Source organism: Microtus oregoni, unplaced genomic scaffold (assembly GCF_018167655.1).
Source record: "Microtus oregoni isolate MIOR12 unplaced genomic scaffold, Mior012 000016F_ref0000370, whole genome shotgun sequence".
In the NCBI taxonomy this organism is placed as follows: Eukaryota; Metazoa; Chordata; class Mammalia; order Rodentia; family Cricetidae; genus Microtus; species Microtus oregoni.
The window spans coordinates 37976327-38115452 of NW_024543075.1; the positions used below are offsets into that span (position 1 = coordinate 37976327).

A 139126-nucleotide genomic window follows, 5' to 3' on the forward strand; every position below is an offset into this window, starting at 1 on the left:
GTAGATGTTTACTTGAGGAAGAGCCACTTATCAGTGACTGTACCCCTAAGGAATATGACTCTTCACCCCCCCCCCAGCAACCATGAGATTTCTAAAGTTCCTTAGGGAAGGATGGGGTCTCATGAGCCCCTTCCCCATGTATGATGGAATGTTCTAGTCTTGTATAATCATTGTTTGTTAGCTATAGTTGCTGTGTACACTACCAGATCATGTCCAGAAGATATCACTTCAAAGCACCCTTTTCCATCCTCTGGATTTTAGATTCTTTCCTCCTGCTCCTCCATGATATCACGTGAACTTTGGATGGGGTGATGCAGATGTTCCACTTAGGGCTGAGCACTCATAGTCACTCCTTCTCAGCGCTTTGCCAAGTTATAAGTTTCTGCATTAACCATTGCCCATCATAAACAGAAGCTTCTCTGACCAAAGCGGAGCAGCACTGATCTATGGCTATAAACATAATTACATAGCAGGCAGCTTGATACCATGTCTACTCACTTTTATGTTCTTCCCTAGGTCCTATGATTTTTCCAAGCCTTGGTCTTTACATACCAGGCAGGAATTCCTCCTGTGGAGTGTGAATCTCAAATCCAATCAGAAAGTGCTTGGTTATTCCCATAATACTATTGCACCAGTGGGCAGATCTTGCCTGGCATATTGATAGTCAAGGTTGACATCTGGGTAAGAGTATTGATGACTTTATTTTTTCCAGAAATATTATATAGTTCTTAATGAATTTTCATTTGGAGTTAGGCTGACATGGAACCGACTATGAAGCTCGAAGGCATATATAAGCTCATTTTAACCAAACCACTCATAAAAACATGGTCATCTTTATTGTGGCTTTTAACTTCATTTCTCATTATACTGGATGATATTTAGAACAGTAATGGGTGTGGAGTTTTCATTCTCTCCTAAGAATACCTTCTTCTGGAATGTCTCCTGGAATATCCTGTAACAGCTGTTTCAATAAGTACGAATATTTAAGGTTTTAAATGATATAAGATATAGTAGACCCATAAATTATTAACAATCATTTTTAAACATGATATTATGTACTATACATAATTGTGCATTCTCTACTTTTATGTAACAGTAATATAAGTAGGTTTGGTTATGCCAACATTGCCAAAATGAGCAACGTAGTGGGCAAAAACATCTTAATGGGTAAGACAACACTTGAGAGATATGAATTTTTCTGTTGTATTATAGTCTATTCTTGAATGAAAATGTTATGTAGCTCATGACATCTCCCAGTTTGGGATGACAGGTTAAGAAATGTTTTGTGCCAAGTATATTACAATAGACATAAAACAAGAAAATGCATAGACTGGACCTGGTGGAGCACATCAGCAAGCTCAGTACTCTAGAGGTAGATGCAGGAAGATCTTAAGTTCTAGGTCATTGGCTACATAGAGAGTTCAAGGTTGTCCTGAGCTGTCTGAGACTACCTATCAGATAGATTTGATCTACTTCTGTTTGTTTGTTTGTATAAATGTACACACAGACACCCACCCACCATCATAGTCAATCACACAGTTCAAAGTGCATTTACTTTTACATTAATAGAGTTATATGTATTGTTTTAGGGATTATGAGTAGTAATTGAATTGTGCATATATTAGTATTATCTGTTAAACTCCAGGTATAAACCTTGGATTCCCTTGCTTGAATGTCTTAGAACCTTTTGCATCACAAGGATGTTTGTTTTTATTTTATCTTTTAAAAAATGTGTTTTGTTTTGCAAGTAGTTTCCATCAGAATGTGTATATTGTCCAAATCACTGCTACCTTGAAACCAATTTGAAAGGGAAAAGACATCAACATTGTTGTCATTGCATCCATAGATGTGGGCAAGTCCACCACTACTAGCTGTCTGATCTACAAATGTGGTGGACTTGATAGAAACTCCTGAAAAGTTGAAAAGGTTGCTGCTGAGAGAGAAAAGACTCTTTCAAGGTTGCAAGGTCTTAAACAAATTAAAAGCTGAGTGTGTTTGGTATCTATTGATTTCTCCCTGTGGAAACCCGAGAGCAGCAAACATTATGTGACTATCATTGATGTCCCCAGACAGAGTGACTTTATTCAAACACAAAACAAAACATGATTATCGATCGTTATACTGGTGTTGGTGAATTTTGAGGCTGGTTTTTACGAAGAATGGGCCTACCCGTGAGCATGCTGCCCTTCTGACTTATACACTGAGTGAAACAACCAAATGTTGGTGTCAACAAAGTGGATCCTATGGAGCCACACTAAAGCCAGAAGTCAGCATGTGCATGAAGAAAGCCATCTGTAAAGATGGTGCTGTGGATAGAATGAAAAGTGCAGGCAGCTTTGGATTATATCCTGCACCAGCTCATCAGCCAACATGTCTACAACTGCCCTTCCAAGATGTCTATAAATTGATGGTATTGTTAATATAGCTGTGGGCCTAGTAGAAACTGGTGTTCTCAGATCTGGTGTTGTGGTTACCTTTGCTCCAGAGCCAGTGTCACAGTTGAAGTCATGTTGGGGACTGTGGACTCTCAGACCCTGAATTTTCTTTGACCCTTTGCCTGCTGGAGTAAACAGCTTGTTTTCCTGTGCTTGCAGCTGCTCTGAGCACAAGACCCTGATGGCAAGGGAGTAGTTTCTGGTGGCTTGCAGCTGAAGGATTCCCAGAGCTAGGATGTGGCCATTGGTCAGAGAAGGCACTATTTAAGCTTCCCTGGAACACAGTAAAGTTGACATTCTTGGTGTTCTTGTTTCAAGGATGATCCATGTCTCTGTCTGTGTGTCTGTGTATTTCAGTCTCCAGTTAAGCCTCAGCGTCTTTTCCTGGGGTAAAGCATCTGCTGCTTTCAGTTCTCATCAGAGCCTCTACCTTCTACAAATTACCACCAAGTGTACATCACGCTTTGTTGGCAAATATTGGCTCTAAATTTCGCATTTGGCCGAGTGTTGTCCTAAGGCCAGCGGTTTATGCTTAGACCGTTCTCATATTCAAAGAAGGTAATGAGATATTCACGGGTGTGATCCACTTCACTTCATACATCCAAGAACATGCCTTAGTCCCACGAGGGGCTCCAGAGACGCGGGGAAGGGTGAGGGGATGGGGGACGCTAGGTTTGCATCTGGGCAAAAGAATGGGTTGTCTAGAGCTTCCCTGCTCACATTCCCTGAGCTGGACTTGACCACTAGAGGCCTGCGGTCCCAAGTGGAATTGGGCGCTCCTCAAGTGGCCAACAGGTGCCCTGCCTCTGTCTCCACCTCCCTCCACTTACTCCCCCTCCCCACACTCCGCCACCCCTCCACCTGAGCAGCGACCACTTGTCCACTTTGGGGCCATAGGGAGCCCGCCGGCTGCTCGCACCCCTGACCCGGCCCCGCCCCTGGCGGCTGCGAGTAGCGGGCTGAGAGCAGAGAGGCGCGCTTGGCTCCGGATGCGCCGCCTCCCTTCAGCTCCAGGAGAGGGACGAGGGACCGCTCAGACACGGAGAAAGCTCGAGCGAGCGACTAGCAGACGTCTACTTGCAACCGGTGGGCTCTGGCTGGAAGCGCGGACCGGCCGGCGGCGGAGGCTCTGAGCTGACAGGCGGAGGGCTTTCTCCGGCGCGGTCCGAGGATGCGGGGGACGGGGGTGGGGGGTGGGGTGAGCGATGCCCTGCAGCTGCTGGCCGAGCTCTGTGCCCGAGGGGCCCTGGAGCACGACAGCTGCCAAGATTTCGTCTACCACCTGCGGGACCGTGCTAGACCCTGGCTCCGAGATCTAAGTAAGCGCCGCCACCAGTCGCGACCCGAGGGCCCTGGGATGGGGACTTTGGGCCGCGCCAGGAGAGCAACACAGACAGGAGGAGAGCAGGGGGTGACCACTGAGTCCAAGGAGCTCTACAAAAGCAGCGCGCCACGGCCTGATGCTAGAACTGGGCGGAGGCTGCTGCGAGGTCGGCTGGGGCAGGCTGGGAGGAACTAAGACCGCCACCTGAGCTTGACTCCTGGGGGCGGCTCCAGAGCTCAGTGGAATGCCTGCCACCCAACCCGCTGGCGCCTAAGAGATAGGGGAGGCCGCCAAGGCTTTGGATCTGTGGAATAGGTCGAAGAGCCAAGGAAGTTGGAAACTGTTACAGCCAGGCTGCTGCGCAACCCCACCCGTAGTTGCTCAGACTAAGTGCCCAGTATCCCTCCCTGACCTAGGGCATGAAGGGCAGGATAAAACTACGTGGGGCCAGTGTCCAGGAGCCACAATTCTATCGTAGCTGGGGCTGAACCTTATCCCTGCTCGTACCAAGGTGTTCAGGAACTGAGGCCTTAGTTCTCAATTCGTCCCGCTCCTTGACGGTCGTGTCCTATGCAGCTGGCACTTGTCCTAGTTAAAGTTTGAGGCTCCTAACTTTGGAAAGTTCATTTACTTTGGCATCAGGATGGGGGTTGGGGTTGGAAGGAAGGGGGAGGGAACTGGAGGAGGGGAGGGAGTGGGTAATGGGATCGGTATGTAAAATAAGAAAAGATAGTTTATTTAAAAAAAAATTTAAAGTAAAAAAAATGATTAGAGGAAGGCTATTTATTTGAGCAGTTTGCTTTTTCCAACTGCCCTGGGTCCCACTGTCTTCTCATTCATCACAGGTCACCAGAAGATGCGTTCCTTTACAATGTTGCCTGATCACCTTCTCAGCTGGAGGACTCAAATTCTCAGACGTTTTTTTCAGTGTAAGTGTTTAAACAATGCCACCCCCTTTCCCTCTCAGTTTCCAAATTGCTGACAACCAAACCTATCCTTCCTCCATGCATATACAGAAGAGATCAAAAACAGTTATTTATGCAAAAAAAATTTATCCAAGAAAAGAAAAAATAAAAACAATCAAATGCTGGCATTTTGGAATCCTCAAATGAAACAAAACTACAGTTCTGTCCAATCAGTAGAAATGGCCAATCACCTACTGTGGTCCTGTGCTCACAGCTTTTAATCAGCCGTGTATCATCCATCTTACTCTCCAAAGTGACTGACAGAAGGATCATCAGACACTTGAGTAAATCATCTAAGCAGAATTACAGAAAGCAAAATAAAAGGGCAACACCACTGAGAGATATTCTTTTATATAGCTGTTAATTTCATCTCTGTAAGCTAATATAGTATAATCATAAAATAAGCTCAGGAAACATGCAACCCTTTCTAAAATGCTGTCTCATTGACTGTACTATTGCTGTGAAGAGACACCATGACCAAGGCAACAACTACAAAAGTTTTTCACTGGGGGGCTTACTGACAATTTCAGAAGGTTACTCCAATTATTATTATGACAGGGAGCATGGTAGCAGGCACGGCTCTGGAGCAATAGCTAAGAGGTGCATCCTGATCTGCAAGCTGAGGGGGGGGGGGACAGAGAGAGAGAGAGAGAGAGAGAGAGAGAGAGAGAGAGAGAGAGACTGAGAGAGAGAGAGAGGGAGAGCAGGCAGACAGACACCTACACACTTCCTTCAAGAAGGCCACACATACTCCAACAAGGCTACACCTAATCCTTTAAAATAGCACCACTGCCTGGTGACTAAGCATTCAAATATATGAACCTATGGGAGTCATTCTTATTCAGACCACCACAAAGGTGGCTTCCGCAGATACTTACAGCACAGAAATGCCTATCTTTGCAATGGGCATAGTGATCCTCTTAGCACCTGTTTCCTTCATCCTCATCTCAACTGGAACATCATCTCCACTGTGATCCAGATGCAGTCTGGAGAAGGGAGGCTCTTCAACCTGTGGTTCCCATCTCACTGTTGTCCTCTTCTACGGCTCTGGAATATTTAACTATATGCAGCCAAACACCAAAATCACAAAGAACCCGGATAAGATAATATCTGTGTTCTACACAGTGGTGACTCCAATGCTAAACCCCATAATTTATAGTCTGGGGAACAAGGATGTCAGAGGAGCCTTTGAGAGTCTAGCTGCAAGGATGTGCTTCTTTCATAAGACCTGTGGGTCTGGGTTTGGTCACCATGGTAACATCTTTGAAAATGGAGGAGGATTTAGGGAGGCTATTATTAATTAAGTCATTTCAGGAAGAATCGTGAAACAGAAGAACATGCTGTGGAAATGATGACCACTCTAAGGCATAACACAAAGAAAAGAAAAAGGGTGGAAAATTAGGGTTATCATTGTTGTCACTATTATTATTATTATTAAAGATGGGAGGTACTATTTTAATGAGTACATAATTAATTCAGCTGCCATGGACCTGTTTTAGCACAGCTAAATCTAATATCACAGGCTGCAAATCCCAGTTTTATGTCAACTTGGCAAAATGTCTTGTCATCTGAGGGGACAGAATCTCAACTGAGAAATGGCCTCCATGAGGCCTGGCTGTAAAGAAATCTCTTAATTAGTAATATGGGGGAGCCCAGTCATTGTGAGTACAAGCACTTCCTGGGTTGGTGCTTTTGGGTATTGTAAGCAAGCAGGCTAAGCAAACCATGAAGGACAAGTCAGTAAATAGCACTTTTTCATGGCTTCTGCCTCAGCCCCTGACTCCAGGGTCCTGCCCCATTGAGTTCCTGCCTTGGGTTTCCTCGATGGGCTGTGAATCTTTTTGCCCTGCATGCATTATAGTCCTCTTCCACTGAATAAGCCCAACAAAAATATTTTCTTTCAAAACTGAATAGGAATCAGAATTTAAGAAATTGACGGTTCTATCCTAAGTTGATGCCTCCACAACCTTGGACGCTAATGTACCGCATCTCACATCTTAGCTTCTTAGAATGGCCACTTTCAAAGCCCACTTCAGGTTCTCATAAACCCTTGGTCCAAATGATCAGACTAGGAGCTACTTCTCTCTATCATCTTACTTACTTTCATGTCTGCGGAGGATGCTAAGTCACGTGTTTAAAGAGTTCCCCATTAGTGGCCCTTATAAAAGTTCCCATGAATGTGCATGAGGAGTCCTAGACTTCAGCTTGGATCTGCAGTAGAACAGACTCTCCTCAGGGAAGGCTATGTTGGATCTACTTTGACTTCTTTTAATCCATTTATCCATTTTCAAAGGTACTTATTGAACTATTATTTCATTTTATCTTGTCCAACTCTGATTAATGGCTAGGATAAAACGTGTGTCAATGATATATATGTTAAAGCAATAATAATTAGGCATGTTGGTGGAAACTTTAATAGTTCACCTGGTCTTGATTTAATTTTGGTATATGGAATTTATCTAAAAAAAATTGTCCATTTTCCAATTTTGTGAAGTATAGGCTTTTGTAGTAAGACCCAATGATTCTCTGAATTTCCTCAGTGTCTGTTGTTATGTCCCCCTTTTCATTTCTGATTGTTAATTTGAGTGTTCTCTCTCCACCTCTTGATTAGTTTGGATAGGGGTTTGTCAATCTTGTTGATATTCTCAAAGAACCAGCTCTTTGTTTCATTGATTCTTTGGATTGTTTTCTGTGTTTCTATTTTGTTGATTTCAGCCCTCCGTTTGATTATTTCCGGTCTTCTACCCTCCTCCTGGGTGGGTGAGTCTTTTTCCTAGAGCTTTCAGGTGTGCTGTCAAGTCTTAATGTGAGCTTTCTCCGTTTTTTTTTATGTGGGCACTTAGTGCTATGAACTTTCCTCTTAGCACTGCTTTCATAGTGTCCCATAGGTTTGGATATGTTGTGTCTTCATTTTCGTTAAATTCAAGGAAGACTTTATTTCTTCCATGACCCAGGGGTGGTTCAGTAGTTGACTCTTCAGTTTCCATGAGTTTGTAGGCTTTCTGGGGGTGGTATTCTTGTTAAATTCTAACTTTACTCCATGGTGATCTGACAAGACACAGGTGGTTACTCCAAGTTTTTCTGTCTGTGGATGTTTGCTTTGTTACTGAGTATGTGATAAATTTTCAAGAAGGTCCCATGAGGTGCGGAGAAGGTGGTTATTTTCTTCCTGTTTGGGTGGAATGTTCTATAGATATCTGGTAAGTTCATTTGATTCATTTCATCTGTTAGTTTTCTTATTTTTCTGTTAAGTTTCTGTCTGGATGACCTGTCCATTGGTGAGAGAGGAGTGTTGAAATCTCCTAGTATGTGGGTTTTGATGTGTGATTTGAGTTTTAGTAACGTTTTTATTATGTATGTGGGTACTTTTATATCAGGGGCATAGATATTCAGGATTGAGACTTCATCTTGATGAATTGTCCCTGTTATGACTAGGAAGTGTCCTCCATCTCTTCTGATTGATTTTAGTTTGAAATCAATTTTGTTAGATATTAGAATAGCATCACCTGCTTGTTTTTTTAGGCCGGTTTTATTGGAAAACCTTTTCCCAACCCTTTACTCTGGGATAGTGTCTGTCTTTGAGGTTGAGGTGTGTTTCTTGTAAACAGCAGAATGTTGGATCCTGTTTTCATATCCATTCTCTTAACCTGTGCCTTTTTATAGATGAATTGAGTCCATTGATATTAAGTGATATTAGTGACCAGTGGTTAACTCTTTTTTTTTGGTAGTGTTTGTGTGTTTGAGTTTTGTTAGTGGAGGGTTATCAGATGTCCATACTATTGTGAGTGTTGTTGGCTTCCTTGGGTTGAGGTTTTCCTTCTAGTACCTCTGTAAAGCTGGGTTTTAGATATATATTGTTTAAATCTGTTTTTCCATGGAATATCTTGTTTTCTCCATCAATGGTGCAAGAAAGCTTTGCTGTGTATGGTAGTCTGGGCTTACATTCATGGTCTCTTAGTGTCTGCAGCACATCTATCCAAGACATTCTAGCTTTCATGGTTTCTATTGAGAAGTCAGGTATAATTTTGATACGTTTACCTTTATATGTTACTTGACCTTTTTTCTTTGCAGCTCTTAATATTCTTTCTTTATTCTGTATGTTTTGTGTTTTGATTATTATATGGTGAGGGGATTTTCTTTTTGGTCCAGTCTATTTGGTGTTCTGTAAGCTTTTTTTTTAATTTATTCAGATATGATTTTATTTATTTTTAATTTCTTTCTTTTTTTTTTTTTTTTTTTTTTTTTTTTTTTTTTTTTTTTGGATTTTCGAGACAGGGTTTCTCTGTGGTTTTGGAGCCTGTCCTGGAACTAGCTCTTGTAGACCAGGCTGGTCTCGAACTCACAGAGATCCGCCTGCCTCTGCCTCCCGAGTGCTGGAATTAAAGGCGTGCGCCACCACCGCCCGGCTTAATTTATTTCTTTATTAAGGATTTCTGCCTCCTCCCCGCAACCGCCTCCCATTTCCCTCCCCCTCTCCCGATCAAGTCCCCCTCCCTCATCTGCTTGAAGAGCAATCAGGGTTCCTGGACCTGTGGGAAGCCCAAGGACCGCCCACCTCTATCCAGGTCTCCTAAGGTGAGCATCCAAACTGCCTAGGCTCCCCCAAAGCCAGTACGTGCAGTAGGATCAAAAACCCACTGCAATTGTTCTTGAGTTCTCAGTATACCTCTTTGTCCGCTATGTTCAGCTAGTCCGGATTTATCCCATGCTTTTTCAGACCCAGGCCAGCTGGCTTTGGTGAGTTCCCGATAGAACATCCCCATTGTCTCAGTGTGTGGGTGCACCCCTCGCGGTCCTGAGTTCCTGCTCGTGTTCCGTCTCCTTCTGCTCCTGATTTGGACCTTGAGATTTCTGTCCGGTGCTCCAATGTGGGTCTCTGTCTCTGTCTCCTTTCATCGCCTGATGAAGGTTAATATTCAGGAGGATGCCTATGTGTTTGTCTTTGGATTCACCTTCTTATTTAGCTTCTCTAGGAACACGAATTATAAGCTCAATGTCCTTTATTTATGGCTAGAAACCAAATATGAGTGAGTACATCCCATGTTCCTCTTTTTGGGTCTGGCTTACCTCACTCAGGATAGTGTTTTCTATTTCCATCCATTTGTATGCAAAATTCAAGAAGTCCTTGTTTTTTACTGCTGAGTAATACTCTAATATGTATATATTCCATACTTTCTTCATCCATTCTTCCGTTGAAGGGCATCTAGGTTGTTTCCAGGTTCTGGCTATTACAAACAATGCTGCCATGAACATAGTTGAGCATATACTTTTGTTGTATGATAGGGCCTCTCTTGGATATATTCCCAAGAGTGGTATTGCTGGATCCAGGGGTAGGTTGATCCCGAATTTCCTGAGAAACCGAAAAACTGATTTCCAGAGTGGTTGCACAAGTTTGCATTCCCACCAGCAATGGATGAGTGTACCCCTTTCTCCACAACCTCTCCAGCAGAGGCTATCATTGGTGTTTTTTATTTTAGCCATTCTGACAGGTGTAAGATGGTATCTTAAAGTTGTCTTGATTTGCATTTCCCTGATTGCTAAGGAAGTTGAGCATGACCTTAAGTGTCTTTTGGCCATTTGAAGTTCTTCTGTTGAGAATTCTCTGTTCAGCTTAGTGCCCCGTTTTATAATTGGTTTGATTAGCCTTTTGCGGTCTAGTTTCTTGAGTTCTTTATATATTTTGGAGATCAGACCTTTGTCAGTTGCGGGGTTGGTGAAAATCTTCTCCCAGTCAGTGAGTTGCCCTTTTGTGTTAGTGACAGTGTCCTTTGCTTTACAGAAGCTTCTCAGCCTCAGGAGGTCCCATTTATTCAATGATGCCCTTAGTGTCTGTGCTGCTGGGGTTATACGTAGGAAGTGGTCTCCTGTGCCTATGTGTTGTAGAGTACTTCCCACTTTCTCTTCTATCAGGTTCAGTGTGTTCGGACTGATATTGAGGTCTTTAATCCATTTAGACTTGAGTTTTGTGCATGGTGATAGATATGGATCTATTTTCATTCTTCTACAGATTGACATCCAGTTTTGCCAGCACAATTTGTTGAAGATGCTCTCTTTTTTCCATTGTATACTTTTAGCTCCTTTATCAAAAATCAGGTGTTCATAGGTTTGTGGGTTAAAGTCAGGGTCTTCTATTCGATTCCATTGGTCGACTTCTCTGTTTTTATGCCAATACCAAGCTGTTTTCAATACTGTAGCTCTGTAATAGAGTTTGAAGTCAGGGATTGTAATGCCTCCAGACAATCCTTTATTGTATAAGATTGTTTTGGCTATCCTGGGTTTTTTGTTTTTCCATATAAAGTTGATTATTGTCTTCTCCAAATCTGTGAAGAATTCTGATGGGATTTTGATGGGGATTGCATTGAATCTATAGATTGCTTTTGGTAGAATTGCCAGTTTTACTATGTTGATCCTCCCAATCCAAGAGCAAGGGAGGTCCTTCCATTTTCTGGTGTCTTCTTCAATTTCTTTCTTCAAAGACTTATAGTTCTTGTCAAGTAGATCTTTCACTTCCTTGGTCAGGGTTACCCCAAGGTATTTTATGCTATTTGTGGCTATCATGAAAGGTGATGCTTCTCTGATTTCCCTCTCTGCTTCCTTATCCTTGGTGTATAGGAAGGCAACTGATTTTTTGGAGTTGATCTTGTATCCTGCCACGTTACTAAAGCTGTTTATCAGCTGTAGGAGTTCTTTGGTAGAATTTTTGGGGTCGCTTATGTACACTATCATATCATCTGCAAATAACGAAAGCTTAACTTCTTCCTTTCCAATACGAATCCCCTTGATCTCCTTATGTTGTCTTATTGCTATTGCTAGAATTTCAAGCACTATATTGAAGAGGTATGGCGAGAGTGGACATCCTTGTCGTGTTCCTGATTTTAGTGGGATGGCTTTGAGTTTTTCTGCGTTTAATTTAATGTTAGCTGTTGGCTTGCTGTAAATAGCTTTTATTATATTTAGGTAGGACCCTTGTATCCCTATTCTCTCCAAGACCTTTATCATAAAGGGGTGTTGAATTTTGTCGAATGCTTTTTCTGCATCTAGTGAAATGATCATATGGTTTTTTTCTTTCAGTTTATTTATATGGTGGATTACATTGATAGATTTGCGTATGTTGAACCAGCCCTGCATCTCTGGGATGAAGCCTACTTGATCATAATGGATAATTTTTCTTATGTGTTCTTGGATTCGGTTTGCCAGTATTTTATTGAAGATTTTTGCGTCAATGTTCATGAGTGAGATCGGTCTGTAATTCTCTTTCTTGGTTGGGTCTTTTTGTGGTTTTGGTATCAGGGTAACTGTAGCTTCATAAAAGGAATTTGGCAATGACTCTTCTGATTCTATATTGTGAAATACCTTAAGGAGTATAGGTATTAATTCTTCTTGGAAGTTCTGGTAGAATTCTGCATTGAAACCATCTGGTCCTGGGCTTTTTTTCGAAGGGAGATTTTTGATAACCATTTCTAATTCTTCGCGAGAAACCGGTCTATTTAAATCATTCACCTGGTCTTGGTTTAGCTTTGGTATATGATACTTATTTAAAAAAATGTCCATTTCTTTTGTATTTTCCAGTTTTGTGGCATACAGGCTTTTGTAGTAAGATCTAATGAGTCTCTGAATTTCCTCTGTGTCTGTGGTTATGTCCCCCTTTTCATTTCTGATCTTATTTATTTGCGTGTTCTCTCTCTGTCGTTTAATTAGTTTGGATAGGGGTTTGTCGATCTTGTTGATTTTCTCAAGGAACCAGCTTTTTGTTTCATTGATCCTTTGGACTGTTTTCTGTGTTTCTATTTTGTTGATTTCAGCCCTCAGTTTTATTATTTCCAGTCTTCTACTTCTCCTGGGAGCGTCTGCTTCTTTTTTTTCTAGAGCTTTCAGGTGTGTTGTTAAGTCCCCAATGTATGCATTCTCCGTTTTCTTTAAGTGGGCACTTAGTGCTGTGAACTTTCCTCTTAGCACTGCTTTCATTGTGTCCCATAGGTTTGGGTATGTTGTCCCTTTATTTTCATTAAATTCAAGGAAGACTTTAATTTCTTTCTTGATTTCTTCCTTGACCCAGGTGTGGTTCAGTAGTTGACTGTTCAGTTTCCATGAGTTTGTCAGTTTTTTGGGGGTAGCGTGGTTTTTGCCTTCTAACTTTAATCCGTGGTGATCTGATAAGACACAGGTGGACACTGATATTTTTTTGTATCTGTGGAGGTTTCCTTTGTTTCCGAGTATGTGGTCAATTTTTGAGAAGGTTCCATGAGCTGCAGAGAAGAAGGTATATTCTTTCCTATTTGGGTAGAATGTTCTATAGATGTCTGTTAAGTCCATTTGCTTCATTACCTCCAATAATTCTTTTAATTCTCTATTAGGTTTCTGTCTGATTGACCTGTCCCTTGGAGAGAGAGAGGTGTGTTGAAGTCTCCTACTACTAGTGTGTGTGGTTTGATGTCTGCCTTGAGTTCTAGTAAAATTTCTTTTACATAAGTAGGTGCTTTTATACTGGGGGGCGCAGATATTCAGGATTGAGACGTCATCCTGATGAATTGTTCCTGTTATGAGTATAAAGTGACCATCTCGGTCTCTTCTGATTGATTTTAGTTTGAAGTCAGTTTTGTTAGAAATTAGTATGGCCACACCTGCTTTTTTCTTAGGACCATTTGCTTGAAACACCTTTTCCCAACCCTTTACTCTGAGTAGGTGCCTGTCTTTGTGGTTGAGATGTGTTTCTTGCAAACAGCAGAATGTTGGATTCTGTTTTCGAATCCATTCTTTTAGCCTGTGCCTTTTTATAGGTGAATTGAGCCCATTAATATTAAGTGATATTAATGACCAGTGGTTGTTTACTCCGTTTATTCTTATTGCTTTTGGTAGTAGAGATTGTGTGTCTCCCTTCTTTGAGATGTGCTGGTGAAGGGTCACTAGATGCCTGGGTTATTGTAGGCAGTGTTGGCAGTGTTGGATTCCTTGGGTTGCGATTTTCCTTCTATTACTTTCTGTAGGGCTGGATTTGTGGCTACGTATTGTTTAAATTTGTTCTTATCCTGGAATGTCTTGTTTTCTCCATTGATAATGAACAATAGCTTGGCTGGGTATAGTAGTTTGGGTTTGCATCCATGGTCTCTTAGGTTCTGCAGTACATCTATCCAGGACCTTCTGGCTTTCATAGTTTCCATAGAGAAGTCAGGTGTAAGTCTGATCGGTTTACCATTATAAGTTACTTGCCCTTTTGATGGAGGAAAATCATTGGCTAATAAAGGCACTGCCCTGGCCCATTTTATTGGTTAGAGGATAGGTGGGAGGAGTAAACAGAACAAAATGCTGGGAGGAAGAGGAAGTGAAGTCAGAGACTCGACAGCTCTGCTCTGGAGCAGACGCCTGAGAGAGATGCCATGCCCTGCTCCCGGGATGAAGCTCCAACCCAGGATGGACATAGGCTAGAATCTCCCCGGTAAGCGCACCTTGGGGTGCTACACACAGATGATTAGAAATGGGCTAAATTAATATATGAGAATTAGCCTAGAAGAGAATGGGCCAGGCAGTGTTTGGAGGAATACAGTGTCCGTGTAATTATTTTGGGGCATAAGCTAGCTGGGCAGGCGGCTGGGGTGTTGGGGATGCAGCCACGCAGCCGCTCTTATTACTTCACCCTTTTACCTTTGCAGCTCTTAATATTCTTTCTTTAACCTGTATATTTTGTGTTTTGATTATTATATGGCGAGGAGATGTTTTTCTTTGATCCAGTCTGTTTGGTGTTCTGTATGCTTCTTGAAAATTTAAGTGAATATCTTTCTTTAAGTTGGGAAAGTTTTCTTCCATAATTTTGTTAAAAATATTTTCTGGGCCTTTGAGCTGTGACTCTTCTCCTTCTTCTATTCCTATTATTCTTAGGTTTGGTCTTTTTATTGTGTCCCATATTTCCTGAATGTTTTGTGTTGAGAATTTGTTGGCTTTGCTGTTTTCTTTGATCTGTTCGTTTATTTTCTCTATGGTGTCCTCAGCATCTGAGATTCTTTCTTCTAGCTCTTGTATTCTATTGATAATGCTTGTTTCTGTAGACTCTGCTCGTTGACCTAGATTTTCCATATCCAGCTGGTCTTCAGTTTGTATTTTCTTCTTTGCCTTCATTCAGTTTTCAATTCTTGAACTGTTTCCATTACCTGTTTTATCATTTTTTCTTGGTTTCCCAGGGTATCATGTACGTATTTACTCATTTCTTCAAACTTTTTGTTATACTTCTCATCCATTTCTATAAGGGCATTTTTTACATGTTGTTTAAGAAAGTGAATTGCCTTCATAAAGTCAATTTTTTCCACTTCTTCTGTGTTAGGTTGTTCAAATACTTCTGTTGTAGGATCATTGGGTTCTGGTGTTTTCATGTTGTTTTTCAGATTATTGGGTGAATTCTTGCCTTGGCGCCTGCCCATCTCCTCCTATTGATCCTATCTAATGGGTCTTTTAAAAACCGGATCAGGTTTCCCTGCTGGCCAAGGGCTCCACTTACAAAATGCCCTCGCTCTGTTTCCTGGTTCCTGCCGCAGGCCAAGAACCCTCTCACCCCTCCGAAGGGTCTTCAGGACAGGACCAGGCTCCCCATGTGCCAGTGACCTGGCCAACCAAAGGCCTACCTCTTTGATTCAATTGTAGTAGGGCGATCTGCTCTCCTTATTGCACGCCTGTCCCTGCCGCTTGGGTCTGCGGCCGCGCCGGTCCCCCAAAGCCTCTTCCTGAATGCAGTGTCACGCCTCCGCGTCTGTCCACCGCGCTGCCGCCTCTGTGAGTCCGCTGAGCCGCCTCTGTGCGTCTGTCTCTGTTTTTTTTTTAATATTACAATTATCTCATAACAGAGGCTGTCAAATCTTTTCCCCCCAAGGATTTCTTTCTTTTGAAAAATGAGAAAGAGCTGCGCATATTGTTATGTGTAGTTGGGTGGATGTGGTGGAGGGTTAGGGAAAGGTTAGATGTTCAAAGCAATTATGGCTGACTTGACAGACATATTGGAAGAAATGTGATGGGGAAGAATTTTAAAATTATATTCTTGATTCTAGGAAAATAAAGGAATGTTTAGTCAAAATGCTGGGACAAATAGCTTCTGGGGACCAACTATGAAATACCAGGGAAGTAGGGCAGGGCTCAGGGAAGGCCTTATTCAGACCGCACGTATCTGTAAAGTCCACCGACACTCACAGGCAGTTGTTGCTCTCACTAGGGGAGTCAAGTTTTATGTTTACATAGTAAATGTATACTCAGCAGGAGCCTCTAGGAAATCATATGAATTGCCAAGGAAAAGTCCACAGTGAAATATTATTTTGAAAAAAATTTCTGCTTAGAAATACCAAAGATGCATGCTTTGTTGTTAAATTGAGGGTTTTTAAAAAAAAATGCAACCAATTCAATCTATGTGGCACTCAGAATGTATAACGGATACATTTTATAACAATTCATAAAAATCTTACTTGCAATTTAATTAATTTTGTAGAGCTCCAGTTACTGAAATCTCATAAGGATTTACAAAACACAGTTACAGCTTCATCTATCCAGAATCTCCAAAGAGTGGGTCACTCTGGCTTCTGTTTGGATAAAGCAAACCAAGGGTAGCACGTGTCCCTTGGCTCTGGAGCAGAAGACACTGGAAACGATAGTGTTTTCAGCTTCCTCTGGGCCAGGATCACAAACACCAGCCATGGCAGGAGTGGAGTAGGGAACTATGGACTGGTGGTTTAAGTCTTGGCTGGGAAGTTTTACTTTTGTAACTTTGAGATAATTACTGTAAACTTCAGTTCCATTGCACAGAAAGTGTGGATAACCTCTTCTACCACGTAGGCTGCAGGGAAGCTTAAAGGAAATGATACATTGAAATCTTTAGTGTATTTTAACACGGCCATGTTAGAGCTCAGGAAAACTTAATTAGTCCTAGTGTTAGTGCTGATAGGATTATTATTCCATGGGGACATCTCTTACTAATATCATATTTTTATTGCTTTGTCTGTTGTTTTGGTTTGGTTTGTTTTTGAGTCAAGATCTCACTATGGAGCTCTGGCGACTTGAAGCTCTCTACGTAAACTAAGCTAGCTGACCTCACACAGATCCACCTGCCTCTGCCTCCACACCCTGGGATTGAATGCATGCATCATCACACCAGGCTCTAGAATTCTATGTTTATAAATATTTGTACTTACTATCTTTTTTTCCCCTTTCCTTTTTCTTTTTGTACCCTTTGCGCAGCAACCAGAAGCTTCTAACAGAGTGAATTTACAAGCATTATCTTGGAGGAGTCCCTCAAGGTCCCTCTCAGCAATACCATACTGTCCATATTCTCCACTAAAATTGCACCAACACTGCACACCCATCTCCCATGTGTATAAACTAGTGCACAGGGTGAGAAGATGCAAGAAACCAGGAGGCAGGAATAAAGGTTAACCAAAACAAAGGTGCCTGAAAAAGACAAAAAAAAAAAAAACCACTACTTTGGCAAGCCAATTAAAAAAAATATAAGTATTTTAAGAGTGGTGGTGCATGCCTTTAGTCCCAGCACTTGGGAGGCAGAGGCAGGTAGATTTCAGAGACTTTGAGGTCTACAAAAGTGAGTTCCAGGCCAGCCAGGGTACCCTGTCTTGAAAAACCAAGTGTGTGTGTGTGTGTGTGTGTGTGTGTGCTGTGTGCATGAATGTTAAAAGGGGAAAGGAGGGGGCTGGTGAGATGACTTGAAGGGTAAAAGGCACTTGCATCAAGCCCGATAGCATGAGTTAAATCCCTGAGATACACATGGTGAAAACAGAACCGACTCTCACGAAAATGTTTCCTTGTCCTGTATGTGTGAGCACATGCACACAAAATAAATAAATATAATGTTTTAAAAAGAAGATATAGAGGAGAGATATCCTGCATTGCTGAATAACACTGATCCTAGAAGCCATCAAACAAAAATCCTAGCCAGTGCCAGTCATGAGACACACCTCCTTATGAATTGTTAGCCAGGGAGGTACCAGAAGCCTACAAAAATAATATAGACTCTTGTCAATTCTCTTGGTTTCCCATCAAAACTAGGTAATAATACCCTATTACTGGAGCAGGAGAGATGGTTCAGAAATTAAGAACATTGACTGCTCTTCAAGAGGTCCTGAGTTCCAGCAACCACATGGTGGCTCACAACCATCCATAATGAGATCTGACACCCTCTTTGGGCATGCAGGCAAACATACAGACAGAACACTGCATATATAATAAATAAAATAATCTTTTTTAAAAACCCTATTACTGAAGACATCATACACTTCAGTTGCAAGATATTGAGATATCTATATCTGAGCTAGAAGCTCCCTGCCATTGGCTAGCTTTCATAGTGCCAGAAGATATATGCAGGCTTCTGGGGCAGTGGTTGTGAGGACAACTCAACAGTCTTATGCCACTATGAACTCTATGAACTACAATGCCGACCTGCTGGGGAAGATGAACCCATTGGTACAATAGTGGTATAGCTGTAATGATGGCCACCAATTACTCTCTGATGAGATTTAACGTCCATAGACCCTAGGAAAGAATGTACTACCGTGCTTTAGCTAGATGACATAGACCAAGCAGCTTTCCAAATATTTATGTTTATGCACATAGGAAAATATTTTTCATCATTAACCAAGGGAATTTATCTTGGCAACCAATGGTGGTAAATGCAGAGACTCAGTGGCTACACAAGGTACTGAGAATAAGTGAGGGATGAGTGTTCTTAATCAACCCTCTACAGCTCAAAGAACATTGTGGAAGAAGGAGCTAAAAGAATGTAAGAGCTGTGAAATGTTATCTTCAGGGCTGTGGAGGTCTCCCCAAAATATGTGAGCCTGTTCCACCTTGTCTGAAGGTCAGAGAACTGACCTTGCTCATAGTTGTTTACCCCAAGTGTGGCTACCCACCCTCACCTAGGGTGTGATTACTTGGTGTTTTGGACATTAAGATGGGCCTTACAGGTAGATCTTCTACACCCTGACAGGAGGTCAGAGAATTCAAGCATAGTTCTGCTCCTTCTTTTGAATTAGGAGGTTTGACCTATGGAGTGGCTGCCTACAGGATACTTGGTCTAGAGGCGGGCTCACTGCCTAAACAGAATGACTTCCTCTTGATGTCTTGATTAATGGCTTGATGTCTCAAAGTATTGAAGCAAACAACTGTTCGAGTTGTCCCTTGCATCATGTTAAAGCATCTTTTGCCTTCTCCCCTCTGTTGTATTGGGGTATAAAAGTGTATGGAAAATCAACCACAGGCAATTTGAGTAGTCACTGGAACTCCCTCTCGATACTATGCTGTGCTTCTGTTTTATTATTTTTACTTGTGCATCTTTGTTCTCTTTCCTTAAATTTCTAATTCCCATGCCCCTACCCTGGTAACTGGTATCCTTGTCAAAGCTGATCCCTGGCACAGGACATGATACAGCCATTGGAGCTGCAGGTGTCTGCACTGGGCCCACACAAAATTGGGCTTTTTAAGAGTCAATCATGGATCAAAGAGTTGTTGGAGCCCTACCTCCTCCCTACTGAACTACTGGGTAATGAAGGGTTCTGAGGGAGGTGACGTCATCATTTTTCCATTTTATACCCACTGCAGAGCCCACCAGGCTCCAATGGATAGCTCCAAAACCACAATCACACAGATAACCCTGGTTAAATCAGTAAGTCACAAAGACAAAACAAATAAGAATGTGGGAAAGAGATTTGTAGGGAAGAAGGGTGGGGATAGACAAGAGTTAGCACGAGAAAAGAAAGGGTAGAGGTTGAGAATTCTCAGAATGCCTTATATACATACATGAGGTTGCCCAATGGTAAATGTAATAAACCATTAACAATACAATGTAAACAAGCTAGAAAAACTAGGTAAATAAAACAGTCAACTCCTGAGTCAGACACACACTTTTTAATTCTAGCAGTCAGGAAGCTGAGGCAGGAAGATCACAATTTCAAGGCTCCTCCAGAGTATATAGTAAGTTCTAGAACAATCTGGACTACTGGAGCAGGACCCGGACTTGCACACAACAAGCAAGCCCTGCTCTAAGTCCTTATCCATTCTTAGCCAGTGTGATGGTTTGAGAGAAAATGTCCCCCCAAAGGGATTGGCACTGTTAGGAAATGTGGTTTTGTTGGAGTAGGCATGGCCTCGTTAGAGGAAGTCTGTCAGTGTAGGAGTGGACTTTGAGGTCTCCTTTGCTCACGCTTCACTCAGTGTGACGCTCAGACCATTTTCTTCTGCCTGCTGGTCAAGATGTACGAACTCTCAGCTACTTCTCCAGCACTTCTTTCTCCAGCACCATGTCTGCCTGCATGCTGCCTTGTCCCACCATGATGATAATGGACTGAACCTCTAAAACTGGAAGCCACCCAATTAAATGTTTTCCTCTATAAGAGATGTGGCCATGGTGTTCTTCACAACACTAGAAACCCTAGCTAAGACAGCCAGCAATAGCCTCCATCCCTGAGTTCTTGGGTTAGGAATCTTCCTCTCCTGTACACCCTCTCTCTTGATTTTGGCACGCTGGTCTTCACCCGTGCATTTGATCTCCATCCTCACATGTTTTTCTCTGAGCTTGTTAGTTACTTGTCCTGCTTCCAACTGCTGGTTTTCTCAGATTTCATCTTCTCCATTGGAGCTTGGCAGTCAATCTACAGATGATACTTCCCACTGTTTTCACAGTAGTCTTCTTCCTTAATTAGTTTATCCAAATGGGCAGAGTCTCCACGATCCAGGTGCAAGTTGTCGCATAGAGTGACAGAAATTAGTCAAGATGGTACAATACCATCCAAATGATTTCTCTTCTTCTGTCTTTGTATAAACTCTTCACCCTAATCGATGGAACAGCCTATGTGGATTCCTTTTAAATTTTTCTATGCATTTATGTAAGCATATATATATATATATATATATATATATATATATATACATACATACACACATATATACTATTTTTAAGCAAGAGGATTCTATTGTATCTATTTCTCTGCATATTTTTCTTCCCCTTTGGAGGGGAACACATGCACAAACCTGTACATATAGACCCACATACAAATATATGGAATTCTTGTTAGTCAGCTGGTATAGACTTCCAGTAATAGTTACATTCTTATCTATGGCATAGTTAGAGTTCATTCATTATCGTAATAGTTAGCTGTCATTCTAAATGTTGGTTTTATGCTACTAAAAACAAAGATGGAATAAATATTCTTGTTTCTATTTCCTTCTCTAATAAATAGATCCTACAGAGTAGAATATCTGGGTCAAGATGAATGGTTATTTTTTTTATGGATTTGCCAAGTTCACACCAGAAAATCAGAGGGCTTAGCCATATTCCTTCAAAGTGTGAGAGCACTCGGTCGACATGCCCCAAATAACCCGTGCTGGCTTTGAAAAGTTTATAATTCTGGTAGGTCCTTTATGACATTTGATTAACATTTTAATTTAATGTTGCATTAAATTGCATTATCTTGACTACTGCTAAAGTACTTTTGGCCTATTTGTCATTGCAGTTCCTTGTTTGAATTTGTTAGCTTTTTATTCTTAGTAACAAAATAGTCTATGCATTAAAACATTAACTATTTATCTGATACTAGCATTGCTAACGTAAATTGGCAGGAAATCTTTTCACTTCTCTGTAATTTCTTAATTAAAAAGGATTGAAACTGTCAAACTTACAGAAAAGTTGAAGTTACAATATGAAGAATTTTGATCTTTCTAAACTAATTGAAAGTAATTTGCTAACATGATCTGTCACTAATGCACATTCATTTATATAGCCATAGAATCCCCATCAAAATTGGGAGATAGGGGAAAAGAAAAGCTCAAGGCCAGGCAGGGGGTGGCACATACCTCTAATCTCAGCACTTGGGAGGCAGAAGCAGGTGGATCTCTGTGAGTTCGAGGCCAGCCTGGTCTACAGAGCTAGTTCCAGGACAGCCAGGGCTGTTACACAGAGAAACCCTGTCTCAAGAAACCAAACGACATAAATTGGGATATGAGGGATGGACAAGTGGCTCAGTGGTTAAGTTAGTTTACTGTTACCACAAAGGACCTGGGTTTGGTTCCCAGCACCCACATGTCACTCTCATGTCAGCTGATTGTAACTGCAGTTCTTAGGGACCCTATGCCCTCTTCTGACCTCTAATAACACCTACACACAAGTGGAACAGATAAACTCATGCCGGCACACCAGCATTCAGGTAAATTTTTAAAATTTGGAATATTAGTATTCCCTTATTGACACAAGTAGATTTTGCTAATTTCCCTCTGTAGCTGGTTTTTTTTTTTCTCTTTGTTCTTTGGGGGCCCACGACCCAGCCGCCAAATAAATGCTCAGACGCTAATTCTTTCTTACACATGCCTGGTCTTAGCTTGGCTTATTTCTAGTCAACTTTTCTTAACTTGAATTATCCCATCTACCTTTTGCCCCTGGACTTTTATCTTTCTCTATTCTATATGCCTTTCTTTACCTCTTACTCTGTGGCTTGCTGTGTAGCTAGGTGACTGGCCCCAATGTCTTCTCTCCTTCTCTTGTTCCTTGATCTTCTCTTCCCATTTCTCTTCCTATTTACCCTCTCTCTGCCTTCCAGCCCCACGTATCCTTTCTCTTTCCTTGCTATTGGCCCATTCAGTTCTTTATTAGACAATCAGGTGTTTCAGGCAGGCACAGTAACACAGCTTCACAGAGTGAAACAAACACAGTGTAAGAGAATGCAACATATCTTTGCATCATTAAACAAATGCTCCACAGCACAAACAAATGTAACACATCTTCACCTAATATTCCATAACACCCATCAATATACTTCAGAGCAAAGTCCCAGTCCATGAGGAGTCACTGAATTGCCTGTAGATGTCACATGCCTTCATCTGGGCAGTTAAGTCTCATTCTTGATTTTTTTTTAAAGTGTCTAGACCAAGTAATTTTGTATAATCTGTGTTGAAAATATTATTTATTTCCACATTTTTGAAGAAAGCCAACAAGAGAGAGCCCTCGTCTGGGGCAGGGAAGTGTGGTCAAGGGACAACCGTAGCCCACTCTGTTTCTCTTGCCTGCCCTGTGGCCCTGCGCCTTCTCCATCACATTATCAGACTCTGGTTCTTTCTTTGTGCGGTTTTTGAGCCTTCGGAAACTTGTTGGGTCTTCATCTGTGTGCGGGCATCCTTACATGTCAGCCGACCTGCCCTTCCTGCTTTCCTCCTTACCTCCTATTTGTTAATTTAGATCTTTATTTTCTCTTCCAATATTTTGCTTGTTTAATTTTGGTGGTGTTATAACTCTTTAAATTGAATTTTATTTTTCTCTATATTCTTTTAAAAAATAAAGCATTTAAGGCTCTGAGTTCCCAATAGGGATAATTTAAGGCTATGAATTTCCAATAAGGATAAAGCATCGCGTATGTTTTGTATGGAGTTTCCTCCATTATTGCTTTCTGTGAGGTTGGTAATTTTAGGTTCATTTACATTTTAGTAAAAGACTGCTTTGTATTATTCCTTGTAATTTCCAAGTAATTAAATGGCTTTGAATGGAGTCTCTTTTTACTGTTTGTTTCTCCCATCCCCCTTCTTCTATCATAAGCTGCAATCAGGAAATATGCCCTAGAAAATTTCCACTTTTATAAATTGTCCTAGAATGTTCTTTGAAAACACAGACTGGATTAATTTTTTATATGTGTTCTACTAAAAAGCAAAAGAAATCTAGAACTTGGGGCAAATGTAATCACAGCACCAGGAAGACTAAAAAGCAGGCAGTTTCTTCAAGTTCAAGGCTAGCCTGGGCTACATAGACCTGTCTCAGGGAAGGAAACGGGGGCAGTATAAGATGGACTATTCCATGTATGTTTTAGAACAAATTTGTAAATTTCATGTGTATTTCTTCTCTATTTCTATCTATACATTTTATCTGTTGGGTTTTCTAAGTGTAAGCAATGTGTAAATCCTATTATAACTGTATTTTTACTTCATCCTCCTCCTAGATTCTGCTTTGTACAGTTATGTCCTTCTGAAAACGATGCACATGACCAGTGTCTGTTGTACCCACATTTCCCCCTTCTCCTTCTGACATAATAGTTTTCACCCCGTTTTGGGAGCTCACCAAGGCCAGCTGGACAGGGACTGAAAAAGCATGGGATAAAACCGGACTCTCTGAATATGGCAGATAATGAGGGCTGCTGAGAAGCCAAGGACAATGGCACTGGGTTTTGATCCTACTTCATGTTCTGGCTTTGTGGGAGCCTAGCCAGTTTGGATGTTCACCTTCCTAGACCAGGATGGAGGAGGGAGGACTTTCAACTTTCCACAGGGCAGGGAACCCTGACTGCTCTTTGGACTGGAGAGGGAGGGGGAGAGGAGTGGGAGGAGGGGTAGGGAAATGGGAGGCTGGGAGGAGGCAGAAATTTTTTTTTCAAAGAGAAAGAACCATAAAGACTGCGTTTTACTGATACAGAAATAGTAATGGTACATTTATTTCCATAGCAGCACCTCAATCGTCTCTAACAAAATTAAGGCTACATTGGAGCATTCGGACAGAAAGGGACTGTTTTATACAATGTTATTCATGTTTTCATAAACAAAACAATATTCTTCAGGCAAAAAATTTTTAACAAGATACCAGTAAAGGAAATGGAATACAAAATGTGTTCCTTTGGGTCAGCCTGATAATAACCACACACCCCCTAGGGAGTATCAGGGGATTTTTTTAATGAATACTTTGAGTATGAGGGTGACTCTCCCGAGTTAACATCCCACAATACAAGGCTATTTCATAATATAAAAGCAAAGACAGTTGCATCTCCTGCATAATCCCTTTAGAATGAATAAGTAGTGAACATCAACAGAATTTAAAAGCACAAGAGAACTGTGCAGAGGCCTACGGTGCCTGGAAGGAAAATCCCTACATCCACAGCCCTTCTCCCTCAAATCCGTTGGGAAGAAAATGAGAACTCAAATCTGACACTAAACTGTCAGCACTGCCAGGAGAGTGGCCAGGACCCTGCGGTACTCTTGAGGATAAAGTAATGCCATTTAAGGCCACCCACCAGCAGACTCAGTAAAACCATATTATTTCTTCCTCAAGGCACTCAAAAAAGAAAAATGATTTAATATCCTTGGTCCATAAGAAGAAATATTTACTTACATCCTCAATGGACTAAAAGATTTTAGACGTCACAATTAAAATTGTATCTTTCCAAAAATATTATATTATCAATGCAATAAACTCAATAAACTTAAAGAAAACAAAACTTAACTTCATTTAAACTAAACTTCATTAAAACTTTTAAAAAAACCAACAAAACATACTTCCTAGAGTGCAAAATGCTTATTAAATACTTCAAGAACACAAAAGTAATTTGTTTAAAAACACAGGAATCCTTTGCTAAAGGGCCATCAACACAAAAGACACCCATGCCCGCAATGGGTGCCAGCTGGAAGAAACAAGGTGTTAAGCTTTGTGCTTGGCCTTTGCCCCTTTCAGATGACATGTTATTTGTACAAGCTCATGGTTGGACTCTGGTACATGCACATGTACGCATCACAAAGAAGTCTGCGTGCACAGCCTTGAATCCTTCTGGAATCCAAGGAGTGCAGCTCCTCCAGAGACATCTTCAAGTACTCTCCCACTTCAGGGCAGGGTGTCACTTGTGGAATGTTGAAGCCATCCTGACCCCCTGGGGAGAGAGAGAGAGCTCTCATTAGGGCAGCAAACTTCTAAGTCCTCTTGGCAGCCTGTCCCACCAGAACAATTTTACTATCCTAGAATTTAGTGAAGACTGACTCCCAGAATCAAAAACAAAACAAAACAAACAAACAACAAAACTTTGACTTTCAGTTTCTAGAATTACGGTCTCCTTTTATTAGCTTCTAAGAGGGTTCAAGCAGAAAAAAGTGAAAAAAAAAAAAACCTGGTAAAAGGACATGCACTTAGGAGAAGCTGTAGTCCCGATTTGCAGGCTGCTACTCTATGCCCCTCAGACTTTTCTGTCCTTCCCAGACACTAGCAGCCTGACACTTTTCCACAAGAAGCCAATTGTGAGCGCTACTGTTTCCCTATGTTTTAAGAACATACTTGCATACCTCTAGCACGGCTGATTTAGATACTAATCATCAGAACGCGCATGTGCTCTGATGATCAGATTTGCTCTCCCAGGTGCGTTCCCAAAAGTTATGCTGCTAATGCTGAGTGAAGCACACACAGGGGTGGGCTGTGCCCTCAGGCATCAGAGCTATGCAGAAATGAAGAACTGTTGGTCTACACCTTGGGCCTCTGGTCAAGAAGCTGTCACTCGGTGCCTCTGGTTATTAAAGTGTCACACCTGAAGACCTGGGGAACTAGGGCTTGGAAGAAGAGCTGTAGAGTAAATGGGGTATGGACAGGTACTGTGACAAGTACCTTACTACCAAGACCCCTGTCACTCAAGTGTGTACTAAGTAATGACTAAGCTTCCTAAAAACATCTCAATGAGTAAAGGTTTCTTCCTGAAATAAAATGCATGAGATCAGGAAGACTGAGTTAAATACAAACCATGCAACCTTCACCACCTTTAACGTTAGCTTAGACAATAGAAAAACAGGCATGATTTCCATGACCAAAGTATTCCCACAGAGTTTGGCATTTATGTCCTCAATAAATGGCTACTCTACTGTACATAAAAATGCAAGGAAGAAGATGGTAAAATCAGCTCTAAATAAATTTTAGGATCTTTTTTTTTCTTTTGAGGTGGGACAAATTGAAACAGGTTCTCACTATGCAATACAAACTGACCTCTGATTCACAATCCTCTACTTCCCAAGTCTGGGATTATGGCTAGGATTCTTTAACAAATCCACGTAAGGACCAAGATGGCACAACATTATTGCTCCTTAGTTTGAGGAGCAGAATTAGTAATACCCTTTGAAGATTAAAGTCCGTCACACTGTGGTATCCTTTCAAGAATCTGCTCACAAAATACCCTATTACCACAAACATGTTCTCTCACTAGGAAGCATCTCCCTCCAAAAGACAAGTTTTAAATACCATCTCGATCAGCCATGCTGTCAAAGAAGAGCCAGGCTGAATCATCCTTCCCATACTTCACAAAAGCAACATAGTGGCTCGTTTCTATGCAGAGAACAGCAAATAACTCCATCTTCTGGCAGGGCATGTAGCCGTGTCTCCAGTCCCAGTCAGGCAAGTCTTTGGGAAGTGATACTGGGTGATAGGTATGATTCATTCTCTCAGGATGGAGGTGAACCTAAAATGGACCATGAAGAAAATGCCACAAGTGAGCTAAATGCCATGTTTCAAGGGTAGACTCTAATCACTTTCATTGACCACCACAGCCAAGTTCTACACACACACACACACACACACACACACACACACACACACACCGGCAGAAGAGACATGAGCAATAACATTTACTGTGAATGTTTAAAATGCCCTTTGACTCTGACTGGTGCAGTGAGTGTTGATTACCTGAGTGCAGCAGGTCTTACAGAACTGCTTGATCTTCCCTGCTGTGATGTCGGGGTCTTCATAGCAATCTCTACACTCGAACATTGCAAGTCCTCCACAGATGCGACACTCCCTGGGAGCTAAGCAAAGAGGGAAGGAAGAAGCCTTTTTAAAAAAACATTCTGTCATTAAAAATAAAAGCTATACTTTGAAAACAAGAATGCTTGGGGGTTGGGGAGAAGAAAGGCCTAGTCCTCTCTGACCCTCTTAAAATTTCATTTGGATTTTTTTTTTTGTATCTGTAGTATTTTTAAGGACTTTTTTTTCATATAACCATTTTTGTTAACCTATTCTAGAATTGTTCTTCTGGTCATGAAATGTTCAAAGATATAAAGTAAGTATTGAAGACTAATAGCACATATGATCTAAAGTCAGTAAGTAACAATCACTGCCATTATGAACTTTCTGTAACAATTTTACGTCTGAATATTTATATAAGTATGTGCACCCAGGTACACGTGTGTCTCAAGCTTCTCTCATCTAGCCTCTCGATGCTTTCCCTTCCACTATAACTACCAAACAATGTTTTCACACAGGTCTATTGTTTAGACATATAATCCAGTTAACCACTTCCCTCTTATTAACATTTCTTGTCTCTAATTTCTTGTCAGATAGTAAGTAAATTTGCATTTAAATTATTTATTTTTACCTCTTTTTTTTTTAGAATAAATTCTAGCAGTCAAATTATTGAGTTAGTATGTCTAAGCTCTTCAAATACTGAATTACCTGTCAGAAGTACTATAACCATAACTAATGAAAAGTCCAGGCCAACTATTTCTAAAACAAAACAAAACAAAAAACAAAGAAAGGACTATATACTTACTGTCTTCAAGCAAATCCGTTATATTTAATTCTAGAGAAGGGAAAATTTTTTTGAACATTTTGAAATCTTTTCCAAACCGAGGCATCTGAATAATCAAGCATGATGGTGCCTAAAAAAAGACACATAGTTTTAGAAACCAAAGTCCTAAGGAGCTGGGGACTTACTCAATATAGCGCTTACTTAGCATGTCCAAAGCCTTGAGTCCTAACCCCTGTACTAACGAGTTTCCCTATGAAACTGAAATAGCCATAGCTGTCAAACCCAGTAGTGGTTTCAGCAGGGCTGTTGGCCCATGAAGCAGAGCCCACTTGTGAATGTGCAGTGTGGATGCAGAGCAGCAATAAGCTACAGATTTTCCAGACTCCCCCAGAGACGAACATGATAAAACAGACCACGGCATGCACTGCAGAGATCACACATTCTGACAGTCAAAGAGACGTTTCTATTGCATTCATTAGCAAACCCATACACAAGAATTTATTGGTATTTTATTTCTTAACAGAGGGAGAAAAAATAACATTACCTTTGACATGTTTAGATACTATGCATGGGAAAAATGACAACTGAAAACATAAACATGTATGCACACATATCTTTGCATTAAGCTACTTTAAACTTAAAAATTAGCTTTTGTTCCCTTTGCAACCCAAATCCAAAACATTCCAACTTAAGTGGCTATCTTTAAAAAGAACAAAGTTAGAATACCTTTTTTTTTTTTTAAAAAAAAGTGTCTTCTTAACTATTCTTCAAACTATTCTTGGTTAAAGCACAGTGATAGCTAGGTGTGGTTCAGTGAGGCATCACTTGGGGTAGTGTGTACAAAAGGCCTGAGTTTAATATCTATCATTGATAAGAAACAAAATAAAGTAGCAGTACAAGTACAATTAGAATCACTAACCTCTGCAAATTTCAGGTTGCTGTTGATAAAAGACCATTCTAGTAACTGTTGAATTGTAGGAACTCCAACTTTCTCATTTTTTTCCACAAAGATCTGATAGAAGTTGCAGTCTTGGACTTTCTGACCTGCTGATCTGGGAGCACACAGGAAGAAATGCATATAAGCCGTCTACCAAATGCCTGAATCGAGTATGAAGCGTCTGACAGACCTGAGGACACAGCATCATAATGCTCGTGTCCAGCTTTGGATTGTCCACACACCAGGTGAAAGACAATGATTCGGATGATATAGTAAATGTGCTTATGCAGAAGACCTCATAAATTAGTTCTTCTGCCTTCTTTATAAATTATTCGAAAGTTTTCTTGCCATCACAAGAAAAATGTAGAATAATATTCCAGACAAGAAACACTATATGAACAATAATCAGTTCTTCTCCCTCCAAATCTAGAAAGTAGCAGCTACTTTTTTTAAAAAAAAATTAATTTTTATTTTATGTACACTGGTGTTTTACCACGGATGTCAGGTCACCAGGAACTGAAGTTACAGACAGTTGTGAGCACTGCTTTTACTGACTAGAACAAATGCTACAATGCCTCAGTGACGGATTCTTAGACCTTCTAAATCAAACTTCTTTACTTCCTAAAATAAAAGCCCTGGGAGGGAGGAGGGAGGGAGGGAGGGAGGGAGGGAGGAAGGGAGGGATACTTTCCTAGCAAGTCAAAGCAGGGCAAGGTGTGACTCCCAGGAACCCTAACAACTATCCTCTAGGCTTTCAGCTACCAGCAGCTCTTTAGATGCTCACCCACCAACTTGACAAACACCAGGTAAATGGTCACGGTGAAACATGAGGGTCCAACATCTCCCTTCCCTTACCAGCTTACTAGTAACCATTAAAACTAACTCTACTGAGAAAATTGTTTTTCATCTTTCAGCTTACTGCTTATCTTTTTTAGCCAAGTGTCTGGGTTTAGAATCAGATTATTTAAATGTATGTCTAGATTTCAAGAGTTTTAGAAAAAAAACTATCAGCAGTTTTTAATTACAAAACTTCTGTAATTCAGGGAGCAGCCTATTGTGATCTTCAGCTGTCCCAAGCAAATTATGTCCTGAATTTACAAAATATAAAATCTGGTAACTAGCTACAGCACTCTTGAGAACTCAAAGCTAAGAAGAACAGATTATAATTCAAGAAACTAGCAGTTATTCTAGAAAAACATTTTAATTGGTTGTTGATGACTACAAAAAAATCATAGAAAAAGTCATAGAAAAAATTCATAGTTAAAAATAGCATAGACGAGAAAACAAAAATAATGGAGGTAAAAAAAAATCATACCCAGAAAAATCAAGGATGGCCAGGAGGAGGCATTGCAGCTAGTTAATGGAGGAAGAGATACATAGTGTCCTAACACTGTAGCAGAAAACTGGGAGGAACAACAGCCACTTAAAATTCACTTCCAGGGTCAGGCATGGTGGTGCACACTCTTAATCCCAGCACTCAGGAGACAGAGGCAGGTGGATCTCTGTAAGTTCGAGGCCAGCTTGGTCTACAAAGCAAGTTTCAGGACAGTTAGGGCTATATAGAGAAACCTGTCTCAAAAAATCAAACCAAACCTAAAACGAAAAACAAAACAACAAAAATCACTCTTCAAATCATATGCACAGGGGAGTCCTTTTAACCATAAAGAACAAAGTCTGTCAGTCATAAAAAATGGATACAACTGGAAATAAACATACTAAACAAATTAAACCCGTCCCATAAAGAGAAACAATGTGTGCTTTCTCTCATTTATGGTTCCTCGATCTTCTACAGAGAGACAAAAAGCATTAATTTGTATATGACATGAAAGTAGATGTGATGCTGCCTACGGAACAAAGGAACTATGAGGAGGGAGACATGGAAAGGGACAGAGGGATGGAGGTACAGGGGAAACATACTCAATATACAATATGGGGGTTATGAAAATTTTAGAAAATGATAAAAATAATTAAATAACCCCACAGCTAGTGTTTTAGAAGTTTGGAAACCTACAGAATCATAACCAAGTTGTGAAACTGTACCAAGCCATGCTAGTTGGGTTGTATTTTCCACCAGGGACAATCCAAGGGCACAAGAATACAAATTTGGTAAAATTTAAAAAGTGGATATTGACATTTTACAAACATGAATATAAAAACATTCATGGATTGGTGTGGTTTGGACCATAATAGGTGAGTCCTGAGGTCCTATACTCATTCCAAAACCCTGCAGCTCCATGATGAGTGTGTGAAGCTTGTGACGTCCCTGCCCAGCCACAGGGAGCCGGGGTCGCCCTGCCTTGATGCTCTTGTGACTCTTGCTTTGCTCTGGCCTTTCTTTGCTTGCTCTGCCCCCAACTCCTTCCTTTTGGGATGAGAACCAACCCTGTGCCACTGTAAGCTGGAAGTACAAAACTTGTTTATTGGTTTTTCAGGAACTCATGGTTAAAAAGACTATTTTTGAACAGTGTTGGAACATTAAAAATTATGGAAACTTCTGAAGTTAGAATGAATGTATTCTGCATTAAAGATGACCAAGAACCTATCGGGACAAAGAGTAGAAAGTAATAGCTTTAAAATCATATGTTTAGGTCGGGTGTGGTGAAGCATGCACTTAATTTGAGCACTCAGGAGACAGAGGCAAGCAGATCTCTGTGAGTTTGAAGTCAGTCTGGTCTACAAAGTGAATTCCAGGACAACCAGTAGCCAAGACTGTTACACAAAGAAATCCTGTCTCAAAAAACTTGGGGCCTAAGAGAGAGAGAGAGAATTCAGCCATTAAAAAAAATAAAAACTAAGGCTCATAACCCAAAGTGGTAGGAAATGTCTCAGCTATCAAGAGGTTAAGACAGCACACTGCCCTTACAGAGGACCAAAGCTCAGTCCCCAGAACCCACAACAGGTAGTTAGCAACTGCCTGTAACTCCAGCTTAAGGAAATCTGACATCCTCTTCTGGCCTCTGTTGGCACTGAACTCATAAACACAATTAAAAATAAAATTAAATGTATTTTTAAATGATATATTTGGGTATCAAGTTGACAATAAGTGGTCTTGTGATGTTAATATTGTTAACTTGACAGGATCTGGAATCATCTATGAGATAAACCTCTAAACATAACTGTAAAAAAGTTTTCTGATTGGGTTGAGGTGAGAAGATCCACCCTAAATGTGGGCAGCACAATTTCACAAGTTTGGGCCCCAGAATGAGAAGGAGAAAGTGAGCTGAGCACCTGCATTCATCTCCATCTGCTTCCCTTGCAGAAGCGGGGACACTGGCTGAGGTACAGTCCCACTACAACTGCACCAAGATGGACTGTACCTCACACTCTGAGCCTCATGTTTGCTTTATATCCATGGGAGGCCTGCCCTCTTTTGAATAGAAATGAAGGAGGAGAGGATGGGGGGAGAGGGAGAAGGTGGGAGGGAAGGACTAGGAAGAGAAGAAGGAGGGGAAACTGTACTTGGAATGTAAAAATCATTAAAAGAATAAAACAAACTAAAAAATTAACATATTTAATTATTTACTCTTTCTCACTAATTAATCAAATCTGCCTTGGAGCTCAGTGTAAACCTTTTTTAACTCTATCTTTGAAAACAATGATTGCTTATTTTTCTTTCCTAAAACATAAAATATTCCTTTTTCTATATGCTTGAAGGAATAAAAAAATGTTGTTGATTTTTCATGATTAATTTTTACATGGCTAGACTATAATAAATTCTTTCCTTAAATCTTTGTAGATAATTCTCTGGATTTTCTAGGTACATAGAAAGCGATTACCAACTTGGACTTGCTAATAAGTATGTACACCCCATGCTTATGCATCATGCCAGTTCACTAGAGATTTCTGAAGAGAACCAAACTTTAACTATGATACTTTCCTTGCTCCCACAATCAGTTTAACCCTGGTTCAAACTGCATTGCTTAGACACAAGAGGAAAGAGAACTCATCAGTGTGGGTTCTTAAGAAAGTAGGCAGCACACTCCTAAGATTTTCACCAGAGAAACCAAGACTGAAACCAAGAGGGGCCCACCATTCAAATGACCTGGGAAGCGCAGACATTTCAAACATCTCACTAAGAATTGTATGGCAGTAAACTCACGTATTCTTTCAACATGGGGAGAAGGAAGATCTAAACTGAGAACGAAAGAGCTAACTTAAGGCTAACTATAAGTTATGGGAAGCCAAAAATAATGCTCTCACTGTTTTTTTTTTCCTTTTTTTAAATTCAGTTAGAATAAGATTCCTTTTAAAAGTTCACTAACTGAACTTTCAAAAATATTAACATGCAATTTCATAAGTAATTAAATTGTGGGTACATCTGTCATTAGGGCTAATTAAAAGGACAGGTTCACTTGTGCCCTGGAAGTTAAGTGTAGCTCAGAGAGAGGACAGCAGCTAGTGAAACCCACATCTATGCTAGCAACATTTAGCTACTGGGCAATGGCAGTGTAAAAGAAGGTCTACTTCTGAAATGCTTCTAGACAGCTTGAGACCTACCTTATTTTTAACAATGGCTCAACCCTTAAAATATCATGAAACAGGATACTTAGAAATTCTTCAGGATCTAGGAGAAAACAAAACAAAACAAAAAACCTAAGTGAATCACAGAGAAAATTTAAAAACCATTCTATTCTTTAAGAGAGACATATTAATTAAAAGTTTAGTTATTTCAGGTTCTCCTGACAAGGGAAAACTTATAATAAAACATTACTTTTTCATTTGTTGTCATGATGCCCTATTTAACAGAATATACTCATTCACACACAGTGAAATCATTTTTACGTCTTTTGGGAGGTTCAGTAGAATATACCTGGTATATGCCCTATTTTTTCTTCTATTTTAGTAACAGCCTTTTGTATAAATGCCACAGCTGGTTATAGTATACTGTTAACAAACTAATTCAGGAGTTGAATCTGAGCAAATTCTTCAGTTGTGAGCAGACAGAAGTGCTGGCCAACTGCTCCACAGCCCCTTTCAACAGGGAGCACAGTGAGAAACTGAGTGCTGGGGACGCTCCCTATCACAGGAAGAGAAGCAGCTCCGAACAGCCCTGCTGGGGACAAGGACAGCTCTTTACTTGGTCATCTTCTGTAGAGCCAGCCGGCTGGCCTCTTAAAGACTTCTTCCACATCACATCACTTCAGAAGAATCACAAAATCAGGAGAAATATGCATGTCACATAGAAAAAAAACTTTTCATATTTTTGCAGTGCTGGGAATCAAACCCAAGGCCTCTTACATACTCCACCACTGAGTATACTCCTAGCCCTCTCAAATAATTCTAACTTAAATTTAATCCTCTAAACTAAATAGGTATATTTCAGGAAATAATTTAGCATATTACTAGATGATAAACTTTCAAGTTATTTTCAATGCATATATTATAAATTAAAAGGGTCACCTTTTTCTTCGGAGGTAAATCCTGATGCAGCATCAACTTTTTCAAGTATTTTCCTCAGTTTCATAGTTTTTGTGGCACACACATATCCATATCTGTTGATAAAAATGAATTAACTGACACTGGCACAGTGAGTCATTTGGCACATCTTAATAATCAAGTACTTTTCATACAATTCTAACATGTTAAAAAAAACAATAGACAAGGCATTTATTTTTAAGAAACAACTGTAGGCTTCTTACAGAAGTTTGAAAAGTGAAAGCCTGAGAATCAGAATTGTTTCCAGATACTATTAAACACCTTAAAAATAACTACCATGTACTAATACAATTCTGAACTTTTTATGAAGCCTGGGTGAAGCAATTTTTAAATGGCATTTGCTTATTATATTAAAACACTTATTTTATAAAACAGGATATCCAAATTTGAGAAAGCCCTTCTTACACACAGGATAAGAGACATGGAAAAGGGAACTGATGAGATACTAAAAATCTAAAGTCTGAAATCAAACAGTCAACATAATTATGACATTCTCTTTGTTTGACTATGGGCTTACAAGAACAAGTCAGAGCCAGCTAATTATACTGTGTACCAGCTTTTTAGAGCGACTATCCACTTACTTGGTAGCTCTTTGCAATCAGCAAACACTAAACACCTACCACTTGTGTAATGCTATATATGTAGGGCACCAAAAATACAAAAGGAGATTAAAGAAACCTAACAACAACAAAAAAACAAACAAAACAGGATCTCTACCTGTGGGGCTTCCAATAATACAGAAAGCAAAACCTCTGTCCAAACAACAGATATGACATTTGCAGACACAAGAAATATATCTCAAATTTCTGAGCTACTGATCTTGCCTTAGCCTCTTGAGCTATCAAGTGCTGAGATTACAGGTATATCCCACCATGCCTGACAAGATGCACCTTGGTCTCATAGCCCATGCAGCAAGTGTTTTCTATAGACTGGTGACAAAATTAGAATAACTATGATTCTGGACTAGTTAGGCAATCGTATGCAAAAAACGTTTACTGATGGATTGACAGTATTTTAAAAAGAAAGAGGTTGTGATAATATGCCTTGTAGTTAAGATTTGACCTGTGCTGTTCTAGTGTCATTTACATAGGGAAAGAAAAATCTGAGAGTTTAAAATTTGTGTAAGACAAAATAATTAATATTAAAATCAAAGCACATAATTAAAGGATAAGATGATTAGAAAAGTAAGGCAAACAAGTATCTAGAGAAATTTGTTTCACTTTTAATTTACTTTCTTAGCTATGTGACACAGTACGTCGTTTGGAATACTCCTTATAGTTTCGTATTTTGTTATTTTTAAATATGGTATGTTAATTTTTATTTTCACTGTTAAGAAAAGTGTATCACAAAGTTTAAATTGATCACAGTTGGACTTTAAATTGCATAGTTTGTTCTCTATGTCCCTGAGCTATCTGTTTCCTGATCACTGGCTAACCTAACTCTTCATCACATAAATGCTTTGTGAAGTCATCACACATCACCATCATGTATCAAAGTCTTCTTACATGGTCTTCTGCACATTTACAACTACCTTAGTAAAGGAGTAAAAGAAGACATAAATAAATTCTTTTAAACAAACAAAACACCATGTCACTTTAATATACTCACTTGTTTCTAGTGCAATGTCATGTACTAGACAAAGAGGCAAAGGGATAAATTTGTAGTGCATGACTCCAAATGAGTCCCATCATTTTACAGTCTGCACTGCCCAGACTAAAACACATGTAAACAGAGGACGAAAAACAAAGGTTTTAAAAATTCAGTATTTCATGAGAACTAACTTCTTTTTTTTACTACATGAGTCCAGAGCATAAATTAATTACTATACAAGAAAACAGTAAACAGAACACCAACTAAAGACAAAACACATGTCTTCTACTTACATTCTCAGAGGATTAACTATTGCTGTCCTCAGTAGCTCCTGGGTCTCACTATAATACTCCACATCATTCTTTTCCTTGGGTCTGAGCAACACAGTATCCAGGACAGAACTAAAAGCAAATAAGCTGCAAAAAAAAAGAATATTTTCCTCATGTTATAAAAACAATAATATTTGAGAAAGATTCTTAAAGGAGTAGGAAGAGGCAAAGGGACAACCTAGATGCCCTTCAATGGAAGAATGGATGAAGAAAGTGTGGAATATCTACACATTAGAGTACTACGCTGCAGTAAAAAACAATGACTTCTCAAATTTTGCATGCAAATGGATGGAAATAGAAAACACTATCCTGAGTGAGGTAACCCAGACCCAAAAAGATGACTATGGGATGTACTCACTCATAATTGGTTTCTAGCCATAAACAAGGGTCATGGAGTCTACAATTGGTGATCCCAAGGAAGCTAAGTAAGAAGGTGAACCCAAGGAAAAACATATAGTTGTCCTCTTGGCTATGGGAAGTAGACAAAATTGCCGGGGAGAAAATTGGGATCTTGGGGGTGGGGTGGGATGGGGGTAAGGGGAGATGGGGAGAGTAAAGGGAGAAGGGGAGAATGGGGGGAACTTGGGGAAAAAGGAGGTTGGGATAAAGGAAGGTTGGATAGGGGAGCACGGAAGCACAATTCTTAGTTAAGGGAGCCACCTTAGAGTTGGCAAGAGACTTGAACCTAGAGTGGCTCCCAGATGCCCAAGCCGAGGTCCCCAGTTAGTTCCTTGGGCAGCTGAGGATAGGGAACCTGAAATGACCCTATCCTATAGCAATACTGACGAATATCTTGCATATCATCATAGAACCTTCATCTGGTGATGGATGGAGATAGAGACAGAGACCCACACTGGAGCACTGGACTGAGCTCCCAAGGTCCCAATGAGGAGCAGAAGGAGGGAGAACATGAGCAAAGAAGTCGGGACCACGAGGGGTGCACCCACCCACTGAGACAGTGGAGCTGATCTATTGGGAGCTCACCAAGGCCAGCTGGACTGTGACTGAAAAAGCATGGGATAAAACTGGACTCTCTGAGCATGGCGAACAATGAGGGCTGATGAGAAGCCAAGGACAATGGCACGGGGTTTTGAACCTACGTAATGTGCTGGCTTTGTGGGAGCCTAGCCAGTTTGGGTGTTCACCTTCCTAGATACGGACGGAGAGGAAGGGGGAGAAGGGTGGGAGGAGGGGGAGAAGGGTGGGAGGAGGGGGAGAAGGGTGGGAGGAGGGGGAGGGAAATGGGAGGCTGGGAGGAGGTGGAAACTCGTTTTTTTTCTCCTTTTCTCAATTAAAAAAATGGAAATAAAATAAAATAAAAGCTATATACAGCAAAAAAAAAAAGTGTAGGGAACCACTGGTCTAAGAACTCATGGACAGACCACACAGGCCCTGTGCTCAGTACCCGGAGACCCTGCAGATCCAGACCAGAAACACCAAGACTGCACCATACACGTGAAGGTTGAAAACACGCCAGAGAACATTATGAAAGAAGCTTGTTTACATAAACCAAGAGAGGCCTAGAAATCGGTCACACACACACAGACAACATAGGGAGAAAGTCAGAGACTGGTCAAGACCAGATTAGACTAGTCAGGCAAATTCATCTCATTATCATAAGATAGGCATTTCCTTATAATAACTTGTGAGTGATTAGCAATAAAAGTTTGCTGGTATCAAAGAAAATAAATTTAGTTAAAATAAATTTTTATCAGCAAATCTAAGGAATATTATAGTAATGCTTGCTTATTTGTTTAATCAAAAGTATTCCACCAACGAAAAGACCCTTTATTCTGCTCTCTCCTTTAAAATTCTAACTTCCATACTAACTTCCTAACTCTTGTGGCACAGCCTACGGAGTGGCAGATCCACTTAACTGGCAGTGCACAACCCTTACGGCTACAGATTCAATCTTCACAGCCTAATGATCCTTGCTGTTCAACTTGATCCACTTTAGGGAAAACTACACAAAGGAGGGCAACAGTGATCCCATGGAAAGTAATTTTTAATATTAAGAATTTTTATGATCATCTCGATATTCCAGAACACACGCAGCACGCAATGCCAATAGCTTGCTGCATGTTGGCACACGTGCCATCATCTACACTGGAGGCAGATGTCCTCAGAGTATCTGTTCACTCATTATTTACTGCAGTATTTTTATATTAGTGCTTTGGATCTAGGAATAGGATATGAAATTCTTTAGTCACTAAGGACCAAATCTCATGATCTTTTCTAACTCTGTCAGTTTCTCTACTCAAAGGCATCTGGCACCTTCTTTCATACACACACACACATGTCTCCCCTCTCCCCCACACAGCACTATTTACACTTACTGCAGAAAATAGGAACTTACCAGAATAAAGTTGAGTCCAAGTAACAAGAATTGTAATAGCCCTGAATGCCTTTTTTCTTTCCAATCATTATCTTTAAACCTTCTTTTTCCATCTTTGGTGGAGTATTTTTTTCTACTACTTTACTTAAGTAGCCTACAAATGCTGAAAAGATAAAAAAAATAAAAATAATTCTTTTAAATCATGACAGTATATATTTATATGCATGTACATATATATCATTTAAAGTATATTTTGGCATCTTCTGCATTTTTTTTACTTTAGTTAACTGATATTTATCTGGACTAATAAAATGCGATTATTCACTTTCAACATCATTCCTGTCATATAGAGTTTAGAAAATTAAATCAATTAAGCACCTGTCAAAGAATATTTTGTTACTCGTCCAAAATGTTTTAATATCAAGTATAAAAAGAAAACAAGTTTCCAAAATACTCTTCGACATTAAGAAAAATGTTTTTCATAAAGATGTTTTCCCTATTTCCCCCTGCTTGACTCTCACTATTGTTAAGGGAAAGGCCAGCATCAGCAAGCTAGTGACAATGAGAAGAATTGTCCTCCATCTGTCAAGCCAACTGCATCCCCAGACTATATCAGATTTCTTCATAAGGACATCCAAAATGAGGTACTTAAAAAGATGCGGAGGGGGAAGTTATTGCTAAAGGGACCACATTTTCATTTCTACCACCCAAACTGCCAAAAATTTAATGTCTATAATCAATAAAAGAGAAGAAAAAAACACCGCCTTTCAGTCTTTAGACCCTAAACACTTTTCCTAACTCTTCTTTCAACATATCTCCTCTTAGGACAACTCTCTTATGCACCAAGTAAGAATCTTTACCAACTTCGAAACTTGATGAACACTGGCAAGTAAATAAAACATTTAAACACTGTCACCCTCAGATGCTAAAAAGTAGCAAGAAACAGTCATTCCAGATGGGTAAATAAATTAAAAGTATCCAATTACCTAAAGAATTACACCTTTCAATCTGATTACTAACAGGCTGCAGGGACGCAAACCTAGAGTCGGGTCTGCAATTCTTCAGTTTCACGAACAGGGCCTTCTTCACGTCACAGGTGAAATAGCGCGTGCCCCTGAACGTGCCATCTGTACAGCCCGCACATTCATACTCCTGAAAAAGAAAGGTTTTGGTATGTGTTACACCGGGAAGAGCTATGGAGTTTTCACTTTTTCTGAATTTCTTTTTCAAATCTTTTCCGAACAGATCAGCAAGAAGGAAAAGGGACTGACTAACTGGTGCTTTGGCCCTCAGCTGGTGGTTTAAGAAAATAATTCTTTAGCCCTCCGGGAAGTATTTGATGCATTTCCCTTCAAAATACATGCTTAGAACTTCCTTGATTTACTGAGTTTCCCTGAGCCATTTCAAAAGTATTAAAATCAAGGGGCAGGAGTAGATAAATTACCTAGTTCCTCAACAGCAAGAAGACAAGTGAAAAAAAGTTAAAAACCATATTTAGGTAATAGCTAAATTTATTCAAGTTCTCCCTCCTGGTTATGAAATATCACACAATATACTTTTTTTAGACCCAAAAATAAAACCTTCCCCTCTCCCAAAGACTCCAAACATGATTAATTTTAAAGTCAGTCACATCCCTGAACTGACTTCAATGGGAGGAGGCTAAAGAATAAGAAGGAAAACTGGTCACTGAACTGCTTTCTTTGCTGCATTCTGTTTGTATGTGGAGACCACATGTTCTAGCCCAAAAATAAATCTATTCCTTGATCACAAACAAACATGAGGAATAAGTGGGCAAGAAGCCTTAGCAATGGCAAAGGGTGAAGGTAAGCAATACTATATTTCCTCTACTACTGGATTTTTTTTTTGAGAAAAAAATAACTTCCCAAGAAATTATCTAATAGAGGAAAACCTAGTTTTAAAACCCATGAAGAAAAGTTGTAGATTTCAAGCCAAAATAAATTACCAGTTCCAGCCCAGCTAGCACGTGACGGAGCCCAGGCGGCTGGCCAATCCAACGGATAACCCCATAGAATGGGGGATTCTTTTTCACTTCAGCCAGTGAGCCCACCTCTAGGCCGTATGCATTACCAGAGGAGATGGGTAAAGGTGGACTCTTCTGGACAGGCGTGCTGTTCAGCTCGCCCGTCACAGACTGCACTGACAGTGACAGTGGGCTGTGAGCAATGCTGCCGTTAGTATTGGGCATCTTGGTAAGGCTGGACGGTAGAGAATGGAATCTGTTCTCGCTGGATAAGGAGTTCATGGAAGGAGGTTGTGGTGGAGGTGATGAATGTCCAGAGTCTGGAGACAGCTCTGTAAGTGACTTTGCAGGGTCTTCTGCAACTATGAAAAATTGTCCTTAATTAGAAAAGGCTGTTCAAGAACATTAAATATGACTGCATCTTCTAAAAACAATACAAAGTTATAGTCTAACTGATCACACGATCCTTTTGCAAGCCTGCTTGAAAGCACTGCAAACTCATTGGCTCTGAATAATGTTCTTGCTCCTCTTCTCGACCTCCAGTTTCCTGTCTCAGTAATCTAGCATTGGTCATCTAAGTCCAGTCAGTATCACATGGATTATATTCTTTCCCATAATATGATTAAGTTAGAAATTAGTATGAAGGGATATAAAAATTAAATAATAATTCTAAATAACCTCTGGAAGAACAGTCAGTGCTCTTAATCTCTGAGCCATCTCTCCGGCCCAGGATGAATGAATTCTTGAGAGAGGCAGGTCATGCTGCCTATGCTCACAAAACCCCACTCAGTGCGAGAATCAGATGTGGCAAATACCCACTCAGGTCACTTTCTGTGTAAGTATATATGTAACCTATAGTATCCAACTGTAGACTGTACTGTGTGTTTTAGCTTATAACTGAATCCATGTCATAAGCAGTCATCCTAGAGACTTAGAACACTATATTTTCATTTAGTTTACTGAATCTACTGCATACAAAGCAGTGTAGAAGCACTAGGAACTTATAGAAAATACAGGCAAATAACCAAAACCACTTCAGGGACACTTAACCTAACCTAAGAGAGTGAGTGAGTACAGCAGGAGGGAAGATTTCAGTTTAAGAGGTGAAGAGCAGTCAGCCAGACCATTGAACTGGAGGAACTAGAAGGATGTCCAGGTAATTAACCTGCACAGATGAAGGAAATAAATCCATGAAAGGAGAATGATATCTAGGAAACAAGGAAAGGTAGTGTGTTTTAAAGAAAGTAAGATAAGCAAGGCTTTAAATGAGTCACTTCATTTCTAGAAACAGTTGATCCTAAGCAGATGTATTAAGAGATAAGAACAAACTGCTGGGCATAGTGGTGTACACTTTTAATCTCAACACTCAGGAACCAGAAGCAGGTGAGTCTCTGTGAGTTCGAGGCCAGTCTGGTCAACAGAGCAAGTTCTAGGACAGCAAGGACTTTTTATACAGAGAAACCCTGTCTCGGGTAAAAAAAAAAAAAAAAAAAAAAAAAAAAAAAAAAAAAAAAAAAAAACAAACAAACAAAGCAAAAACAAAACCCAGACTACTAACACATTTCAAATGTATCCTCAACCCTAATAACAGTGTAGTTCAAACTATGCTTAATATTTTAGTTCAGCAAAATTGTCATATTAGCTATGATCTATTCACTGTTTCCAAAATTAACAAATATTGATGAAAAAGTCATTTCCCTTTACATATTAAACAGAGGGTACCATTATAAAGAGGACTAAAATTATAGATTACCTTCATCAATATAGCATGAATTTTTGGATTTGGTTTGTTGTTGTGAGTCAACAGATGACTCATTTAAGGTATAAAATAATTCAGATCTGCTTCTACTTCCAGGGTCTGAGGTGGATCCTATGGAACAAGAAAAGTTCCTTTTTAAAAAAGCCAATTATGTTACAAAAAGAAATTTTATAAATAAATTAACATGCGTATAGTATAACAACTGCTCACACAACTAATATACATATACATAGTATTGTATTGTCTTCGACTTTAAAAGTTTGGTAACTAGTCAACACAGAAGAGAGTAGGAGTTATAAAATTAATATAAACATTAGCCGTTTATATTAAAGCTCTAAGAAACCATTCTGGTGGTCAGTGGTGACACGAGCCTTTAATCCCAGCACTTAGTAGAGGCAGGCATATCTGAGTTTGAGGCCATCCTGGTCTATTGAGCAAGTTCCAGGACACTACAGACTATCTAAAGAAATCTGGACAAAAAAAAAATCATTCCATGTAGTCTATTTTTCAATGTCACCTCTACTTTGATGAAATTACTGGCTCATGAATTTCACCTCTATCATTCATACCATATAACAGTGGTTTTCCACTCTCCTAATTCTGCCACCCTTTAGTACAATACCTCAAACTGTGGCAAACCCCAACCAGAAAATTATTTTCATCGTTACTTTATAACTGCAATTTTGCCACTGTTATGAATTGTAATATAAATATCTTTGTTTTCCAATGGTCTTAAATGACCCCAATAAAAGGGTCATTCAAACCCCGAAGGGGTCACGATCCACAGGATGAAATCCCAACCAATAAAAGGGTCATTCAAACCCCGAAGGGGTCACGATCCACAGGATGAAACCCCATTGCAGCCAACAAAAGAACATCCAGCAGTGTTATAGAGCCTAGACATACACAAAGTTCTTTCACCAAGGTTTGTGAGGTGCATTCTATGATGGTCACATGATGTGGGATTCCCCTCCGCATGCTGTGAATACCATTGGTTAATAAAGAAATTGGCTTGGCCTGATAGAGTAGAACAGAGCTAGGTGGGGAAAACTGAATGCTGGGAGAAAGAAGGGCAGAGTCAGAGAGAAGCCATATAGCCCTACAGGAGATGCCGGAACTTTACCCGGTAAGCCACAGATTAATGGAGATGGGTTAATTTAAGATGAGTTTGCCAGAAATATGCTTAAGCTATTGGCCAAACAGTATTACAAATAATATGGTTTCTGTGTGATTATTTTGAGGCTGAGCAGCTGAGAACAAACAAGATTTCTCATTAAAAAGTCACACAAAAAAACAAACTGCCAAATGATGCACTTCTCAGAACTCATCCCATTAATAAGTGGCTCATGATTATAATTTCCCATCACAAACTTCAAATGTGATAATACAAGCTGATGAACAAATTAAGTTAAAAAAACATTCAGGTTTTGGGTGGGTATATGGCTCAGGAGTAGAGTCCTATATTAGTTTGTGTTAAGATGCCAGATTTGATGCAAGCACCAAAAATAAAAAATAAAAAAGTAATCTTAGTGTCTGGAACAATACCTGAGTAAAAAAGTACTTACCTAGCTTATAAGGTTCTGTTGACTTTGATTCCCAACATTACAAAAGAAATAATTTATTTTTTTTAGATTTACAATATAAACATCTTAGAATTTTATTAACACAATTTCTTGTTCTTTGTAGTTTAGGAGGCTGGACCTCCAAGGCTCTGTGCCCTCGTTAGGGATGTGGTGGAATATTCGGCCTGTGCCTGTCAATGGCCTGAAAATGCAGCCCACGACCCATATGACCAGTGGTACTTTCCTCCTTTCAGGAGAAGGCCAGGATCAGCTCAAGCACCAAGACTAGGAAGCCTGATGATGACAAGAAGACAAGACTTCGAGTCTAGCATCTCTCCTGCACTGCTTGAGCTGGAGATGAACTCAGATCTCAAGGCACAGCTTGGAAACTCAGTATCACCCACCACAGCCAAGGAAACTGAAGCTGGTGATGGTCAGAAAGCAATCCTTATTTTAGCATCAGTTTCTCAGCAGAAATCTTTCCAGAAAATCCAAGTCTGGCTGGTTCATGAATTAGAGAAAAAGTTTAGTGGCAAGCATGCAGTCTTCACTCCTCAAAGAAGATTCTGCCCAAGCCAAATCAGAAAAGCTGTACAAAAAAATAAGCAAAAGCACCCAAAAGCTGCACCCTGGCAGCTGTACATGACACCATCCTTGGGGACTTGTTCTTCCCAAGTGAAACTGTGGATACTCCGTGTGAATGCATGGCAGTCAGCTCCTAAAGGTTCATTTAGACAAAGCTCAGCAGAACAAGCAGAACACAGGTCGAAACTTTTTCTGGTGTGTATTAGAAGCTCCCTCCCTCCCTCTCTCTCCCCCCTGTAGGGCTTTTTGCTGGAACTTGCTCTGTCAACCAGGCTGGCCTCGAACACAGAGATCCACCTGCCTTTGCCTCCTGAGAGCTGGGATTGAAGGCGTGTAACACCGCCAGCTGTTCTCTCTCTTATCCAAATAAAAATCTCCCTCCACAACTCATAGGCTGGCCATTCCGGTGGTTTCTTTACTACATCCTCACTTAAAATCATGTACATAAAATTTTAGTTTACATAAAGTGTAGGAACAAATTATATATACATATATATATACACACAAAAAACATATAGCTTATTTAACATATTGGAGAATCATATTATCATGTAAATTACCAAGAATGGCCTTCATACCTGTAACCTTTGGTTTATTAAGACTAGATGAACCTTTGTCACCAACACCTCTTGACATAAAGGCAAGTTTGGGAGGCCTCCTTTCTGGTGTCATGCTCTCTGAAATAGTAAACATACTTTTTAAATATATATGGAAGAAACATAGTTTAGCATAAAAAACAAAGAAATCCTTTCCAACAAAAAAAAGCACAATTTTTATAGTCTTACAGATTCTCTTTAAAGACTCCACAGTACTGAAAAGGAATTTCTCACGTGAAAAAAAATCAACACTGTACTTAAAAATATAATTTCTGTAAGAAAATATAATCATCAGTTATCAAAATGCTTTAATTTTTGAAAAGTTAGTCAAATGCAGTCAATTTTATTTGAAGTTTTAAAAAGCTTTAAAGAAAACCTTATTCATAATTTTTGTTACATTTTCCAGATCAGCATGCCCAGCACAACCCTACACATTACAGTGTTTTACACTCAAGCGTTTATGGAGGGTGCCAAGATAAACATGGACAATTTGTTTACTCTAAAAACCGGAGCCTTTACATGCCCACGTGCCTGGATAACCTCTAACAAATGTGATGTACTAAACTGACTTGATAAAACTTTCTCAGCCACCCAAGTATGCTGGATCAGTGTATTTCACAGAACACAGCTTGATAAAAACCTGGGTCGGAGACAACTCAGAGTTAGGAATACACACACACACACACACACACACACACACACACACACACACACTTCTCTTGCTGTTTGTCTCCATCTCTACACTCCTGTCTCTCATCCCTGGCATGTGATCTGGTCATGCTGGGATTCTCCCTGTCACGGATCTGTTCCCCCTGCCCTACTACTCTGACTTGCATAGGTGTTCTGTCCTATGTTGGGTTTCTGTTCTCCCTTACAGCATCTGCTGATCTAGCCCTCAATGGGACCACCTGTGTGCTCGCCTGGCTCCAGCAGCATACTCCAGGATTTTTAAGTTGGTCAGCTGACACAGTTTCCTGGAAAAATTTTGTTCATCTATTAATAAATACATGGAAATAATGTGGTCACAGTATGCTTGCTTTATGCCTGTGTGTGTTTGTGCGCATGTTTTAAAATCTGTAAAACTTGTAACTCCAGATTACAACTGCTCTGAAGAAGTACAAACGCATAGATAACCACCATTTTGGTTAAGTTCAAAACCTCAGTCCCATCCTTATTAAGGGTACCCACATGTGCTGGTCCCACCAAGGAAATATTCCTCTCCCATATGCTTTGACTTACAATGTATTTCTGTATAATTTCTGTCCTGTTCATAAAAAAACAAGGTTTATAACAACACAGATTTACTGAGATATTAAGGCTGCACCTCTACATTCATGTACAAGAACACATGTTGCTAGCTGTCACATTTTTTTATTTTTATTTTTTTAAAGATTTATTTATTTATTTATTTATTTATTTATTATGTATAGTGCTCTATCTGTCTGTATGTTTGCTGGCCATAAGAGGGCACCAGATATTACAGATGGTTGTGAGCCACCATGTGGATGCTGGGAATTGAACTCAGGACTTCTGGAAGAGCAGTCAGTGCTGTTAACCTCTGAGCCATCTCTCCAGCCACCGGCAGTGAGATTTTTTAACTTAAGAGTAAACCCCTTGATATTGATTTAAAACACTAAATTGTTTACAATGTTAAAACTTGGTTCTGCCTTCTACAGATTAGGATTATACTCTCTGTCTGAGAACCACAGCTAAAAAAACTAGATATTCCTTCTAATCTTCTTGCCTCTACTAACGTTGGTAAGCTGTAACTGTTTGGGTAAACTATATGTCCAAATTTAACTTATATATGTCTAATTTAGATATCCCTGACAGGTAAAGGTACCCTGATCCTCAGGTGCCTTTACAGATCTGAGAATATGCTGCTTAGGATGTGGAAAAACTGGGTCATTCATATATTTCCAGTGGTTATATGACACCATACAATCATGCTGTAAAACAGTGTAGCTGTTTCTCTAAAATCTTACTGTAAATAGTGGTACCCTGTGTGGGTAGATCAAGTTCCTTTCAGAAGCCACAGTCTCAGCTGGCGGTGGGGTTTCATACCTACTTCCCACTCCCTACAGGCTGGGATTTTGTCTGGACTGAAGCTGCACAGCTCATGAACACATCATCACAATTCCTGTAAGATTATATATACAACTGCCCTGCTGCATCCAGAAAATTCTGTTTTCTTGAAGTTGACCTCTACCTCTGGCTCTTAAGAACTTTCTGCCCTCTCTTCTGCAAAGTCCCTGAGCCTTGGTGGGAGGAGTGCAAATGTACGTGCCCACTTAAGGCTGCAGACTCCATAGTCTCTTATTCTTTGCACCTGAACCAGTTGAAGGTCTCTGTGTTGACATCTTCTGCAGGAAGAAGCTTTTCTTAGGGTTGAGATGTACTGGTCTATGGCTATATTATCAATTATATTGCTACAAAACTGTTACCTTTTTTAAAGGTTATAAACTATGAAGACATGCAACACAAAGAAAAAAGTGATCGGGAAGGATACAAAAAGAAATTATGAGTTTGGGATGAGCCTCAGGAGGAAAGGGTCCCACTAAATGACTTCCTTTTCAAATTTCTGTGAATGTGCACACACTGTGTAGTCTGAGTTGTTGTTGATAGTTGCATTATACTCTTAAGCTTCACAACGACAGACACAGCTCAACGCATTACTTTAAATGCATGACTCAAAGAAATGCATACTTTGGGAGTGTCACAAATTGGCATACTTCATTGCAACTTTACAAACCTGGATGTGCTGTCCCAGCAGCTTTAATGCTTTGGACCATCAGTAACAGCAGTGCAAAGAGCGACACTTTTACAGCAGGGTGAAGCAAAGGTTTCCAGATACCAACAGGAAGAAATATTTCACTGGGGAGAATTCTTCCCAAATCTCACCAACTGTTCAGCTGCTCCAAAAACAATCTTTCCTACGTGCTAGAAATGTTAATATTGTTCCACAAATGGATGTAATTGGGCAAGAAAAAATAAATAAACTAAGGAACTAAAGGAGACACTGTCACGCTTTTTCCCCTCAAGAAAAGAATGTTAATGATTCAAAATATAGATGAAGGCTTATTCAAATATACCAAATTAATTTTCATTTAAATAATTTTACTTTTTAAAAGTCTATTTGCAAGCTTAATTTTGTTGGCAAATATGTGTAATTTATGTGTATAAAAGCAGTATCGTTCTTAATTATCTACTATTCAAGGTTTATGAATATCAATAGCTATGAAAGAGAAAAAGCATTCTCTTCCTTTCTTACCACTGCTCTAAACCAGCAATAACATCAATGACAAGCAGGAATCTTGAAGATCTTGACAAGGGACTCCCAAGTCATGAAACTCATGTTTTGTTTTGTTTTTTGTTATTTTAATTCTATACCAGTGTTGAAATAGAAAATAATAAGATTATTTATAAGGTGGGTACTGCTAAAAAAATTTCCTTGTAAGATTACAGTCCAATTCCAAAACAGTTTTACTTTTCTTTTTTCTATTTATTATGTGCTACTGCAGAATCTAAGACAATTTAAAGTTCAAACAAATTTAGAGTTGGAATATAAACATATATTAGTCACATAAATACATATATAAAGAAAGAAAGCTGGGAACACATCGATCTTTAATTTACAGAAGACTGAAAACACACAACCAACTCTGCATCCCTGAGCTCCACAGCTCAGGAATCTTCTTCCTTCTTTTTTTAAATATTTTATTTATTTATTTATTATGTATACAATATTCTGTCTGTGTGTCTGCGTGCAGGCCAGAAGAGAGCACCAGATCTCATTTCAGATGGTTGTGAGCCACCATGTGCTTGTTGGGAATTGAAATCAGGACCTTTAGAAGAGTAGGCAGTACTCTTAACCACTGAGCCATCTCTCCAGCCCCTCTTCTTCCTTCTTAAATGGTTATACTAACAATGATTTTCCCAATCCCACAACATACTTCATTCAGCTATAAAATGCAATACCCAAAACAATGCAATTAAGATATCTAAAAATTGACAATTACATTCACACAAAAATGTCACAGGTTTTAAGGTTTCAAAAGCACCATTGGACAGTTCCCTGAAAAAAAATCCTTAAAAAAATGCCCAAATATACTTGTTTTCTAACTAAAGTGGAATTTGTGGGCTATTGTGAAATCAGTGAGATATGACTATAGAGAAGCAGTATTACCCTGGATTGGCTCCTGTAAAAAAAAAAACCTCATAAATAAAAGAAAGAATTACAAGGGCTTCTTCCCAGCCATTCAGCAAGTTAGCATTATAAAATCAGCATAACTCTCCAACTTTTTGAAAAGGCCTTCTTAATTCAGCTCCCAAATAATTTCTTGTGTGTGCTGCTCAAATGTCTCCCGCAGAGGTCTGTGGGAGCACATGAATGTGACAGGGCAGCCCCCCATCTTCTTTACCCCTTGTTTGACCATTCTCCAGCTTCATCACCATCTTACTGGCCACTGATTCTGTTCATTTACTATATATCTCAACTTATTAAATGAAAGTTCTACATAGGAATTACTTTACTTTAAAATTTTTTAGTTAATTTATCACTCTGTGTGTGTGTGTCCGCACACGCACCCATGTGCCATAGCATGCATGCATAGATCAGATGACAATCTGCAGGAGTCATTCTCTCCTCCTACCCCATGAGTTCCAGGAATCAGTCTTGAGGGCAAGTGCCCTTACCCACTGAGCCATCTTGCTAGCCCTAATCATCACTTTTGTTCAGTGCTGAGACTGGAACTTACAGCTTCACTCAAGTACTCTAACCATGGAGCTACCGTCTCAACCCCAAGAATGCTTATGTGCTTTGCCTCCTAAATATCCACATCTAAAGAAGTCTAAGTGAGGGCTTTCTACTATCTGAATTAATGGTGCTTTTACACTGCTGTATTTTAAATAATAAGCACTTATTGTAACATTAAAAAAAGCATTTTAATTCACAAACATCCCAAACTGTGCTGTCTATAAAGCATGGATGAAAAGTAAACACAACTAAATAAAATAAGGACACATATGTTTTCCCTGAATATAAACCATTTGTTTCCAAAAAGTAAGAAAGGGAATTAGGAGTGGGAGACCCAGGAGGAGTTGGGGGGTATTATAATCAAAATACATTATATGCATGCATGAAAATTCTCAATAACAAATATATCTTAAAAGAAATCAAAAGTAAAGTGTGTCAGACTTTTTCAGAGCAGAACTGAAGTAAAGCTGTCATATGAACCTCATGCCTCCTGTTACAAAACTAAAAGCTGCGTGGGAAGCACGTTCAAACTGTAGAACAGTTTATGACTTTGCACCAACAGGCAGACAGGAAGAGTAGAATGCAGTTAGGAGCCTTCAGTTTCCGTTTCTTTGAAATAAGGAATTCAGGGCCTAAAATAAGCTATAGAAATAAATTCAAAAGCATTTTGTAGTCAACCTTACCAATCATGGGAAAACACTAGAAGAAAAAAATACAGTGTGTTGCTCACTTATAATTCTTGTTACAGTAAAATCATCTTTTATAGAACCAGAAACGAAATACATCTCCATCTCCATGGAAATAATATTCCCCAGTATGTGACACTAAGAAATAGAGGTTTATGCAGATGTTCACAATGCAAGAGTACTCGTAGGATATGGATTTGTTGGGGACTAAAGAGAACACAGGTTCACAATCAGATGAGTTTTGGACTTTGGTTCTGCCACTCACTTTCATCATAAATATTTTAAGTCTGATTTGAGCCCCAGGTTTTTTATTTTGTTTTGCTTTTGTTGCTTTTGTTGTTTATTCTGCTTTATATGTTTTTAATATTTATTTATTTATTTTATGTATATGAGTGTTCTATCTGCATGTATGACTTTATGCCAAAAGAGGGCATCAGATCCCACTACAGATGGCTGTAAGTTACCATGAGAATTGGACTTAGGACCTCTGGAAAAGCAGTCAGTGACATAACTACTGAGCAATCTCTCCAACCTCCCTGTTTTGTATTTTTAATCAGCAATATGTATGTGTGTATATATATATATATATCATCTTATAAATCTGTTCAGGACATAGAGATAGCATAAACCATCTAATTCCATCTAATAACATCCCTGGTTATGGCTTGTGAACATCCCTATTTCTGAATGCCTCTATTGACTTCAATGCACTAGCCTATCACTGGGAATTCTAACAGCAGTGGTTGGTGTTACTACCATTGTCAATCACCTCATAGCAGCCAAAGAAGATACTTATTTGAGGCAAAACAAAAGGTTCTTAAGTTTTTTTTGGGGGGGGGGTGTTTTTTGTTTTTTATTTTTGGGTGGTGTTTTTATTTTCATTTGTTTTTTAAGTTCAGGGGCTGTGCTGTAGCTCAATGGTAAAGTGTTTTACCACTGTACCAATTATACCAATGTAAAACACTCTGTGTTACATACCCAGCAGTGTGTGTGTGTGTGTGTGTGTGTAAGTGCCTTTACCCACTGAGCCATCTTGTTGGCCCTAATTATTATTTTGTAATAAATAATATATGTAGTAAAATACTAAGAATAATAGATATAATAAAACTATGTAATAGTTTCTGACTACAGTTATGAAGCATGATCTACCATAATACCATCTTAAAACAAAAAGAACTTGGAGGGGGAGAATGATGAAAGAGTTGTCTCGATGAGGGTGCACTTCGGGGTAAGGAAGAAACCTCATGTCAGGGAAATTCAAGGAATTCACAAGGATGGCCCCAGCGAAAACTCCTAGCAATAGTAGAGAGGGTCCCTGAACTGAACATCTCTTATATTCAGATTGATGACTACCTTAATTGTCATTAGAGCGTCTTGATCCAGTAACTGATGGAAACAGATGCAGAGAACCATACCCAAGCACTGGGCCAAACTCCAAGTATCCTGTTGAAGAAAGGGAGGAACCCACAGAAACAACTAACCTGGGCCCATAGGAGCTCACAGACTCTGGACCAATAGTGAAGGATCCTGCATGGGACTGACCTAAGCCCTCTTCATATGTGTGACAGTTGTGTAGCTTGATCTACTTGTGGGACTCCTAACAATGGGATCCTTAACTCTTAAGCTAAGTTTTGGGAACCTATTCATCATATTGGGTTGCCTTGCCCAGTCTTAATAGAAAGGGAGGAGCCTAGTCCTACCTCAACTTGATATGCCATACTCTAACACCCATGGGAGGCCTGCCCCTCTCTGAACAGAAACAAAGGGGAGGCAACCAGGGCCAGGGGCGGGGGGGAGCAAGAGGAGAGGAGGGATGGGAACCTGAGATCAGGATGTAAAATAAATGAAAAAATAATTAAAAACAACAAAAAAGGAACTTCAGCCATCATTTAATAAGAATCCTGAATGCTCTGTGGAGTTTAAATGAGATAAACAATTTTTTTAAAAGCTTCTAGCTTCATCTCTTACTCCAAGAGACAGCATTTTTTTTTGTATTTTTGAACCTTCCAATTACAAGACAGGATTTCTTTCTCTATTAGAATGTCTAGGAGAAGACAATGTAAGAGATAATGTATAAACTTCACTATACTTACATACTTTTAGAAATAACCTTTATTGCCTTGTTTCGGGAGAAAAGAAAGGTTAGTCTATATAACGACAATTCTACAATACAAAGCCAACTTCAAAAGATCCATCTTTAGTATATATTTGCATTCTCATAACAAAATACATGTTAGAAACTATCTTCTGAATACATAAAGGAGACATACCTGGAATGATGTCATTGATGTGCAGAAGAATTGTACTTTCAACACTTGCAAAGCTACATAGTTGTTCTCCATCAAACCTTCCATCCCAGTTACCAATAGGGTTATCCTTGAAATGCCAAAAAAGTAAACCTTTATATACCTTTGTCAATAAATATAAATGTGAACACCAACATTTCTTTCAAAAGTATTATCTAAGATATCTTTCATAGAAAAATGTTAACTATTTTGCCCAAAAGAAAGGCTGTATTAGAAATATCTGCTAAAGTAACAACGTTTTACAATAAAAATAATAACAATCAACTTACAGCAAACACACAAAATAATGAATCAAAAGTCTTTTTCATACTTTAGTCTGCAGTAATAACACCAGCTGAGGTTTAAAGAGACATTGTCTGCAAAAGAAAATTTACTAGGATTGCATTATTTTACCCAGAAACCTACCCTTAAAGTTAATCACACATCTGCATCCCCTGGGCACTTTGCTCACTGTATTACTGTGTGTCTTTTTATAAACAGAAGAGCAGTTACTTCAGAATTCTCTTGTTATCTGTGGGTATACAAGACTTTCCTCAAAAAATGGGGAAAGTCTTGATTTTCTAAGTTATTCTCTACTGTGTCACCAGCACAGGAGTTATTCGTGAGGCACAAGCAGATGGCCATGAAACAACTGCCCTGAGAACCAGTGAGGAATGTTAGCGTGTCCCTGGAAGCAGACAGCCATGAGTAAAGTTGGGATCGACGAACTTTCTTATCAAGAAGTCTAACGGGACTGTTTGGAACTGATGCTCACATAAATCAAACAACGGACAGAACTTGTGTGGAGCTGGCAGGCAAGTCTCAAGACAGCCTGCCTGGGCTAAATAAGATGACCTCCTAGGTCACCATTAAGAAGGGAGAGGACCCAAACAGTTCCTGTAACATCTAAAGCCTGGCCCAAGAAACCTATAGCAAGGGGAGACTAAGTCCAAAAAAGAATGGCCTTCTTTCTCCAACATTCTCTCTACCCAGTCTACAACTCCTCTGAAACACTAAACTCTCATTTAGAGAATTCTTGTTCTTAATTATTAACGATTCTGAGAGACCCACGGGTCTTACTCTGGCTCTAATTTCACATAGCGAGAGTCTGGCAAATTCTTATTTTGTACCTAACTAATGAGCCATCTTACACAATTTCTAAGTACAAGGCAACAGAAACACACTGGAACATTCATATCCAACCATCTCTGTAGAGCATTTATGAATAAATAAAAAGGATTATTAAAAATATTCACTGTGTGAGTCTGCTGCTCATAATCCTCTCCCAACACACCCTGGTAAGAACAATTATGAAGGAATCTCCTTTATCCATAATGAACTTTTGCCTATACTTTCAGTCTATGATAAAAATGTTCTCAACTTCTTTCTCCTCATTCTCTTAGGGCCACGTTAATTCACTATGTGCACTGGAATGCATCCATTGTTAGCAAGTATGGTTATTCAGTAATAAAATGAGTGACACAAACAAAAGGAGTCATATTATACCATGACCTCACTTCTGAGGAACCTACAGCAGGCAAACACCCAGTCTGTAGTTACCAGGCATGGGCAAACTGGGCAGAATTTATTTAATAGAAACAGAACACACAGCACAGGATGATGAAAAAGTTCTGTAGACAGACAGTGGAGAGGCCATGATGAGAATATGCCAAATGATTTGAACTGTTAGTGTAACCATGGTTACACTGGAACCTTTCTTATACACAGTTTGCCACAATAAGAAACCAGTTTTTAGACAGTGAAAATCCTGTGGGAATACTCTGTCAACTCAAAAAGCAGTATGGTTCTTTTCCGGAGTATTTTCTATTAATAACTTTCTATATTCATTATTATGAGAAAATTAATTAAACTTTAGCAAATATACAAAAAAGTATCAAAAGTATTTTTAAATTAAAAGAAAATACAGTATTATACAATATATTTGGATTTAGTCAGAGAAATGTCAGTTTGTTTTAATGTTTTGGCTTGGTTTTTGTTTTTGTCTACTGGTCAGTTAAAATAAGGAGAATTTAAAGACTGAGAGTATTATCCCAGTTTATTAAAACACGAAAAAATGTGGGAAACGTATTGTTTATGCTCACATTCCTACTGTAATGTTCCTGTACCAAAGACAAACTGGAATAAGTTCTTTAAAATACTGTAAATTAGTCCATTTTAAGAATACAAAGTGTTCAATTTATTCCTAAATTGATAATAAAATATATATATTTACAATAATAAAACTCAAAAAATCCTTACCATGTCCACACCAACAAAATATCCTAGACTCTCTTTTTCTGGCAAAACATCACAGAATATTACTGTTCCAGATTCTATACTTTCTCCGACCTTCATAGATACTCTGGAGTTTATTTCCAAAGGGGGAGGTTCAGCCTGAATTGTATCCCCCGAGGCTGCAAAATCACTTTCCAATCCATTGTCATCGTCGTCTATGGGCTCCAGCTTGTCCAATGCCACAAACACGCCACAATCTTCATCACACTGAAAAAGCTGTTTCCCTTGACATACCTCGTCAGTGAAACCTTGGCCACGAGGTTCTTCCTAGTTTTCAAAGTTTTTTTAAAAAGAGATATGAAAAGATTATCCATTAAAGGGATTTCAGGAAATTACTTTGGAAAAACTCTAAATTATATCCATAATATGAAATATGACTAGCAGCTGCTGTTGGGTTTAGGGTGTTTAAAGAATAAAGAAGCTGTATCTGATGACAAAACTAACTCATAATTTCAGATCATAATTCTTCTGAGAAAGAGTGAGGATTAAATTTACAACATAGTTCTACCACGACTTTTGTCATGAACAGACATTCAACTTTAACCAAACAGCAGCATCAGCTCCATTTACTGAGAACAAACTGTAACCATCTACAGCCATCCACCGTACAACTACTATAAGTCATGTGTGCTCTAAGCACTTTACAGATGAGGAACAGGTCAGGAGAACTTGATGTAGGTTAAGTAGCTGGCAACCCTGCTAGTACATACCATAGCTGGCAGTCACAGCCTAATTATTTCACTGCTTGAAAAGCCAAATCAAGAAGCAAGTAAAGCACGACCTCTCTCTACTCCTGAGAGTGTCCAAATGTGAACCAATAGTCAGTTTGGAATATAGAATTCTTAGATATGTTGCCAAGGCACATAAATTCCAAGGCAGTTTATACATTCCGGGGATAAGCATGAGCAAACTGAAATTGCTGCAACACACTTCAAAAATTTTACCTCTAAACTGTTATGCTTAGTAGCATACACTAAGAACTGGGAATCCTGTGGGTACTATCACAAGAGAGTTCACAATTTTTTAAGTGTTTATAATTACAATTGGCAGTGTTAACTTTTAATATAGGTAACTTAAAAGCTTCTAAGATATGAAGTCCAGAATAATGACTTGTAAGTTTCTACCGTAAGAGATAATTTTTTAAAGTTTTCAAGAATTGTCTTTATATCCTCTCAATTTATCATTAAATAAATTTGGGGGCTGAACTACAGCTCAGAGGCAGAGGGTCCTGAGGTCCACCCTGAGAACTGTACTAAAAACAAAGAGAAAACACAAATCTCATAAAGGGGAAAATATGTGCTCATGGTCTCTCGCTCACGTGCACACTCGCTTTCTCATATGCTCTCTCTTTCTCCTTCTCTCTCAAATGACCTATCAAACTTACCAGCAATTCTACTCCAAAGAAAATCCCCGAAACTGTCCTGTCCGCTAATAACGGTCCTCTGAAGCGCACAACTCCTGGAAATTTCTCTTCCCCAGATCGCAGCTGTACTTTCACAGGGCTGCCCACATCTACCTGGAGGCCTTTAGTTAGTCGAATTCTGTTTCTAAATAGGCTGAGCCTCTCCTCACAGTTGGTAATTGCCAACAGTAACTCTGTACATTTCTCAGTGATGTGATTAGAGAAGGGAGTAAAACAAAAGAGACTTTGGAGCCTAAGAATGATTGTGTGTGGTTCCTGAGTCTTGGCTGTTTACCTGGCCCCGGGAGGAGTCCGGCCAAGCTGGAGTACCCGTGTAGAGGTGCAGGAGCAAGTGTTACAGAGATTGAATGCCATGTTCAGGAAAACGGATGGTTTGGGAATATGGTAAAAGACAGGCAACCTGAGCCCTTTAGGCCAGCTTCCGTTTAAGATGTAATTAGATTGTCCATGGCTGCTCACATCAGGCTCGCTCATTCATAATGTACCCTCCATGTTCAGATCCAAAGTGTCTGGGTCAAGTGGAAATCAAACTAGTCTCTGAAAATTGAGATAGGACCTGTGTAATAGGCCAATCAATGCAATAAATTCTGCTCAAATCCAGACATCTTGGGTTTCAGAAGAACTCCTTCAAAGCTTGAGATTTCCCATTTGTCCTGTCTTTACTCATCTTATCTAAAGCAAACCAAACCAAACAAAACGAAGATACAGTCTAGTGCATAGAAGTGTTGACACTGCCATTCTACCCTGAGCAACAAGCTTAGAGATGTGGAGTCACAGGCAAACAAGCACCCCAAGTTAGACAAAGTGAGGAGAATGCCCAAGCTCTTATCTCTGCCGGAACCAGGACAGGGAAATTTCCCCTGCATTCCAGTATTTTAGAACAGCTTGTGTAGAACTGGTACTGTTTCTTCCAGAAGTGCTTGATAGAACTTATCGCTGAATCCATCTGGACCCAATGGCTCATTTGTGGTAGGCTTTAAACTAAATTTCACTTTCACAATTAGATATTAGACTCTGAGTAATCAGATAGAGACTTCCTGTGAGCTTAGATAACTCTGTGGATTAAATATTTGAGATTCCCCCACTTCCTGATGCAACCAAATAAATTCTTGTTGAAGTCCTAATTACCAAGAAATGTGAGTGGACATGGACTGTCAGGTAAGGTTAAGTGAGGTCATAAGAATGGGCCTGGATGCTATAGGATTAGTCACACAAAGAGCTCACCTCCACTGTCGCCTCATGAGTAAATCCTATCTGCAACCAATGAGAAGCCACACTAGGAATCATGACTTTGGACCTGTAGCACCTATGACACTGAGAAAATGGATTCTGTAGTTGAAGTCACTCTTATGTCTCTTATGGCAACCTAGTGCAGGTAAGTTTTGCTCCAAAAAAGAGGCAGTTTTAATTATTTTGGCATGAACTGTTCATATTTCCTTATAATCCATTAGGTGACTGTCAAGATACAGTGAATCATCCTCATTCCAGATATTTCTAATTATGTCTTAAGTACCTGTTAGTCTAGCTACAGATTTATCAGTCAGTACTGCTGATATCATTAAATAACCAACCCTTGTATTCTCCAATTTTGTTTACAATAAAGTAATTTCTGTTATTTAGAAAAATAATTTCCTTTCTGATAGTTTGAATTCACCTCTGTATCAAGGCAGAGCTTAAGTTACTGAGTTGTTTGTTTATAACATAGTAAACTGTATTTTAGCAAATGATGGCGACCCCTGGTTTTGCTTGGCTCCAACCTCTCCATCCCCACCCTGCTGGCTCCTGTAAGGCTGAGGAGCCACAACACCCACTGTGGTCAGCCCATCTCGGCTAGAGCATTAGTATCACTGACTGTTCCTCACTGTTAGAAAACCATCTGCTCAATACTTTGCCTGGTGGTGCTGTTAAAGGTAGACCTGCTTCCTTCCCTTTCATCCCAGACAGGAGTCAGACCATTGCTTTCTGGCACATGTCTTCTAAGTATATGCTCTGGGTTGAAGATGTTTTGATAAAAGTTCGGTTCCCAGGATGGTAGTGAGGAGAAACTGTGGCCTTAGGAGGTCCTTAGGTTGCCAAGGGCTCTTACAGATTACGGTAACTTTCAAACGAGGGTTGCTTGAAAGTCTGAGCTCAGCCTCACCGACTGCCTGGCATCAGTCTCCAGATGCAATGTCTTCCTCTGCACGTGCTCCTGTCATTGTCTGTCTACCTGAAGACGGTGCAGATACTGAGAACAGTGCTAATAAAGACAACTGATTGTACGCTTCAGGTACATAATACAAATTTATTAGTACAAAATAAAATATAAAAATCAACTATTTAGTTCTGGATGTTAGAAATAATATACATAATAAAGTCAATACAGTACTAATAGTAATAAGAATCCACATTTCAGATGACAGATTATGCCCATCAGGTTGACTGGTACCCTAAGAAGCACACATTTCTGGTCTTATTAGGAACATTCGGACTGTAGACAATGAAGCCATGTATACTTGGCATATTTTGAAACTATAACTGTTCCCATATGTAGTTTCACATAACTGAAACCATGTGACCATCATTGTAATGACCTGGTTCCATCCTCGTACTGAACAGGATAGGCCAACATTTCCCCATACTAGTTACCAAACTATCAGGGTGCTGAAAACAAAGGCTCCCCTACTTTTTAGCAGGTGACACTGAGGCACATATACGAGAGGGGTTAAAAACCAAAAGGGCGATTTTATGCTATTTTCTAGGTCCACGTTTAAATTTATAGCCTGATTTTTAGACACACTATTTCTGGTCCTTAAAGAGAAACAGAAGAAATTAAAGAACTTTTAAAGTGTCAGGAAATACAGCTTAGCTATTCCTTCATAATGAAATCATTCAATGATTTTTAGGATTATTTCCACAGTCTGTTTCCACTGGGCTAGCTCAGGAGATTAATTAATTAATTAATTCACTTTATTATAATTCAAGCAGTATCTTGCTTTTTAAAAAGCATTTCCTCTCTAAAGATTATTAATGCAGTCTTAAATGTAATTTTATTATAATAGTGCATATGCACTGTCTGACATCCAGGCAGTATTACAAAGAATAAAGGTAAGTAAAAACTATCAAAGACAACCAGTATTACAAATAAGTAAGCATAAATCCTCAGATTGCCTTCTGAAGCACAAATATCTCTAAGACAATCAGACCAAGATGCAGAATTGTGACGTGAGCGCCCCACATAAGACACAGACTAGACAGGAGGATAGAGAAGGGCGCGTGGTAAGAAGCAGCAGGACTGGAAATGCTCGCTGCAGTCTCTGTGGGGGTGCCACGCACCACTACGAAGCTTTCACTGTTTCTCATGGTGAAAACCTCACAGTAATATCCACGTCAGAGTCAACGTCTGCACACTATTCCATCTTATGAGTGCGGCACAATGAAGTAAACTATTCTTATGTAAAACCACAAGAATGTCTATTCTTAAAAAAAACATTGTTGAATGAGTTAATAAGCACACTGATTTTGCCTAACACTGCCAAACAGCCCTCTTTAGACCCCGGTAAATCCAAGGCATCATGTCAAACATTACACCCTGTGGACCCCACTGTCTGCCACGCCCTTGCTGCTGACAATGTCTGTAATGCTCTCCACGATCAGCAAACGCGGAAATGCTTTAAAGATTCCCCGTGTTAGTTACCGACCGTCACTCACTGTCCCTGCTGCAATGTTCTGCATCCCTTTATACAGGATGTGCATACTGATCCAAGACAAACTGCCATTCATCTCTGAAAATCCAGTTTCGATGTCGTCTCCTTAAGGACCACTCTCACCCTGCCTCCCGCCAGTACTTCATGCAACTTGAATATATCTTCATTGCTTCCAATGTCACACACCACTCTCTATTATAATTTATTCGCTTTTACAGCTATAAAGTGCTTCAGAGAGTCAGGAAAGCAATGAACACACATATGCCTACCTAGCATTAACAACGTTAACTTTTAGTCCTACTGGTTTTGATATTTAAGTAAGAGCGTATTACAGGCTGTATACTTTCCCACTTCAGTGGCCTTCTTTTCTAGGGACATTTTTCAGCACACCCAAATTAATGTATATTCTTGTTGTTTAAACTTTTTCGCTGCTATTAAACATATGCAGAAGTATATAAGCTTGTTTTAGATGTTATATAAATCACACATGACTTATTTAACTTAGATTTGTGGGCATATGCATACTCATAGCTAAAGATTTGGTTCATTCATTTGAACAGCTGTATAGAATTTCATTACATAAATACAACATAACATTCCATCTAAAATGGATGAGAAGGAAAGGTAGATTGAAAGAAATTATGTGCTTAGTTGCTGATGATCAATGGGAGGACGTGGTAGTCTCTGCCAACATACCATTGGCCACACTACATTCAATCAATTCTCCTTGTGAAGGAACTCTTAGAACCAGTTCTAAATAACTTACAAAATTACTACCTCTGTTTGACCTATGACTTTTGAAAGAGCTTCATATGGACTAGTTAGTGTTAATTTTACCACCGGAGACAGTTACTAAAGCTCACAAAACCTACACTGCAACAGTATCAGGAGACCTTATTGGTTGAGATCGGTTTGGGGAAAGTTGACAATTTCCAGGGAAATTAAACAGAAATGAGATTAGAAGATCATTTTACAAAGTTCAAGTCTTGCTTGTGGTGTGGGTATACACATGTGTGCAGATGCTCTGTCTATGTGGACATAAGCACAGACCACCGGCTGATGGTGGCGTGTTTCCCTCAATCTCTTCACCTCACTTTCTTCTTTTTAATATGTCCCTTACTGGTTTCTCATCATTTAGAATGAGAATAAAAGTGTGCAGGCATCATGTATATGACACGATTCTATTATCTCCTAGATAATATCTAAAACCCAACTATTTATATATAGGACAGCTTGATTTGAGATCCATTTGCTCTCATTATTCTAAACACAGTCACCGTCTAGCACTTAATTGTCTAATGTTTAACACAGCATCTTAGCTTTTGTTTAATGTATTTTTCATGTGTTTATTCAGTGGCTACATTAGTAAGCCAAAGTGTGCTATAGGATATATAAGAAGTTTGCTAAGGTTGCTGGGGTATTCTACCTTGTCCTTTGCTCTTTGCAAAGGCAGTCGCTTGACTGTGAAACTGCTTTACCTTTTCTCTCCAGGCTGGCTCTGGGTCAGGGAACTTCGTGGTCTCACAAACGTCCCCACTGCACACTACAGTAAAACTGACCACGTTTCCTGAGGGCTACACAGCTCAGCCTAGTGTTTGGTCCTTGTAGGTGACTAGGCCCATAAGACAGGCATCCTTTAGCAACCATTCAGCTGTGCTAATCCTACCTTGAGGCCCAGCTGATTGTTACAGCTCTCCACTCAAAGGGCAAAGCAAAAGAAAAGCTCTTCAGACACTTGACAAGGAACACTACAGCCTGAGCATACTGCTGCCGAATCCACTGAAAAGTCCATTGAAACAAGACTTGTGGAGAGCTTCCTGAAGGACCAGTCTGAACGAGAATAGAACTGGCTAGATCTCGCCACAGATTTACTAAAATAGAATCATTCTCTAGTCCTGTGCCATTGTAGCTTACACATATGAAAAATAATCTATGGAATCCAAATGTTGCAAAATTACAAGCTATTCCTCACTTCAGTGAAGTATAGCTCAAGTGCAGGAGCTCAGTGAAATCAAGAATCTGTAAATTCCAGGCGCTGGCTAAAGCAGAGACCTTCATCTTAATGGTGAAGTCATCTGTTATCATTTCAGAAAATAAAATACCTATTTTATAGTAATACACCGGAAGGAAATTTCCGAAGTCTTAACAAGTTAATAACTCAGTTAACTAATGTTAACACTTAGCTGTACTGAGATCTACAGACCTCTGGGTTCTGTTGTGCCCTAGGGGCTCTGATTCTACTAACCAGGATTCCTGCTTCCCTGCCAAGTTTCCAGAACAAAGACCTTCTGAACATTATCCTATTTTTACCCCATCCCTTGTTTTGTGCTTGTTTATCTAATATGCTGCTTTCTCAAATATTTTTAGTACTTATTTTTATTTTGTAAAGTGGATGTATTTTTAAAAATTAACTTAATTATTCTTAGCAAGAGGCAATATAAATGTATTTTAAGAAAAATTATATTGCTAAAATTAAACAATTAAAATTAAAAATCCTCAATTTTGGTCTATGAATTAAATCTTTAAAGTAATTATATTTTGACAACCATGTTAGAAATAAATTCATGTTCAGAATTTTACATTTTCTTCCTCTGCAAAAAAATTCAATAGATTGATGAGAATTATTTTAATTTCTACAGCTATTGAATTTTTAATTAGGAAACTTAAAATTTTTTATTTAAGGGTTGGAGAGATGGTTCAGTGGGTAAGAACACTGGTTGCTACTGCAGAGGCCCAGGTTCAGTTTCCAGCACTAACACGATGGCTCACAACCATCTGTAATGCCAGTTCTAGGGATCTGATAGCCTCACCTGGTTTTGGTGGGCAATGTACACAAAAGGTGCATATATATACATGCAGGAAAAGGTACACATTAGTAAATAAAGCACTAAAAATTCATTCCAATGTTACTTATGAACTAAAAGACAGTGACTTAAAGACTCTAAGGCAATAGAATCTCGTGACAGGACAGAGTAAATTTTAGAGCTACTTCACAGTATCAGACAGGGTCCAGTACAGACTGCCTCAAAGCCCATTTGAGGAGAGTGCCTTATCTTACATCTGTCATCTTGTTTTTTTCTCACATTTGCTTAAAATATGAAGGCATGAGAAAAACTTTACCTTCATGATAGGCTCCATCTGCCATGACTAAATGCAGAATCTTGGCGTAGAGATGCTGATGCTCATTGCCCAAAACAGTCTCAACTATTGTTGAACAAATTTCAATATTTTCATCTTCATCCTCATGAATAGCCTATGCCAAATTACCAGATGTAAGTTAATACGGAAGCTGCTACAGAAGAGAAGCAATCAACGATAGCCTGTGAACCATAACGGTGCCTAGGCACAGCAAGCTCTCCCTAATGGACAATAGTGGCACTTACATCTCGGTGGCAAACAGGAGCCGTGTAATTAGACTCAAGGCGTCTTCACCAGAAGGGGGATCATGCCTGGTACTATAAGCCTAGCCACTCTATGCAGCTGGTCAGGTCAGTGATTTTAGAAGAAAACCCGCTACTGCTACTTTCCTAAACCAGCGTGATTCCTAACTACATCATACCATTATACCCAGCGTTAGGTGTAGATCTCTCCCTTCAACAAAGAAGCTTATCTTTACAATAGCATGAGGTCATCGCAGAAAGTTAAAACTGGTTAAGATGCAGTGAACAAATTATCATGGGCAGCCTAGCTCTACATGATACATCTGTGTATACGCATATATAATAGCAATGGTTAAAGAACAGGCCGTGCATTTGGGAGGGGCTTATACAGGACAAGTAGGAGGGAGAGAGGGAGACATGATGTAACCAAATTGACATACCTTTACTTTCTCATACACCTCAAATAACTTCTCAAAGCCCATTTCTGCTCCAGGTGAAGTCTTAGCTCCTCTAAGTGGTTGAAGACGCTGTCATATTCACATTCACTAGCAGTCTCACCGTCACTGTTATCTAAAAAAGACACTTTGTGATTAAAAGTCATTCTTACACTACCAGACTGTCATCAACGACAAATGAATTATAGCTTCCTGTATTCTTCTACGTCTTACCCAAGAAGACGTATTCTGTCTTACCCAAGAATGTTACTTTGAGAATTGTTTCTTTTAAAGACATAGATAGTAAATCAGATTACAAAGAAAGATTCCCAGAAACACCACTATTTAAATGTTAGTTTGGAAACAAATGGAAAAAGCGTATTTCTATGTTCTGAACTGAAACAACCAAACCTATGTATAAAGGATAAACATGGACTATAACATGAAGAGACAGGCAGAACACAGATACTAAGTTATTGTCTTTCTTACTAGAAAAACAAGTCAAGAAATGGAGAGCAAAAAGCAGAATAAAAACGCTTCACAAGTCGCTGTGCAACAACAGTAAGAAATGAAGAACTGCTGTGCGCTGTGTGAAACACGGGCAGTCAACACACGACAGAAGACAGGAGCACACGCCAGCTTAAGCTGGCGATGGCCACACTGCACATCAGAAAAAGACCCCTTACTTAAGATGTCTGAGCACAGAGAAAGAAGCAGGCCCACAGCCAAGACCATGCACCTGAGTGCCACTCCTCATTCAGGGCACTGTCGCTGCTGGTGTTGTCGTCCTCGTCGGCGGCGTCTGTCCCTCTTGCTGTTGGCTCCACTTCGCTGCTCGCTGCTCTTTAAGGCCGACTCGTCCTCCTCGCTGTACTCATCACCGGGCTGCTCCCTGAGCAGCTGCTCCATTGAGGCCTGAAGCTCTTGTAAATCTGTGTCAGTTTCTGCAAACACACTGGAGCATAAAGGATTAAAGAGAATGCTGCCTAAACATGAACGTATTTTGGAATGGTACTTCAACTCAACACATGCATGTGCCTTCTCTCCCGCTTAAAGGTAGTAACCATAGAGAAAAAGAAGTCTGAATAAGCCTATACGGTGTTAACTAAGGAAATAAGGATGAATACAACTGAGAAATAGAGAACATGAGGGGTTTTCTACAATTCATAAACTAGAAGACGATTTGCTTAAATTGGTCCTGATTTGCTAAAGAGAATCATGTACCTATTAGCATTAATCACTGCCTAAACTTTGAAATGATGTTCTGTGTCTCTGTGTCCCAGCTATAATTGGACAATTTAAGAAATTAAAGATGTTTATCATTTGTTTTCTCAAAGGGAATACTCAAATATTTAAAAGAAATTTTGAAAAAACAGATAATTTTGAAAGTTCATCGCAATCTTCATATGGCTACTAGCTGTGCACTTACTATATGCAAAGATTTCCATGTGAATGCATTTGCACTTGTAGCAATAAGAGTCAAGGTCTTGTATAGTGTCTGTATAAAGTGAATATAAGAGCCAACAGAAACTTCTGTGCATATTCTTGAAAACATTTCTAAACATGTAAGTAGATTTTCCCAAGAATAAATCAACTACCATAATCCTAACAGGAGAATTTTGTCTTCAAAGCATAAAATTCCTATCTTTATGAGATTTAAAATGTAGAAAAAAATAAATTCATATAGTAAGACCTTATATTTATATAGCACATTAGTTTACTAAGCAGTTTCAACCAATTTTTAAATTTTATCCAAATGAAGCTCATGGTAGAGACATGAAAAGTGTAAATCAAAGTATGACATGGCTCAAAGCCTCAGCAATGCGTAGCAGACAAACCTTGAGCTCTTGTACAGTAACTCAGAAGCATACTCAAGGCTGCTCTCTGAGGACAGAGTTCTGTGAGAGTCTAGATGTGTGAAGGTGTCTGCTGAGGGATCCTAAACACAGGTCTCATCTACTAGAAATGCAATCTAAGTTAGGGATGCTCATGATGACCTCCCCAAAAGTTTACACTCAACTCCCAATACAAACACTAGGTAAGGACTTGAAGACATTTTACATTACTGGAAAGAGAAAACAATCATTTTCACAGAAGTACCTTTATTTGGTACTTAGTACACTGGCTAGCCATTGGACTTTGTGGACCTGACTACTGACTATCGACCCCACCTGTGAGCATGAGTAAATACTGGCCAAGGCATGTTGGAGTCAGTGAGTGAGATTGGCCTGACTGCCACCCTAAGGAAAACCTGAGAAGATTTCATATTTTATAAAATCAGCATTCAAAAACCTGTGTCAGATAATCTGAAATCTGGTCCCAAATTTAGTTTTTAGTTTGCTTTCCCATTATAAAATCTTGATAAATACATGAACCAAAATCAGTTTTCAATGACAAACAACTAGTAAATCTGGAATAGTACTTTAGGAAGAATTCATTTACAACTGGCTCAGTTAAAAACTGTTCATTTTAGTTCTATTTGGGAAAAACCCTCCACAAAATCCATTACCTAGCAATTTGCAACCACCCAGGTGCTAAACATTGTGTCCGCTAGTGAGCACAATGAAGCATGACGAAAGGGTCCCTCCCAACCACTCACAGGTCTCTATGAGGACTGATGAGAACGGACAGCTTGTTAGGAACTTGCAAAGTACCAATGCCAGGTGCAGCGATCCTGCCTCAAACTGGGCCTCGCCCAAGCTAAGCTCCTCTACCCCAGAGCTACAGCCCTGCATCCTCAGCACTAGACCCTACACGACACTTTTCCTAGCACTTCATGACAGGATACTTAGCTTTTAGCTCCTCCACATTAGTGATACTTGCCTGACGTGCTTGGAAGGCTAAAACTGAAGAGGTCAAGGATGATTTTTATCTGAGGCTTGGCCAACATTTCCCTTAACTTTCAGAAATATCGTTACACTTCCTTCCTGAGTTCTATAATTCGCATGAATCACAAGATAGGAATTTTGTGAAAACAATGAAGTTACATACAACATACACACTCTCTCTCATGGTTACCCTGCCCCCCACTCCCACATATATCACACAAATATAATAACTACTCTACCTTACCACTGACACAGCCTAAAATGAAACATGTCCAAGGCAGATATGAAACTTTCAGGCATTTTCCTGAGAAAATGTGGAGCATTTAATACTTCCCAACTTCCCACTTCATTCCTAGTATAATGGAGACTGTAGTCATTACCCTGTGAAAATTAATTTAATCACTATTTAGTAATCTCTTACTATAGTCGCATCAGTGTACTAGATGGACGTCAATGGGGAAAAAAGACAGTGAACACAAATATAAATGTTTCATATGCATCAGATGAGGTAGTAATCATTTAGAAGCAGATATCCAGAATCAAGAGGCCGACTGTATTTGACCAAGTTGTAAGAACTTGAAGGGTGATGAGAAGCCAGCTGTAGGCCATGCTCTCTGGACTCTTCAAAGGCTCAGACATCACAGCGGCAATCGCATTTGTTAATGGCTTTGTACTCACGTGTCTTCGGAATCTTTACTGTGCTCATCTTCAAGCTCCTCTATCTCCAGATTGTTCTGATGAACATCTCCTACAGTGGGAACGTCCATCAGGGTTCTGAACAGCTTGGAAAGATCTGGGAGTGAGCACGTCCTCAGCATCTACAAAGAGGGTGACAGATTGCTTATTAGGAGGAAGAGAATTAAAAGCAGAAGAACAAAAATCAGAGATAATACAATATTTAAATTATGTATTTAGATTTAAAGGATTCAAAGGTGACTTGCCTGAGGTTAGAAACTAGTTTTCTTAAAATATGGCTCATATAAATAACACTAAATGAACTCAAATACACATATGTATCTGTGTGTGCCAATAATAATAATAAAGAGATCATGAGTTTGGGAGGATGTGGGAGTACACGGAAGGAGCTGGAGAGGGATGGAGGGATGGCAATGATGCAAATTCATAAGAAATTGTCAAAAAATTTTAGATTAAAAATTCAGCTTTAGATTATTTTTACAAAGAAAACTAAACTTGTAAGTAATGACTGGGCTTTAGCACAGAAATCGTGCCGGTCACCTTTTAAAGAGTGGGGGTGGTTTCTGCAGAGACACACATGGCCTGGAAAAGTAAGTCTGCTGGGAATCAGGCAGTGTGAGACGTGCCCACTTGTTCTCTCTCACCCATCCTGCAGTTCGCCCACCTTACCGGGTCAACTCTCCCTGTGCAGAAGAGAATTGTCTGGACTGTGCTGAGCCACTATCATGTACAATCAGAAACCTGCGCACCACTTGCTCCTAGGAGCTGCTGCTACCTATGTGGTTTGTTAAACCAGGGACCTTCCATCAGTGTAAAGACAACCCTGACTGCATCCCCCAGAACGGGGCTGAGTGGGGTCAAAGAGATGGCTGTAAGGACAAGCTCTGGATCATTTATAACAACACTGAGAAGGAACTCAGCCAACTGTGCTAAGAAAAATCACATACAGTGTAGGTGTTGACATTTCGATCAGTGTTGGACAAGAGCAGGAACACCAGGAAGAGTCTCTACTAGCCAGCCTTTCAACAATGAGAATGTGACAGTCAGGACACGAGACAAGTGACTGTAAACACAAGTTCCTAGAGGAATCTGACAGTGGAATTTGAGTACCAGGCCCTGAAAATAACGAGGTGTTAGAGGGAAGGCTTTGAAGAAAACGCAGTGCTTAACGTATTAATGGAAATTTGCATATCTGGTCAATCTTATTAGTGCAACCTTTTCAGAATAACAAAGGATATGTTCCTATTATTTGGACATAGTTCATATATTACAGCAATTAAGGAAAATGGTTATCAGTTACAAACCGGTAAAACTGGCAAAAATGGTTAATAACAACAACAAAAACAACAAAACAAATCCCACTTGCTACAGAACTGAGTGACAGCAGCAGTGCTGCTGAGGCACCTCTCCCAGTGCCTCCCACTGCCACCAGTGCTGAGGCTGGCCGCATCTGCACCCACATGCAGCTTCCGACTTACTGAGATTTGGGATATATAAATATATATACGTATTATATACATATATATATAATAAGCCAGAAGATATAAAGTAGGCATCTTGCAATTGATTGCTAATCAACACAAATGAACAGAATAAATTAATTATATACTTATACTTGAGAATGCCATACATATATTTAGGCTGAGAAAACTTTAGCTTATCCAAAGAAATACATCTCAATTTTACTTTATATCTTTCAGTAGTTAAAATACCTCCCCAATACTTAGCCCAGGATGTAATCCTTCTGCTTCTGTTGGCCAAATTCTACAGTTCCATGTATGTGCCACTATGCATATTAATATAACTTTATATCCTATCATGAAATAATTCCATCAGGACAGTATTTCAAGGGGCCATGTAATTTGACACCTTAGCTCTTCTCAAGGATAATACTCATTTCCTGGTGTATTTGTAGGACACACCTTTGTGTCCACAGAACTCCTTGTAGGCCTCCTTCACAGACTGCATGCATCTGTGTAGATGCTGTTTGGGCTGGGCTGAAGTTAACAGTCTTCCTGCCTTGCCCTCTGCAGCACGTGGGATTGCAGTTACGTGCTGCCACTGCAGTCTGGCTTTTAAGTTTTAAATGGATCTTCATCTTTCTCCGCAGGAAAAACATTATATCAGAACATTTCTGTTCTCATCTGCTGGTGCTAAGGCCGTGAGCACGTTAAACCCAGATTAAACCCCTGAGGTATAGTCCTAGATCCCTTCATTTTTCTGTTTTGATTCTCTTGGCTTTTTTATGTTGCTTACAGTATATTCTATTGTCTTAGCTCCAATGGAAAGAAATCCTAAACAGACCAGGTGATTCAAAGCACTGTTTGAGCGCTTACTTCAGGTATGGATTTCCCCTCAACTCTTCATACCAGAGTGCATTCGGCACTGTTATAAATTTAAACAAGAGCAAGGCTTTAGGGAAGCTTACATTTCAAACGCTATGTTTTCTTCACTTTTAGTATTAATTAGCTTTTTCCCCCTAAAAATAAGGGAATCACATAAAGCAGTGAATGAATTAAGTGTCAGTGTTACTACTGACTGCACATCAAATTCTACATCAAAGAATTCTTTTAATCCTTTTAAGTTTTAATATAAACTATGAGTTAGTAATCCTCTAGCTATACTATATAGTAGTTTGCTATGGGGGCATTTTGTTCAGCCTCTGATTACTACCATAAATACTCAACATTGTTCCCTCAGGAACCTTTATTTTTTATAAATAACTGCTGACTTTATTAAAAGAGATGTTTATTATTTAAAAATGGATTTCAAAGTAAAAGACTGACATGTACTCAGGAAAAAGCAGGTCTAACTTAGAGTGTCTTGAAGCTGGAGCTCAAACGGATGAAGCTCATGCTGCTACGGCTGATTCGAGGGCTGCTCACTGCGGTAGAACCAGACACTTCTAGCTGTACCAGAAAGAGAACCGATGCTGTGGATGTCATCTGGCTGACTCTTGCGCCTTCTCTCTCTCCCCCAGTCTCTCTCTTGCAATCTTAAGGCTGAGAATTTGAAAAGGAGTTAAGACAGTTGCCTACTGCACTCCTTCTGTTCTCATGGAATGAATTAACCCTGAAAACACTAGTAATTTAGGGAGGAAATACACCAGTAATTTTCCTTAACAGTCATTACAAATACAAAATTTAGGTTTTTCTCTCTACAAGTTCTTGTAGGCATTGCTGCAATATGAAAGCAGGATTCTTGGGTGAAAACCTCTGGGGAATAGCTCTGCTACCTAATGGCTACAGGAGTTCACTATATGACTGTGGACAAGTTGCTCTTGTGTATGGGTGACAACAGGATTATGAGCATGAGATGGTTATGCTACCGTTGCTGAAACAACATGGAGGAGACTGCACACATGGTTGGCAAAGTTGATTATCCTATATGGATAATTAGTATTATACATTTATTAGCCATCTTCGTAAAATCAAAGTAGGCTGAATTACTCAAGAGATAATGGAAACAGGGGCTGTTTTCTAATCTTAAATATGCATTTGCTTGAATTTTAGTGAGTTAGACTGTTCTAGTAACAACAGAAAATTAAGAATACTCCATATTACTCCAAAACTATGATCTTTCCCACCACAAACTAGGCATGGGCAAGATCATAACTGGTACTTCATTCTGTCAGAGAGTAAAGAACAAAACTGTACTAGCTGCCCTGTCACAGTCTAACTGGATGCTGCCCACTAAAGCTCTTCAGTTGTCTCTCTGTTTGCAATTGTGTGTGACAAAGCATTCATAATAACAGCTTATCATAAAGGCATCGAGACTCACACCTGACGCTCTCTGGAAGCACTGCTACTATTTCGAATAGCAAAGGAGGAGACATAAAGTGATTCAAACAGCCCAGGAAACGGCCAGGCCAACTGTGCATGCCAAAAGTATATCTTTCTCAACTCTGTCCAGACACATGGCTACTCTGTACCTCAAATACTCCATATTGAAGAATTTTTTAGAATGAATACTCTACCGGTAAAGCAAAGGACACTGTCACTAGGACAAAAAGGCAACCCACTGACTGGGAGAAGATCTTCACCAACCCCGCAACAGACAAAGGTCTGATCTCCAAAATATATAGAGAACTCAAGAAACTAGACTTTAAAATGCTAATTAACCCAATTAAAAAATGGGGCACTGAACTGAACAGAGAATTCTCAACAGAAGAAGTTCAAATGGCCAAAAGACACTTAAGGTCATGCTCAACTTCCTTAGCAATCAGGGAAATGCAAATAAAAACAACTTTGAGATATCATCTTACACCTGTCAGAATGGCTAAAGTCAAAAACACCAAGGATAGCCTTTGCTGGAGAGGCTGTGGAGGAACGGGTACCCTCATCCATTGCTGGTGGGAATGCCATCTTGTGCAACCACTGTGGAAGTCAGTGTTTCGGTTTCTCAGGAAATTCGGGATCAACCTACCCCTGGACCCAGCAATACCACTCCTGGGAATATACCCAAGAGATGCTCTATCATATGACAAAAGCATTTGTTCAACTATGTTCATAGCAGTATTATTTGTAATAGCCAGAACCTGGAAACAACCTAGATGCCCTTCAATGGAAGAATGGATGAAGAAAGTATGGAATATATACACACTAGAGTACTACGCTGCGGTAAAAAAACAATGACTTCTCGAATTTTGCATGCAAATGGATGGAAATAGAAAACACTATCCTGAGTGAGGTATCCCGGAACCAAAAAGATGAACATGGGATGTACTCACTCATAATTGGTTTCTAGCCATAAACAAGGGTCACGGAGTCTACAATAGGTGAACCTAAAGAAGCTAAGTAAGAAGGTGAACCCAAGGAAAAACATATAGTTTTCCTCTTGGCTAAGGGAAGTAGACAAAATTGCCGGGGAGAAAATTGGGATCTTGGGGGTGGGGTGGGATGGGGGTAAGGGGAGATGGGGAGAGAAAAGGTAGAAGGGAAGGAGGGGGGGGTATGGGGAAACAGGAGGATTGGGATAAAGGAAGGGTGGATAGGGGAGCACGGAACCACAATTCTTAGTTAAGGGAACCACTTTAGGGTGGGCAAGAGACTTGACCCTAGAGGGGCTCCCAGGTGCCCAAGCTGAGGTTACCAGTTAGTTCGTTGGGCAGCTGAGGATAGGGAACATGAAATGACCCTATCCTAGAGCAATAATGACGAATATCTTGCATATCATCATAGAACCTTCATCTGGTGATGGATGGAGATAGAGACAGAGACCCACACTGGAGCACTGGACTGAGCTCCCAAGGTCCCAATGAGGAGCAGAAGGAGGGAGAACATGAGCAAAGATGTTGGGACCACGAGGGGTGCACCCACCCACTGAGACAGTGGAGCTGATCTACGGGGAGCTCACCAAGGCCAGCTGGACTGTGACTGAAAAAGCATGGGATAAAACTGGACTCTCTGAACATGGCGAACAATGAGGGCTGATGAGACGCCAAGGACAATGGCATGGGGTTTTGATCCTACTTAATGTGCTGGCTTTGTGGGAGCCTAGCCAGTTTGGATGTTCACCTTCCTAGATATGGACGGAAGGGGGAGGACCCAGGACTTACCACAGGGCAGGGAACCCTGACTGCTCTTTGGACTGGAGAGGGAGGGGGGGAGGAGTGGGGGGAGGGGGAGAAGAGTGGGAGGAGGGGGAGGGAAATGGAAGGCTGGGAGGAGGTGGAAACTTGTTTTTTTTCTCCTTTTCTCAATAAAAAAAAACAAAAAAAACATTAGATATGTGTGTGTGTGTGTGTGTGTGTGTGTGTGTAACTTTCATTGGCAAACACTGCTTTAAAAAAAAAAAAGAAGTTTGACTAGAAATTCCTCCACCTTCAACAAAGTGACTAGTTACTTGTCCAGGATAGAGTCTTGGTGAAATTAGTTCATCTCTATCAAAGTATTAACCTTACCATCTCCTTACTTGCTATCTAAATCAACCACCCACATATCTATGCCCTTGCAGGACACCACAAGCGTAACCACTGTTGTGAGCCACACTGTACAATGGGCCTGTTAGAAAAGTAAGGGCTTTGTTCCTCTGATAATCCAGCAAGATCCTGAGGAAAGTATAATTTATTTAGACTTTCTGAAATTTACTGTTGAGACTATCCATTTACTGTTATACCCACATTTTAAAAACCAACCCACTGAACTGAATTCCCTTAGGAAATGTGCTTCTCTGTTTGCAGAAGAAACAGACGTGAAGCCATCACTTACTCCTAAATCTAAAGGAGGCAGCAGCTGTGCTGATGCACACCTGTCCTCGGCAAGCACAGACAGACAAGTAGAAAGCTTGCAGCCAGCCTGGGTGGAAAATGAGTCCCGTACAAAGAAACCTCCAGAAATCTTTCCAGAGCCAAAACCAGGAAAAGCTTCCCCTAAACAGCTCATATTTCCTAGCCTCAGTAATGCAGCACAGTTTATAACTCTCATTTCACTTTGACTATGACATAGATAAATCTTTTACTTAACGTTAGTGACTACTGTAGTTGCTAATGGCTCGCTGATGGATAATACACAGTCTTAACTACAATTTATGTACTTGGGTATAGTCTTCAACTTGTCTGGACCACTGTATAAGGAAATAGTGTGAAAGGCAGAACAGACTTGTGCTTGCTTCAGCCATCACTTACATCCCCACTGATGGACAACGGCCATCAAAGTATTACTCTCCTTACCTGACCTGTCTTACAGTGATCAACTAAAACACTAATTACTATCCGTGTGTGTGCATAACTGTACAATTCAGTTAACTAATACTACATTTGGGCTTTGCAAAACGACCTATTTAAAGTACATTCGATGTATGCCTTAGTATTTCCTGACTCTTAGGCTTCTGAAGATATGTCTATTAAACTGTGCGGCAGAGGACAGGAGACGAGCAAGGAGACAGGAATAATCTGAGCCGACAAACACTTGGATCTCTTCAGAAAGTGTGTTTTTTATTTGAAAAAATACATATACAATCTCCCCCCCCGCCCCCCCCACAAAGCTCTGACTAAGCCACACATTTGAAAACTATTGATTAGGAACAAAAATGACTGGTAAACTACTTTATTCACACTTTGAGATTTTAACAAAGTTTTGGTTTTTGCTTTTGTAAATGTGTGTGAGTGCTTGCCTGCATGTCAGTCTGTGTGTCACGTGTACAGTAACTGCAAGGCCAGAGGAGACCCCTCGATTCCCTGGGACTGCGGTTACACAGAGTAAGCCCCCCATGTATGTGGGTTCTGGACATCAAGCTGAGAAGAGCAGCTAGAGTTCTTAACCGGCGAGTCTGCTCCAGCCTCAGCTCCTTCATAGGCCCCAGTACCTCAAGCACACTGTGCTGCTCCATGCCAACTTGGTTTGCTTTAAATGCTCTTGAAGGTCCAGACCTTTCAAACTTCTGCACCAACCTTCCTTTCTTAACCCTAATGCAGACGTAAGCATTTCTTCTTTGCTGGCACACTATCCATTTTCATTTCTCCACTATAGGAACTGTCACAACTGTTTTCCACTTACTCACTCCCTCTCTTGGTTACAAACATCACATCATTATTATAAACATCGCACCTAGCATACAGTACAGCTTGATGTGCATCTACTGAATGGATGTTAATGATTTACTTAACTCAGTTTACAAACATCGTATCATTACTATAAACAGAGCACCTAGCATACACTACCACTTGATAAGCATCGACTGAATTGATGCTAATGATTCACTTAACCCAGTTTAGGACCATGAAAGACACAGATGTGCCAAACAACATTTGCAATGACATTCTTAAGACGAATACATAAAAGTTTTCTGGAGAGTTTCTCACGCTGTGCACAAAGCAAGGCGAGGGCACAAAGGAATATTAGCATAAACTAAAGACAAATCTTTTTGTGCTAATAGACCTTGCATTTAGTAACTATCATAGGTGAATAAATTCCTGATGTGAATATTTCTAGTATACACAATGCCTTTTAGGAACTAACTTTTTTATATGTACTGGATATTGAAAGATGAACCACAATCAAGAATGTACTTTAGTTTCTTTTTTTTTCAGTTTATTTGTTAACTAGTTTTATTTTCTTAAATTGATTTTATTGACACATGAAAACATAAAAATTGTACATATTAACAGGGTACCATGCAATTTTGACTGTACATCCTGTGTAATGTTTAATCATGTTAAATACAACCTGCTTACCCCTCATTACAGTAGAAATGCCAAATGCCTTCCTCAGAGCTTTGAAAAAATGTATATTATTATCTATAGGAATGTACTTTGAGGTCAATGAAATAAACAAAGCTTACAGTGCACAATTACTGTCTTAGAAACTCCTGCAACTGCTAAGAGTTCCTGTAATTCTCATCCTCCTTGGTGATGGCATCTAACACTCACTGAGTACACAGCTAGAAAAACAAGCAGAACATAAGTGCTTCACTTACTTGGTCTCACTCTTTTAGTATTCTATGGGCAACAAACCATTATTATCCCTTCTTTACATATGAGAAACTAAGGCACTTAAACAACTAAAAGACTTTAGCTAGAATATGAACCAGCAGTCTCACTCATCACTATTTTAACTATGTTCATGTATGCATATATTTAAATTTTTTTAATTATATGTTTGTATGTGGGTAGGTACACATTTGTGTGCCATGGTGCACTACTGGAAGTAACAGGATAACTTGCAGGAGTTGTTGGGTTTTTTTTATTTTTTTAACCATGTGGGTCCTGGGTACTGAACTTGGGTTGTCTGGCTTGGACGTAATTACATATACTCATTGAATCATTTCATTGGCTCACATGTACATTTTTTAAAGGGAGGGATTATTTATCTTGATGCATAGTTTCAGTCTGCTATGGCAGGGAGGGCCATATGTCTGCTATTCACCCATTTAGTTACCAAATATTTATCTATCATTCATTATATTCTAAGGCATGGGCTATAACTATGAATATGTGTGTGTATGTGTGTGTGTTGGTGTGTGTAAAATTTGTAAGTAAGGTAGTTAGCCTGAAGGAGATAATACTCTAACGGAAGATAAACAAAAAATAAGATGAATTCTATGAATTATAAAATAAATAAAAAGGTAACTTTGGATGGAAATTACTGTGCTCAAGGCTTGTGAAGATAACATTTGAGAAATGATACCTGAAAGTAAAAAATGAGTTAGAATTCATTGGGCTTTGGTGATACATGCCTTTAATCCCAGCCCTCGGGAGGCAAAGGCAGGCAGATCTCTGTGAGTTCGAGGCCAGCCTGGTCTACAAGAGCTGGTTCCAGGACAGGCTCCAAAGCTACAGAGAAACACTGTAAAAATGCGTTAGAATTAAAAAGAACAAAGAGAAGCTCAATCTGGGTCAAGGCAAAGTCTCTAACATAGGAAGGATTTGACTATCAAGGGGAAAGAGGATGAGAGCAATTGGGAGGTGAGTCAGAGAGGTGGTTAATGTCTTGTCAAATTTTACAGACCATGGTGAAGAAGGAATGCAATTTAACAGCAGCAGAAAATCTCAGGTCTTAGGCATAGTACTGGTGTGATATAATAGCTAACATTAAAAATGCTTCAGGTTTGAATTGAGGCAAAGAAACAGAATGCGGAAGATTAGTTAAAAACCAACCGGATGACATGGCTAGTGGGTGGACTAAATATGCAAGTGACAGCAGAAAGATTTGATTCATAAAATGTGTCCCCACTTTAATTAAGGTCAGAGAGTATTTGTGGGGCAGTGCCAGCAGAAAGGCTCAAGATATGGCCTTGACAAACTAACATTTATCAACTGAGGACTCCTGTTCTTGCTGTGAAAGACTATCAAGGGCTAGACTTAGCCTCCCACAAAACAACTAGAAAACTGGATAAAACAGATAAAACAATGTAGATACTAAACAACATGCAACTAAGATAGTGATTCTGGGGTGACAGAAACAAATGAGGTGCATCCAGCCATTAAACTGGTCTTCTGTCTGAAAAGGACATACCTGAAGTCTGTGTGAACTTCCTAGACTAACAAAATGAAGATTGAGTTCCACTAGGCAAAAAGGATACAAAACCCTGCAAGGTCTTACATGTACATGTAGAGTGAAACTCTCCACTTGATATGATACCTAACATTAAAAACGGCTCTGGTTTGAATTGGGGCAAAAGGTTACAGATGGAAATGGAGTGAGGAAGACTGGTTAAGAAGGCTGAAGAATTCTCAAGGCTCATGCAGGTAGAGATGACTGAACTTTGACCAGATGTGAGGAGTGTCTTCAATGAGAATCTGGGCATGCTGTGGAGGCCGCAGAAGGTCAGAGGTAACAAGCTGAACTAGCTCTATGGTAAATAATTTTATATCTGCTCCAGTAAAGCTGAAAAAGCTTGAAAATATAAAATGGACTGAGAGGTAAATGGACTATCTGAAAAAGCCCAACACATGTTAAAAGTATGACAACAGACCCCAGATACTCGCCATGTGATATTTATGATGTCCAGCTTTAAACAATTACAGAACATATGAGGAGCAAGATGAAAAGACCCTAAACTAGTAGGAAAACCAGTAGATAAAAACAGAAACTTGTATGCTAAAGCAATACTTAAATGACTTTTTTTATTGAATGAGAATAGCTTATTACTATAGAAAGGAAGACAGGCAAATTTGAACACATGACAAAATCTACTCCATGGAAAACCAAAATGAACGAAGGTTCAGTAACTTATGACATTGTATCAAGTAGTCTAATATGTATGTAATTGGACTCAGGAAGATAGTAGAAAAGGCACAAAACTAATAGCTAAAGGTTTAAAGACTTGATGACAACTATACCATCAAAAGACTCTGATCCCTCTGTATGCTATGAATATACTTTATTATCACTGGCTAATAAAGAAGCTGCTTTGGCCTATGGCAGGGCAGAATACAGCAAGGTGGGAATTCCAAGTAGAAATAGAGGAGGAAAGAAGACAAAGGCATGTAGTTGCCGAAGGAGAGAGATGCTGAAACTTTATCAGTAAGCCACAGCCTTGTGGAAATACACAAATTAATAGAAAAAGGTAATTTAAGATGTAAGAGCTAGCTAGGAATATGCCTAAGCTATTGGACAAACAGTGCTGTAATTAATATAGTTTCTGTGTGATTATTTGGGTCAGAGAAGTCAGGAAATGAATAAGCAGTTTCCAAGAAGGATATCCATACACCTGTACTCTAAAGTAGTTGAATACTAAAAGGAACACTAAATACAAGGGAATGAGGGTTACTCCCTGACAAACTTGTCAAAAACAAGTGTAACCTTGAAGACCATAACCCTATATCTAGTAGATATATTCTTTAAAACTGAGTATGGAAAAAAGAAAAAAGCTATCAACAGCCTAGACAAGAAATGTTGATTCTCAAAGTGGAAGAAAAAAAGTACACAGAGGTAGGCAGAAAGATGGAAGCAGCAGTAACACTGTGAGGTTCTCAATTACACACAGGGTTGTACAATATTACTGGAAAAGAATTTATGAGAAGCTAAAGATTTATTTTGAAAGCAGAATGATCATTTAATCTTTTAAAAGAAGTATATGAGGAAGCTACTAGTAGAAAGAGTAGATGAAATCCTAAAAACACTGAATCCCAAATAAAGGAAAAATAACAAAAGCTTTGCTATTTTGTTTCTGTTTTGAACAAAACAAGTAGTCAAGTAGAATCACAGATGCAAATCCAGTCACATTGATGACATCATATGGATGCTTATGTTAAAGAGATTTCATACTGGTTACAAAGTAAGACTTTGACAGGGTAGATGGCTCAGTTGGTCCAGTGCTTGCTGTTCAAGTGTAAAAAATCTTAGTTTGGATTTCCAGAACCCAGGTTAGGCCAATATGGTTGTACTATTTACAGCCCCTGTGGGAGGGAATAGGAGACTTCCTGGGAGCTTCTGGGCTAGCCAGCTTGGCCTACTATAGTAGCCAACAAGACACTTGTCTCAAGGCCTGAATTACAATGAGCAGAGGAAGTAGTTTCTGGAGAAGAGCAACCACCATAGTCAGAGAGAAGTTCAACTCTATATGCTCATATGGGAAAAGGAGAAAGGCTTAAGATTAGTCACCCAAGATTCCACCTTAAGAAGACGGAAAAGGAGCGTGTCCCAAATGATAAATAAATGTTACTAGAGATTGAAAAAAAAAAAAACCAATGCTGCTGAGAAGTAGCAGCATCAAGAAAGGAGAGAACGGGTTCTGGAATGGCAGTGTACTACCAACTGCCGACATCGACAAGAGCAGGTTAGTCGAAAGCCGTGCAGAATGTAGTTGGGAGTGAATGCATGTGTAGAGACTACAGCATATTTAAGATGTGTAGACATGAATAGCAGAGAAACAGATGGTGGGTGATTAAACAAGACATGTGGTCAAGCCAGGCTTGCATTTTACGATGAGATTTCTTAGGACACTGAAGAAATGATCCACTATAGAAAAGATGGGCCGGAGCAGAAAAGCAATGGAGTAAACCCCCTGAGAAGGCAAGTGGGTGAGAGAAGACTTTGTTAGAAACAGGACACAAGTAATTTAACTTAATACAAAAAGACCTGATTGAGCAGTGAAAATCTTTGTAAGAAGTTAGGTCACACTATTTTGGTTTAATGGATTACTTATAATTTTTACTTTAATGGTTCAGTTATGAAGTTTTGACTACCATTATCAATCTCACTGTTTACTACACTGGCCCAGTGACGGCTTTCCTGATCTCAGAATGGGTGTGAAAACTTTTGTTCTAGTCTGAAATGGCCATGGATTGCTAGGTTTCTTCTGTTTTCCTTCTTGCCTCTTCTCTCACAGAAATCTACATGATATCTGCATTATGGCTAAAATCTTCCAGAGTAAGCACTTCAAATAGAAGTTTTTAAGCTCAATTAAAGTTTTAAGAGGACACCAATATTCAAAAGCATCAAATAATATGAATATTAACCTAGTAAATAGCAATAAATTCAAAAGCTCGGGCTAATGACAGCTATACAGAAAGCACATGGGGAGCTGGCGAATGGTTCCGATTAAAGAGCTTGCCAAGCAAACATGAGGACTTGAGTTTGATTCCAGCACCCATGTAAAACGCTTACCATGTGATGTGTGCTTGTAATCCCAGTGCTGAGAGGTAGAGACAGGGATTCCTGGGCGTGGTGGTGAGCCAGCCTAGCCTAACTGGGAAGCTCCAGGCCAATGACAGGCGCTATCTCAAAAACCAAAGTGCACAATGTCTAAGGAACAATGCCTGAATTTGACTACTGGCGTCTACAGACACACGTGCACAATTACATATAGTAAAATGATAGCGCTTATGTCTGATAATGCCTTTGGGTTTAATGCTGAAGACTATAAAACTGTTCTGGTAGTTTACATCTTCTAATGTCTGCTATTTAGAGTAAGCAACAGAATTGAACATTTCTAAGTTTAAGAGAAAAATAATTAAATACTTTACCAATAAAAAGGACACTCAACTAGATTGAAAAACAAAATGATGTTATTTTGAAACACAGTTAAAGATTAAAGAATTCTGGCAATTTAATTATATATAGGAGCAAATAGACAAAATAGTCAATTTCAGATATAAAAATATGAATTTAAGCAAACACTTAATTTTTCATTAAAGAGATACTTTTAAGTAAATTATAATGGTGCTTTTTAGCACATGGAGAAATGGATATACTTCAGTCATTTTTGAGGAATTTTAATAGCACAAAACCTATTCTGTGTGTGTGTATGTGTTCATTTGCATGTGCACGTGTGTGTAGACAGGAGGCCTACATTTCTCTCTACCTTATTTTTTGAGTCATGATCTCACCAAACATGGAGCTCACCAATTTGATTAGGTTGGCTCAACAGCAATGCCAGCGATCTTCCCGCACTATGATTTCAACTGGGTACTACCCTGCCCGGCTCTACGTGGGTGCTGGACGTTCAAACTCAGGTGTTGAAGCTTACACTTTACTAACTGAGCAATTTCTCTAGCCACAAAACTATTTCTATAATTCAGCCATTATAAATTTTGGATTTTACTTGTAGAAATTTATTTTATGAAAATAATTATAGGATTAATAGAGACAGAGGTCCAATGATAGAAATGTACTGCTAAGAATGTGTTACAAGTAATCTAACAGAATTCCCAGCACCACGTCAGGATTCTCCAAGAGACTGACTCCTAAAACATTATAGCCCTTGATTGCCCTCCCAGTCCCAAGGTGGAGTGTGCCTATTGCTAAAGCACGGCCCAGATGCCTCTCAGCTGGAACTGACATTATAGCCCTTGACTGTCCTCCCAGTCCCAAGGTGGAGTGTGCCTATTGCTAAAGCACGGCCCAGATGCCTCTCAGCTGGAACTGACATTATAGCCCTTGACTGTCCTCCCAGTCCCAAGGTGGAGTGTGCCTATTGCTAAAGCACGGCCCAGATGCCTCTCAGCTGGAACTGACCTGAAGAACTGCTCTGATGACTAGCTTTCAGAGAACCAGAACGTTTCATGCAAGCTTCCAAAAATAGGGGGAAAGCCAACAGTTATACCCAGCTATGATGCCTATGAACCACAACAATGACGAGCACGGCACGGTAACTTTAAGGGTGCAGTAGTGGCACACACACCTTGACGATAACCAGCAACTCGCTAATCAGACTTAAGACCCACTCAACAAGAAGAAAATCACACCTGGCACTGGAAACCTAGCCAATTAACCATGGCTAGTGAAGTCATGGGTCTTGGAGAAGAACCTACATCCTCCACTTTACTAAACCAGGATAATCCTTAAGTATATTCTAAATGTTTATCTTTATACTCTAAGAGTGTAAGTGCAGTCCTTACTTTTTACCAAGAAAGCTTCTCTTTGCAATAGAATGAGACCAACACAGAAAACAACAAGCAAAAGTGCAGAGTTATGGAGTCCTGCCCCAATGGATACACCTACCAAACAACCCTCAGCTAATGCTCAGAGAACATTGCAGAAGGAGCAGGAAGGTGTACGAGCCAGAGGATCAGGGAGTTTGCTATAAGATAGCATCTCTTAGTAAGAATGTCAGGAGCTACACCCATGTCTTAGCAGTAAGACTGCTAAAGCATGAATAAGAACAACAATAACAGAGATGCCAAAGCAGAAGGGAAGGCCTATTAGGCCTCAGTCTTACACAAAAAACTACAGGCAACTAAAGAATACTGAGAGTGAGACAAGCAGTCTTCACCAGGGAGCAGCACATCAACTGGTGATTCAATACCATGAGGTTAGCCCTGAAACATACATACAAGTAGCAGACAAGACTGGGCAGGCTATGTTAAGGAATATATATATTAATTGTTGCATGCTAACAACAATTAATGGAAAAAGAGACTTTAAGTTATACTTATTTTTAATAATATCAAAACAATCAAAACAATATCTGTAATAATGCAATATACACAATAAAAAGAGCTACACAAACAATATACATATTTTGGTAGGTATACATATGTAAAATTACATATAAGTAAAGTAGGCAAATGAATTTACAAATCCAGAGGAGAGCTCTGCAGGGAAGCAGGCGGAGGAGCTAAGAGAATCCAGATGGAAGCTGTATCCACTCTGCACCACACAGTCCTACTTGTAGAATGAAGCTGCCCATAAAAGAGTGAAAACCACAAGAGCCAGAGTGGTGTGCAGGAGTCCAAGGAACTATCAGGAAAGGACTTACACCTCTCCTCTGGCCCGTCTCAACAGAATCACAGGAATATCAAGGTTGCTGAAACAGCCACATCCTTTAGCTGGAGGTATTGGCATTTGCTGTGGGACCTGATGTGTGGTAACATTGAATGGTAGCTGAGAAAACAATTCCTCAGACGAGCAACTCGGAGTGCCTGCTATAAACTCTGTCTTATTCCCCAAGTAGGATATTTACTGAGAGAGAAGCAGAGCTCCAAAGCTATTTGTTAGTACCACTAAAAAGAGCCTTAGCCAATATCCAGTAAAGTCGGGACATTCTGTTGCTTTTGTTTGTACTTGTTTGGGTTTTGAATCAATTAAAAGCCAGCACTGGCCATCTGGCCATCAGGCAATGCTATCAGTGGAGAGACAGCATCATCCAAATGAGACCACACTTACCTTTGGGTTGTTTGCATCAAATAGACCAGTTGAAAGCCCAATCAGTAAGGAGTTCTTGGTTTTAGTTTTTGGTGGTGAATCAGAGCGAGATAGGAGTGAAACTGGTTCTGACTGAACTAGGCTCAAGTGCTCAGACTGAGCCACTTTCTGGAAGAATGGTTCTGGCGGTACTGACTTCTCTACGTCACATCTAGACTGCTGAGAATCATTTACTGCAGGCTCTGTGGAATAAAAAGAGATTATATCATAAATTTATAGAATAGCACTTAAAATTCTAAAAATATCAGCAAGTATCATGTAATATTTAACACGCATCCCATCCTAAGATCTGCAGAGATGGCTTGGTGCTAAAACACTTGCTGTTCTTGCAGGAGACCTGGGTGTGGCTCCTAGGACCCCCCATAGCAGCTCGCAACCATCTTTAACTGCAGTTCCAGCGAATCTGACATGCTATACTCTTCTGGCTTCTGTGGGTACCATGACCAAATGTGGAACAAATACTACTTATATGCAGACAAAACACTCAGCCATATAAAATATTTTTTAATTAAAAATGAATTAAAAAAACTCATACCAGGTAAACAAAATCAAAGTATACATATAAGTATACTGTATACTATCTTATAAATAACCAATAAGGAGATATAACATTTTAATTTCATATATATTTTTATTATATTGGAAGTTTTAAAATAAAGAAATCTAAAGAAATGTAAAAATACAGTTTAGAAAATCAATTTTTCTGTTCGTTTTCATAGAGGAGAAAAATTGTTTATATTGTGTTATATTTTGACCAACAGTATTTTAAAAAGATACCAGTTTACTCAGTGTCTTTGGTATATTGCTTTGTTTTAGCAGCAAATTCTTTTCATTTTCAACAATACAACTTACCAAAAAGTTAACTGCTTATATTACCACAATCCTGGGCCAGCTAATACAGGTTCCTAGTCTCTAGGCCTATTTTAAAATAGAATTATGACGACTTATAATGGTGCCCAAATGAGACAGGCTGGTGTTAAGAAGCCGTCCAGAAAGAGTTAGACTCCTACAGTGGCACTTACCTATATGATCCTCACGAGACTGCTCCACATTCCCTGGAATGCTGCCTTCACAAACCTCACTCTGCTGCTCAGCAACCTTATCTTCCAACCTGCCACAGACAGACAAACCAAACAAAATAAATACCATACAGTTTTATTAGAAATAAAAGCCCTTTTCTATAAGGAAAATGAAATCCACATCTACTAGCATCCTGAACTCCCTTGTCCAAATGATTTTCTAATCTTAATATAATACTTCCTCTTTAAGTACAGTGTTTTCTACTTTGAGCAAAGTGAAACTCTCACCAATCACTAATCATTAGTTAATATTCATTCATTCTGAAAGTTTACATTGGTCAAAACTCTAAAGAATGACTAAATTACAAATGCAATTCATCTAAATATTACATCTCTGCTTCAAAAAACCACCTGATTTTGCAAAAATATTTTATGTAAAACATTACTCATTGCAGCATCACAATACATAGCATGAACATTCATCAAGTAGTAGGTTATTGAGTTTTCTTATATCCATATAATAGAATATAAAATAGAGAACTTTTGATTAATGTGAGAAAATTTCCCTGACTATAAACTTTTTTAAAAAGTATTTGTTCTATATGTATGTGTATGTGTGTGTGCATCACATGTGCACAGGAATCCTTGAAGGAGGGAAGAGGAATCAGATACCCTGAAACTAGAGTTACAGGGTCTATGAGCTGGGAGCCAATCCCAGGTAAGCAAGAGCAGTAAGCCCTTTTTAACTGCTGACTACCGACTTTATAAACAAAGTGAGCATGGAGTTTGCTCAGTGGTTAAGAGGGAGCACTGACTGTTCTTTCATAAGGACCAGCGTTTGGATCCCAGCACACACACGGATCAGCTCATAAATACCACAGGTCCAGCTCCAAGGGATTCAGTTCGCCTTCCTGCCTCCATATTTTATCTGTGCACACACATGTGAGCATACACTTTCAAAGACACCCAAACAAATTTTAAAAAACTGAAAAGGTTTTAATAAGCATTGTATATATTAGCAACTGTATTTGAAAAGACTATGTATTTTGTTTATATATAATAAAAATTATCTGCATAGAAATATCAGAAATTGGTTGAATGGGAATAAAGACTGGCAAGACATTTACTGCTTATCTTCATATAGTTTTTTATTTCTGTCCCATGCTAATATCTATTAAGAAATCAAATTACTTTATAGGGAGTACTACAATATGAAGTTATTAAACTACAACATTAGTTAATACAGCATTACTTATTAAAGAGCTTACCAAAGGGACCTGGCTTTGAAAAGTAAAGAAAAAGACAACATACTCAGTTTCCTTAGCTTCTTCTTCCTCACTAATCCACACATCATTAACAGCACGTGGCAAACTCCCATCTGTGTCTGTGCTACTTGGCTCTTGGAGAACTTCTGTCTCCAAATCATCAGGTTCTGCAAAGCAAGATCAGGAGATGTCAGAGTAAAGTTTGCTGAGAATGGGCTGACTAACTTTCTGTAAGTTATTATTTCAGTTAGTTTAACTAAAGAAAATCAACTGTTTAAAGCTTTCTGGGCTAGTTCTGTAGCACAGTCATTCCTAAAATGAAAGACTAGGCCTTTCATTTTTTTGGTATAACAAAAATACTTGAGTACTGTGCACAATATTCATTATTATGTCAGGTATATGCCGGGCGGTGGTGGTGCACGCCTTTAATCCCAGCACTCGGGAGGCAGAGGCAGGCGGATCTCTATGAGTTCGAGGCCAGCCTAGTCTACAAGAGCTAGTTCCAGGACAGGCTCCAAAGCTACAGAGACACCCTGTCTCAAAAAAAAAAAAGATATAAGCCTTATTAAAACTACAGCAATATGTAAATCAGCATAAAGGAATCAAAACTAAAGACTAAAGATACCTGTTGTTACAAGTATGAGAAAATAGACTGTATTATTAATATTTAGTAAAAAAACTTTAATCTTGGAAATCTTCCAACAACCACAAAAGAAAACCAATATGATTACCTGGACTTTTACAATGGCCTTGAGAAGAACTGAAGTATGCTAAATCAATTTTCTTATACCCTCAAATAATTAATAGCTAGGAAACTATTTTTCTGGCCGTCTTTAAAGAGAGTCTATTTGTCCATTTATATGTGCATGTATATGTCTGCATGAATGTATGCACATATGCAAGGTATGTGTAAATATATGTAGAGGCTAGAAAAGAGCCAGATCCCTTCGAGCTGAAGTTATGAGTGCTTGCAGAATGGCGGACATGGGGTGCTGGGATTCACACTCCGGTCTGCATAACTGTGCAGCAAGTGCTTTGCTGCTGAGTCCTCTCTTCAGTCCCACTGAGACTTCTATTTTTTCCTGTCTGAGATCATATACTTTCTTACTTAATTCAACACCATGCACACTTTTTCATGGACTTCAGATATGCTTTTCTTGTCTATTTACAAATTTCTAATGATTTGCCCTATTGTGAAAGACAAGAGACAGGCAAATACTAATAATTTTGATCTGTTGCTCACATGAATGTTTGGGTCATCCATACAAGGTATGTACTAAGATAGAAGAGCCTTTTTATTTTGTCTTTTAATGTGTAATTCTGTTCTTGTTAAATGGAGGGAGAAAAGGAGATGGCAATGGGTTGGTTGTTTCTAGAAAGAAGCTGACACAAGTTTTCCTTTGGGAGAGTTTTATCGGCCTTAAGATAACAGAGACGCAGTCACTCTGAGGCAGGACAGCGCCCTCTAACAGACAACAGGAAGGAGAAGGCCTGATGGAGGAGAGCTTTCCCTTAGAACCCACAAAGGAGTTTTAGTAATAGGCACAGCTTAAAGAACGAGAGAGACAGCTGTCATGGACAGGATGATGAGAGGGGATCAACTTTAGAGAAATTCTACAAACACAGGAAAATATATGACCTTTATATCCTTCCAGGGGCTGGTATGAAGCTCCATATCACATGATTTTGTTCAACACAGCCCACTGACAGGGAGCATGAAGGAGCCAGCTACAGTGTAGCACTATAAATCAGGGGCGGTAGACCCACAGCACAGATAGCTTCTTAACTCTATGTCCCAGAGAAAGAGCTGAGGGGAGCAAGGCCTGGCTTTTCCAGGCTGTGGGATGGACTTCTTAGAGAGATCAGCTTCTTAAAGGGGTAGGTTCACTATTTAACAATTCCCTAGTGATCATCAGCTCTATCAAAACTAACCTTCTATCCTCTAAACTCAATTTGTGACCGGTTTCCATATAGCCTAAAATATTTACTCCACAACTCTGTAGGAAAAGTGAAGCTTGCCAACCTCAAAACTCTCTACTATATGCACACTCAATCTGCTGGTTAATTTTATCTCTTAAATATTTTATTATTAACTTTTAAGGGTACAACATACTGCCTTGTTTGGGATACTATGATAAAGTATCAGACTTGGTGGCTTGAAGAGAAATTTATTTCTCTTCATTTCAGCAGTCAAGAGAATCTAGCATCAGGATCCCAGCACAGTCAGTTCTGGAGAAAGGTTTTCCTCCAGGTACACTGACAGCCTTTTTCTTCATGTATTTTCAGCATGATATAGAACAAAGGCTGACTCTCTGGCCTCTTCTTAGAGGGAAGTTAATGCCATTCATGAGGCCAACATACACATCTTTTGAGGAAGAGACATCATTCTGTACCACACGACTAACCATGCTCTGAGAGCACAATGGGTTACTGTGGTGAACATGCTGCATGGGACACAGTCTCTGACAGATGCTATTCCTATTCACGACTGAATGTTTAGGAAACTGGCAGCCTCTGGTTGGTATCTGGAAGTCAAAGCATCATAAAGAAGTTTATTTAGCTCAGAAAAAACCCATGGCAATTTTTTGAGACTAAAATATCAATACTATTGTGGAAAGAATGTAGTATTTTTAGTTAATGAGCAGGCTGGTAGGTTAAAGATGGTTGCAGATTCTTTAATGCTCTTCCCTTTGAGAGGCAGGCCTAGCTCCCTACCTTGGGCACACTCTGGGTTTGTGACAGCTCTGACCAATAGAAGTGCTAATGGTCCCAGTTCAGTTCTCTGGTTAACTTTAAAGAACACTCACAGCAAAAAAAAAAAAAAAAAAAAAAAAAAAAATCAAATCAATCAATCAAACAAAAAACCATACACACCATACACAGCTACACAGCTTTTAATGTAGCACCTGAGATGGCTGTAGGTTCTTTAAAAACCTTCTCCTCGGCCGGGCGGTGGTGGCGCACGCCTTTAATCCCAGCACTCGGGAGGCAGAGGCAGGCGGATCTCTGTGAGTTCGAGACCAGCCTGGTCTACAAGAGCTAGTTCCAGGACAGGCTCCAAAACCACAGAGAAACCCTGTCTCGAAACCCCCCCCCCCCAAAAAAAAACAACAAAAAAAAAAAACCTTCTCCTCTCAGAGGTGAATCCTATTTCCTTCACATTGGAACCTCCGGGTCATCAGAGAATAAAATCATATAAGCTATGAAAAACAGGTGCTGGAGAGACTGCTCGACTGTTAAGAGCACTGGGTGTTTTCCAAAGGACCCAAGTGCAATTCCCAGCACCCACATGCTGGCTCGCAATCATCTCAGACTTCAGCTGCATCATCATCTTCTGGCTTAGGCAGGCACCAGACATACAAACAGGTAAACCCCCATGTTCATAAAATAGTAAAAGCTTTTTTTTAAAGATAGGAAGAATACAGAATGTGACTGAGGTTCCTCAAAACAAAGAGAGGGGCCTGTCATACTCGGCTTTTGAGGTGTACCTTCCAAGATGGCAGAAAAATGATCAAGTCGCCTCACTGACAGCTGAGTATCACATTGCCTGGCCTCTTAGGCAAAGACAATGTACTAGGAAAATCACAATCCCAGTCTTGACTCAACCCTGATCCATAAAATAATGGGATAGAATGGCCAGTAACTAGGACGCATGGTCCTATATGCCCGTAGCTCTCACCAGCAGCGAGAGCGGGACTCTGCACTCTAGGAGACCAGCCCGACCCTCCTAACGCAACCCTTGAAAACTCTTGGTCTTCAAAACCAAAAACAGGGCGGGGGGGGGGGGGGAAGATAGTTACTAAAATTAGTGAGCCTAATTTGAGATCAATTACTCAAACATACACACAAATTTTGACAATTTCTTCAATGATTCAATACTAATTAAAATTTAGCTCATTTAAATGCATTACAACATACCTTCCACATTTCCTTCTGACGTTGGTGGAGGCACCTCACTAAACTTTGGGCTTTCTGTTTCAACAGAATCAACAGTACCTGATGGATTTATTTCTTTTGAAGTACATTCTGGTTTCTCTTCTCCAACAATTAAGGGCTTGTAGTTTTCGCCTTCAGGAAAAATCTCTGTAGAAGCAAAACAATGAAAAGTCTACTGCTCTCAAAAGGTTTTGAAGTTACTTGCAATGATATTTAGAGCAAAAAAAAAAAAAAAAAACCAAAAACAAACCCTAGATTGTTGCATCAGGTGAAGCTCTTTTACACACTAGAAACTAATGAGTTAAGAAAATGTGACAGCCAAATTCCATTTCATAATGACCTTCAAGGTGGATAACACAATTTGAATTCTTTTCCTTTTGGGGAAAAATTAATACACCTGTATCAGAATTGAATTTTAAAATTACTAACCAACTTTTAAAAACGATTTGTTTTTCATATAGCTTCATTTTTCACATGTAGTTTTTCATATGATATTTACTTCTAATTTGCTACAAACTCTGCACACTGGCTGTTTTCAGGAAAAGATTTATCATAAAACAACTGACTGTAGTCATTGACTCTCCTCATTCCTGTGTAACTGTTTACAAGCCAGTGCCCCAACTCCCCCAAATCAATGTTGTCATAGGTGGATGATTTTATATATACAATAAATAATCCTGCTAATATGTAGATCTCACAGTTCACTGAACTACCTCACTAACTCAGCTTTTTAATAAATCATAAATTAGAAACATTATAAATTATGGCTCCTTAAAAGTTCCAATTTTAGGAATTCCCATATCTAATTTTTAGTGGTGTTTTTTATTCATCTCCCTCTAATATAGCTTTTTTGAAGCAGGGTCTCACCATGTAGCCCATGCTGGCTTGGACTCCCTATGTAGATCATGCTGGCTTTGAACTCAGAGATCTGCCTGCCTCTGCTTCCCAAGTGCTGGGATTAAAGGCATGGACCATCATGCCTGGCACTATTCTAGCTCAGTAAAATTTAGAAAGGCAAAAAATATTAGTGTTGAGTCATCAGAAGATCTGGTAATAAAACATGAGCACAGGGACTAGGGAAATGGCTCAACAATTAAGAGCACTAGTTACCCACCCATAGAACTTAGCACCTATACAGCGATTCACAAGCATCTGTAACTCTAGTTTCAGATCTCCAGTGAATGTGATATTTTCTTCTAACCTCTGCAGACACCAGGTACCAAAAGATTCTCAGACATACAGTACATTCAGGCAAAACACCCACACACATAAAATAAAAATAAAATTTATATACTTAAGAGTAATACATATGATATACTACACGGTATATGTTAATATGGCCTTATAACTGTAGCCTACACAAGGTGACTTTAGAAAAACTATGATGTTTAATCTCGGTTGTCAACTGGACCTGGAATCAGCCAAAAGGCAGCTCACAGGGCACAGGTGTGAGATGGCCATCTTTGGAAGACTCTAGGTGTGTCGTGTAAGCCAATCTAATAAACCCTCTTGTAATAAAGATTCTCTCTAGAGGTCTGTCCGTCTATAGAACCCTGACCAAGACACCAGCTGAAAGATGCTTTAGAACTCAGGATGCAGCATAAAGGGGAACAGCAAAAGGAGTCCAAGGTATAAAGGCTCATGCAAATCAGCAAGTAATACTCAGTTTTGTACCACCAACATAATTAGCATGACGGACCTAAGGTTCAAAAGCATAGCTAAGGTAAAAGATTCAAGAATCATGAAAGAGGATCTAAATCTAACTGTTTTCCTAGTTTTATCTTTGTAATGATTTTTTTTCTAGTGGATAAGTATAAACAAACATAGCTGAGAAGTGGAGTGTAAAATCCAATGTGAAGTTCCCCAATTTTAGAATGGCTGTTCTAAAGAAGTTAGTTGAGATGTAGAGAGTTTAGACCTGGCTAATTTTTCTATGTGATGTTTTTTATTTGCAAGTTCTTTATAATAAATTTTTAATTTGAAAAGGTTGTTATAAGCTTTAAATCTGGAAACAATATTTCTGCAAAAACAGCAAGCCCAGTGCTTAAGGTTTCAAGCACTAATGCTGAAAAACCTTTGTTACAGAGCTATCAAAATCTAGAATTGCTGGCAAAAAAAAAAAGTGGTTAAAACAGTATAGATTAAAAAAACAACAGGAAAAAGACTTGGAACTTAAGGTTACTTGGTATCTGATAAGAAGGGTCAAGCAATACAACAGAAAAGAAAATTTCTGGAACAATGGAAATGGAATGCCCACTTAAAAAAACCATGGGGAGAATTTGTAGCCAGTCTGAGCTGAAGAGATGGAACCTGAGTCTGCGGGAAGAAAATGGCTCGCATCTGACATACAGAGAGAAGTCAGGTCTCACAAAACTGCACACGTCATTACTTGAGCATCAGTCTGCACAGCACATGCAAGGAAACGACTGCAGTCTCGAGAGGAGAGCACCCAACAGAAGTGAAGGAGGAAGACCTGGAGTTTACAAAGACCAGAACCAGTTCCTATCTCCACCAGCCTGTAGTTCACAAGCCATTAGGCAGATTGTTCAGAAAGGTTGTGGACTCAGGAAAGGGGAAGATTAGCCATAGACTAAACACTGCTTGATTCCACTTCACAGAACTTAAGAAGAAGGCCTAAAAGGATCAAGATACTCATAACTAACCAAAGTGTATCCCAGAACAAAGGTCAAGAGTAGTTATAGAAATATAAAACCTACATAAACTTCCACAAATTATAATTCAGTGTTTTGTCCCTAAGCAAAAATAATCAAGTATAATATGGTCTACCAAGCAAAATCAATGTCCAAATGACAGAGATGATGAGATTACTCACTGGGGAAGGACATTTGTAGTGATTATTATAGCTGAGCTCCTTTCGTTCAACTAAAGAAGACTGACCATGGGAAGGACAAAATAAGGGAAGCTGGGCTAGTGTGCAGCTCAGTTGCAGAGTACTTGCCCAGCATGAAGAGACTCTGGACTAGAACCTCCTCTACCAAAAGGAGGAGGGAAAAAAAAGATTGGTGCTGGACTTGTAGGAGAGAAGTCCAAAAGAATACAGAAAAAAAATAATGGCAAAGAATTTCGCAATACAAGTGACAGTTATGACTCACAAGTCCAAGAACACTAGCAAAAGGATGTGATAACAAGGAGTGTCACCACCAAGCTCACTGAAACCAGGGCTTTGAGAAAAAGCCAGAGCAGCAGCCAGAGGACAATGACATACTGCATCCAGAGGAACCGCTGAGACTGACAGTTACAGATGACTTCCCGCTGCGAGCAGTGGAGAAATATTGTTAAAGTAGAATAGAAAAAGTATCAGCTAATTCCATAGCTCTTAACAAATATTTGCTGAAGGCAGGCATAGTAAATTTTTACTTGACATATACAAGTTGAAGGAACCGATCATTAGTGATATTAAAGCATAGCAATTCTTAAAAAGAAGCCAACACGCAGAGGAAACAGAGCCAGACGGTAGAGAGCACTAAAAAATGTAAACACAAAGCAGACACATAGGACCGTTTCACTTACTGCTTACTTGTCCCTAAGAACTAATAACTAGATTATGAATATATATATATAGCAAAAATATAAGCAAAGCAATTACCTCACCCATCCCAATCCTAGCACAAAGGTAGGAAGGAAGAAAGTGCAAGACGGTTATAATGCTGCTTGCTATAGGTTAAGCACTGAAGTGATTTGAAAATAGAGTTCATAAAAGTATATACTGTTGACTCTAAATCAAATAGTGAGTTATCAGAGTAATGAACTCTAAGAAAGCAAGAGGAAATAGAGAAAAAAATCACAGATAAAGCAAGGTGGTACAGTTAAATTGTGTAGAATGCAAATAGTATAAAAGTATTAGGTGTTAGGAGTGGACTGAAAAAGCAAACCCACACTAAATGTAAATGTATAAACAGTTTGAGTGCGGGAAAGGGATAGATATCTCAATCTAACATTGAGCAAAAGAATATAAAAAATGACTATACCAATAAAACATTCTTTAAAAGAGTAGGTTGGCGCACACCTTTAATCCCAGCACTCAAGAGGCAGACACAGGTGGATCTCTGTAAGTTCAAGGCCAGCCTAGTCTATAAGAGCTAGGTCCAGAACAAGCCCCAAAGCTACAGAGAAACCCTGACTCAAAAAACCAAAAACCAAAACCAAAACAAAATGAAAAAATCTTTAAAAGAAAAAATTAAAGCTCACAATACAGATGCCTCTCAAAAAGCATATGTCAAAGAAGCCAGAAACAAAAGAACACAAAACTTATATGGCTGGCTTCATGGCATTCTAGAAACAGAATAACTAATCTAAGGTGGGGAAATTTCAGACAAAGAGTCTCTGGGAGACAAAAGTCAAAGTCTGATTGAGGCAGGGCTGTGACACTTCTTGGGGTGATGGTAATGTGCTATCTATTATTAGTAATTAACGTTAAATACGTCCACGTATTTGCTGGAACTCAGCAAACGTACAAATCATTATCCTTAAAATAACATAAAAGGAGAAAAACTAAATAAATACTGAATTCTGATGGTGACTATATGCTGTGAAGTACAGGAAAATATACCAATGTCTGCGGTTGACTCTGAGTTATGTCAGAAATAAGACTGATGAGTACAGGATAGATACAATGTACAGCACTAATGGTAGAAGGTAAATGGATGATTTATAACACCTACTGCAAAATTATTAAATTCTTCTACATGTTTGAAATTTCTCATAATGAAATTCTAGGAATTTAGATATAACACAATGAGATATACAAACATAAAGAGAATTTTAATGTAGTAGTAGTATAAGGTCCATAAAATATACTTAAAAATAAAATCTAGAACAATGCAAATAAAACTGCATATAACCAATAATGCAATATAAAGGGAGAAGTATATATGAACACGCCCATTCACACATATATGGATATATGTGCATATATGTGTATATACATACACGTGTATACATTAAATAAATATATCTTTATTTAATCTATATATACACACAAACATTTATAAGCACATATATCTGAATGTACTCAGAAAGATAAACAAGCTAATGTCAGCAAGTACCTGGTAACAGGAAGGATTGCCCTTCATGTTTTAGGAAACTACTGTTCCAGGCCTAAGGAAGAAGCAGAACTGATCACCCAGTTCTTGTGTTTTTGGTTTATTTGTGATCAGTCCTCCCAGTTTCTTAAGAAATAAGAGAAACTGAGCATGGTGATATATACACCTGGAACCCTAGGACTTAGATGTTCTGAAGGAGGAACTCAATGAGTTCCATGCCAGACAGGTCTATATAACCCTTTCCAGGAAGCTTATGTATTTCTCACCCTTGCCTGCTACTGACCTTACACAGTGGCAGTGGTCTATCATTACTCCAGAGCAGTGCTTCTCAACCTTCCTAATGCTGCGTGGAGCCTTTTTATACAGTACCTCATGGTGTGGTGACCCCAAATCATAAAATTATTTTTGTTGCTAATTCATAAATGTAATTTTGAATCATAATGTAAGTATCTGTGTTTTCTCGAGGCCACAAAGGGGCCTCGAACCACAGGTTGAGAACCTCTGCTCCAGAAGCACAGGTTGAGAACCTCTGCTCCGGAACCACAGGTTGAGAACCTCTGCTCCGGAACCACAGGTTGAGAACCTCTGCTCCAGAAGCCAAGCCGGCTATAGTCTCCCACCTCAGATGTTTCACAACAGGAGTTGTGTGTCCTTCTATTTATTAACTATTTTCCTGTATAAAATTTGAGTGACACACACACAGAAAGCCCAGAACATGTGGTACATGTCAGACAAGCTTAGCTAAAAAGCTTATATGTTAAAAGGAAACAACATACTTAAGGGAAAAAAAACCCATCTGATTATCAATGAAAATAAATTATGAAACGCCCATAAAAAAACTCATTACTTTAAATTCTAAATAAAAACTTAAATGAATGAGGTTTATTATTCATTAAGGGAAGAAAAAGACATATGTATCTGATTATACAGAGAACTATAAAATCAGGCTGTTGAATTTACCAATATGAAGGTCTTCCGTGATTGAGTAGTTTTGTTCACTGATAGGAAAAAGTAAGGTAAGCAAGGACAGGAGAAGAATTAGAATAAAAAACAAACATGTCTTTAAAAGTATGTTATGAAGAGAGCTCTCAGAATCAGACAGCGGGGAGTAAGTATCATCTAAAAATCCTGAGGAGTTGTGGAGACAAAGAGTGCGGCACATCTAAGAGGTGAGCCATTCACAGTGAGCGGCAAAGGAAACGGACAGAGTGCCATGAAGAACTAAGAGGGCAAGCCGAGTCCCCGGATCATGAAGAGCTGTGGACTGTATTCTAACTGTAATGGAAATCAACAGCTTGAGACAGCATAGTGACATGATATATTTTTTCCTCATAATTGGTGAAAATTAATTTCAAGGCAGGTGATGATGACATAGCCTTTAATCCCAGTACTCGAGAGGCAGAGGCACGTGGATTTCTGTGAGTTCGAGGCCAGCCTAGCCTGGTCTAAAAGAGCTAGTTCCAGGACATGTAGGGCTGTTATACAGAGAAACCTTGTCTCGAGAAACAAAACAAAACTAAAATTTAATTTCAAATCTCTTTAGGTTACAATGTCTTTACATCCCTATCTAGTAACACCATCCACCCTTTCCATTTCACTTCCTATAAAACAGATATATTTTTTCTACTTCCTTGCCTTCCATTTACCTTTAAAATGGATTTTATTCCTTTGGTATAGTTATGACACTAATTTCCTCAAGCTCACAATGCCTCTCCTAGGACAAACATTGATAAAATATAGTCCTCAATTTTTCATCTTTCTTTCAGAAATATTCTGCTCATCCTTTTGAGCTAAACCATATTCTTCTTCTGTTCTATATATCCCTAACCCTTCTGCATGTGAAACCCAAGGACAGCCTTGGCTACTGCTTCTCACGTACTGCTATCCAATCTGGTGTGTTGTTGCTGTTGTTTTGAAACAGGGTCTCTTTATTAGCCTGAAACTGGAAAGGAGAAAGAATATTTAAAAAATTGTTTGGACACTTAAGAAAGAGAGTTAGCCCCACCCACGAGGAAGAACTGGGCCTGATGGCCTTGGCATAGGGGAGCTGGCTCTGCCCCCTCACCTGACGGGAGAGGCCCTAGTAGACTGACCCACCCTAACATCTACTCCATCTGGGACCTGCCGGCACTCATGAAAGGACTGGTCCTGTGGGATATCTACAGGATCCCAGAGGAGCTTCAGTGAGAATCCAGTGGATCAGACCAAGACTCTTGCAATGCACATCTGCTAGGAAAGCTGACTGGACAAAAGGGTGACACCTGCAGATCCTAACGCCACCAGGATGAATAAAGAGGTGCTAGAGAGGTGGGAATGATGGGGGAGTGAAGAGGGTTGTTTTGTTTTATTTTGTTTATGTTTCCTTGTTTTATTTTGATTTTAAAAAAAATTTTCTTTGAAGGGCATCTAGGTTGTTTCCAGGTTCTGGCTATTACAAACAATGCTGCTATAAACATAGTAGAGCATATACTTTTGTTGTATGATAAGGCCTCTCTTGGGTATATTCCCAAGAGTGGTATTGCTGGGTCCACGGGTAAGTTGATCCCGAATTTCCTGAGAAACCGCCACACTGCTTTCCAAAGTGGTTGCACAAGTTTGCATTCCTACCAGCAATGGATGAGGTTACCCCTTTCTCCACAACCTCTCCAGCAAAGACTATCATTGGTGTTTTTTATTTTAGCCATTCTGACAGGTGTAAGAGGAAGAATGGATGAAGAAAGTATGGAATGTATACATATTAGAGTACTACTCAGCAGTAAAAAACAAGGACTTCTTGAATTTTGCATACAAATGGATGGAAATAGAAAACACTATCCTGAGTGAGGTAAGCCAGACCCAAAAAGAGGAACATGGGATGTACTCACTCATATTTGGTTTCTAGCCATAAACAAAGGACATTGAGCCTATAATTAGTGATCCTAGAGAAGCTAAATAAGGTGAACCCAAAGAAAAACATATAGGCATCTTCCTGAATATTAACCTTCATCAGGCGATGAAAGGAGACAGAGACCCACATTGGAGCACAGGACAGAAATCTCAAGGTCCAAACCAGGAGCAGAAGGAGAGAGAGTACGAGCATGGAACTCAGGACAGCGAGGGGTACACCCACACACTGAGACAATGGGGATGTTCTATGGGGAACTCACCAAGGCCAGCTGGCCTGGGTCTGAAAAGACCTGGGATAAAACCGGACTCGCTGAACATAGCAGACAATGAGGACTACTGAGAACTCAAGAACAATGGCACTGGGTTTTGATCCTACTGCACGTACTGGCTTTGTGGGAGCCTAGGCAGTTTGGATGCTCACCTTACTAGACTTGGATGGAGATGGGTGGTCCTTGGACTTCCCACAGGGCAGGGAACCCTGATTGCTCTATGGGCTGACAAGGGAGGGAAACCTGATTGGGGCAGGGGGAGGGAAATGGGAGGCAGTGGCGGGGTAGAGACAGAAATCTTTAATAAATAAATAAACGGTAAAAAATTTTTTTCTGGAGCTGGTGAGATGGCTCAGAGGTTAAGAGCACTGGCTGCTCTTCCAGAGGTCCCGAGTTCAATTCCCAGCAACCACATGGTGGCTCACCTGGTGCCTTCCTTGCCAGCAGTACATTGTATGCTTAATAAATAAATAAATCTTTAAAAAAAAAAAAAAAAAAAAAAAAATTTTTTTCTTTGGGGGGGTGCTGCCGGGGTGAGGGGAAGATATGGGGGGACTGGGAGGTGAGTGGAATTAAGTTTCATGACTTGAAACTTCCAAAGAATCAATAAAGAAATTATGTCAAATAAAAACTAATGTTTGGTGAAGTTTTCCAAAATTGGCAAAAGATTTAAGTCTATATATTGAAGAATTTCCTAAGTCCAAGGAGAGGAAACAGGAAGAAAAGTACACTAAGATACTTCACAATCATACTATTCAAAACTAGACATAACGAGGAATAATAATCGATAGGCTGGAGAGGTAGTTCAGCAGAAGAGCAGTTCACAATGGTACCCAGTTCCAGGGGATTTGACATCTTTGGGTTTCTGTGGCACAAAGCATGCACATGGTGCACAGACACACATGTCGGCAAAACACCCATACACGTAAAATCATACCAAAATAAAGAGATAAAATGTCATAGCAATCACACCAAAAAAGTCATGCATGTACAGGGGAACAAAATGAAGGCCATGCTTCCTGTGGGAAGATGGTAAGGAGACAATGAAGGCCATGATTCCTGTGGGAAGACGGTAAGGAGACAAAGAAGGCCATGATTCCTGTGAGAAGACGGTAAGGAGACAAAGAAGGCCATGATTCCTGTGGGAAGACGGTAAGGAGACAAAGAAGGCCATGATTCCTATGGGAAGACAGTAAGGAGACAATGAAGGCCATGATTCCTGTGGGAAGACGGTAAGGAGACAAAGAAGGCCATGATTCCTGTGAGAAGACGGTAAGGAGACAATGAAGGCCGTGATTCCTGTGGGAAGACGGTAAGGAGACAATGAAGGCCGTGATTCCTGTGGGAAGACGGTAAGGAGACAATGAAGGCCATGATTCCTGTGGGAAGACGGTAAGGAGACAAAGAAGGCCATGATTCCTGTGGGAAGACGGTAAGGAGACAATGAAGGCCGTGATTCCTGTGGGAAGACGGTAAGGAGACAATGAAGGCCATGATTCCTGTGGGAAGACGGTAAGGAGACAAAGAAGGCCGTGATTCCTGTGAGAACACAGTGGGTGCTTAGGAATTCTTTCTAATTAAACCTCCTGAACTCCTCCTAATGTCTAAGGGGCTCTTCTGAGCCTTCACTGCTCTTGTTTTCATTAAAAACTACTGGTAGAGTTGGGCATGTACTCAGCATTCAGAGGGCAGAAGCAAGAGGATTATTAATTCAAGACCAGCTTGATATTTATACAATGAGTGATTATCTCATAAAACCAAAAGTGGGTGAGCCGGGAAACACATATCTGTAACTTAAGCACTGAGAAGACAGAGAAAAGAAGACCATGAATTCAAGGACAGTGCTGGATACATACTGAGACACTGTGTCATCCACCAGGAACCCCTTTCACTACAACAAGAACAAAGAATGTAACAGGTTGACATGGTGTAAAGGGTTCAAACAGTACAATTTAAATACATTTCTTTTGTTCTCCTCTCACTACACTCTTACAGAAAAATTCTTGCTACTGTAAAAACCAAACCATTTTTCATGTCTTTCTATTGTACTGAAAGATACTTCATATGCCCATGAGGGAGTTGCACAGACTTCTTCTACCTCTCTCAACCCATCCACATGTTGGTTCCTTAGGATGGCCAGGACACAAGTTTACGTGAGTGCTAACCCAAGACAGGACATGGACATGTTCATACATACTTTCAGAGGGAGAGAAGGATGTATCCAGTGTCACTTCATCCAGAGGAATCACAAGCTGACCTCCGACCTCCCACTTCTTGCGATCAGAGGAAATGGCATTTTCTTTCTCATACTCCTTGGCATCCTTGTGACCAGCGACCTCACAAGAATCTGAGTGATGGTGATTCTCCTTTTCATCTTCCTGAGTTTTAAGATTCTCAGTTAGCCTATGCAGTATTTCTCGCTTGCTCTGAAATAGTTACACTTTAGTGAGCATATTATTAAATAAGAGCCTGACAGAGTCTCTGAAAACTGTACTTACTGAAACAGCATTGCTGCTCTTTTGCATTTCTTCTGAAGTTTCTTGGGTTTCAGTTAAATTTCCATCCTTTAAACACAAGACGGTTGAAGAGTAAGAGAAAACCATTTTAGGACTCTGAAACAGTTGATATTTTTGTTACTTTCAGTTTTTCATTTAACTGAAATTTAACCCCTGTGAACTTTTCTCATTGCTGTGAAATGTTAACACGGCTTCTGTCATTATAAATAATGACGAACATTTAAACATTATCAATCAGTTAGTAAGTTAAATGTGTGTGTGTGTGTGTGTGTGTGTGTGTGTGTGTGTGTGAATTCTCAGTTATTTGTCATGTTTGTGGGTTACTGCTAACAATTATATCTGTCTTCTTTGGTATCTAATTTTTGATAATTTAAAGTCAATGACAGGCATGAAAAGAAATTCATATACTTTGTTTATTAGAGTTAGGAAAAGGGTTGTTATGTTTTGCTTTTAAAAAAATATGGTTCTTCAGGCTAGAGATATGGCTCAGTGGTTAAGAGTATTTGCTACTCCTGCAGAGGACCTGGGTATGATTCTCAGAACCCACAAGGTGGCTCACAACCAACTTTACTCCAATTCTAAAGAACCTAACACCCTCTTCTGGCCTGTTGGGGCACCAGGCATACACACTGTGCACAGAGATACCTGCAGGCAAAACACCCAAACGCATAAAATAAATACGTCCTAAAAATAAATGATCCTGGGGACTGAATGCCTCATGCAAGTGTTCTACCACCTGAGCTAAAGTCTTAGTCCCAGGGAATGTGTTGGTAGATAAAAGAATTCAGGATAAGCTGTGTTATTTTGAAAACACTTTGTTACATACACATACACATTAAGACAAAGCTTTAAACACAATTAACAAGTAGCTTTCTTATCTATGGAAAGAAGTTAAGCAAAAACAGATTCTTACTTTTCTTCTGATTAGTATAAAGATATTCTTAAAAACTTAATATTTAAAAATATATTAAAAGAAAAAGATTAGTTGTTATGAAGGCTATACCAGTGTGACTAAATAATCTTCAAAGTTTTAAATGAGCAGTTTCTATAAACACAACAATAAGAAAAACGATTTAGTCACATGATTACCACAGATTTCTAACACTTGAAAAACATAAGCATAGTGATCAGAATTAGAGTAACACATGTAAATGAGACAAGGAGGATTTTACCCAGGAAAGCAGTCAGAGATGACAGGTACTGGAGATGTGAGACTGGGTACCAGGAAGGAAACCACACAAGGAATCTAAAGTTGTAAACAATGTGGCACATGCTTAGTCATTATCAGAAAGAGATAAAACCTACTGGGAGAACAGATTCTTACACGAAGCTCTGAACAGGGACATAGAGCTTTATACTCTGCCTTATTTCCAAGATAAGCACAAAGGCTGCAGAAAATCTCTGTAGTAATCAATAATCTCTGCAGTATGAAAAACATCTAAGGAATCTCAACAAATACAAGTCACAGACAGTAGCTATTGGGAAAGGAAAACAGAGGTTCCTAGGTTGTAGGGCTCAGCAGACTGTGTTCAGAACAGTTTAACCCAGGGAGTCACTCCACATTTGGAGCCATTCCTTTCATCCAGAATGGTCTTTTTAGACAGGTAACCTGGTGCACACTTACAAGTTTAAACTTTTGCTTGTTCGCATATTTTTGTTTGTTTTATTATCTATATAGCTAGCATACAGAGACAGAAGTAGAAGGTAAAAAAATGAATTACATTGAACATCATTTCCCATGTTACAAAATTTCAAATAGGTGTAGAGTTCATTTCTATAGTTATTTACTTTAAGTACTATAAAAGATATTATTCTTTAAAAATTTGCCAATCATGAGGGTTAAGGTACAAAACTGTTTGCCACATTATTTTCAGTATATTGCTTTCAAATGTTTTTACTACATTTAATTAGTGTGTGTGTGTGTATGTTTGCTGCTGCTGCTACAATTACATGCACATGGAAGTCAGAAGAAAACTTGTGGGAGTTGATCACTCCTTCTACCACGTGGGTCAGTCTCAGGGATCAAACTCTGATCGCCAGGCATCGTGGCAAGCTCCTTTCCCCACAGAGCCATCTTACTAGTCTATCAGAGAGTCATTTCAACACAATGCCCTTTCTATACGCATGCATCTGTGAGACACTGGTTCTAAGATCTCTCTGCTCCCTTGCCAAAATCCACAGGTGCTCAATTCTCATATTTAAAATGGTTAAGTGCATACAGCATATGATATCCTGCACATACCACGAACTGTCTCTAAATTAGTTACAAAACCTAACAGACAGATATGCTATGAAAACAGTTGTGATACGGTTTAACAGCATGAACATCAGCACTACAGAGGCCATCAGTACTGGCCTGGGTAAGCACATCAGCAAAAACATGACTTTATTTCTCAAACACTTTGGATCTGAAATTGATTAGCTCTGTATATAGGGAATCTTCAAAAGCAGAGTGTTCAAGGCACATTTATCTATAACTGAGACCTAGATAAAAATCTATGGGCAGAAAAGTTCCAAAATTCAGAGGAAGCCAAAAAAAAAAAAAATCCAGAAGACAATCTTTTTACTCTAGGAAACAACAAGGAGGCATTAGAAAAAAATGTAATCCATTAAATTCATTTTCGCTTAAATTGATCTGTAGTCTTTGAGGAGCTCTAAATTTTATGAAACTTACCAGGCCCACTTCTTTCAAAGCCGAAGTCACAGAAATAACAGGTCTCATTTGCTGCTTTGATGGAGAACCCCCCGTTTCTTGATGCTCCAAAGGTAGAGAAATATCTGAGCTCCTTACCTTCACCACCAACTGCAAGAAACAGAATACACAGCTAAAAACACTGGATTTCATATCCTCATAGAGAAATAAAAGGCCCCAAGATATCTCTAATGCATAGTACAAATAGCTTTCAATTCCTTAATTCCTCACTGGGCTGGACACTATGATACATGCTGGTAGAACGTGAACACAGAAATCCCCAGCTGCATGTGTAAACGTGTCTGACAAGCAGTCCTAAATAAAACTGGCTACCACTGCTCTAGTAATGTCTCATAAAATGATTCCGCCAAAAGTCTTCAAGGGTCATGAGGAATGCTCAGTAGTTAATAGTGCTTACTTCTCTTGCAGAGAACCTGTGTTGAATTCCCAGCACCAATACAGTAGCTCACAACCATTGTCAACTCCAGTTCCAGGAGATCCAATGCCCTCTTGGCCTCCATGGGCTCCTGCACACACTTGGTGCACATAATCTCACAGAAGCATACACACATACCCATAAAAATAATAAATACACGCATAAACAATGTGTAAGAGTCATATAGAATATTCATTTCTAATACCATTATGTTATTTTAATCTAATACAATGTTTAATGTAAAAGTAGTTTAATAATTTTATATTTCATAAAGAAATGCTTCTAAAATTTCTCCCAAATTTTGTAGTTTCCTTAAAGCCTGAAACCCATATTTCGACACAAGTGCACTTTTATCAGGTGCTAGTCATTGGGACTCTAATCAGCATAAATATTGTGAGCTTAAAATTTTACTATTATAGTTTGTATTTGTGCATTTGAGGTGACCCCAGAGGTTCCCCTGAGCTAGCGTTTCAGGAAGTTGAGAGCTGCTTGAAGCAGGTCCTGTGATCTGTACTTGGGTGCTCTGCAAGAACACTCTTGAGCCATCTTTCCAGCTCTCAGACAGTAAACTTCTGAAATAAATAGAGGCAGTGGAATTAGCTGTACTGGTGTAGCACAGAGTGAGTTGCTCCCAACTTCAAATCTTTCTTGATTACTAAGACTTTCAGTAAGTATATATTTCAGGTAGTTGTTACAGAGTGTAGTGTGAATTCTAATTGGTCTTAATAATAAAAACCCAGAGTCAATATCGGGGCAAACGCTGGAAGATCAGAGAAGTATTAGGGAGCCAGCCAATAGAGTGACTTGACTGAAGTGGGCAAGATCCTGTCCCCAAGAATCCTCAGACTGAATGGGCTGAGTTCCTGTTTCTTCCTGCCATATATTCCTCTCTCCTCCCAGCCATATCCTTTCCTGTCCCCACCTCCCTAGCACTGGCACTAAAGGCATTTGACTCTCAAGTACTGGGATTAAAGGGGAGAGCCACCACCTCCTGGTTCTGTTTCTCTTTTACACTGAATCAATCTCACGGTGGCCTCGAACTCACAGAGATCCATCTGCCTCTGTCTCCCAAGTGCTGGGATTAAAGATGGTGCCACCACTGCTTAGCCTTTATGGCTAATTAGTGGCTAGCTCCGCACTCTGATCTTCAGACAAGCTTTATTTCTTAGAATCACAAACAAAATGCCACCACAACTGAGCTATGAATAAAGTGGTAATTCTAATATTTAGACTTCCAATTTTTATTATACCAGTATCTATGTATTTAAACAGTGGCACAACTGATATGGGCAACATTATTAATTATACTGATTTCAAGATGTGAAATAAATTTTTAAAGTATCTAGAACTCATAACAACTAAGTACTCTCACTGTGAAGGAATATGCTAATATTTTGAAACTGTTTTGTTAACGTAAGAATGTATATTAAAGGCCTCTCAAATTCTATGGGAATCAGAATAAATTCTAAAATTGTCCTACATAACATCAGCATTTTAGAATATATTAAAAGTTTTAAGTGATTTCTATAAAAACTGGGGCAGATACCAATAAACCAAAATTAAGAAACTGCTGAGAAACACCGTGGTTGTAAATAGTGACATTTCTAGAATCTTGTGCTGATTTTCTTGAGGATATACTTCCTAGAATTTCAATACATGACTCTAATGTGATTCTTTCATGAGTAAACAAATTCATAGGTCTTGGTATCTACTGACAAACTGAGAGTTGTACTACGTTCCTATCTGTACAAACAATCTAGGTGACGAAGACCATAATGAGTGAGGCAGGGTTCTCTTATAAAGGCTGCAAACTGCAATGGAAAGGGAAGTAACTGACTGTACACCTGAGAAACACTACCTGATCTGAACTAGAAGGAAACAACAGACAAAAAACAAGAACCGAGTGTGTAAGTCAGATGAGGTGCTGAAGATAGCAGCCTCCAAGGCACCCTGAGCCTCAGCAGCCCTTCAGGGTCAAAGTCGGACACTCCTACACCCAAGGTCTCAAACTCAAACTTAATACTCTTGTGATTTTTCATTGCTTCTTGGACTCTGAGACTCAGTTTCTTCCTCTAACAAAAGAGTGATGTCCTCATTTTCTCTTTTCTGATGAGATCAAATGAAATAAGTTGTGTGAAGCACACAGCAATTATTGATTTAACCTTTATCAAATAAGATCATTTGGCATAAGCACCAAAAGCTTAGATTGAATTACTGATGAATTAACTTGCAGAAGCCAAGTTTCTGATCTTAAGAATGCAGAACAAAAACAAAAAGTCATCTGTGTATAATCGGAGTTTGAAGTTTAGGCAGTGCACTGGAGGTTTAGAACAGAAGTTCACAAGAAATAGTGATCCACAAGTCGAATACCTTACCTTATGAAATTCAGAGAAAACTATGACTTAAAAGGATCAAAAAGTAATATAGTAGTTGTATGAATAATTAAATAGAAGTTACAATAAGTATTGAAACAATTTCACTAAGGAAAATAGCATCAAATGCCCTTCTCAACTGATTCATGAATTTCAAGAATAGCTTTTTTGTTATTATTGTTTTTATTGAGCTATATTTTTTTCTGCTCCCCTCCCTTTCATTCCCTTTCCCTTCTACCTTCTCCATGGTCCCATGCTCCCAATTTACTCAGGAGATCTGGTCTTTTTCTACTTCCCATGTAGATTAGATCCACTTATGTCTCTCTTAGGGTCCTCATTGTTGTCTAGGTTCTCTAGGATTGTAAATTGTGTGTGTGTGGGGGGGGTTTCTTTGATTTATGTCTAAAACCCACTTATGAGTGAATACATATTATATTTGTCTTTCTGGGTCTGGGTTACCTCAGTCGAGATGATGTTTTCTAGATCCATCCATTTGCCTGCAAAATTCAAGATGTCATTTTTTTCTGCTGTGTAGTACTCCATTGTGTAAAGGTACCACATTTTTCTTATCCATTCTTCGATCAAGGGGCATTTAGGTATTTCAAGGTTTTGGCTATGACAAACAATGCTGCTATGAACATAGTTGAGCACATATCTTTGTGGAACGATTGAGCATCCATTAGATATATACCCAAAAGTGGTATTGCTGGGTCTTGTTAAGGTTGTTTCCTAATTTTTCTAAGAAATCCCCATACTGCTATCCACGGGGTTGTACCAGCTTGCACTCCCACCTGCAAAGCAGGAGTGTTCCCTTTACCCCATAACCTCTCCAGCATAAGTTGTCATCAGTGTTTTTGATCTTGGCCATTCTTACAGGTGTAAGATGGAATCTCAGAGTTGTTCTGATTTGTATTTCTCTGATGGCTAAGGATGTTAAGCATTTCCTTATATGTCTTAAAGAATATCTTATGGGGCTGGAGGAATGGCTCAGCAGTTAAGAGTACTGTTTGTTCTTCCAAAGGTCCTGAGTTCAATTCCCAGCAACCACATGGTGGCTCACAGCCATCTATAATGAGATCTGATGCCCTCTTCTGGCCTGCAGGTGTACAGAATACTGTATACATAATAAATAATAAAGAAAACATTAAAAGAAGAATATCTTAAAAGCTATTTTGAAATTACTGGGCAGTCACCTATTAATAGGGCCATAAAGGAAATTCTTGAAAGAAAGACCAATACTCTCACTGCCTCAACAAATTATACTTAATTTGGTCATAATGATTTTTGTGTATGTATGAAGGCAAAAGATTGATGTCACGTGCCTTCCTCGATCATTCTGCAACTTATTTTGGTAGGTAGGCTCTCTCACCGCGCCGCCTGCAGATTTTTTCTAGATTGGTTGCTCAGTGAATCCAAAGGATCTTTCTGCCTCAGCCTCCCCAGTACTGGAATAATAGGTGTGCACAGCCTTGCCCAGCTGTTATGTCAGTGCTGTGGATCTGAATTTAGTCCCTTAGGCTTCTTGTAGCAGGAACTTTGCCACTTAAGCTATCCCCCTATCTACATTTACCCATACTTGTTAAAAAGTTCTTTCAAGCTAGGATGTAATTCAATGGTAGACTAGCTGTCTACTATGAGGAAGCACTTGATAATACAAATTAAGTTTTTCTTATCTACGTAATTCCTATATACATAAACATATCCACTGCTGGGAAGTGTGGCCTTGTTGGAGGAAGTGTGTCACTGGGGGTGGGCTTTGGGATTTCAGATGCTCAAGCCAGGTCTAGTGTCACCCTCTCTCCCTGTTGTCTTGCTGCTCTGGATGTGGAACTCTCAACTACTCTCCAGCACCATGTCTCTCTGTGTGCCGCCATGCTTCCCACCATGATGACCATGGACTGTAAACCAGTCCCAATTAAAAGTTCATCTTTACAAAAAAAAAAAAGAACAACAAAACAAACAAACCAAAAATAAAATTTTATATAAGACGAAACCCATGAAGTCTCAAAAATCAAAAAGTCACTTTTTAAAATGAAATTGATCACATGGCCAATGAAACTGATCACAGGGGTAAGTCTAGAATATTTACTTCCTTCTCTGTATAGTTTTACAAAACTCATTCAGTTTTAAATAGAAAACCTTTCAACAGGACTAAAACATTTACTTGAAAGTTTCACAAGTCAGATTTTTGTATGTGTTTGTATATGTGTGTGTGTATATATATATACATATACATATATGTACATATATATATATACACACACACATACATATATGTGTGGATTCGAGAGTGACACGCTGCCTACTGTGTGTATATATGAGTGAGTGAGTGTGTGTGTGCATGCATTTGCCCAGGCTGGCACATAGACCAGCACAGCCTTCAAAGTGTGTCTCAGGCTCCTAAATGCTGGGAATACAGGCACAAAGTACCATAATGAAGATAAGAACCTTTTTTTCTTATGGTACTAGGAATCGAACCCAGAGCTTGGGCAGGCTAGGCAAGTCTTGACTGTTGAGCCACATCCCTGACTCTTGGAAGACAGGCTTTAAAATAAATCTATAGAAGCGCACATCCCTGCCATGCCCTCACAAGCTTGACAAATTTAAGACATTTTCACATTACTTACACCTCCACAGGCTTTCAGTTACCATTACAAGATTTTCTATTTTCTATTTTAATTTCACTATGTGCTGAAAACTTAAATCCGTGGTAGCACCAAAAGACAAAAGTAAAGCTGTAATCAAAATAAAAAAAATGGAGCAGCTTTACAAATGTAAATCACTACGGACCTCTCAAGTCTTAAGTCACAGAACAGTAGCCATCACTCCTCTTCTGTATGTGGATTAGGGAGGATGAGTAGGTATGCCAGGACCAGGCCAAAGGGGCCGACTTCATATCCTGAATATGGAATAATTTTGCATGTACTTAGCACCTAAGGATACATCACAGCTAAACTTCTGTTGGAAGAACAAATCCAAACTATCAGCTGGCAGAACTGAGACCAAAAGTCAGATGTCTCATTCCAGACACATTTTCCCTCCTATACTAGGCTATAATCAATAAACAAATGTTTCTTGAACAATCCTCTATACAGATTTGAAATAAGCTGAGTCATAAAATTCACAACAAATATATCCACTTGTTCCTTATCTTCCTTATCATCATCATCATCATCATGACAAAGCTAATCTGACGCTGTGTTTTCTGAGTTACATGAACTTGAGCTGATGGAGGCACAAAATTCTGAGTGAGCAGGGTCTACAGGTCTAGGAAAAGCAATATTTGATAATGTGCTATGCCAGTCACAGGATGAACTGAGACACAGACATTCACTCTACCTTGGGGGAACACAGGTAATGAAACAAGCAAGCAGAGGCCTGCTGCTAAAGAGGGCCTATGTGTGCATATTGATGGGAGCAGTTAAGTAGCTGACCCAGTAGCCAAGACTGTGGGGGAAACAAAAAGTGAAGCTCATGTCAACTATTATCAAACAATAGCTGGTGGATGATAAAAAGGAGACTGTGCCAGTCAGCTCAAAGTTCCAGTGCATAAGTCCCAGGCATGAAGAGGTCAAAGGAGCTGAATAGGAGCCTATTCTGCTGTTCTAAGTAAGGCCCACTGTGTAGAACTGAAGCGTGCCAATGTCTTCTAAGCAAAATAAACAACAACAAGAACAAAAAGCTATGAAAGACCTCAAGAAATGTAGAGGACAAAAATAGAAAGTTGTCAATACAAATAATATAGATTATGAAGAAGGGACTGGGGCAATGAGGCCTTATTAAGTTCATTCCTGAACACCATATAACATGAGAGTGATGGTGTATGTCCTGTAATCCTAGTACTCGAGATTAAAAAAAAAAAAAAAAAACAAGGATCAGAAGTTCAAAATTATCTTCAGCTCCATATTCAGTTTGATTCCCATCTATATAGACCCCAGCTGAAATAATAATAATAAAAATGTCTAAAATTAAAATAACACAAAATAAAGAGATGGTTTAGGCAAAGCCTTTTTAGTACAGAAAATATTTTCTTGAGAGTGGCAGGGTAAACCAGATAGGCTTCAGAGTTGTTTTTAGCAGAGCTCTCTGATACTATCAATAGTTCTTCTTAGGTTCTGTCAAGCAGTTTTTGGTCTATAGTATGCTTTACCTCCCTTTAAAATGTCAAGGAATATCCACAAATTTCTGATGATATTTACCTTCTTTTGCATTATTACATCATTATAAACTTTGCATTGTAATGACGAACATCAAAGTTTTCCTTGGTAATCTTAGAGCATTATGACTATGTCTTAAATGAAGAAAGTGTGGAATATATACATATTAAAGTACTACTTAGTGGTAAAAAAAACAATGACTTCGTGAATTTTGCTTGCAAATGGATGGAAATAGAAAACACTATCCTGAGTGAGGTATCCCAGACCCAAAAAGATGAACATGGGATGTACTCACTCATAATTGGTTTCCAGCCATAAATAAAGGACATTGAGCATATAATTTGTGATCCTAGAGAAGCTAAATAAGAAGGTGAACCCAAAGAAAAACATATAGTCATCCGCCTGGATACGGGAAGTAGACAAGATTGCCGGGCAAAACCTGGGATCTTGGGGGTGAGGTGGCATGGGGCTAAGGGGAAATGGGGTGAGAAACGTGAGAAGGAGAGAATGGGGGGAGCTTGGGGGAATGGGATGGTTGGGATAAAGGAAGGGTGGACACGGGAGCAGAGAAATATATATCCCAATTAAGGGAGCCATCTTAGGGTTGGCAAGAGACTTGACTCTAGAGGGGCTCGCAGGTGTCCAGGGAGATGTCCCCAGCTAGTACCTTGAACAATTGAGGAGAGGGAACCTGAAATGACCCTATCCTATAGCCATACTGATGAATATCTTGCATATCACCTTAGAACCTTCATCTGGCGATGGATCGAGATAGAGACAGAGACCCTAATTAAAGCACCGGACTGAGCTCTTAAGATCCAAATAAGGAGCAGAAGGAGGGAGAACATGAGCAAGGAACTCAAGACCACGAGGGGTGCACCCACCCACTGTGACAGTGGAACTGATCTATTGGGAGCTCACCAAGGCCAGCGGGACTGGGACTGAATAAGCATGGGATGAAACCAGACTTTCTGAACATGGCGGACAATGAAGGCTGATGAGAAGCCAAGGACAATGGCACTAGGTTTCGTTCCTAATACATGAACTGGCTTTGTGGGAGTCTAGCCTGTTTGGATGCTCACCTTCCTGGTTCTGGATAGAAGTGGGAGGACCTTAGACTTCCCGCAGGGCAGGGAATCTGGACTGCTCTTCATTCTTGAGAGGGAGGGGGAATGGAGTGGGAGAGAGGGGGAGAGGGGTAGGGGAGTGGGAGGAGGGGGCGATGTGTGCGAGGAGGGGGAGGGAAATGGGAAATGGGGAGGAGGCGGAAATTCTTTTTTCAGCAACTAAAAAAAAAATAAACAAAAAAACATTTTTAATAGGCAAAAAAAAATCAAAATACCTCACAAAACCACATTAATGATGGTAGAAAGAAATAACAGAGCAGCACAAAAACAGATCTATACAGTTCATTGCAGTCGTAGGACACAGAAGAACATATATGCCAGCTGCCATGGCAGTGTGGCCTTAAGAATAGAGTAACTATAAGTGACATTTACTGCAGGCTTTATGTATATATGAAAGGGTTTTTCAGAGATCCAATGGGCAGACTCATTCAGCAACATCAGCAGTCTGATTCCTGAGTCCACACCCTAGCCACCTCTTAGTTATTTTCTGTTGCATGGTAAAACACCATGATCATAGCGACCTATAGAAAAAAAGAATTTATTTGGGGCTTATGGTTTCTAGCGTAAGTTCACAACCATCATGGTGGCAGGAGGCAGGCACTGCAGGCACTGCAGGCACAGGTCATAACTCGTGTGCTGACACTGGGCGGGAATGGCCGTCCTTGTTTCACTTAGAGTTCTCTCAGTTATTATTCCTATTGCTGTGACAAAACGTTCTGACAAAAGGACCTAAGGGGATAAAGCGATAAAGCTTTTTTTTTTCTCTCACAGTTTAAGATACTGCCCATCGAGTGGAACTCTGCAACACAACCTGCTACTACACAGAGAGGACAAAGAAGTGAGTGACCAGCCACCCCGTGGGACTCCCCTCTCTCTAGGCCCTCCATAGGGGGGGCAAAACCCCAGGCTTCTCCCCCACCTACCTTATCTTTTTTAGCCAGCCAGCAGACAAGTTTTCTATAGATAGGGAGCTCCAACACCCCCATCCCATCCATTAGACCTACGTATAACCCCAGCAGCACAGACATTAGGGCCTCATTGAATAAATGGGACCTCCTGAGACTGAGAAGCTTCTGTAAAGCAAAGGACACTGTCACTAAGACAAAAAGGCAACCCACTGACTGGGAGAAGATCATCACCAACTCCGAAACAGACAAAGGTCTGATCTTCAAAATATATAAAGAACTCAAGAAACTAGACCGTAAAAGGCTAATCAACCCAATTATAAAATGGGGCACTGAGCTGAACAGAGAATTCTCAACAGAAGAACTTCAAATGGCCAAAAGACACTTAAGGTCATGCTCAACTTCCTTAGTGATCAGGGAAATGCAAATCAAGACAACTTTAAGATACGATCTTACACATGTTTGAATGGCTAAAATCAAAAACACCAATGATAGCCTTTGCTGGAGAGGTTGTGGAGAAACTCATCCATTGCTGGTGGGAATGCAAACTTGTGTAACCACTTTGGAAAGCAGTGTGGCGGTTTCTCAGGAAATTCGGGATCAACCTACCCCTGGACCCAGCAATACCACTCTTGGGAATATACCCAAGAGAGGCCCTATCATACAACAAAAGTATATGCTCTACTATGTTCATGGCAGCATTGTTTGTAATAGCCAGAACCTGGAAACAACCTAGATGCCCTTCAATGGAAGAATGGATGAAGAAAGTATGGAATATATACATATTAGAGTACTACTCAGCAGTAAAAAACAAGGACTTCTTGAATTTTGCATGCAAATGGATGGAAATAGAAAACACTATCCTGAGTGAGGTAAGCCAGACCCAAAAAGAGGAACATGGGATGTACTCACTCATATTTGGTTTCTAGCCATAAACAAAGGACATTAAGCCTGTAATTAGTGATCCTAGAGAAGCTAAATAAGGAGAACCCAAAGAAAAACATATAGGCATCCTCCCGAATATTAACCTTCATCAGGCGATGAAAGGAGACAGAGACAGAGACCCACATTGGAGCACCGACATAAATCTCAAGGTCCAAATCAGGAGCAGAAGGAGAGAGAGCACGAGCAAGGAACTCAGGACCGCAAGGGGTGCACCCACACACTGAGAGAATGGGGATGTTCTATCGGGAACTCACCAAGGCCAGCTGACCTGGGTCTGAAAAAGCCTGGGATAAAGCGGGACTCGCTGAACATAGCAGACAATGAGGACTACTGAGCACTCAAGATCAATGGCAATGGGATTTGATCCTACTGGCTTTGGGGGAGCCTAGGCAGTTTGGATACTCACCTTACTAGACCTGGATGGAGGTGGGTGGTCCTTGGATTTCCCACAGGGCAGGGAACCCTGATTGCTCTTTGGGCTGACGAGGGAGGGGGACTTGATTTGGGGATGGGTAGGGAAATGGAAGGCGGTGGCGGGAAAAAGACAGAAATCTTTAATAAATAAATAAATTTTTAAAAAAATACAAAAGACTATACCTTTTCTCAACACCCCATGGAACCTTCTCTAAAACTGACCAGATACTCAGTAACAAAGCAAACTCCAACAGATACAAAAAACTTGGAGTAAGCACTGTATCTTATCAGATCACTATAGTTTCAAGTTAGAATTTAACAACAACAGAAAGCCTGCAAATTCATGGAAAGTAAACAGTGCTCTATTGAACCACCACTCAGTCAAGGAAGAAATAAAGAAAGAAATTATAGGCCAGGTGGTGGTGGCACACGCCTTTAATCCCAACACTCGGGAGACAGAGGCAGGCAGATCTCTGTGAGTTCGAGGCCAGCCTGGTCTACAAGAGCTAGTTCCAGGACAGCTCCAAAGCTACAGAGAAACCCTGTCTCAAAAAAAGAAAAAATTATGGACTTCATAGAATTCAACAAAAATCAAAGCAGAATGTACCCAAACCTATGAAACAATGAAAGCAGTGCTGAAAGGAAAGTTCATAGCACTAAGTAATAAAGAAAGTGGAAAAATCTCACACTAGAACAAAAGGAAGCAGCCTCTCCCTGGAGGAGTAGAAGACATGAAATAATCAAATTGAAGGCTGCAATCAATAAAATAGAAACAAAGAAAACAAGACAAAGAATCAGTGAAACAAAGAGCTGTTGGACTCTAGTGTCCAAACACCGAGAAGGAGTCGCCCCCAGAGACCATCTCACACACCACAGCCGATGCAAAAGCATGAGGATTTTAATAATTCTGTTATGACAGGGTCCCCCAGCATTCGGGAAGCCGAGGGACCTCGGATAGCTGGTACGTCTACTTTTAAATGGGCCACAGAAGCAAGTGGGGTTGTTCTTTGACCATTCTGATTGGCTTATTCGAAAGGGCTATTACCAATAATTGACTGGAGAGCTGTTGCCAGATCAGATGAGGTAAGAGGTCATTTTGACCCCGTTTCCCAGGGGACCGAACCAAAGCATACGTATATGAGTAATTGTTCAGGAACTGAGTACGTGCGAGTATAGCTGTTAGGTCCTTGGTTCCCAGGGGAGGAGGGGAAGCACTAAGGCACAGAGGCTGAGAGGATTCAGAATTGTCAAAAATGGCTTCAGGATTGTCTTATTAAAGTCTTACAGAGCCAGTTCTTTGAGAAAATCAGTAAGATAAACTGTTACCCAAACTAATCAAAAAGCGGAGAGAGAATATCCAAATTAACAAAATCAGAAATGAAAAGGGGAAAATAACAACAGTCACTGAGGAAATCTAGAGGATCATTAGGTCATACTACAAAAACCTATACTCCACAAAATTGCAAAATGTAAAAGAAATGAACAATTTTCTGGATATAATCTGCAAGGAAATAGAAGCAGTCATCAAATCTTCCCAACCAGAAAAGGTCCAGGGCCAGATCGTTACAGTGCACAATTCTAACAGAACTTATAAGAAGAGCTAATACCTCAAAGTATTCCACATAAAAGAAACAGAAGAAACATTGCCAAACTCTTTTTATGAGGCTACTGTTGCCCCGATACCGAAACCACACAAAGACTCAAGCAAAAAAGAGAATTACAGGTCAATCTCACTCATGAACATTGATGCAAAAATACTCAATAAAATACTGGCAAACAGAATCCAAGAACACATCAGAAAAATCAAACACCATGATCAAGTCGGCGTCATCCCAGAGATGAAGGGATAGTTCAACACATGAAAATCTATTAGTGTAATCCACCATGGAAATAAACTGAAAGAAAAAAAAAACATATCATCTCATGAGATGCTGAAAGACCATTCAACAAAATCCAACACCCCTTCAAGATAAAGATCTTGGAGAGGTCAGGATTACAAGGAACATATCTAAACATAATAAAAGCAATATGCAGGAAGCCAACAGCCAATATCAAATTAAATGGAGAGAAACTCAAAGTGATTCCAGGAAAATCAGAAACAATACAATGCTGATTACTCTCTCCATATCTATTCAATATAGTTCTTGAGGTTCTAGCTAGAGCAATAAGACAATTGGAGATCAAGGGGATTCAAACTGGAAAGGAAGAAGTTAAGCTTTCACTATTTGCAGATAAGATAGTCTACATAAGTGGCACCAAAACCTCTAGGGAACTCCAACAGTTGATAATATCTTCAGTAATGTGGCAGGATACAAGATCAATTAAAAAACATCAGTAGCCCTCCTATACACAAATGATAAAATAAGCTAAGAAAGAAATCAGAGAAACATCATCCTTCACAATAGCAACAAATAACATAAAATATCTTGGGGTAACACTAACCAAAGAAGTGAAAGACCTGTTTGCAGGACTATAGTAATGAAAACAGCTTGTTATTGACATAAAAACACACAGGTTGACCAATGGAATTGAATCGAAGACAGTGGATATTATTCCACACACCTATGAACACTATTTTTGACAAGAATTTTGCTAAAATTATATAATGGGAAGAAAGAAAGCATCTTAAACAAACGGTGCTGGCATAACTGGATGGCAACATGTAGAAGAATGAAAATAGACCCATATCTATCACCATGCACAAAACTCAAGTCCAAATGGATTAAAGACCTCAACATAAATCTGACCACACTGAACCTGATAGAAGAGATAGGAGCCTTCAATGAATGGGCACAGGAGACCACTTCTTAAATATAACACCAGTAGCACAGACCCTGAGAGCAACAATAAATAAATGGGACCTCTGGAAACTGAGAAACTTCTGTAAAACAAAGAAGTAAGAAAAAAAAAGGCAGCCTACTTAATGGGAAAAGATCTTCACCAACCACACATCAGACAGAGGGCTGATCTCCAAAATATATAAAGAACTCAAGAAATAAGACATCAAAATTCCAAATAACGCAATTTAAAAATGGGCACAGAAATAAACAGAGAATTATCAACAAAAGAATCTGAAATGGCTGAAAGACACTTAAGGAAATGTTCAACATCCTTAGCCATGAGGGAAATGCAAATCAAAACAACTCTGAGATACCATCTTACACCTGTCAGAATGGCTAAGCTCAATAACACTATTGATAGCTTATGCTGCAGAGGATGTGGAGTAAGGGGAACACTCATCCATTGCTGGTGGGAATGAAAACTTGTGCAACTACTTTGGAAATCAGTGTGGCGGTTTCTCAGGAAATTCTGGATCAACCTACCCCTGGACCCAGCAATACCACTCTTGGGCTTATACTCAAAAGACGCTCAATCATACTATAAGGACATTAGTTCAACTATGTTCATAGCAGCATGATTTACAATATCCAGACCCTGGATACAATGTAGATGCCCCTAAACCAAAGAATGAAATTAAAAAAAAGTGGCACATTTTCACACTACAGTACTACTCAGTGGTAAAAAACAATGACATCTTGAAATTTTCATGCAAATGGATGGAACTAGAAGAAAAAATATCCTGAGTGAAGTAACCCAAATAAGCATGGTATGTACTCACTCACAAGTGGACACTAGCTGTAAAGCAAAGGCAATTGAGCCTATAAATCATGATCCTAGAGAAGTTAAGTAACAAGGAGAACCCTAAGAAAGACATACATAGGTCCCCCTGGAAACGGGAAATAGACAAAATTACCTGACAAAATTGGGAGCATGGTGATGGGCAAAGAATGAGAGCAAAGTGGAAGAAGAGCGGAGAACACTGCTTCCTGGCTCATTTCCAGGCACTCAGTCAGCTTCTTTCTGTCTCTCCCCTCACTGTGTGTGTGTGTGTGTGTGTGTGTGTGTGTGTGTGTGTCTGTGGGTATCCCAACCCAGAGAATGGTGCCCCCAAAACTGGTACAGGTTTCCACCTCAGTTAACTTAATAAAGCTAATTGCTCATAGGAAAGGTTGGATACTGTCCTGGTTTGATTTTCTTTGTTGTGTTAAACACCATAATCAAAAAACACTTTGGGAAGATAATTCATTTATCTTACGTGTTACAGTCTATCACTGAGGGGAGTTAGTGATAAAAATCTGGAGGAACTCAAGCAAAGACTACAGAGGAACACTGCTTCCTGGCTCATTTCCAGGCACTCAGTCAGCTCTCTGTCTCTCCTCTCTAAGTGCTGGATTTATAGATGTGCACCACCATGCCCAGCCTTTAGCTACAGTTTTAATAGTCCAGGTTCATCTACCTCCCTAAAGATATCACTGCCCACACTAGGCTAGTCACCTCTTCATCAGGTGGCAATAAAGAAAATATCCTTAAGGACAAACCCACAGGCAACTCTAATCTAGGCAATTCCCCCTATCAAGACTCCCTCAGATAACCCTAGACTGTGTCAAGTTGACAGTGGAATCTAGGTAGGAGAGACTAACCTCATCAATATAATCCATCAGATACAGGTCAGGTACACAGACACCCTACCCTTACTACTATAAACATGTTTTCAAGATAAGACTAAACTCTTTCTCACAGCAAGCTGTTACAACCATCTCTGTGCAAAGTGTACTTACAGTGTTAATGCTTCGGACAATCTCCCCAACTTCAGTTTCAACAGAACACGTGTTAATCAAAATGTTGCTTTAGTGTTATTTCTAAAACCTGTCACCTTTGTTAATAAAGTACTGATATTTGGGAGTTTATACAAACAATAAAAAGACAGTTCATCACAAGCAAGGTCATAGACTAGCCTAATCTAAACACCTCACAGGTATGTGTGTAGGCTTGTTTCCCAGGTGACCCTAGATCCTGTCAAGTTAATAATCAACTGGTGATAGGCTGGACCATAAAAATGGAAAACAGGTATATTACTGGAGCAACTCTGGGAAACCCAGACTTTCTTCTTGAAGCCCCTGAATATGCCCAAATGTTTAGGAAGACTAGAGGTTCACTCAGTTGGACTATCTAAAAGAGGAAAATCAGAATAAATATCTGTCCTGTAACTTCCTCTGTTCCGGAGTCTACTTTGGTATGCCAACACTGGAATCATGAGCCAGGGAGTGCCCACCTCACCTGTGTCTGTGTCCATGAAGATTCCTCATTGCTATGGCAGTATCCTCATTCAGTTCACCAACATGAATGGATTGAGTTTTTTTTTCTTCAAAGTTCCACCAACCCTTGGGTACATAAATCTGTTGCAAAGGTATATTCCAAAGGTGTCCTGAAGCACCAGCCAGGGTCACAGCTCAGAATGACCCAAGGCCACAGCCCAGAGACACACCCTGAGGCTTTTGACTCATTTTTCAGTTCTGAGCCTCATTTTTGCGTCAAGATGGTGTCCAACAGGTTTTCTTTACTTTTATTTGGGGGGGGGGAGTTCAAGACAGGGTTTCTCTGTAGTTTTTGGTGCCTGTCCTAGAACTATCTCTTGTAGACATGCCTCTGCCTCCCGAGTGCTGGGATTAAAGGCATGCACCACCACCACAGGCCCAATAGGTTTTCTTATCAGCAGATCTCCTGGTGTAAATAATTTGTCTTCCACAAGTTCAGTAGGCCTGAAGACAAGGCCATGAGGACAGTTTTTGTTTATACAAGGAAAAAAATGTTCTTTTAAGTCTAGTTCCAGGAAAAGTTGGTCCTATTGATCATATATTTAATACAATAATTTCAGTATTTGGTTCGCAGTAAAGAGAATTCCCCCAATTGCTAACTCCACGAATAGAGAGAGAAGGCAGCTACAAAGCCAAATACTGATTACTTCTCAAAACCAAACTTAAGACTATATATATATTCCTTAATTAAAAAACTATGTCTGTGTAAGTGTATAAACTAATTGCACGGACAATATGTGAGCCAAAGCAAACTGACTGGAGACTGAGAATCTTCTAGACACATGTTAGCTTGGAGACAAGGTGGGGAGCACACCATTTTGAGGTGAGGTAAACTAACTCACAAATGAATTGGTGCAGGCAGCACCCATCCTACAGAGCCTTTTATAGACAGTGTGGCTCCTTCTGTAGAAAAGACCAGGCAAAGAGCCAAGTAAATACTTCTTAATGCAATAATGGTAAGCTTACTGCTCAATAGTGGACAGGGCCCAGAGTCAAGCTGGCACAAATCGCTTCTCTCCTGTCATACTGTATCATCTAAAATAAAAGTAATGTCGCTGTGAGCTATGTTTGCATCTTAGGTTGTCACTTTTTGGTTTGCTCTAATAATCTTACCTTCTCTTCAGTTTTCTCATTCCATTCTTCCTAACCTGGCATGGGCTCATCCCAGAGCAGCTGCAGTAAGCACACAGGAGCACATGAGACTGCTGGAGCTGATGAGATGCTAAGGATGAGCCTCTTATGTGAAGCAGTAAGGAAACTTCCTGATTGAGGAGGAAGGGCAGGGGGAGAGTACTGAATGACTTAAGAGAGAACTGCAGGAGGAAAGGGGGGAAGCTAACAGGAGGGGAGGGAGAGGGGAGGAGGAGGCATCAGAAGACGACACATCTACAGGAGCATCCTCTCTGGAGAGGAAGGAGCAGGTTTCATGGAGGCAATGCACACTCTGAGGCTGTCCTTCCTGGACCATGCTCCTGTCCTCAGATGACCTTGTTCTTCAGCTCATTATCACACACCACAGCTCTGTGTGAGGCTGGCAGAGTGGTTGGTGGAAGTTTTGCTGCCCTAGTCCCACAGCAGGCCTCTGGAGGAGACATTTTTAAAGGTTTGAGACAGAAATCCAAAGTGATTACAGCGGTGACTGTGACACTGCAGGAATCGCGTGAGCCCCTCACAGATATGCAGTCCTGGGAAACCAGGGTCCTGCCATTCACAGCACTACAGATGGCAGGGGAGAGAGGAGGGCAGACAGTGCTCACTGACCGGACAGCTACACGGGACACTGATCACCCTTATCTTTGCTATTGTTTCTTGTACTATGAAACAGTGCATCATCGAGCTCAGATTTAAAGTTAATTTACATCAAGTGAATATGTACTTCCCTTTCACTTCTAGTGTCTGTTTGAGACATGGTCTCACATACGCCAGACTGGACTCAAGGTGACTATGTACTCCAAGAGAAACCCAAATTTGTTCTAATCCTCCTTCCTTCACCTCCTGAGTGCTAGGATTACAGACCTGCAACACCATGCCTAGCTTTATATGGTACTGGAGATCAAATCCGGGGATTTGTGTGTGCTAGGGAAGAACCCCACCAACTGATCTCCATCCCTGATCCTACTTCTGTTATTAATGTAGACACTGAAAATCTACTAGAAGATGTTTCAAAAGGAGATATTAATTAGAATAGAGAAATACAGAATTCCTGTGCATCACAAACTAATCCTGGGCTTGAAAAATGACTTGGTGGATGAATAAAACTGCTACATAAGCATGACAAGAGTTTATATCCACACATACTTGTTATTTCAGGGCTGTGAGAGGCAGATATGGGAAGTCACTGGGGTTTGCTGCCCATGGCCTAACTGCAGATTCATTGAGAGATTCTGACTCAAGGGAAAAGGAGCGGGGAGGACACCTGACAGCTTTGGAGTGCACATATATGTATGCATTTGTAAATACATCTGTATCTACATACTCATACATGTACCTATAACAGTCTTTCACCCTCTTTCTATCTATCTCTCTCTCTCCCTCCCACACACAAACCAAAACCTTGTATCAGACTAAAAGGCAAATGATAAACTAGAGGACAAGTTACAATAACATAGTAAACCTAACATTAATATATTTAGAACAAAAATTTGGATGGAAACAATGATAGTTATTTTTCACCCATCATACTAGCAAAGTCTGCAACCTGCTCAATACTGGCAAAATTACAAGCATAATTCTTTCTGGATGGCATTCTAAGAACAGATTCCCAGGGCTCTAAATAGATTCATAACCTCTGATCTATGAATCTGACTTCTGGAATAGATTATAAAGAAGATATTAAATGAGGTTCAAGATGTAAATAAAGTTGTTCACTAAAGCACCATTTATGAGAGCAAGTCAAGTGTCTAATATTTGTAGAATGGTTAGGGAAATTAGAGTAAGTCCACGCAGTGGAAAACAATGTCACTATTAAGATAATAGACACCAGAAGTTGTTAATGAAGGCTTGAGAGATGACTCAGCAGCTAAGAGTGCACACTGCTCTTGCAGAGGACCCACGGATGGGGGATGTTGGTAAGGAGAGGATCACAACCAACTGTAGCTCCAGCTCCAGGGGATCTGATGCCTCTCTCCTCCATAGTACCAATACTCATGTACACATATACATAATTAAAAATAAAGTTTTGTAACAATACAGAAAAGCTTTATAAAGTTATTTGTATTTGTGTATAATGTGTGTGCCTGCTGTGTGGTGTGTGTGTGTGAGATAGAGAGAGAGAGAGACAGACAGACAGACAGACAGACAGAAATGGGTGGGGGATAGCTTAGTCAGGGTTGCCATTGCTGCGATCAAAAAGTAAGTTGGGAGGAAAGGGTTTATCCAGCTTACATTTCCACACTGCAATTCAGTATCAAAGGAATCCAGGACAGGAACTCTCAAGCAGGGCAGAAACCTGGAGGCAGCAGTGGATGTAGGGGTCATGGAGGAGTCACTGTGTTTTGGTTTTGGGTTTTTTTTTTTTTTACTATTTACTGGCTTGCTCCCCACAGCTTGCTCAGTATGCTTTCTTATGGATCCCAGGACCACTAGCCCAGGGATAGCACTACCCACAATGGGCTGGGCCTTCCCCCATCAATCACTTATTAAGAAAATGCCCTACAGGCCTGCCTATAATCTAACCTTACAGAGACATCTTCTCAATTGAGGTTCTTTCCCTCCTTTCAGATAACTATGTGTCAGGTTGATGTAAGAGCAGCCAGCACAGAGTGTGTATGTATGTGTGTGTGTGAGAGAGAGAGAGAGAGACAGACAGAGACAGAGAGACAGACAGAGAGAGGTTGCTGTGCCATGATACTGCATACATGCACAAGTCAGAGCAACTGTGGAGCTGGGTCTCTGCCCATTTTTACATGAATTCTGGGATTAAACTCAGGCAGGCCATCCATCATGCTTGTGCATTTAGTGTTTTCTTCTCCTGAGCTATCTCACCAACACAATATGGAAAGTTTTGACAAATATTTCTTTTAAAATAAAACTGGAAAATATTAGTTCCTGACTATCTTATGATTTCTTTTTTTTTTTTTTTTTCGAGACAAGGTTTCTCTGTGGTTTTGGAGCCTGTCCTGGAACTAGCTCTTGTAGACCAGGCTGGTCTCGAACTCACAGAGATCTGCCTGCCTCTGCCTCCCGAGTGCTGGGATTAAAGGGGTGCGCCATCACCGCCCGGCCAATTTTATGATTTCAAATACATGAAATTTCTTTGTGAATCCCAGGTAAAATGTGTTCAAAACTCACAGTGGTTACTTTAATAGAATGAGATTGTTTGTCTGCTTCCTTACTGTCACCTTCTTCATTCACCTTTTTGTTGGTGGTGGTGGTGTGGTGGGGGTGTGGGGCCAATGCCTCCTGTAGACCAGGCTGGCAAGGAATTCACCATGTAGGCTAGGATGGCATTGAACTATCATTAATATACCTCTTGCTTCAATTTCCCAAGGGCTGGGACTGAAATCCTAAAATACTTGTCCAGCTGAGATTGCACTTTTATAAAATCAGAACAAAGAGAAAAATATCACATACAAAAATATTGAAGGCACCAAGAACCTTTGGAGAAATGGATGAATTAAAGTCTGGAGTGTGAAATTTACAAACTGAGTTGGACAAATTTTGTTATCTGAAGAGACAGAAGGTTTCAAAGATGAGGGAATTGGTCATGGTTGAAGGCTATAAGAAGCCAATGGAAGGTGCTGTCACAAGCTAAACAACACAAATGTGAACACATGAGAGAAAACAGTAATAGGGGAACTGAAACAGGTTAGACATATTGTTTCCTTCATTTTCAGACTTGAGTTTATGATCCTCAAATAAAACACCATTGATTATCTTTGGAGGTTTTAGGAAAAATAACTATTATTCATAAAATGGGCAAGTTAAGAGAAACAAGCATGAATGCAAGGGTTTTGTTTTGTTTTTTTCCACACAGATTATACCATAAGGGAGCATTTCTCAAACTGATCTGTGGGCCAGCAATGCCACCTGATAACCTGCTTGATGTGAAGCCATGATTCCCCCTGAAGACCTACTGAATCAAAATTTGGGGGTGGGGGGCTGAAAAGAGTCACATGTGCTTTTTTTTTAAAATTTTTTTTTGTTAAACTTTGTGATGGCTTTTTGTTCTGAGACTTTTTTATTTTTACCAACTAGTTGTCTCATGTGTCTTTCTTTACTAAAGAAATATAAAGAAAGCATTCTGTGTATGGTTTTCAGAGAAGAGGCATGGGTGCATGTTAGCTTTCTTTCTACAACAATATTCAGATATGGGCCTGGGGAGATGACTTAGAGGCTAAGAGCACTGGCTGCTCTTACAGGACACTGGTTCAGTTCACAGCACCCACGTGATGGCTACAAAGCATCTATAATGCAAGTTGCAGCGAATCCAATACTCTCTTTTGAATTCAATTTACTGGCCTGCTCCCCATGGCTTGCTCAGTCTGCTTTCTTAATGATCCCAGGACCACTAGCCCAGGGATAGTACTACCCATCAATCACTTATTAAGAAAATGCCCTACAGGCCTGCCTATAGACTAACCTTACAGAGGATTTTCTCAATTGAGGTTCCCTCCTTTCAGATAACTAACTCTAATTGATGTCATACACATAAAAGTAAGTAAACCTTAACATACATGGTGGGAGAAAGGAAGGGATCCAAGAATGATTCACGCCGCTAATTCCAGCATTTACAAGGTGAAGGCAGGAGGATCAGGAGTCTGAGGCTAGTCTGGGCTACACCAACCCTGCCTCCAAGAAAGAAGGGGAGAGGGTTGAGAGAGGGAGGGAGGGAGAGAGGGAGGGAGGGAGGGAAATATACAAATCAACTTGGTGGAGGTGAGAGTTACCCTAATCACTTCTACCATCCAGACAGCACTGGAATTTGGGGCTCAAATCCTGGGTAGGACATCGATGATTTTCTGCTGGTCATTGCCTCAGCTCATAAAACTTCCTCCTACTAATACTGAGACTAGCTTAGTTCTTCCTAGCTGTAAAGGAATTATGAAGAAACATTGACAATTTTGGAAAAAGACAACACTAAATCAGACAAAACCAACAAATACAGATTACAGATCATGACTCAGTAGTCTATCACTGAGAGAAACCTAAACTTAAAATCATTTGTAGAGTTTGCAATGCCTCAACATTAGTTCCTTAGTTGTGACAAATGCTACAAAGTAATATTGGATGTTAACCTCAGGGAAAATAGTATAAGGGGCACAGTAGATTTCTGTACTAGCTTTATAACTTTTACTTTTTATAACTTTTTTAAATAACCTTATAACTTTATATTATAAATTTAATTTTTAATAAAGCAAAAAGTTGGCCAAAGCCTTGGGTTCAGTTCCAGCACTACAAAAAGATATTAAAATCTTAAATGTACTTAATTTTCCTAGGCCAGGCTCCAGTTTTCACTCAGACACACATACAAATGGTACACACTAAGGGACACTAAAGCTGCCACTGTTCTCACCAGGTTACACTCAGTTTCCTCTTTGACCACAGTAGAAACCAAAGCAGAGACACAACTGCCTAATATTTCCTTCTTAGGATGCTTGTACTTAAAAAACACCTTTAACTACAATTGTACATATTTGTAGGGCACAAAATGTCATAATTTATTAATACAATGTGGATTAACATATTAATTATCTAATGTCCTGCTAGTTGGTGCAAGGTGATTCACCCTCACTCCATCAGGTGCAGGCTACATTTATTCTGAATCTGCTCTTTTAATCCTCTGTGAACCATCCACATGTATAAGGCTCTATTATCAGAGTGTAATCTTTTCACTTTTCAAAATAGCTTCTCTCTGGAGTTAGAAAGCCTAAATAGGGCACCGGAGTGCTAATCAGCTCCTGTTGGGGTGTGGAAGAGCAGGCATCCATGTAACAGCCACAATACAGCAGCAAAGTGAGATTCCTTTGGTCCGACCCAAGGATACAGTGATGCTACCTTCAGCTCCTTTCTATACACACTGGCCTGAATTAGAAACAGTGTAATGAGCAGATGGCATATACTTCACCAGTGGATTTTGTGCTCTTTACGTTCTCAGTAGGAGTTACTAAACTTCCTAGTGACATGCTAGAAAAGAATTCTGAAACACCTATTTTTATTTGTTTGTTGGTTTATTGCTATGGAAACACACGTTCATTTTCCTGGAACATTCTCCATCAGGGTTTCTGCGTCCATATTCATTCAGTGATCATACAAGTCCCTAAGCATCAATTCCATACTTAGGGGGAAAAGTGCTACAAAGTTCTACAGAGTATTGTTTTTCCTTAGATTGATATACATTTCAAAACATAATGGAAGTCATTTAAATTAGAACTTATTTTAAGACAGAAAGTACATCTCTAATGCTTGTAGCAGAACTGGAAAAAGCCTAATAGAGGCAGTAAGGAAGGTGAATGCCACAGTTCAGTACCTGTGTTCTTAGCAGAGTCAGAAGGGTTTAGAAATATTTAGAAGTAAAAACAGAAGGCAAGATAAATCGTGTGCCATGGTGCTCTGCTGGTCCCCGGCAGGAACGTTCAGTCTCCACCCCATGCTCCACATCCAGTCTACAGCAAATCCCTCCAGCTGTACAGTATTCAGAATGGCTTGGGCTTGCCTTGCTCCTAACTCACTCGTTCAGCCTGGTCTATGCCACAGACAACTCTTTCGCAGTCTACTCTGATTTACTCCCAGCTTCTTTTCCTTCTTTTAACTTTACCTTCCCCATGCCAAGATTAGTCTTTATGTGACAGTCCACAGTAAGCTTTCAAGTCATACCAAATCTTGTCAGCTGGTGTTACTTCCCTGGTCAAACCCTCCAAGATTGCAGTCTCAGACTGAAACCAAGGCTTGGAAGCGGTGCATCTCTTGCTGCTCTACCTCTTGTGATCTCTCTTCATGCTTCTTTACTCACTGTGTTTAGCCTAGGCATTGCTATCACCCTATACTGGGCTGTCCTTCAAGTCCAACACAGAATGACTCTCATTCACAATTCCTTCCATTTCTGTTCAAGTGCAACCGTAGAGAGAACTTCCCTGACAACATACAAAAAATAACAGCCTCCCAATAACCAATCTTTCCTATTCTGATTTTATTTATCTTCACCACACCACTGAATACCACATATATTTGTTACAATTTACATTACAATTCACAACAGTCGTAAAATTACAGTTATCAAAAACAATGAAAATAATTTTAAGGTTGGGGTAAGCACAGCATGAGTAACTTTACTAAATTGTCACAGCGTTAGGAAGTTTGAGAACCTCTGCTCTAGAGCAATGTTCTAGTTTCCTTTCTGCTGCTGTGATAAAACATCCCGAGCAAAAGTAACTTGGAGAGGAAAGGCTTTATTTTAGCCGACACCCCAGGCAACTGTCTATCACAAGGAAAATCAAAGTAGGAACTCTAGCAGGAACTGAAGTAGGTCTCGCAGAGGTAGGACACTTACTGACTTGCTCTCTCTGGCTCAGCCTCAGCTAGCTTTCTCACACAGCCTAGGCCTTTCTGCCTAGGAGTGGTGCCATCCACAATAGGATGGGTCCTCCCATAGCAATCATCAATCATGATAATTGCTCATAGACATGAGCATAGGCTAATATGATTGTGCTAATTCCTTAACTGATGTTCCCTCTTCCCAAAAATCTCTATAGTTCATGTCAATAAAGTTGACAATACAAACTGGCCTATAAAAGCAGAATAAATAGATAGAAGAATCCATGATCCCAAAGTCTGAATCTCATGTTTACTGTCCATCTGATAGTTGATAAGAACTGTGACTCCCAATTTGGAAACTTCTTGTCTAAATCTGAACCTATCCTCAATTCCTAGCCCAGTCACTGGGATTCTTCAAGTATCCAAAGAGATTATCCTATATTTGGTACCTATGCATGCCAATTGCCTAAACGTTATTAAAAACAGGCCGTGTAGTTAAACAAGTGCTGAGTGACTGAACTTTAAATATAAGCATATTTGTAACTTCTAGGAGTTATAAGCTCTAAAAATGGTGGAATGTAAGTCTCTTGCTGGGACTCTATGAAGTCTACCCCCACAACTATACTTCTGTCCTCTTCCCAGGGTCTTTGTAACATGACACAGTCCAGTATTTAGCTGGGAAGAGAAGATCATTCTGGATCAGGAGATAGAGGTCTACTCTGTGTTCTAGAAAGCACTAGCATAGCGATATATTACTTGTGTTTTAATAAATAAAACATGCCTGAAGATCAGAGAGTGAAGCAGCCATACAGGCCAGGGAATGGTGATACACGCCTGTAATCCCAGGACTCGAGAGACAGAAGCAGGTGGATGTCTGTGAATTGAAGATCACCCTGGGCTACACAAGACTCAATCTGTCTAAAAGAGAAACAGAGTTCACACAACGGTGATCCCAGCACTTAGGATCACACACCTTTAATCTGAGTAACTACCAGGTAGGTGGAGACAGGAGAGATATGACTGGGTCAAGAGAGGGAATATAAAGGGGAAGAAACAGGAACTCTGTGGAGTGTGGGTGTGGAATCTTCAGGATTTGTGGAGACAGGATCTCACCATTTTCAGTCTGAGGTAAAGGTAAGAGCCAGTGTCTGGCTGCTTTGCTTCTCTGATCTTCAGACTGAACACTAATATCTGTCTCTGGGTTTTTATTACTCGTGCTACACACTAAAGCAGGGTGCTCAAGCAGGCCCTGCTCTGGACCTGTTAGACCTATCATTAAAAGGAAAGCTCCCACCCCTTTCCACCACACAATATTTTGCTGTTGTATTTTAGCAAATACTTGAATGTAACATTTATGGGAAAAATTCTTACACGTTTCTCTTTTATTTCCATTTCAGTCACATAAGTCCCTCTTCAAGGGCAGTCTAGTTTCATGTTCTTTCATCTTTAAATTGGTCTTTAATATCTGAGATGATCAGATAACTCCCTCTACAATCTCCCCGGTATCCATCTGCATATCTTTTTTCTTCCTTTGTTTCTGTAGTAGTATATTTTTTTAAACAACAATTTCCCAATACATTTAAGCTCAACTTTCCATTTGAAATCTCATGTGGCAGAACGTTAACATTCTGTTTTCTTGTCTTTCTATTACGTACTATATTATTAGAACTTCTTATCTCTTTGTTAAACTTTTCTTAATTTTGAGTATAGGCTCGAAGTATCACTAACAAATTTCTCTAGTTGGTAAAAACTGTATTAGTCAGATTTCTGGAGAGAAATAACATATGGACACATTTATATATACATAAATGACATGGAAATGTATATACATCTATGAACAGATTCATACACAAACATTAAAGCACAGACAAACACAAATAGGAACAAAGAGACTTACTGGATCACCTCATTATAAGGTTAGTTACCAGTTATAATGTCTGCAGTAGAAGTTGGAAACCCAGGAGAGTCAATGGTATAAACTCGAGCTTGAAAGCTAGCAGTTGGTGAGATTCAAAAACTATGCTCTAACTGGAATCAGAAGGCAGGAAAAGCTGGTATCCTAGCTCAAGTCTAGAAGCAGAAGTTCCTGTTTAACCTCAGCTATTTTGTTCTATTCAGGTACTCAAAAGGGCAGAGACCCATCAACAAAAGGAGACAGTATTTAACTCTGCCTACCAATTCAAATGTTAATTTCACCCACAAACACCCTTACTTACAAACCCAGAAAAATGTCTGACCCAGTTGTTACCTGGACACCAGAAAAGCAACATGGAAGCAGCTGCTGAGCTGAGTGAGGTGTTAAGAGAATCTACAGTGGACAGAATTTTCAAGAATTACAATCAATCATGGAACCACCCCCTTAGTTTGAAACTCAGTCTTACCAGGAAGTTAGAGAGATGTGAAATGTGTGCTATTGTTTTCTGAGACAGGCTCTCAGGACTCTTAGCTGGTCTCCAACTCTCTAAGTAGTCCAAGCTGACCTTGACCTTCCAATTTCCCTTTCTCTACTTCAGGAGTGCTGGGATTCTGTGTCTCACCACAACATCCTGGCCTAGGGAGGGGCTGGCAATCAAACCCAGGAATCTATTAATTGAGCTCAAAATATAAAGTTTTAATGGCAAAGAGGAACAGAATAATTTGGTTGGAAATCTTGGCTGTTTATTTCCTATGTCTCTATTCAAGACATAGAAATTTTATGTCTCTAATGAAACTTTAGGTAACTGAAGTCCAATTTTTTCCATTTGAAACTGCTTGATACATCCTGTAGAGTTCTTATTTATTTGCATAAAATATATCGAGCAGTAGCAAAAGCACAAGGCCTAAGGTAGAGTGAAAATAACAAGATACACCAGACGTAGGCCTGCTCTCATATGTCCTCACTATGCTGAAAACCTCTAGGCCTTATTGAATCCCAAAGCACTACAGTGGTTAAAATGACAGGCTCTGGGGTCAAAGCACCTTGAGCTAAATCAGTTCTACAGTTTTGGGACCACTGACTTCCAGGTCTGAATGTGTTTGTTTTCCTGTCAGCTAGGTTTTAGTAAAAACAATAGTACATACCTTAAATTAAAGTAGTACATAGATTTGTACAATGCTCCGTATAGAGGTTGGAGGAGTTCCATTCCCATAGCCATCATTTCAGCCAGAATTTATTATTCTTACTGAGTGACAATAAAACCAATTTTTATAAAGATTTAATAACTTATAATTAATAAATAAAACCAAACGTGGAGCTCAACATTTATTAATTTTCACATTGAAAATAGTGTCACAGAATTTTTTGGGATTGTCAGTCTTCAGATGTTTTCTGTCCTTCAATACTGCCGCAATTTTGAGTCTGTAAAATGTAATCTCTATGTTCCTTACTGCCTCTTATGAGTAACTGGGATTTTTAAGACTCACTCTCCAGAAAGTGATTAGAAGAGGAAAATTTTAAGAAAAAACTCAATGCCTCCCTCTTCTGGGGACAGTGCTGAGATTTTCAAAGATCATGTGACTGCCCTCTCTTCAGTGCACAGATCTGTCTTACACACTGATGTCACTTGGTATGACTTAAGGAGAATCTCCCTGCACCAAACTGTTTCCCTATGACAGTCAGTGCAGCAACACTCGTGGAAACTAACTGGGTTTCAGAAATCACTCCCCTCGTGTGACTTCACTTAAAGAAGCCTTCTGAATGCAAAGCTGAACTCTGTGGAGCTGAGTGCTAGAGGAGAGCCAGGTTAGGAAATCGATGGCATTATTGAATCCTAGCATCAAAATTACAGATGTGTGGAAGAAGAAATGAGTAAAGAACACAGTGAGGGAGGAAGGGACTCCAGTAGAGAAATACAGAGGCAGAGGGGAAGGGGAAAGCACACAAGCAGCAGGGTTGCATACATGTGACTATATTAGTTGGGTTTGCACAAGGCCATATGACTTGCAACTCACTGACGCAGGGTTAAGCCACAGGGCATTACCTGGAACTGGTTAGAAGTGCAGCATCTTGGACTCAACCAGAGTTACATGTTAATCTTCATTCAGCCACAGTGGTATGAGACAAAAGAAGGTTCCTTGTAAAAATGTAGTCGTGATAGATTACTACCAAATTCTAATATTATTTTATATTCATTGTAACTTTAAGCTTTTGGTACTAAATGTGTATTTTTCTTCCCTTAATGTTGTTTAATTTAGCTAGGAAAAATAGGGGGAGGTATCCAGAAGTACTTTATGGTAAGAAATCAGTCCAAATAAGTTGGCTTCTGAATAGCCTTAGTTTTCTTCCACATTCCTCAGTAGTTTTCCTCACAGACTCCCTTTACAAGCTCCACGGTTTCAGAGCATCCCTTGGATGCTCTTGTTTCCAGGCTGTCCTTGAGCAAACTATAATACTTAAAAGTAAAATTGCATTATTATGTAAGAACATGGAAAATTTTAAAAAACTTTGCTTGATGAGGACCTGGATTCAAGAACTCTGAAACATCAAGAGCAAGTTGAAAACAGGAACCTCTGCAAAAACGTTCCTAGCAGCTAGCCACCTGTCGACACTCAGCTTTGTGGTGTAGGCAGAAGCAGGAGTAACTGCTCGGGGCTGGGGGCATGCACAGAAGCAAAAATAGCCGCTTAAAGAGGGAAGGGGGTATGCAGAAGTAGCCCACATCCTTCATTTAGCACCCCCCCCCATCCTAAATGAACCTGGCTTGTGGTTTTTGCCTATATATGTCAACCCCAAATGAGGATCGGGAGCTCTCCCCAGTGCACGGCGTAGCATGTAATGGGGGAGCTCCCAGCTAGCTGGAAAAAAATAAACCCTGCTTTTGCATTCTGGACTTGACTGGATTCCGGTGGTAACTCTGGGGTCTCAACTTGGGCACAACAATTCAATACAGAGAAAAGAACTTAATTGTTTTTAAATCAAGAAAGTGATTCCATCCAGGAAGGGAGAGGTGTTTCCTTTGGGACAGGTAATGTTTACCTTTTTGGTCACGTTGGTCTAGTGATTATACTTTTGTTTGTTTTTTTGTTTTTGTTTTTTTGAAACAGGATTTCTCAGTAGCTTTGGAGCCTGTCCTGGAACTAGCTCTTGTAGACCAGGCTGGCCGCGAACTCACAGAAATCCGCCTGCCTCTGTTTCCCAAGTGCTGGGATTAAAGGCATGTACCACCACCACCTGGCTGTGATTACACTTTTAATTATTAGTTGTGACACTGTTCCTGAATGTATAATTGTTTTTCAATTAACGATAAGAGAAAACTAAATGCAGCTAATATCTGAGGGAGAAAGAGAGTACTTAGCCTCCCAACTTGACCAGTCACAATAAATATAGAAACCTATCTTTGATCACCAACACAGCACTTCCTGCTGTGGCTGCTCTTAATAGTAACTGAGTTCTCTCCCCAGATGGAGTCATTGGAAGTGATTAGGAAAGGACTACACCTGTTTTTCACAGAACACCAGATGAGTGCCTGCCGCCCAAGTCCTGGGCTAGGGGAAAAAAAAAGGAGACAGAGAGAAATAGAAGACCTCCTAAAATTCAATGAAAATGACCACACAACACACCCAAATTTATGGGACACAATGAAAGCAGTGTTGAGAGGAAAGTTCATAGCACTAAATGCCTACACAAAGAGGCTGGGAAAATCCCACACTAGAGACTTAAGAACACCTGAAAACTCTAGAACAAAAACAAGCAAACACACCCAGGAGGTCTAGACAACAGAAAATCAAATTGAAAGCTGAAATCAGTGTGTGGGTGCACCCCTCGCGGTCCTGAGTTCCTTGCTCGTGCTCTCTCTCCTTCTGCTCCTGATTTGGACCTTGAGATTTATGTCCGGTGCTCCAATGTGTGTCTCTGTCTCTGTCGCCTTTCGTCACCTGATTGAAGGTTAATATTCAGGAGGATGCCTATATATTTTTCTTTGGGTTCTCCTTCTTATTTAGCTTCCACTAATACTCCTCAAATTGTTCCAAACAATGGAAATAGAAGGAACATTATTAAACTCTTCTTATGAGACTACATTAACCTGATACTCAAACCACACAGACATAACTAAGAAACAGAATTACAGACTAATCTCACCCATAAACATTGATGCAAAAATACTCAATAAAATACTGGCAAACAGAATCCAAGAACGCAACGGAAAAATCATCCACCATGATCAAGTCAGCTTCATCTTGGAAATGCAGGGATGTTTCAACATATGAAAATCTACCAATGTAATCCACAATATATAAACAAACTGAAAATGACCCACATATCATCTCATTAGATGTTGAAAAACCATTCTACAAAATTCACACCCCTTCATGATAAAGGTCTTGGAGAGAGCAGGGATACAGGGAACATACTTAAACATAATAAAGGCAATGTACAACAAGTCAACAGCCAACATCAAACTAAATGGAAAGAAACTCACAGCAATCCCACTGAAATCAGGAATAAGACAAGGTTGTCTACTCTCTCCATATCTATTCAGTTAGTTCTTGAGGTTCTAGCTAGAGCAGTAAGACAACGAAAGGAGATCAGGGGGATTCAAATTGGAAAGGAAGAAGTCAAACGTTCACTATTTGCAGATGATACAATAGTTTACAAAAGCAACCCCAAAAATTCTATCAAGGAACTTCTACAACTCATAAACACTTTCAGTAATGTAGAAGGATGCAAGATAAACTAAAACCACCAGTAACCTTCCTTTACACAGATGATAAATGGGCCCAGAAAGAAATCGGAGAAACATCACCCTTCACAATAGCCACAAATAGCATAAAATATCTCAGAGTAATTCTAACCAAACAAGTGGAAGACCTGTATGACAAGAAGTTTAAATCTTTGAGGAAAGAAATTGAAGAGGACACCAGAAAATGGAAAGATCTCCCATGCTCTTGGGTAGGTAGAATTAACATAAGAAAAATGGCAATCTTACCAAAAGCCATCTACATATTCAATCAAAATCCCAACAAAATTTTTAACAGATCTTGAAAGGACAGTACAAAACCCAGGATAGCCAAAACAATCCTGTACAATAAAGGCATAAAAACAGACAGGAGGACCAACGGAAACAAATTGAAGACCCAGATATTAATCCACACACCTACAAACACCTGATTTTTGACAAAGAAGCAAAAAATATTAAATGGAAAAAAGAAAGTATATTCAAGAAATGGTGCTGGCATAACTGGATATCAACTTGTAGAAGAATGAAAATAGATCCATTTCTATCTCCATGCAAAAACAAGTCCAAATAGATCAAAGACCTCAACATAAAGCCAGCCACACTGGACCTTATAGAAGAGAAAGTGGGAAGTACACTTGAACGCATTGGCACAGGAGACCACTTCCTAAATATAACCTCAGTAGCACAGACACTGAGAGAAACACTTAATAAATGGGACCTCCTGAAACAGAGAAGCTTCTATAAAGCAAAGGACACGGTGAACAAGATAAAACAGCAGCCTGTAGAATGGGAAAAGATGCTTACCAACCCCACATTTGACAGAGAGCTGATCTCCAAATATACAAAGAACTCAAGAAATTAGACATCAAAAGAACAAATAATCCAATAATAAAAACAGGGTACAGACTAAACAGAGAACTCTCAACAGAGGAATCTAAAATGGTCGAAAGACACTTAAGGAAATGCTCAACATCCTTAGCCATCAGAGAAATGTGAATCAAAACAACTTTGTGATTCTACCTTACACCTGTAAGAATGGCCCAGATCAAAAACACCCATGACAACTTATGCTGGAGAGGTTGTGGGTTAAAGGGAAAACTTCTGCATTGCTGGTGGGAGTGCAAACTGGTACAGCCCCTTTGGATATCAGTGTGGCTATTTCTCAGAAAATTAGGAAACAACCTACCTCAAGACCCAGTAATACCACTTTTGGGTATATATCCAAAGGATGCTTAACTGTACCTCAAGAACATGTGCTCAACTTTGTTCACAGCAGTACTGTTTGCTATAGCTAAAGCCTGGAAACAACCTAAAACATCATATTGAGTGAGATAATCCAAACCCAGAAAGACAATTATCACATATACTCACTCATAAGTGGTTTTTAAACATAAAGAAAACCAGCCCACAAATCACAATCCCAGAGAACCTAGACAACAATGAGGACCCTAAGAGAGACATACTTGGATCTAATATACAAGGGAAGTAGAAAAAGGCAAGATCTCCTGAGTAAATTGGGAGCATGGGGATCATAGAAAAGGGTAGAAGGGGAGGGGGGAGGAAGGTACGGAAGCTGAGAAAATATATAGCTCAATAAAAACAATAAAATATTTTAAAAAATATTCCTGGACTAACTAAGGCTACAAGATCCATTGGGTAAAAGCTAATTTTCTTAATCTGCAATTTCAGTATTTCAAAATATTCTTAAAATATTTATTAATTTTGTTTGTTTTTCTAAACAGGGTTTCTTTATGCAGCCCTGGCTGTCGTGCAACTTCCTTTGTTTACCAGGTTGGGCTCAAACTCAGAGATCCACCATAGGTTAAGAGATAGTCATCTATGATAGGCCAAGCGGTATTACAATTAATATAGTTTCTGTGTAATTATTTCAGGCCTGGATGGCCAGAAACGAACAAGCAGCCTCTGCCTACAGACTCATGTCCAACGTTCAGCAATGTACATCCACACAGAGCCTAAAAAAGCTTTAAAAAAAGACAGAGGGCTTTTAGACCCATGAAAAAAACGGGAGCCAAGCAAAGCTTCTTAGTAACTGCATCTCTCCCCCTCCCACCATGGGCTCTGTTTGCTGGCAGCAAGCAGGGGTGCTGAGGCCTCTTTAAGAGAGGTCTTCCTGATTTAGCATTAGCAGCAAAAATCCTCCAGGTTTTAAAATGGCAGCTTCCTGGTTTGTTCTAGTTGCATGAACAGCAGTGGCTCTTTCCAGATGCCAAGCATTTAAATGGGGGCTGTGAGCAGTTTGTTACAAATTGCTTAATGAAGACATAGACCCACTGCAACCCTGGAGCTGGAGTAATATATACAGCTCTCAGAGGCAGTAAACATGCCTCTGCCATGTTGGACTGGGTGGAGGCAACCGAAGAGTTGGTCCACTTAGCATTTAAAAGATAAAAAAGTGCTCCTGGTCAAAAATTAACTACAGATACACACACAATAAAGAAAATTCTAGATGGATGGAAAAAACCTCTAAATGGGTCACAGTGTTGGATAAATTTATGTATGCTTGAGAGAGAGAGAAAAAAAAAGTATAGACAGTTTTAATATAAAAGAGTACAGACAGTCATAGATTAAAGGAGTAAAGAAAATAAAATGAATATTAAATTTGTAAAAAAAAGTAATAGAGTAAGAAAAATAAGCCACATAAGATGGAATATATGCAGAGAGTCTGGATTATGTATATTATTGTTTTTTTTTTTTTTTTGGTTTTTCGAGACAGGGTTTCTCTGTGGTTTTGGAGCCTGTCCTGGAACTAGCTCTTAATAGATCAGGCTGGTCTCAAACTCACAGAGATCCGCCTGCCTCTGCCTCCCGAGTGCTGGGATTAAAGGCGTGCGCCACCACCGCCCGGCTTTGAATTTTTTGACTGTGAATGAGCTACGTACAGAGAGACACTTCATTGTATGGGCTCTAAGATAAACCAATACACATACATACATACATACATACATACACACACATACATACACACACACAAGGTATCTTGACTTCAAAATTTGGGTCTAAAGATATGCTGCTTTGGAAAAAAAAAAAGGTTCTGTTTTTATTTCCACAGAGGATGAGAACGTGTGAATTCCTTCTAGACTAATGTGGTTCAATGAAACAAGACCCCCTGAAAGGTCTCCATAAACCCCAAAATAACTTCACCTAACAAAAAGCAGGAAGCAGTTTGGAGAGAACTATACCCAAATTCCCAAACATTGTTTATAAATGTTTGTTTACATTTAAAGGGATGTATGTTATAGAGATGAATCTTTTGCATTGGTATGAATCTTGGTCTACTGATATGCAAAATTAAGGCCAATTTTGTTACATATATATTTATGCTCTTGATTAAGGTACTGTGTTTGTGTAGCTCATTTAAAAAGATAATATATAATTAAGAAATATATGTTAATAGTTCTCTACAATAGTCAAGGTTGTGTCATGTTAGTTAGGTTTCCTAGATGTACAGAGATATATTTCAGATAGTTATTCTTCAAACCTTTCAAAGACTACAGAATATGGCATTTAAAATATTTTAGGAACTTAGGACTTTTCATGACAATGAGACCCATCTGCTCCTGGAAGCACCAATCTACTACAAGAGGATGAAGGGCATTGAAGAGGCTCTTTATGGAGTTTGCTAGTCATTTGGGCAAGAAACTGCTCTTGCCTGGACTGCTTGATGTATGAACTGGACACACAGAACCCACAGAAAAATGACTACAGAACTTGCCAAAAGGTGAGACAGTCCTTTAGGGTTCCAGACATTCAGCAGGACACAGAAGAAAGTGACTGACAAACTGCCAATATTGGCAGACCTGTCTTTGAAATTTCCTGCATCATGGAAAAGTCTGCTGGATACTATGGGCCTGTAGGCTGAAGATGGATGCCTCAATGTTACAGAAGAACTTTGGGTGACTGTCCAGGCAGTAATATGTCTCTGTCATTTCTAGAGTTTTCGAAGTTGCTTACAATGCACTTCCTGTTTATTTGGGTAATATTATACTCTTCTGCAGTCTTTGATGGAGCTGAAGAATAGATAGTAATATAATTTTCCTTGGTTATGATAAAAGATAAGAGACATAAATATTGTAACTATAATTCTTGCTTGATAACTGTTTTGTTGTATGTAACCTTGCTATGTTCAAGTTAAAACCTTCCTTTTTTAGACAGAAAAGGAGAGGTGATTTAAGATTCCCCCCTTTATGCTGCAAAAACCATTGGTTAATAAAGAAGATGCTTTAGGCCTATTGCAAGTGCAGAATAGGGCAGGGGGTGATTCCAAACAGATAGAGGAGGAGAGAGTAGGCAGAGTCAAAGAGAAGCCATGAAGCCGCCACAGGAGACAGACACTAGACACCAGATGGAACCTTACTGATAGGCTACAACTACATGGCAATACACAGATTAATAGAAATGGGTTAATTTAAGATATAAGAACCAGCTAGAAATACACTTATGCTATTGTCCAAACAGTATGGCAATTAAATAGTTTCTATGTAATTATTTTGGGTCTAGGAGGCTGGGAAACAAAGAAACAGTCTCCACCTATAATCTACCTGCCTCTTTTTATACTCTCTGTTATGGTGTATTTTTAGACTTCTATATCAAAAATACTGCATTGCACCATAAAAGACTAAACACACAAATTTATCAAAATCCTACTTCACTTCTTTATTCTCTTTAGGTTCATTTCTAGTTTTCAATTTTTCTAGTACAAAGCAAATTTCTGTTTGCTTGTTTCTGCTGTCAGTGCCAAGTGTTTCATTTTCAGTCTTACACATAATTTGAATTACAATTTTGTTGTGTTGTTTTTCACTGGGATGAGAAATACTGAAATGGAGACAAAATTAGTGCCTTGGCTGCACTTTTGCCTTTTGAATAATGCTCAAGCTGTATAAGGTGCTAATGTTCACTACATGAGTAAAGAGTGGCTTAAGATAACACTAAGCACACATATGGTTTCCTGTCAAAAGGCCCCTGCCCTCTGTTCTTCTTTGGTAGGATGGACACTTTCTTAGAAACTGAGCATCTGAGCAGTAGAAATGTACTCCAGGATTACCTAAACACCTATATTGATTATTATCATAAGAATATTTCCCATGGATTGATAGATAACCATAACTATACACTTTCTCTCTCAGGCTTTGTGTGTATGTGTGTGTGTGCACACACA

The 139126-nt window shown here is 39.6% G+C and overlaps 2 protein-coding genes across 2 annotated transcripts; both read right to left on the reverse strand.

Moving 5' to 3' along the window:
- Window positions 1–25184: 25184 nt before the first annotated feature.
- LOC121457367 (ubiquitin carboxyl-terminal hydrolase CYLD-like) lies at window positions 25185–57839 on the reverse strand. Its single transcript, XM_041666038.1, has 17 exons — window positions 57777–57839; window positions 56514–56735; window positions 55094–55396; window positions 52820–52925; window positions 45090–45188; window positions 42359–42475; window positions 40588–40967; window positions 39611–39776; window positions 38646–38787; window positions 36254–36376; window positions 34335–34426; window positions 33432–33498; window positions 28917–29049; window positions 28019–28127; window positions 27157–27275; window positions 26716–26932; window positions 25185–25369 (listed from the first exon to the last, which is right to left on the reverse strand). Exons 1-17 carry the CDS (start codon window positions 57837–57839, stop codon window positions 25185–25187), a joined length of 2643 nt encoding a protein of 880 aa, XP_041521972.1.
- A 2277-nt stretch (window positions 57840–60116) lies between these two features.
- LOC121457368 (serine/threonine-protein kinase Nek1-like) lies at window positions 60117–105785 on the reverse strand. The gene is given in 15 exon segments (XM_041666039.1): window positions 60117–60202; window positions 63359–63491; window positions 64059–64105; window positions 64108–64188; window positions 64792–64888; window positions 64890–65007; window positions 67559–67698; window positions 83626–83846; window positions 84687–84775; window positions 85995–86115; window positions 89867–90031; window positions 100300–100528; window positions 100601–100666; window positions 103293–103421; window positions 105696–105785. Coding segments are annotated over 15 exon segments (1812 nt in total).
- Window positions 105786–139126: the final 33341 nt, after the last annotated feature.

What these genes read in the sequence shown, in the direction of transcription:
- LOC121457367 (XM_041666038.1), bottom strand. Translation starts at nt 57,839, where the DNA reads ATGATTCCTAGTGTGGCTTCTCATTGGTTGCAGATAGGATTTACTCAT. An exon ending in CTCATGAGGCGACAGTGGAG is followed by an intron (nt 56,736 to 57,776) that starts GTGAGCTCTTTG and finishes CACATCACTGAG; the next exon opens with AAATGTACAGAGTTACTGTT. An exon ending in ATTTACCTCCGAAGAAAAAG is followed by an intron (nt 33,499 to 34,334) that starts GTGACCCTTTTA and finishes GTTTTCTCCTAG; the next exon opens with ATCCTGAAGAATTTCTAAGT.